General features: G+C 38.2%; 9 protein-coding genes and 2 long non-coding RNA genes across 19 annotated transcripts in view; 4 read left to right on the forward strand and 7 right to left on the reverse strand.

Moving 5' to 3' along the window:
- Positions 1 to 560: 560 nt before the first annotated feature.
- On the reverse strand, positions 561 to 1,853 carry LOC129723186 (DNA ligase 1-like). The gene is made up of 3 exons (XM_055677232.1): positions 1,801 to 1,853; positions 1,597 to 1,741; positions 561 to 1,538 (listed from the first exon to the last, which is right to left on the reverse strand). Exon 3 carries the CDS (start codon positions 1,441 to 1,443, stop codon positions 577 to 579), a length of 867 nt encoding a protein of 288 aa, XP_055533207.1. The 5' UTR covers positions 1,444 to 1,538; positions 1,597 to 1,741; positions 1,801 to 1,853; the 3' UTR covers positions 561 to 576.
- Positions 1,854 to 5,359: 3,506 nt separating this feature from the next.
- LOC129723185 (serine/threonine-protein kinase tricornered) lies at positions 5,360 to 10,196 on the forward strand. Of its 2 annotated transcripts, none has more exons than XM_055677230.1 (5): positions 5,360 to 6,502; positions 7,122 to 7,639; positions 7,697 to 8,334; positions 8,394 to 8,557; positions 8,624 to 10,196. In XM_055677230.1, the coding sequence occupies exons 2-5, from the start codon at positions 7,175 to 7,177 to the stop codon at positions 8,731 to 8,733; spliced, it is 1,377 nt and encodes a 458-aa protein (XP_055533205.1). In that variant the 5' UTR covers positions 5,360 to 6,502; positions 7,122 to 7,174; the 3' UTR covers positions 8,734 to 10,196. The 2 variants fall into 2 exon arrangements, with proteins under 2 accessions (XP_055533205.1, XP_055533206.1); XM_055677231.1 differs by having other exon boundaries at positions 5,360 to 6,415.
- Positions 10,197 to 10,388: 192 nt separating this feature from the next.
- Positions 10,389 to 43,316, reverse strand: LOC129723184 (voltage-dependent calcium channel subunit alpha-2/delta-3). 6 transcript variants are annotated; one of them, XM_055677223.1, is made up of 23 exons: positions 42,824 to 43,316; positions 42,669 to 42,750; positions 42,415 to 42,519; positions 34,237 to 34,504; positions 33,326 to 34,167; positions 33,126 to 33,266; positions 32,979 to 33,062; positions 32,573 to 32,629; positions 31,576 to 31,656; positions 31,440 to 31,514; positions 31,272 to 31,376; positions 31,139 to 31,210; positions 30,875 to 31,077; positions 23,311 to 23,459; positions 22,737 to 22,778; positions 19,909 to 20,014; positions 19,553 to 19,591; positions 19,292 to 19,393; positions 18,670 to 19,225; positions 18,508 to 18,607; positions 12,357 to 12,564; positions 12,097 to 12,298; positions 10,389 to 12,040 (listed from the first exon to the last, which is right to left on the reverse strand). In XM_055677223.1, the coding sequence occupies exons 1-23, from the start codon at positions 42,931 to 42,933 to the stop codon at positions 11,936 to 11,938; spliced, it is 3,834 nt and encodes a 1,277-aa protein (XP_055533198.1). In that variant the 5' UTR covers positions 42,934 to 43,316; the 3' UTR covers positions 10,389 to 11,935. The 6 variants fall into 6 exon arrangements, with proteins under 6 accessions (XP_055533198.1, XP_055533201.1, XP_055533200.1 ...); XM_055677226.1 differs by lacking the exon at positions 32,573 to 32,629; XM_055677225.1 differs by lacking the exon at positions 22,737 to 22,778.
- Positions 43,317 to 44,636: 1,320 nt separating this feature from the next.
- On the forward strand, positions 44,637 to 45,057 carry LOC129723187 (uncharacterized). Its single transcript, XR_008727730.1, has 2 exons — positions 44,637 to 44,842; positions 44,902 to 45,057. It is a non-coding gene; the product is annotated as an uncharacterized LOC129723187 (long non-coding RNA).
- A 4-nt stretch (positions 45,058 to 45,061) lies between these two features.
- On the reverse strand, positions 45,062 to 49,317 carry LOC129723188 (uncharacterized). Its single transcript, XM_055677233.1, has 3 exons — positions 46,093 to 49,317; positions 45,247 to 45,423; positions 45,062 to 45,188 (listed from the first exon to the last, which is right to left on the reverse strand). Exon 1 carries the CDS (start codon positions 46,821 to 46,823, stop codon positions 46,215 to 46,217), a length of 609 nt encoding a protein of 202 aa, XP_055533208.1. The 5' UTR covers positions 46,824 to 49,317; the 3' UTR covers positions 45,062 to 45,188; positions 45,247 to 45,423; positions 46,093 to 46,214.
- Positions 49,318 to 53,188: 3,871 nt separating this feature from the next.
- LOC129723189 (integrator complex subunit 9) lies at positions 53,189 to 56,712 on the reverse strand. Its single transcript, XM_055677234.1, has 4 exons — positions 56,583 to 56,712; positions 56,334 to 56,525; positions 56,074 to 56,276; positions 53,189 to 56,021 (listed from the first exon to the last, which is right to left on the reverse strand). Exons 1-4 carry the CDS (start codon positions 56,589 to 56,591, stop codon positions 54,428 to 54,430), a joined length of 1,998 nt encoding a protein of 665 aa, XP_055533209.1. The 5' UTR covers positions 56,592 to 56,712; the 3' UTR covers positions 53,189 to 54,427.
- Positions 56,713 to 56,809: 97 nt separating this feature from the next.
- On the reverse strand, positions 56,810 to 60,500 carry LOC129723190 (odorant receptor 63a-like). The gene is made up of 8 exons (XM_055677235.1): positions 60,225 to 60,500; positions 60,017 to 60,155; positions 58,586 to 58,768; positions 58,256 to 58,526; positions 58,089 to 58,194; positions 57,920 to 58,021; positions 57,637 to 57,792; positions 56,810 to 56,981 (listed from the first exon to the last, which is right to left on the reverse strand). Exons 1-8 carry the CDS (start codon positions 60,459 to 60,461, stop codon positions 56,925 to 56,927), a joined length of 1,251 nt encoding a protein of 416 aa, XP_055533210.1. The 5' UTR covers positions 60,462 to 60,500; the 3' UTR covers positions 56,810 to 56,924.
- Positions 60,501 to 89,249: 28,749 nt separating this feature from the next.
- Positions 89,250 to 91,548, forward strand: LOC129723191 (uncharacterized). The gene is made up of 2 exons (XM_055677237.1): positions 89,250 to 89,511; positions 89,584 to 91,548. Exons 1-2 carry the CDS (start codon positions 89,492 to 89,494, stop codon positions 90,977 to 90,979), a joined length of 1,416 nt encoding a protein of 471 aa, XP_055533212.1. The 5' UTR covers positions 89,250 to 89,491; the 3' UTR covers positions 90,980 to 91,548.
- A 4,588-nt stretch (positions 91,549 to 96,136) lies between these two features.
- Positions 96,137 to 120,359, forward strand: LOC129723193 (uncharacterized). The gene is made up of 3 exons (XR_008727731.1): positions 96,137 to 97,283; positions 97,367 to 97,597; positions 119,816 to 120,359. It is a non-coding gene; the product is annotated as an uncharacterized LOC129723193 (long non-coding RNA).
- Positions 103,080 to 106,941, reverse strand: LOC129723192 (uncharacterized). Of its 3 annotated transcripts, none has more exons than XM_055677240.1 (7): positions 106,803 to 106,941; positions 106,349 to 106,430; positions 106,080 to 106,283; positions 103,771 to 103,935; positions 103,593 to 103,713; positions 103,425 to 103,529; positions 103,080 to 103,353 (listed from the first exon to the last, which is right to left on the reverse strand). In XM_055677240.1, exons 2-6 carry the CDS (start codon positions 106,370 to 106,372, stop codon positions 103,477 to 103,479), a joined length of 567 nt encoding a protein of 188 aa, XP_055533215.1. In that variant the 5' UTR covers positions 106,373 to 106,430; positions 106,803 to 106,941; the 3' UTR covers positions 103,080 to 103,353; positions 103,425 to 103,476. The 3 variants fall into 3 exon arrangements, with proteins under 3 accessions (XP_055533215.1, XP_055533213.1, XP_055533214.1); XM_055677238.1 differs by having other exon boundaries at positions 106,340 to 106,430; XM_055677239.1 differs by lacking the exon at positions 106,349 to 106,430.
- Positions 120,360 to 137,365: 17,006 nt separating the features above from the next.
- The window catches only part of LOC129723194 (phospholipid scramblase 2-like), a 13,435-nt gene continuing 6,621 nt past the window's right edge, over positions 137,366 to 144,179 (reverse strand). The window contains exons 2-3 of the mRNA XM_055677241.1: positions 139,221 to 139,943; positions 137,366 to 139,152 (exon numbers count right to left, since the gene is read on the reverse strand). Of these exons, the coding sequence (XP_055533216.1) occupies positions 139,057 to 139,152; positions 139,221 to 139,943 (819 nt within the window). The 3' untranslated portion in view covers positions 137,366 to 139,056. The remainder of the gene's footprint in view (positions 139,153 to 139,220; positions 139,944 to 144,179) is intronic.

Consider the following 144,179-nt stretch of genomic DNA (forward strand, 5'->3'; position numbering starts at 1 on the left):
GACTGGTGTATCAATTTGGGCTGTACATCGACATCCGCTGCGCAAGCATCGTCCACTATCTCCATTAAAAAATCCGTCAGTGTTCGTAGGGTTGGCTCTCCTGCGGCATTCCTCCTTTGATAGTGAACCCAGTCGTGCTTTTCCCGATCTGGAATCTTCGCCACTAAGCTTTTGATAAGCAACGGATTGACGAGGTGTTGCCGAAGTCCCGCCGCTTCCAAGTGTTCACAGAGCTGCTCCACTGTGTTTCCAAATGGGATAAAACTGTTTAGATTGTCCGGTTTTGGCGGCTCTAGTTCGTTTACTTGGTCCAGAAATTCTTGGAGCAATTGCTCCGGACGACCGTAATGCCGTCGAAGCTTCTCGATTACCCTCGGAACCGATTCGGGCAGAAGTAGCTGACCGGATACCAACTCTAGTGCTTTGCCTTCCAGACATTCTTGCAACCGTACCACGTTTCATGGTTCATATAACCGCAAGCTTCGTTTGATGCTTTGTAGGATGCAACAAATAATGGCCACTGCTTAGGCTTGCCCGAAAACTTGGGAAGTTTGGTGGTTAATCCCCTTCTGGCTGCTAACTGGGCCGTTGTCGGCCCGAATCGTTCCTGCCCCAGCCCATGGTGGCTGCTCTTAGGCTCTCTTCCTTTTTTTGTGACGGAGTACTGGTCTCCCCTTCACTGAACGGATTGGAACGCTGACTTATACGATCCGAGTCTTCATCGTAATCATCTTCGAAATCGTCATCGGTGCCCTCTTCTTCTGCCGGCTCATTTATATTCGCCCCACTCAATCGTGGAAGTTTTTCTTTGGAAGTTTTTATGACCGAAAGCTCATTAAGCTCTTTATCGAGATCAGCCACCTGCTGCTCAAACGAGCGCTGATTTGCTCGCATCCGCTCAATCTGCATCTTTTTCTTCTGCAATATCTCTTCTTGCAAGGCTCTACGTTCTTCTTCTTCTTCGGCGCGTAGTTTGATCTCCATCTCTAACTTTTTCTTCTCAAACTCGCGCTGCATCCGTTTCTCCATCTGCTGCAGTCGCATTTCCGCCTCCAGCTCCTCGTTCTGCCGCTTTTGCCTCTCCTCCAATTCCTTCATCCTCTGTTCGACGCTAGAGGTGCTTTTGCGCAGTGTTGAGCTGGATTTTTCAGACTCGTCAGGGGTCTTATTGCCACGAGCCTGTTTTCTGGCTTCCTTATACTGCTTTTGGAGCTCCTGGGCTTGCTGCTGGCAAGCTTTGCTTTGGCAGTACCATTTCTCCGGAATTGAATCTTCAGCAACTCCCACGCAACGTGAATGAAACCATTTCATGCAGCCGTCGCAACAAATCATTTGTTCGTCGCATGTTGATGGGCCACAGATCCCACACGGAGTCGCTGTCAAGTCCAGAATCTCTCTTTCTGCTGTAGATCTAGGATCGGATTCACGGGGCAGGTCCGACATCTCGAATGAACACCTTTTGGTCCACTTCTTTTTGAGAATGTTCGGATTTGAACCAAATTTTTGTAGCAACCAATTGATTTTCGGTAAAGCTCAAACTGCAATTTTATTTTGATTATTAGCCTAAGTTTAAATATTAAATTACATAAGACTTACAAGAAGTGGATTCACCTTAGCCGTTTACGATCCTGCTTTCCTATCTACCGCTTAATGGTTTTCTATCGCCAATGTTATTTGTGCTTTGGACCAATTTGTGGGGAGTTACTCTACACCGATCGAACCGCACTTGCAGAATCTGTATCTATGGTATTTTGGTAAGTATAACGATATTTTTTCTTATTTCCTATTTATTTCAGCTACCTACTACAGGACGAACGAAACTTCCAGGATAAGTATCTATTAATTTAGATTTCAGGAAATACCGACGGACGCTGTATCTATGGGTAAGTACAATGGATCAAATTTATTTTCGAATTTACACTAAATAACTATTTCTTCAGGCTGCACTCTACTCACAATTTTTCACAAGTTTTCAGGAGCAGTTTTGTAACACCTGTCGCGATTTTTTTGATCCTCGTAGGTAACTCAATTTAGATAATAATTATTTTCCACTTTATTTTCCAAACTTCTACTATTCACCTGTAATGGCGATTTGTTTATCTCCTATCCTCTATGTTTTTGCTATAAAATCTATTGCTTTTTCTCTCTGGTTACTTATTCTTTACCTATCTTTCATGTTCATCAAACGTTTAGCATAAATGTCAAACGCCATCCAAAACGACTCCAGTGTTGCCTGCGGTGTTGTAACATTATCGATATTGTTTTTAGGACATTTCGCATGTGTAGGATAAAAGTACAACCACATACATTAGACATACGAAACACTTAGGAAAAAATCTTCCAAAAAAGTTGGTACTAATTGAACTACTCGAATGGTACCATTCTTTGAATAAAATCAGCTAGGGATGGGCGATACTGACAAAAGTATCGATATTTTAGTATCGCGATACTTCAATGAACTTTGATACAAGGTATCGGAGTATCGGCTGAAGAAGCATCGATTATCGATGCTTCGATAGTATCTGTTTCAGACCTACAGTTTTTTTTTCAAAAGCGTCGTTCAGAAAGTATCGATACCGGTACTCATTTCTCGCGGTGAGTATCGATGCCAAAATACTCGATGCCGCAACACCTAGTATCGATACCGCTGGTATCGATGCTAGTATCGCCCATCCCTAAAAATCACTGTTTGAGTAGTTTATGAAGGCAGTGTACCTGCGCAGACCTGCATTTGTCTCGTTCCCACTCGAAAAATTGGATTTTCATTGAGGCTCGATTTCTTTATTTGCGAGTATTTGGTACGGGGCTGGGAGGGAGAAACGGATACGAAGCTGTGTTAGTGTCAAAATGAACTAGAACGAGCTGTTGACTGTCAATTTGAACCAAGAGAAAAAAGCATTTTTTTGCGATGAGTATTGTTATAACTGAAAGGTATCGCGTTGCTCAAAAAAACTCAAACAGTTTTTGTATTCATTGGCGTTTTACAAAATATTTTGGTTTCTTTTTACGTAAAATAATAAATTTCATAAGCTTTAAGTAATAATCATGCTAGCGTACTTCGATTATTAAACTTGCGCTTCTTATGAGTTAAGGCTTTGGTTACAATTTCGAACACACTTCATCACGGTCGAATTCAAAACTCTGAAAAAACTTTTATACAACGGTAAATTGAAAAAAAAACAGACTCGAAAAAATTAGTCTGTAAAATTTGCACATTCAGTATTGGCCCTGACACAAGTAAAAGAGATTTTTAAGGCTGTTTGCATCTGCGCGAATTCTCATATGCAATTGTCAATTCATGTGTGAAAACAAAAGCAAAATTATTTCCCTTTTTCACTTTCGCAAGTAAAAACCAAACCAATATCAACAGAGTCGTCAGGGCCAATTGGGTTGTTTAGCTATTCACGGATTTCCGATTTTTATATATCATCTGAAAGAGTGTAATTTTCTGAGCAAAACGGGATTTTTTAAAACTTTATATCATAATCCTTCGATTTTTAAATGAAGAATGAAAATTCGCTCTAAATCGCTACAATGACAGTTGGTATATGGGCGAACTGTCATTGTAGCGATTTCGAGCAGTTTTAGATCGTGATTTAAAAAGCGAAGGAAAACGATACATTTATTTTTTTAAATCACGTTTTACTTAGAAAATGCAGATCTTCCAGATAAGGAACCATTCAAATATTACATAACGCGGTATCTGGCAATTTACAATACCCACCCACCCCCATGTAACGCAATTTTACATATTTGCCACATGCAATATAACGCTCCGCTGAATACCCCCCCCCACCCCCTAGAGCGTTATGTATTATTTGAATGATCCCTGTTGTAAAAAACTGATACATAGCTAAACAACTCAATTCCTTCGTTTGAGTCATGCATGCGTTACAGCAAGAAGATAGTTACATGCTATCATAAAACGACGCATGTGCGTGTTCTCTGTTTTGAGTGTAGTATTCGTTTCTCCCTCCCAGGTACTTGGTACTGTTGGTCAAGGTATACCAAAAAAATCCCCAGTGTTACGTATGCCTTATGTATGTGGTACAACAATACACCGTGTCCCAGTGCTGAGTCGAGAAAATTTCCAGCTCGAAAAGATCCTCGAACTGATCGGGAATCGAACCCGACATCACATGGAAAAGCAAGCCGATCGACATCACTAACCACCGAGCCACGGGGAACACCAATATCATTCACTCATTCTCCTTAAAAAACATAAAAATCTATCGAAACACTTAGAACCTGCAAAAAGTGAAGGGGTAAAAGTAAAGTTCACTACCTAAAATCTAAGAGAAGAGTGGCCAAGATGATACCTCGGTTTGCTCCAGGTTTTTTGCTCCAAACGTGATTAGTTGATTTTGACAGCACGCGTGTGTGACAATATTCAAAAGGGGTTCAGCTTGCCGTGTTGCTAAACAGCTGGTGTTCGACCCAATCATTGAGTAAGTAAAAGTGAAATATTGTGGACAAAATTTTGATTTCGTTACGACAAAAAAAGCAAAAAAGAATTTGAATGAAGTGCCAAGAGTTTGGTCGTAAAAATTTTATCGATTTCCCAAGAATGCAGAACCTTATCGACAGTGGCTAAAAATATGCGAAAAATCTGAAAAAGATATTTCAAATTTTAAAATCTCACGCAATAGTCGAAAATGCAGTGAAGGTATTTCTTTTTATTATTATGTTGTTTATTTAGTTGTTCGTGGTAACGTGAAATCAAGCTTTGCTTGAAAACAAGCAATTTTCCCCTTGATGTTGCAACAGGAATTAAGTGTTCCGCCAAATATTTTTCATTCTGCTCTCTATAAAAAGTCCAGAGAAGTCAGAAAAACCAAAAAAAAAAGTTTGGCAGTGGTAGTATGCTGATATAAATATGGACGAAGTTTTGTTGTTTTGTTTTATATGTTGTTTGTAATCCAATTTTCATTGTTGTGTTTTTTGTTAAATAAAAATATCAAATAAATAAATTTTTCTGGTTGCACTGGATTTTGCGTAAGGCAGACAAAAATAATGTTCAACCGGGAATATGTTTCATAGCAAAGAAGAAGAGAAAAAAGCCACTTGGCCACTCTTCTCTTAGCCTAAAATGACTATACTCGTTAAAAAGGCTTTCGTGAAGCTTTCTTCGAGGCCCGCTGCTGTCATTGTGGCGCACTGGCTGACTTGTCATTAGTCAGCCTATACACCAGAGAGACGCCGAGACACTCACCGTTAAGGCAACTGTCAACATCAAAACGGGCGAGTTGTATCATTTTGCATTGCCGTTATCCGTTTTGATGTTGACAGTTGCCTTAACGGTGAGTGTCTTGTCATTTCTCTAATGTATAGGTTCGCTACTTGTCATGCATCAGGCAGATTTTACGCAGACGTCATTTTTTTCTCTGCACCGTGTCAAGTTGTGTATCAGCCACAGCAGAAAATAAAGAAAACCTGTCCTCGACTTGCTCCAGGCTCGGTGATCTCCGTGTAGTGTTATTTTGCGTATTTTTTCCGTTTAACGCTTGCCAGAATTAACTTTGTATTCATCGGATAGTGATACCAATTTCGTATCTTCCTCTACTGTAGCGTGATATAGTGGTTTCCATTACGCCAATAACAACGCTTTCTCTGGCACAGCAGTACCCACAAAATCCCGTTAGATAATCGTGTTTTGTTGGACAACTCCGATCTCTTGTTGAAACTGATAAACTGGATATTGCACGAGTGAAAGCATCAGCCTTTGATTCCCGGAATATGTTTTTGTTTATCTGCAGTAACACACAAAAAGTGATTATATAAAAACAAATAAAAAAGGTTCTCAAGGAGGTGGAGAAACGTAGAATTTTTGTTGACAGTGGTGTTCCCAATTTTGTACTCATTCCATTGGCGTTTTACTTTTCTCGTGGTAAAAGTAGGTGCGGAAAACGCAACCGTACCGAGGAAAACCATTGTGCAATCACGTTGCACAAAGCACTGGCGGAACGAGCTGCGGTAGAAACAAAATTTATTTTTGTTGAAAAGTTTACGTCATTCGTGGTGGAACTGTGTGAGAAGTCGTGGAAATTTAGTGCAAGATTGATCCATCCGTAAGAGTAAACGACAAAAATAGCAAACACACGCTTCGATCAATTATCGACGATTGGAAAATAAAACCATTAGGCAAATGATCTCAATGATTTGGCAGCAGTAAAACGCGGAAGGAACGTTGTGTTCTATTTATTTGATGATTGCGAAACTGATATCATCATCGCTGCATACAATATCTCAGTGCAGTTGCGTAGCAGGCAGACGTGCAGCTAAACTAGGCTGACGACGACGTACGAAACATAAACTCTACAGAGTCATCTGGATCATCAGCCGTCGGTGGGGGTGGAGCGGTGAACGTCAGTCGACCAAACAGAGGAAAAAAATCATTGAAGCAAGCAGCAGAAAGGTGGGACAAGGTGGAAGAGAAGAAAACAGAAAATCGTTGTTTTTCTCTTCGTTATTTACTTTCGAGCGCTTCAGGGCTAAGCCTTGTGTGAGTAAAGCTGATATTGTTTGGTAGCTTATGGAAGTGCTCTGAAAGCTGGTATGTTTGTTGCTTTTTAGTTTGTGCAGCAAGCAAACAATCACTGCTCAGCAAGTCACTCAAAGTACTTTTACCCTTACATTGTAGACAGAGCATAGGTGGCTACTTGTATTGGCTGGAACCACTTAGTTGTAAAACTGTAACTGGAAACTGAAGGTCAAATGACGTTCACAATTAGCATTCGTATTATCAACGCTAGCGTTGGACTTATACTATCAATTAGAATATTTTTCCAACATATGCGTATTGCTTTTAGTCTGCACGGCTGCGGTGCGTAATTAGGCTTTAATTAAAACTTAATAGTTGCATTATATTCAATCTTTAATGAGTCGCTTTTTTCCCAAAGAAAGTAATACAGTTTTGTGACACTACCTTGTGGCACATCATATGTTAAAAGATTTAAAATCATGTTGAAAATAAAACAAGTACTGTTTTTCTTATAATGACAGACCGGTGAATTTAGACTTCGTCAGTAGATTGTAATATTATATTTATCCAAAATTAATCATCAATAGACGGCATTTAGCAAATCAATTTCCTAACACGGTTTTCTGTATATAAATTTCAGCTAAAAAAGCAGACACATTTTGCCGATAACAAAAGCGACGACTTGCAGCGAAAATGACAGCAACGGACAACACGATTCGGTTCAGTGATCACACATTGGACAAAGCGACCAAGGCGAAAGTGACGCTGGAAAATTACTACAGCAACCTGATAACGCAGCATGGCGAGCGCAAACAGCGACAGGCCAAGCTGGAAGCTTCGCTGAAGGACGAGGCCCTTTCCGAATCTCAGCGGCAGGAGAAACGGATGCAGCACGCTCAAAAGGAAACGGAATTTCTACGGCTGAAACGGTCTCGTCTGGGCGTGGAAGACTTCGAAGCACTGAAAGTTATAGGTCGAGGAGCGTTCGGTGAGGTGCGACTGGTACAGAAAAAAGATACCGGTCATGTGTACGCGATGAAAGTTCTTCGGAAAGCAGACATGTTGGAGAAGGAGCAGGTGGCGCACGTTCGAGCCGAAAGGGATGTACTTGTTGAAGCGGATCATCAGTGGGTAGTCAAGATGTACTATAGCTTTCAGGTAAATCATTTCTAAACAAATAGTTGATTTTTAAATTCACCATCTACTTTTTTAAAGGATTCGGTTAACCTGTACTTGATTATGGAGTTTCTACCGGGAGGCGACATGATGACATTACTTATGAAGAAAGACACCCTCTCGGAGGAGTGTACCCAGTTCTATATTGTTGAAACGGCACTGGCTATCGACTCTATCCATCGGCTGGGCTTCATTCATCGGGACATAAAGCCAGACAATTTGCTTCTAGATGCCCGTGGTCACTTAAAACTATCGGATTTCGGACTTTGCACTGGATTGAAAAAATCTCATAGGACGGACTTTTACCGCGATTTGTCACAGGCGAAACCGTCGGACTTCATTGGAACCTGCGCCAGTCCGATGGATTCGAAAAGAAGAGCCGAAAGTTGGAAAAGGAATCGCCGGGCATTGGCTTACAGTACCGTCGGCACACCGGATTATATCGCTCCGGAAGTGTTTTTACAAACCGGTTACGGTCCGGCTTGCGACTGGTGGTCCCTCGGAGTTATTATGTACGAAATGCTGATGGGCTATCCACCGTTTTGTTCGGATAATCCCCAAGACACATATCGGAAAGTGATGAACTGGCGCGAGACGCTAATCTTTCCACCGGAGACACCAATTTCGGAAGAGGCACGTGACACGATTGTGAAATTTTGCTGCGAAGCCGAGCGGAGGTTTATATTTTGTTCAACACTGACTGCATATAGTTTACTACAAGTTCACTTGTTTTTAGATTGGGTTCGCAACGCGGTATTGAGGATTTGAAGTTGGTGTCTTTCTTCCGAGGAGTTGATTGGGAACACATTCGAGAAAGACCGGCTGCTATTCCAGTAGAAGTACGTTCAATCGACGATACTTCCAACTTTGACGATTTCCCCGACGTTGCTCTGGAAATACGTAAGTAACATTGTATTGTGCATCTGCTACGAGACGTTATAAAATGCGCTTCTCTCTTTCCATCAGCTGCTCATCCAACGCCGGAAGGTGAAGTACTCAAAGATTGGGTCTTTATCAATTACACCTTTAGACGGTTCGAAAGCCTCACGCAGCGTGGCACTCCAACAAAGAAATAGGCTCGTTAATTTTCTGACTCAATTTTCCCCGATGTCTCTTGCTATTCTTACCTTTACAACAACGCTTTTACTGGAAACTGAATGCAGTTTGGCGAGCATAATATAGAGAGAAAATAGTGCATATATTTAACGACGTAATTATAACTTAACAACCCGCTCGGATTCTGGAGTAGGGCATTAACAAAGTGACTCAACTAAAACCACGTAATTAAGCATCCGCTATTGTGAAGTACACAGATAAAGATTATAATGAAATTTAAAAGAAAAACATTCTCGCTCGTATATATCAAAGAATATTGATACTACAGGCTATAGGGAGTTATAGTGCAAGATAGTCCTTTCCACGTTTACATTTGGTTCATATTTTAGTTTATTTGTCAGCTTTCACCGCCAAGTAGATTTATGAATAATTTTACGTTAACAGCGATTATGATTGAAACGCTTGCTTAGCAAATATGAGTAAAAAAAAAATGCAGCGAGAACAAAACTAATCGCAACTGACACAGACATCCAAATAATAGAAATGATATCCATAATTCACCCATCCATGCCCCTTGGAAACTATATGAACAAAAGCGTTAAACCGAATTCCGTTCTAGCTGTGACGCCTAGGCTATAGTAGAAAAAGGTGTTCATTACGCGAAACAGGACAGTTATTTAGCGAAAAAAAGCAAACGATGTGCAACTTCAGTAGAGACGTCCCGTGCGGCAGAGGAAATCTGTTCGTATACTTCATATAGCTTATATAAAGAGAAAAGAATCTAAAAAACTTGTGAGCATTTCAGACCAGGAATGAATGGGTTGGATTAACAGCTAAATAGTATTAATAGGTAGTTATTATTTTAAAATCGTTTATCCTAGTTTTAAGTTTGAATGTTTTAGTTGTAGTAGAGCAAACCATATACACACACTAGTTCTGATAGGCAATGGATTTTCGGATGATTTGTTTAGTACTGTACATAATTGCTTATTTAAAGAAGAATTCAAAACAAACAACACTACTTGCAATTTTTTATTGAAATTTATTCTTTGGTTACTTTATTATGTTCATTGTGCTTCAAGCATCGTTTGGCCAGCCAACGAAAAAAAACTTTGTTTTGGTTTTTATAGATGTTTAATAACTACTTTTATTGCTGAAGTAATAAAAAAATATTTAAAGCGAGACTTTTTTGTAGTCGAGTGTCCAGAATGAGCAAATATATCTTCTATGTTCTATTTTATTTCAAATAACGAAGAACAAAAATAAAACGTCATACGTCAACTGAGTGTAGGCTAAGAACAGTGTGTTTTAGTGTAATCAATTGAATGAAAATAGCTGTAGTTAATTTTTACCTTTCCTTCCTGTCCAAAACAGTGTACATGCTTTGCTAGTTTATTCCCCTGGCACTTTTGCTTTTGATTACATTCAAACGAAGAATCTACACCCAACTCTAAACTGAGGAATAAAGTGATACATAGATGGATCGACGAACTCGTTATTGTAAGTGATAATATCAATATACGAAAAAAGTATTTTTTACATTGTTAACGTAGGTGATTTTTTTTACCTAAATTTATTATGAGATGGTAGCTTGGTATCTGTGGTTATCAAGTGACGGGCATCAAGTGAAGTTGTAACATCTTTTCGGTATGAAATAATGCAACGCAGAAAAATCTCATCTTTTCTTCATTTTATCACAGATTTTTATTACCAAAAATTCAATGAAAAGTTCATTTGTTGTAGTTTTATTATTTGTTTTTTTTTTTCGTCTCTTTAGAACGCACCGTTTTGCTTCAGTTTACCCGACAATTTTAGAGACTTTATAAATTAGTTTGCGACTGATTTTTTTTATCTAATATTGTTACATAATGTTTACTATTTATATTATTTGCAAAATGGCTTTAAGTAACAAAGCTATCCGGGTTTTGTATTGAGTTTCTTGATTTAACTTTCCTTTCTAATTATGCTGGCGCGTGTATCGATCTGTCAAAAATTATATGATAGAAGAGAAATCATTCAGCAATTACATACGATTATGTTTTTTTTTAAATTTTTTCACGTGGTTTGTCTGCGAACTTCATCCCGAGGTTTGTAAGCTATATAACAGAAGAATATCATCGCGTATGTTAATTAAACAAGCAAGCAATTTTGTCGAATAATGAACTCATCAGTTGGATTAGCCATTATTCAACAAAACTGTTTTGCTGGCTGGAATTTGTTTCTACGTTAAAAATCTAATATTCAGCTTCGAAAGCAGTAACTGCAACAATATAAAGTACTAAAAAGAGAAAATTGAACAGTTGTGCATCATGGGTACAGCCTATAGGTAGTTTGAAATTTGTCTCAACGTATATTCGAACCATAAATATAACAGTAGTGTAACAACGGAACATACAATAGAACTGGAATCTGTTTTAATTAGATTCTCTCTTCTGGCGGTTGATGTTCAACTACACCGGATTGCGTTTATACAGGGAGCTGTAACAAAACGTTCGTATATTGGAAACATTCTATGCTCTATTATAGTGTTATAATTTGTAATAGATGTGTTAATAAAATCTTTTGGCAATAAATAACAAAATTTTTCCTAAATCTGATTTGAATATTCTCGTGGTGGTCATTGTACTGAATATGTTGGTTTTCAATTCGTGTTTTGTGTTTAATATATTTACGAAACTTTCAGATGCAGAATTGAAACTAGCTTTGAAAATTCTGGTTAGGTTCCTAGCAGAGGTTAGGAAAGCATGTTTTATATAATGTCTTTTTGAATATTTGCGTTGAGCAAGGTTTGTGAATGTAGGGAATGTATATCAATCATAAGCGGAGTTTTTACTAGCAAATTTTGAATGAATTTTGAGTATGTCAATATAAAATTATGACGAATCAAGCCTTCGCATTCAGTTCTATCGATACTGTCGTTCGTCGTTTCCGTTCACTGCTCACAAGTGGTACAAAACGTAGGTACTAGTATAAGTTGAAGGATTTCTTTTATGTTTTTCGTTATTTTGTGTGTTGCACCAGTACAGAGAAACAGATGTAACAGCCGTCTTTTTAAGTTATAGCTTGAAGAAACTTTCGCCATGAAATTTAGAACGCGTTGATAGTGGAATCATTCCGCAATAGCAATTGTGGCGCTATGCGCTTATATTAGAGAGTTCGAGTTGAAGACTATTGGCTGACGATCCGTTGGTCTGTGCTAGTCATTACTATCTGTACAGATTCTTAATCGCGAATGAAGTAGAGTTCTCCCAGCAGCACAACAGCTGTCAAGAGTACCAGATTAGAACCGATTACAGTTCCTCGCCCACAGAGTTCTATCACACTTTCCTGTAAAAAGTTAAAATAGTTAAGGTGGGTTTTTCTTCATGCTAATAGATCTATACATTTGCATGCTTGTTGATACAGGTGAGAGGACGCCTCCGAGGAAGCTCCGCATTACGTGCCTTATGGCATGCCAATGTGTCATTGTAGTCGTGCTCGACTGGCCACGTTGTAAGCTGGGGCACGTGGCTTGGCAGCGGACATAGTGTGTCCAGTACTAGCAGTATAAGATTACTGGAGGGGATTGGCACTACGACGTACGGTCTAGAAAAGAGACGCTCATTCAGAAAATAATGATGTTAAAACAAACCATGAATCTCACCGCTCACACTGATGAGCATCCTTTCGGTACACCGCTGGGTCGATGTCATTGTTCAACTCGTATAGAGTAATGACATGGTCACACGGTTCAGGCCGTGTTCGGTTTATTAGCACTTTGTTGAACTCTGGCTCCTTGTAGCGCCCGGCCGTCGGATCCTCAAGGTCGCCCATTTCAGCAACAACATCGTACGCGCTGCTGTCGTATATAACTGAAATTTGATTTCGCGATAAACATTAATTTTACTCATTCCAGATTAATACACTTCATTATAAATGAAACAAAATACCATGCGTTCCATTGAGCGTTTTTCATAAAACGGTTTATGGAGATTGCATCATCCTTTCAAATGACATAGGTAACTTAAGCAGTTTGAAATCAACAAACAAATCTAGACGTCTTTTTGGAAATAGTTAACCACAGAATCGTTTATGTTTCCTGTAATACCTTTTAATAATGATTTTTATAAATAGTCTATATTATATTGTAAGATAAGCACTTTTACAGGAAAATTGTACTCCGAAAAACTTCCTGCTTTCCGTGCAGTAGACAACAGATTCAAACTGAAGTAGGGTCGTTGTCAAGGCGGTTGTCAAGTAAACAGAAACATTTCTATGACTAACAAATGAGGTAAAAATTTGTTTCAGAGGCGGTGCTAAGTACCTAGACTATCATTCTGTGGAACACCAATTTTTCCCGAAATCCATACTGCTTGCTCACGAAATGGTGTCTCAAGTCGATGTGTTTGTAGCGAAGTTAATATCTAATTTTCTTTTCGGCTAGGCATATTGCACTGCGATTGTCGCAGCTCATTTGACAGGATGTTGAACTTCGACTATCTCACCACCCTCGCCACCACAACGCTCCTTGTGTTGCAGCAGACATCACCATATATTCTGTTTCGGTCGTAGACAACCAACCGCGCAACGATCCACCAGCGAACTGGAATACATAATCAGTGATCGATCGTCTTGATTCGGGGTCGTTGCCCCAATCGGCATTGCTGAACCCTTCGAATGTTCTATCGTTTTCTTCCACGTAAACCAGTTTCATCAGCTTTGTCCCTTTCAGGTAACGCTTTGTTGCTGTCGTCATGTGCGTTTTCCTCGAGTTGAATCGCATATGACACATTACCTTTGCGCCAAATACTCACAGTCCAGAAAGATCTGTTTTTTGCCTCTGAATGCTTCTTTTGAAGTCACAGCCAATCTCTTCGTCGGGGATCGGTTGATCAGAATTACAGTAGTCGAAACGGCCTCAGCCCAACAAGCTTTCGCCATCTTAGCATCGAATAGAAAGCATTGCGCCTTTTCAACCACTATCCGGATCATCCGCACAGCGAGATCGTTTTGCTCTGGGTTGTAAAGAACCGTCATTTCGAATTCCTGAACTTCGCTTTTGTCCGTTTGTAGTCTTTCCATATGCTTTCCAGTTTGACTCTCAGTATAAGCCTTAAAATCCTTAAAACCGTCCAGCCCCTGCTTTTTTGACTTGAGGAAGTAGACAAACACCTTCCTACTAGCATTGTCGATGAACGTCAGAAAATATCTGTTTCCGTCCATCGATACGATCTCTATCGGCCCACATATGTAAGTCCGAATGCACTAATTCGAGGATTTCGCCCGTATTCTTGAATATCTGACGGCCACTTGCTTCTCTGCCAACAGCAACTAGTTCGTTGAATTGCGATCAAACGTCATCAAGACTACACAATATCCGCTGTTGCAAATTTTACTCACGAGCATTAAATTGAGCGCTAAGTCTAGAATACATAGAACATTAACCATCGTCAAATCGCACGAACAACCTTGCACTTCTGCTGCGAGGTTTACTGTTCCGGTTGCAACCACCAAAGATTCCGCATTGTTCACCACCTCTTTGGCACAATTCAAAATGGCCTTGCTATGGCACATATAAGACGTCGCCCTCGAGTGGAAAATCCATTCCTCGTTCGCGCTAGACGACGTTTCACAGGCACTAAATACAGCGTGCTTGCCTGATAATTTCTTTTCCTTTTTGTCATTGGACTCTTGCTTTTGACATTCCGACGCAAAATGCCTCAAACGCTTACATTTGAAGCACTTTATCGCGACTTTCTCTTTCTGCTTTGTCTTAGGATGACTAAAAAACGTGCCGTCGCTGCAACTGGACTTCGTCACACTACTCATCTTTACGTTCTGGAGAACTCTGGCAATAACTGCACCGCGGTAATTTTGGTCTCAGGCTTGTACATTTCCGGTAGGTCCATCAGAAGAATACACGCCAATCACGTATCGTCGACGGTGAAGTAATCAGTCGACGGTGAAGTAATCTTCAGCTTGTGACTGATCATCATCAACTGGCTCCACAAAACTACATTCGGACAGCTGAATACTGGTCCGGAACAAGCCAGTCCGTCTGGTCATAACGTCATCCTGGAATGCATTTTTCAAAATCGTCAATGCCGCTTGTGCTGTTTCTGCGCTTTGAACAAGACTTAATTACTTTGCTTCGATACTGAGGTAGATGGTGGCAGGTGCTCTTAGGGACCATCCGCCGGATCCTCTTCGTCCCGTGTAACAGCGTTTCAAGTGCCTTCTCGAATCGGGATCATCTTGGTCGCAAGCGCCCATGAGGTGTACTGCCCTTCCAAGCATAGTTTTCCTAGCGTGCATAAGGTTTGTGTAGAACATGGAACTACTATGATTGGAATGGCAGTGTAGTTTTCCACGAAATTTTTTCGCCGTCCTATCCTCGGTAAGCATTTCTGTCATCTTCAATTCCATTCAGTGACATTTTTGTACAATATCTTAAGCTTCTTTAACTTCAGCGTGTGAAAAAATGTTCGCTCTTATTATTTCAGATCTAGATCTCTATGAAGCTAGTACGGCTGTGTCCAAAACCTAATAGAAACACGTCTAATTTGTAGCAACTATTAGAGTGAAGTGAAGTTTAGTGAAAAACAAATTCATAGGTTACTACTAACACTACCCAATATGGTTATTTCTGGAGTTGAAAAGATGCCCAGAAACCGGCAATTTATTCCAGAAGCTTTTTCAAGATGCCTTCCGGTTTCCAGAAATGATCAAATATCTCCCAATATAGGTATTTTCGTAATCGGCATGATGCACAGGTCAAAAATCGACCCCAGAACTCCTGTAACAACAATGATACCCAGAAGTCGGAACTCGATTTCAGATGTCATTTTAAAGTCCTAAGTGGAGACTTCCGGTTTCTGGGACACAGCAAAGAATGACCACATACCACCCAATGTAGGTTTTTTCTCTGAAATTAACCTGGCCTGAAATCAACCAAAAACGTAATTTTGAAATCCAATGTGGCATATTCCGGTTGCTGGAAGACAGCCAAAAAGGGCCAGATGCCATTCAATAAAGGTGTTTTTGGAACCAGAATTATGTCCAGAGTCCGGAAATCGACTCCAGGCTTTACTTGAAATCTAAGGTGGCAGCTTCCGGTATCTGGGAAACAGCCAAAAAGGGCAAAATACCCCCTAATGTAAGTATTTCCGCAACCGGGATGATTTCCAGAGGCCAGAAATCGACTCCAGATGCAACTACATTATTCCCAAAGAATTATATTCTTAGTGTTGGATAAAAGTTACTGACATGAATATTTTGATACGAGAAAAGTTGTTTATCAGATTCGAGTCAGTTGATCAAAAGTTTTCGAAGATAAAAACTTGAAAGACGGGAGAAAATTTTGCACACTCACGTTAAAAATCCGCATGTTCAGGTGCTAAAATTGCGAAGTGCTTCAAATTCCCCAGATCAACCATAAATAGCGTGCTGAAACGATTCAATGAAACTCTGACGTTGGATCGCGCTGATCACAGCAACCGCAGAAGTGGAACGATTTACAAGCAGCTACGATTGAAAGTCTGCAGAGCATTTAGGTCAAACCCAGGGATGACCTTGCGCGATTTGGCTAAGAAGGAACCATACAGCACTGTTCGAAGAATCTGTCGGCGTGGAGGCCTGCGGTCGTTCCACGCCAGCAAGCACCTTAACAGAATCTCATTGCAAAACGCCGCGCTGTAGTATGAGAAAGTCTTGACCAAATTCGACGACTGCATTTTTATGGACGATGTAAAAATGGATTTCACGCAACTTCCAGGACAAACATTTTACCATTTAATACATTTTAACATTTATTGTCCAAGCGCAAGGATGATGTCGCCAAACGGTTTAAATTCGTGCTTGCTGACAAGTTCGCTCAGAGGCTGATGGTGTGGCAGGGGATCTGCAGCTGTGGCCGTTCATCCAATTACATGACTGTCCGGTAAAGTTTTGGTCTGACTTAGCCAGCTGCCACTACAGCCGGGAAGTTATGGATTGGTACAAGGAGACTGGAATTGATATCAACGAAAAAGCTATAAACTTACCAAAGTGCCCAGATTTTCGTCCAATTGTAAAATGTTGGGCGATAATCAAGAGCAAGAAAAATGGCAGAATGATAAAAAAACAGCTGATTTACATTGATGGTGGAAGAAAGTAGCGGATCGAGTTGACAGTTCTACTGTGCAGATAAAACGAAAAGTTCGTTGGTTTCTCTTAAAACAAAGACGAATATTTTTGTCTGTATTTTTCCGTTAAAGATCAAAAAATTTGCTGCAAAATGATAACTCAAAATTTTTTCCACGTGTTTTTTTGATGAAGATGTGTCCCATTTTGTGCGACCAAATATTAAATGGATCAAGCTTCCGTCAACCCTGCGGTCGTGGATTTGCATACAACCCTTCTATTTTTTTCTGAGAATTTAAACAATTCGCAGTTTGGGAGCTTGTATTCGCGGGCAGCGAAACAGCGCGAGAAGTGATAGGCATGACAACGGGAACCACGCGTAGTGGGTGGTTCGATGCTGAGTGCCTAGAGGTGACGGAGAAGAAGAACCGAGCCTGCGCCAACACGTCAGTAGCAGCTAATCGTGTAACGCGTCAGATGCGGGAGAAATATCGGGAGCCAAGAGCTGCCGAGAAGAGGCTTCATCGCCGTAAGAAACGTGAGCACTACGATCGCGTCCTCGCGGAGGCTGAGAATTTCTTCACCAGGCACGACACGAGAAGCTTCTATAGAACGATCAACGGAATCAGGAACCGTACCGTGCCAGTACCTGCCATGTGCAATGACAGGGAGGGGAACCTGATTACTGATAAATGGAAGCAACTAAGTCACTAAGTCTCACATGCTTCTGGGCTTTGCGGACGACATTGATATAATTGGTGTTAACCGGAGGCCTTTCGGCTCTCAAAAGGAAAGCTGCGTGAATTGGACTCACCATAAACACTGCCGCAACGAAGAACATGGTGGCTGGCAGAGAGCGTGGTAGTCCTACGGGTGTTGGTGCTGCGGTGGAGATGGATGGGGATACTTTCGAAGTGGAGGAATTTGTTTATCTTTGTACTCTCGTGACATGTGACAACGTGGTGAGCCGCGAGGTGAAGAGGCAGATTGCGGCGGCGAATAGGGCTTATTACGGATTTCGTAGCCAGCTTAGGTCCCGTAGCCTACAGATCCGTACGAAATTTGCGCTCTATAGGACTCTGATCCTCTCGGTGCCGCTCTACGGACATGAATCGTGGATGTGGAAGGAGGTCGATCGACGAGCGCTTGGGGTCTTCGAGCGTAGAATCCTGCGATCAATACTCGGAGGCAAACTAGAGAACGGGGTGTGGTGCAGGCGCATGAATCACGAGCTGTACGAAGTATACAAACATGCTGATGTTGTCAAGCTGATGAAACACGGCAGTTTACAGTGGGCTGACCATGTAGCACGGATGGCGGATGAGCGACCGGCAAAGATAATATTTAGCAGAGAACCGGATAGAGGCCGACGACTTCGAGGCAGAGCAGCGGGTGTAAGGGGAGACTAGAGAGTAGCAGCCCAAGACCGAGTTTTGTGGAGACGTATTCTGGATTCGGCATAGGATCTTAACGATCTGTCGCCATAGAAGTAAAGTAAGTATTTATATAAGATTGAAGCTCTATGAAGAGTTAGAAAAACTGTGTCTCATTTTCTATATTTTGTTGAGATTTCAAATATGCTGCTTGAATTACACCAAACTAACAAAATTTCACTTAACTTAGAAAGGGTGGTAAAGGATGTGTGAATTGGCGTGAAACCCTTTCATTATTATTTGTGATAGAAAAAAACTTACCTTCATCATAGGCTTGCACAATTGTGAGGAATATCTGAAATATAACCCAAATAACATACGACACTGCGTTTGTCAGAAACCACCATATCAGTTTGAGTGGCTGTAAAAGAAAACAAAAATCTTCGTTGAGTACCGCAAAGCTACTGCAAATCCACAACTAACCGTCTGTATTATGCTGGCCATGTTGAAGATGTGTTTCGCCACGAAACACACCGCCTGATAATCGTAGATGGTGACATTTTTGAAGACCCCATCGTCGATCAACCGCTGCATGAAGGCCGGCTTTACCTCCCCGAAGAAGGCTCCCGTCTCCTGCAACTGTTCACTGATCACAACGAATCCGTTGTTATCGATTACGTAACACTGGAAGTCCCCCGTGAAGCATGTCTTTTCACATTGATGGTCACTGTGCAGACACTGGCTGGTAGTAGTTTTGAACAGGGTATACATGGCCGAGTGATGGAACTGGAAACCAACCACGGCCACCGGAGTTTCCTTGCCGCCGTCTGTGTGGAAGATAGCATTGCTTGCTGTCACCAGAGTATCGTTTCGGTTTCCCGCGTCGAACGGCACAGAGTACACGTAACTGCTTTTGTACGCGTCGTCTTTCTCATTTCCATCTGAACTTTTCCTATTTTTGTTGTTGTAGTACAACTCGACTGCCCGCTTATACCAAATTTCGTCAATCGCTCGGTTGTTAGTTTCACTAAAGTCAGGCCTGAAAGTATACGAGCAGCGTTTTAGTTAGTTGTTAGCTTCGAAAACCCCACAATGAGGCACGTACTCCGACTGTTTGGGCTCGTTCATATGGTCCTGCCACCTGGTGAGTCCACTATGTGTAGCCAGAAACGAAACGGTGATTCCGTAACGTTGCCTCAATTCATTCCTGGTTCACGCGAACCCAAAAAGAGAAGCGGGAAAAAGCAAGCACAGAAACCACATTCAGTTAATTGCCAAATAAGTGCACATCCGAGAAACGTTATCCAACAACAATAATGAGATGATTCTGGTGTGGCGATCCCATCTGTTATAGAGCATTAATTACCTTGGCAACAGGCCCATCAGAACGGCAATTGGGCTTGGACTGTTCCATATCGAGTGATAAATTAGGGAAAAGTGCAATAAAATTGGTGGGGTCGTGTTTGGTGAAATTTTTTGTTATTCAATTGGTCGGAAATAAATCGATTAGTCAGAGGACATTTGGTTTCAAAAGTTACCGGTGCATGTAATGAGATTCGTGTGAAGTGCGAAAGGGAAAAAAGAAGGGTAACATAATCGTAAGCAAATGTTGCATAATTAGTTTCGCTCCGGTGGCCAGAATGATTTAACTTTATATTTTTTTTTCAGATTTAGTCAGTTTGACTGTCAATACACTGATGGCAGTCGCATTTCGAAACCTACCCATCCTTCTCATCCTTGTTGCCGCCTCCACTGCTACTAGCATTCGCGGAGAACCATTCCGTCACTTTTGCGTCGTACACCAGAGCTTGCATTAAATTTCGATCACCTGTACGGAAAGCGTGGGAGATAATGGAACCGAACATTTTAATTTTAAAGACTTCGCATCAAACAGGGCAACTAGGCTAGGTTCGGTTTTTTTTTCGTTATATGTTGAATTTGTGCGAACTCGCTAATTGGTACTTTGTGATCCACACATGGCAAACGGAAATATGTATCGCTAGAGTGGATGGGGGGTAAAAATAAATCGCTTAGAAAAGACATGACCTAATACAGTTCTGGTTCATAATCATTTTATAATCAGACTTATACTTGTTTTTTTTAAACCCCTATGAAAATATTGGAAGCCATACTTTTATGTCAGTTAGATGATAGATGTAGCCATACTTTTATGTTAGTTCGTATAATAATAAGAAAATTAAAAACATCTGATCGAATTTCGTGAATTGAAACAATGTTTTTCTAAGCGATTAGTTATCACCAAATAATAATAATACAACTAAAGCTAGTGCAAATCGGTGAATTACAGATACATGGACGTTGATAATGAACATCGAAAGCTAGTGGAGTTCAATGAACGCTGCGTGGTAAACTGTAGAGAAGAAAGAAAATACACATCTAGTGCTTCGAGATGATGATCAGGAGCTAGATTCATGCATATAGTTTTATTTTTGAAATACTCATACATTATTCTATGGTGACAATAGGGGTGGTGATTGTAATGCATGAACATCAGAAGAAGAGTTTACACACTGCAGTGAATAAGATGATCGAGTGTGTTAGAGGTGTACTGTTGTGTGTTTTCTGTATATTGAGTGGTGTCCGTGAGGGACATTGTTGCGATAAGGTATGTGATATTACACTTATCACCAAGGATGAAAATTATCACTCACGCTCATTTTTTTCGCAAGCCGATAGCTTATTTGATATGCACAATTTTGATTAACTTTGTATAACGAACTTGAAGTCCTCAAGTAGTACTACAACTTTGTCGATGAGAGTATTGCTCGTACTCAAACACCGGAGCCGTGAGAGCAGATTTAAGAAAATTATCGCGATAATTATCGCGATCGTGATCATTATCGCGATAATTTGCCAGAATGTCCTCTCACAGCTCTGGTGTTTAAGTACGAGCATTACTTTCTTCGACAATGTTGTAGTACTACTTGAGGACTTCAAATTCGTCATACAAAGTTGTTCAGAAATGTGTTCATTAAATTAGTTATCGGCTTGCGAAAAAAACGAACGCGAGTGATAATTTTCATCCTTGCTTATCACTTCAAGTAATGAAAGAATTAAGCATCGATCATCACTTCATGAGGCTAGTTCATTTGCCAGGTACTCCATAGTTAGCTAATTTTTCGTTGTAATGTAAAAAAGTTTCATTTTAAATTTGATTGTTTTCATCGTGTAAATAAATATTCCTAATATTTTTCATGCTGCTTTTTCTGACAATACAATAGATCATTCGAACATGAAGTTAAAACCAAATTTATAATTTTGTTTACTTGATCATTTTTATAAGAATTACAAAAAAAACTGAAACATTGATATGTTGCAACTTACATGAGCTAATCAGTGTAACACAAACGAACCATCGAATTTTGACTTTACGTGATAGATAATTTCAAATTTATACTTCACTCTATATATTTTTTTTATCGGTTAAAAATAAATAATAAAAATTTAATCCATTACTTTTCGATGCTCTGATTGTTTAGAGACCTATTATGATTTTATTAGTGTACCTAAATATTTTTGGATCTAGGCCATTTTGAAATTCAAGATGTCAAATGTTAGTTTTAAATAACACATTTTCATGTTTTCTTATTAGTTATACTATTCAATTATTGTTTCATGAAATAAAAGAAAAAATGAATTATATCTTTTTTGGTCATTCTTCTACCTTATCGAATTTGTATTTAAGTACTACTTAGTTAATACATGGAGAAAACAAAAAAGAAACAGGGGTGTTATTTTTAATGTGTAGATGCGCTGTTGTATCTGATGTTGAATATTATTATCTGATGTGTTTTATGCAGTTGTTGTTAATGTACCAGTATACTTATTCCTGCAAATGCAACTCCTCAGCTAACAAATGAACGATTTTCGTAAATTCTGTGCAAGTGAAAATTTCTTTGCAAAACTGTACAAAGAGAAATATATTAATGAATGTAAGTAAATATTGCTGTTTGTACGGAACTGGTGGAACTGAAAGAAGACCGGTAAATTTCCTAATCTTTCAATTGGTGTCCTAAACAACAGAGAAAACAAAAAAAAAAAGATTACAGAACGCCAAACGCAACAACCGAGGTTCTAAGGTGAAACTAGGGAACGAAAACGACAACTATCTGGAATCGGAAGTAACACAAACTTTCAATAGTCACTCGTTGGACTGAAACTAAACAAAACCAACGGAACAGAGTCGCTTGAACTAAGAGAAACAGTCTGGTGCGGTCAAAACGTGCAGTTTATTATTATAGAACAGGTCGAAAGCGACGAAATCTAGCTTGACCCAGTGCGAGTCCGAATTCTGAAAAACGACTTAATCGAAATCGACCTGAGTTCAATCTGTGCAAGTTATATCGGGTGGACATGGTAGACTAATTCAATTGATTTTTGGCAAGTGCATAATATTTTGGTCACTAGATAGAAAAGTGCTCAAAAAATATCAAAACAGAAGAACCTTCGACTCGTTTGATACTGACTAGTTAACGGATTGGCATTTTTTTGGTTATAAACATTTCTTTCAGGTGGAAAATTTTACTCACAGTAATAGTAGTCCTTTTCATGTATTCTGGTTGAAATGTTAGCTGCGGATTTGCAATTTTTTGTTTGATTCATATGTTTGGTTTGGCGCAGAGGTTTTGATCATTTGTCATTTGATGATTTGCGCGCATTAGATTGTCGGTTTGGGCGGAAGAAGCGCGAATAATTTCGACAACATGTGAGATTTCAGTTGGATGTTTATCAGACACATTGAAATTAATCGAAAAGAAGAAGAAAAAAGAAAACAGTTGGTTAATTAACAAAATCTACGCTTCAGATGATCTGCTGGCAATAGGTGTTGTTCTTGCTGAAGACATCGAGTGGTATCATGATTGTCCTAGAATAGATGATTATCGCAATCATAATGAGGAGCGATGAGAGTATGGTTTAGCTCGATGATGGTCTAACGCGAAACATGAAGAAAATGAACTCGAAATTACAGTTACTTAAAAAAAAAAGAGAAACGCGCTTAAGAAACCTAATTCGCACTGCCGAATTATACTGTTATTTTTCCGCATATTGTAACACTTAGACAAAGATAAAGACAGACATCGTGGTACAGTGGCAAAAACTTACAGAACATCGCATGCTCCGGGGGTGGCGGAGTGCGAAGGGCCGGCCATTTCCAACCGCCCTGTTTCATGCGCTCTAGGAAATGCTTGAGCTCCAGTTCCGGAGTGGCAAATGATTCGTTCGCGTGTTCGTTTAGATATTTGCAATAGACCCTGGAAATGGACAGGCGTTTAAGTGTTTTAATATAACAGTAGAATTTGATTAGCAAAAATATATTACAATCATGATGCTTGAATATCCTGAAATCCTCAAATCTCAAAACCCTGATAATCAAAGATAGGGTCTCGGCTCCATTTTTGTCAGGTTTGTTCTATTATCGACCTAACTAATCTTTTGCAGGAAGATGCTCTTTAATATCAAGAACCATCATGCAAGAAATGAACGCTTCAGGACATCATTTCCCCCTTGACGATAATAGGACACACTCGATGATAATAGAGCCAATACCCTATATAAAATGATTAACTTTTATATCCCAAAACCATAGGATTCTTGAAATTTAAAATAAAAAAGCAAATGAATTGAAAATGAAAAATCAAAACATTGAAGAATCATAAAATTCAGAATTCGTAAAATTCCCAAAAATACAAGTTGCTGATCACCCCGAAATCATAAAACCCTTATATTCACAGTTCCTATTAAATCTGGAATTCAATGAAATTCTGAAACTTTAACATTTTGAAACACCATTACCTTTAAATTCTATGAATGTTTTTATTAGATATAATTCTACAATCTTGAAATCAATGACTTCTGTAACTCTGAAACCACAAAAATCTAGAAATCCTTAATTTTAAGGTTGCAGAGCCCCTTTAGTTCTCTAAATGCCTAAATTCCTAAATATTTGAACCTTAAATCCTGGAATTCTAAATTTCCCAAATTCACAAATTGTAAAATCCTTTAATATTATCTCTCTCTGTTCTTCCCCTAAATTTTTAAATCCTAATATTTTCATATCATTGAATTTTCAAACCTTCAATTGCGTTTGTTCTTTAATTCTTCAATATGCTAATCTTATAATTTTTAAAATAGTCCTGAAAGCGTTAGCTCCTTAAATTCTTAAAATACTAAAATCCTTTAATTCACCTTTGAATCCATAAATCCTTAAATGCTCAAATCCTTAAACCATTTAATCCGAGGCTTTTTTTTTGTTTATTTTCTATCGGACTAGTCTCATTAGTGTTATGCCAATCACCGACACACGGGGAGGCAACTTTGCCCAGGACCTTAATTAACGACTCGTTGACAAACGAACCGTTTTTACTTCCTCATGTAATGGAAGGCGTAATCCCAGAGATTTTTCGCCTCTGAAAATCTATTAGAGTCTGGAAAAGGACAAAAAATGCGTTATTTTGCAAAGAAGTGTGAGGGTCCGGGGCCCTAGCCCTCCTGAAGCCCCCTAAATCCGGTTATGGGTAGAGATCACGCAATAGATGATTACTACTGCGGCCAATAAGATAGAAAATTCTTTTTCCCCTGGACCTGAAAGAATTCCAGCCGTTGTGTTCCGTCGATGTATTGCTGCATTAGTTTCCCCACTCTGCTTATTTTTAATAGTTTACTAGCTGACCCGGCAAACTTCGTCCCACCCATTTTTATCTTTATTTAAATAATTTTGAACATTCCCAATTGTTTGATTCCTTGCGATTTGTTTATACTCTGCAAAGGCATGACGAATCGGATATAGGATACGATCAAAGTTGTTTCTCATTTGAAATGGTTTGTTTTATCGGAATAACAACTTCGCCTTTTGGTTTCTGTACATCACCTCGATTGTGGAAATACCCATATTGGGTAGTATTCAGAGATTTTTGACTGTTTCACAGAAACCGAAAGTGGCCACCTTCGAACTGGTGTCCAGGGTCAATTCTTGGCTTCTGTGCATCATCACGATTACAGAAATATACATATTGAGTAGTATTCGGTTATTTTCCGTTGTTTCCCAAAAACCGGAATTCGTCTCCACATGCCAAATTTGGTTCCATTTACTTGATCTTGAGTTGTGAAGAAATTTGTGTTTCATTTGTATGGGAGTCCTCACTTCCAGAAAAGGGAGGGGTGTCAAACCACCATGAAAATTTTTCTTGCTCCCATTTATTTAATTATTTCTCGAGATATGCAGAAATTTGTGTATCATTTGTATGAATGACTCCTCCCTTACAGAATATAGAGAGGGGCGTCAAAACCCGTACCCCCAAAAACATTCACATGCCAAATTTGGTTGTATCTGCTTGTTTGATTCTCGAGTTGTACAAAATTTCTGTTTTATTTGTATTGGACAGCTCCCTTTTAGAAGAGGAAGGAGTGGTTTGACACACCATGAAAATATTGTTTGCCTTCAAAAACTTTTACATCCTAATTTTGGTTCAATTTACTTGATTAGTTCTCGAGATGTGCAGAAATTTGTGTTTCATTTGTATGGGATCCCTCTCTTACAGCATAGGGAGGGACCTCGAACTATCTCAGTCACCTTTTTACAAAATTTCAGTAGTTTTCAAGTATATATGGATCAGACAGACAGGCAGACAGAGCTGCATTTTTATGTGTTTAGATTCTAACAGCATAAATTCCCGAAAGTCTGAGAACAACCATTTCTGGTTCTGGTGTTTGAAATTGGAAATAAAAGTAATATCAGGAATCTCTCTGCATCGAAATTTATTATAAATCGAAGTCTTCTAGCTGGAACGAAGTGTATTATTTCTACAGACCAGCATGGTTTTATGCCTGGACGTTCGGTTACCACAAATTTGTTGGAATTTACGCATACCTACTTGTTTTACGCAACCTGTGTGACTGATAATTTCGTGTTAAATTGGGAGCGTGCATCAAAACTTCGTTCGTCAACTTAGATGGTGTACCTCAAGGTAGTAATTTAGGGCCGTTGCTTTTTACAATACAGTCATACCTCGATATCAGGCAACTTTATTTTTATTTTCGTTACGTTATATCGAAGCAAAAAATAATTTTTTATTTATGCAAGAATGTTATCAGTATTTTTAAACCTTTCTTATGCCCATTAAGAAATATTTTCAGAAGCAAAGAACAATATTTTTTTCAATTGTTACAAGAGGTCACTCAAAGATGCGTGAAAACCTATTTCCCATCACCTTTCAGTATTTTTAAACCATTCTTATGCCCATTTAGGACAATTTTCAACAAGCAAAAAATTTTTTTTTAATTGGTGCAGGACTCTTGGTGGTTACTCACAGTTGCGCGAAAACCTATTTCCCATCACCTATCAGTATTTTTAAACCTTCCTTATGCCCATTTAGAGAAAATTTTAACAACCAAAAAAAAATTTTTTTAATTGATGCAAGACTGTGAATTGCTTGAAAACCTATTTCTTATCACCTATTAGTATTTTTAAACTTTCCTTATGCCCATTTTGGACAATTTTTGCATTGGTTTCATTGGTTTCAAAACTTACTACAAACATTTTTGAAGCAATTTATAGCCCAAAAACAGTTGCTGTATCATTCATACGGCCAGAGATGCGTCAACTTTGCAGCTTCCCGAGGACTGGCAGTCCAAAGTACCTTCTTTCCCCGTAAGGACATCCACAAAACCACCTGGAGATCACCTGACCAACGTATAGCAAATCAAATTGACTATGTTCTCATCGACGGCCGGTTCTTCTCTGACATTACAAACGTACGTACCTATCGCGGTGCGGATATTGGCTCGGACCACTACCTACCCGATCAGAAGGGCATAACTAAAATGTTACAAAATTCTATCAACAGCAGATACAAGTAACATATTTTGATGCGATTTAGTATTTTCCCATATGCTTTTGGTAACAAAATTGAATCTGGATGAGTTATAATAACAAATCCTGAAACGAAGTTGTACTGAAGCAAGTTTAACAAATTTTTCGTCTTCATCAAAAGCTGTTATTTCTAACAACGGTTAATATTACCCGATCAGAAAGAAAAAACAAAAATGTAACAGAAGTTGTTATTTTGTAATGGGAAAAACCTTACAGGCTGTGTTTTCTATTTGGTCCCGTTAGGTGTTAAAATAACAGAAATTATAACAGAAATGATTCTACTAGTATCAAACATATATCAAAATTTGTTACTAATGTATCAGCTATCTAACAAAACAAGATAGTTTATAGAACAGTATAATATTAACCGTTGTTAGAAATAACAGCTTTTGATGAAGACGAAAAATTTGTTAAACTTGCTTCAGTACAACTTCGTTTCAGGATTTGTTATTATAACTCATCCAGATTCAATTTTGTTACCAAAAGCATATGGGAAAATACTAAATCGCATCAAAATATGTTACTTGTATCTGCTGTTGATAGAATTTTGTAACATTTTAGTTATGCCCTTCTGATCGGGTATACTGTTCTATAAACTATCTTGTTTTGTTAGATAGCTGATACATTAGTAACAAATTTTGATATATGTTTGATACTAGTAGAATCATTTCTGTTATAATTTCTGTTATTTTAATACCTAACGGGACCAAATAGAAAACACAGCCTGTAAGGTTTTTCCCATTACAAAATAACAACTTCTGTTACATTTTTGTTTTTTCTTTCTGATCGGGTAGTTGCGGTATCATTGCGCTCAAAACTGTCGACCGTATACCACATTAAGCAGCTCCGGAACTCCCAGGCTGCGGAGGAATACGCGCAACAGCTTGAAGCGGTGCTACCCACAGCGGAGGGGCTGGCCGCATTGCCTCTCGAAGACGGCTGGTGCAGCATTCGCACAGCTATCGTGAATACCGCAACGGCGACACTAGGAGTGGAAGCACCGAGTGGCAGAAACGACTGGTATGACGGGGAGTGCGAGGCAGCGGTGAATGAGAAGAACCGGACCTGGGCGATATACCTGGGCAGGTCAACGAGAGAGAACAAGGCCAATTACAAACGGGCACGGAACGACATGACCACGATTCTCAGACGAAAGAAGCGCCAGCAAGAGGATCGTGAGCATGAGGAGCTGGTCGATCGAGAACAGCTATGGCAGATCATGCACGACAACGGATTTCCGGATAAACTGAATCGATTGATCAGAGCCACTATGGCGCAAGTGATGTGCTACGTGCGTGTTTCTAGGATACTCTCGAGTCCCTTTGAATCGCGCAGAGGGTTGAGACAAGGTGATGGACTTTCCTGTTTGCTGTTTAACATCGCCCTTGAGGGTGTGATTCGGAGGGCGGGCATCGACACAAGGGGCACAATTTTCACAAGATCTGTTCAGCTTCTGGGCTTCGCGGATGACTTCGACATCATATCACGTAACTTTGCGACGGCGGAGGAAACTTACGCCCGACTGAAAGCCGAAGCTGGACGGATCGGACTGCGGATAAATACGTCGAAAACAAAATACATGCGGGCGAGAGGCTCCAAGGAGAACAACATCAGCCTCCCAACTCAAGTCTCTGTAGACGTTGATGAGCTTGAGGTGGTCGATGAGTTCGTGTATTTGGGGTCACTGGTGACCGCCGACAATAACACTAGCAAAGAGATCCAGAGACGCATCCAGGCAGGAAATCGTGCCTACTTTTCACTCCGGAAGACACTTCGATCGAATCGAGTGCGACGACGCACGAAGTTGACGCTGTGCAAAACCCTGATAATACGGGATCGAGACAACTACGCTTCTCGCAGAGGACCTTAACGCTCTTGGAGTTTTTGAACGGAAGGTGCTACGGACTATCTACGGTGGAGTACAGACGGACGACGGAGAATGGCGACGGCGCATGAACCACGAACTGCACGCGCTGCTTGGAGAGAATCCCATTGCACACCTGGTGAAAGTTAATAGGTTGCGGTGGGCCGGTCATGTCGTAAGGATGCCGGACGGCAACCCTGTGAAATCACTTCTATTCAGCAACCCTGCCGGCACCAGAAATAGAGGGACGCAGCGTGCACGATGGCTCGACCAGATCGAAGGAGACTTGCGGGTGATGAGACGCCTGGGGAACTGGCGAAACACAGCCCAAAACCGAGCAACATGGCGACAAATTCTTGATACAGCACGAGCCACCACGGCTCTCGTTTGATTGGTAAGGTAAGGTGGGCAACAATGGCGTCAATTTGAATTTTTGAGAAATCGGAAATTTTCGATGTTTTTTCGACGCCATTTTGTTTTGAGACCGTCGCACTCGGGTACTTTTCCAAAAGGGGTTAGATTGGGTGGTGTTTGATTCAAATAACAAATAAAATAATTACAAGTAATAGAATAAATAATTACAAGAAAATAAATAAATAAAAAAAACGAAATAAAAACCTGACCTTCCGCTCTCCTCGCTGACACGTAGAAATGGCGGGTCCTTGGCTTTCAGCTGAGGGGGTGAGCAGGGCTACTTTGGCGAAACCCCCTCAGCGACGGTGGTTAAATATCACCGGACAATCCTACTTCCCAGATGATGAAAAAAAACCTACTTCCCGTAGACTGTCCCGGTAGCCACCGCGATGGACTACCCAGGTGAATGTTCCGGGTAAATCGGCCCAGTGAAAGCTGGGTGATAAGCGAACATTTACAATGCTTAGAATTTTGATATTTGGTCTTAAAACAAAATGGCGTCGAAAAAACATCGAGAATTTCCGATTTCTCAAAAATTCAAAATGGCGCCATTGTTGCCCTTTAAGTTGAAATATGTTCAATCTCGGGGAAATGTAGTTTTGGATCAAAATACCCAAAAAAATATATATAGAAACCAAGGCAGAAAAAGGGGGAGCTGCGTAGCCGCAAGGTTACAGAGTCCGCTTTGTCAAGCGAATGCTCGTGGGTTCGAATCTTAGTAGAATCAGGCCATTCGATGTCAAAAAGGGACTTCAAGCATGGGTTTATTCTCAGGCTCCCCACCAGTTACCCTTCCTTTAATAGAAGTGCGGGATACAGCAGACACCCGGGCATATCTCACAATAGATCAACGATTCTGGTCGCAGTGAGGAAGTCCATACAGGAAAAAAAGGCAGAAAAAGAGTTATTTTTTGTTGCACTGTGTAATCTAATAATCTAATAAACCCCGAAATCCATAAATTCCAGAGTTGTTTAATCCTCAAGTCTCTGAATTCTTGAATTTCCACAAATCCTGTGAACCCCTAATCCTGATATCCTAAAGTCCCCCCAATATTTCCTTAATCCTCAAAGCTACAATTCTCAAAAACCTTGAATCCAAAAATTCTCACAACCCAAAACTCCAAAACTCTTGGGTTTTTATATCCAAAAATTTAAAAATCCTTTAATTCCGAAGTCCTAGAAGGGTGGAATTTTATTATCTGAAAATGCTAACCTTAAAATATCTAAAATCCTGAAACCCAAATATCTTAAGTTTATTAGGTAGGCGATGTATGTAATTTTACGAAAATGCGAAAAATGAACATGATTGTATCGTAAAATTCTAAAATGCCTTAATCCTAACTTCCCAAAATCTTGCCATTCATAAAATTTTGAAGTCTGTGAATGGAAAATTTCCGAATCAAATTAAGAATTTTCACATTAGAAAAACGAATGAACCGATTCCCTATTGTTACCTTTGATATAAGTAAGTAAATAAAAAGTTAAGCTGTCGCTTACAAACATGTCCTCTTAACACTTACCAATCCGGATGAATCTTCCAGTTGATGCCACCGAAGAAATTGACGACATTATTGCCTTTTGCATGAATACGGTGGATTTCGTCCTCCGTTCGTATTTGGAGACGATTGACTCCGTGTGTTTCCGGATAGGTCACCACCAGCGTAAATGGTGTATTTTTAATAGGCGTCCAGTAGTACTGGCGCCGTGTGCGTGAAACGCGTTTCTACAACAAAAGCAAAATGTTTATCGAGAAGAATACTTGTACTGAGATCGGTTGAACTCACCATTTCATCGAAATGATACTTCACGTGGACCCATTTAGCTCCGGTAGACTGATTTATTATAGATTCACGTATCTGTGAGAATAATTTAGTGGTAAGATCATTTGTATGATTTTTATTACGACGGGCTACTCACATGCAATAAGGCAGGATTAAAGTCTCGTGGTCCACGGTCGTCATCGGTCAACTCTACCTCTATCATATCGACCGTATTGTAGGCTGGTTTCAAAATATCTTGGAACTACGATTTCAAGTAAAAGTTTTCAAAACCTCAACTTTAATTCAGCAAACTAATTATACTCACAACTGGACGGAAATCGGGATGCGTTAGAATAAAGCCGTTATTCGTAACGATAAAGGCGTATCCGTTGACTCCGAGCTGTTCGAGGGAAGGAAGTCAGGGCTAAGCGAGAGGTTACAAAAATTGCTCTTACACTTACCAAATGAGGCTTGAGATACTTTTTGATCTCCGCAATAGGTACATCGGCTCCCGCCACTCCGAGAAGGTTTGCCACTTTGGTCTGCATGGAAAAGTTTAGTTAGACTTATAAGTTTTGGAAACGAATATTTATGTGGCGTTGAACTTTACTTGCTACCGTCTACGAGAAAGATGGTTCAATAACTTTTATGACAAAATAGAGTGGAGTAAAATATTTGATCTAGCATCTAATTTTGCTATGCATATAAAACATGATAAGGGGAAGAACTTTCAAAATGGAATAGCAGGCAAACTAATGAAAAGTAATCAGGTAAAACTCTGCCCTGTTTGATATCAGGGATGGGAACAAGAGGTGCGTATATATTTCAGAAGTCACATCATAACAACAACGTATAGCCGATTCAGACATTTTATAATGTCAAATTTGAATAAAAAGATGAGTAACTACCACTACTCTAAATTTTATGTATGTATCAACGAGAAAAATCATGTAATTTACTGTCTATACACCTATGGATCCTAGTCAAAAACCGATACACACTTTTTTGGGGTTTAATCAGTACCTACAGTTGAATACCACTATTGAAACCGATGAATGTTGGAAGTTAATAGTCTACTAGAGCACTATTCGATTAAAGATATGATAAAGAACACACTCTTTAGCAGTAACCAGCTAGCTAGCCAAACTTTGGCACACTCTTCCTAAGACAAGTATACGTAAATTCAATTCCTTGTAACAGTAACGCACACACGCATAAAATAACCAACACTAAGGTATCGATTCACTATGTTCTCGTTAGTTAACTGGAAAGCACCTTTCCGGTATTTATACTATCTGCAAAAAATCGATTTATCTGTATGGAGTTACGCTAAATACAACTTCGCTAGGTGGTTAAATATTGGTTTCCTATCAAACAGAACAAACTGGCGCCCTAGTCACTGGCTCAAATCGTACTGTATACTGAACTAGTAGCTACGAATCCTCCAAATTGAAGTACCTCACGTGTAATCGTAACCCAGTACGCCTCATTGACAAGGATGTCTTCGGTGATGTTCTTTATTTATTGGGGTTATTTGCGTACACGCGCGCATAGTATTTGTAGAAGTAACAGTAGTTGTAGTAGAACGGGTGGTATGCGATTCAAGTTGATGAAGGTAAAGTTTACAGGTGTTGTTGGAAATATTTTTTTGTGCAAACATAAGTGTCGAAAAAAAGAGAAACAAGCATGAAATCATAGTTTGATGAGCACACAGCTTTGCTGTGTGGAAAGGTGATGATTATCGCCCTGCTCAGATGAGTAAAAGTCAGCAGATATGGAAGTATAGTATGGATTCACATTTACCTGATTGTTTGAACATACCTACAGAATATAGACTGTTTTTGGCTGGTTTTTGGATACTTACAGCGTTTTCTCGACGGTCGAAAACAGGCATCGAAACTGTCGTCATAAAGTTGTATTTTTGGTTGTTAGAATATGGATCTTGATTCTGAAATAAAAGAAATAATCTTCAACGAATCCTTTCTGATCCTATCTAATGTGTAGTCAGTACCATTCGCTGCTTCATTATCATTCGTCGATGCTGTTCTTCCGGGGAGAAGAATATTACACGATTTTTCCGATAATCTATGAATCGCTCTTTCTGCTCGGCTCGCTCCTTGATTTCCCACAGCCAATCCGTCATTTTTGGATCCTGTAAACAAAACTCATTAGTTTGATAGAATTAGCTATACATCATGCACTATAGATTACCTCTACATCAGCGTACACTTCCGACCACACCACTGGGTGCTCGCGTTTATTCAGCACCAATGGCCTCGCTATTACCGGTATGTAGTTTAGAACTTCTTCCCGTACCTCGGCTAGTGTACTGAGATGTACGTAATAGCCCTGGTTTTTGCACGCCATCTCTTTGATCTCTTTGACGTCGGCCACCTCACGACCGATCAGATAGGTGAATATTCGTACCGGAATGAACGGAAGCTCTTTCCAGTTGAATTGTTCAAAAATTTCGTCAAAGCTGTATGGCACACCGTCTGACACCAGCATGATGGCCTGGTTGCAGCGAGCCCCATTACGACTCTCCCGGAACGTTTCCAGCAGCTCGAAAGCCCTGGTTAACGCAGCCGACACGTTTGCGATCTCAGTCGTCTCGATGTTATCCATTCCTAGCTTCAGCTCTCGGATATTACCCATGTTTGCTTGGACCAGGGTTTCGCGGAAGCATCCAACAACTTCGGTCACTTCTTCGGAGAACGTGAAAATGTTCACGTAATCGTTCGGGCCCAAAGTGTCCAAGATGTTGGACACCACATGTTTAGCGATATCTTTCCTCTGGCCGGTCATGGAACCGGAGCTGTCTACTAGGATAATGACATCTTTCGGACTGTTGGCCGCCTCTATATACCACGAACGCAGCCGACAGTCGTACAGATCGACTGGATCTTCCTCCCACTTTGTCGCCGGAAATTGCCGCAGAAAGCCCTCTGAGCTGCAGAAGTATTGCCACGTGAGGGTTGGATCTCCAATGTAGTTGTTGTAGAAGATCGAGTCCAACGCTTCGGACCACTTGATCGCTTTGATTACCTCATCGGCTGTAAGAGGTAATCGAAAATAATGTTTGTTCAACAAATGATGGCTTCAGGCACTTGGAATCGACTTACCTCTGTCGTACACATTGGTGGGCACGTGCACGGAGCTGACTGAAGTATTGACCGCTTCGTTGAAGAAATGTTTCTTCTTGGTCAGTACGATCTCCTTCGGTGGAATGGGAGTGGTGATGTCGGCTGGATCTTCATCTATCATAGGGATCGGTGTGGTGATAATTTCACCCGGTTCTATCATCTCCTTTGCATTGTAGTACTGAAAACTCTGATTCACCTTGTCCTCACCGAAGGAGATGGCCGTGTTTTCAGCGGTGTCCATGATGCGCTGTAAAATAGATTGAAAAATAGATTTGTGTTTCGAGATATAATGCAAAACAAATACTATCGAATAATAGACAACCAAAGTAGTACCAGGAGCGTAGCACTTGTGAAAAACAGACCATTGTCAAATAATATCGAATATGGGTCTTTTCGAGACCGAGATTATACTCATAGGCTGGGAAATTCAAGAATACAACTTAAAGCGTCAAAATCTCATTCCTTTTTTTTGCACAGGTAAAATCTGCTATCGAAAACACTCCGGGTGATTTTATTCAGTACAATATCTTTCATGTGACATCATCTCGTTGAAAAAGCAATCGAGAAATTGAAATATACGTCTTCTGCCTGACGGGATTCGCTCTTGCATTCTCAAAAAATTCATGGCTGCGCTTATTCGATTATATTGGAATTTCCCCTTCAGCAGAAAGTTTTTCCAAAGATGTGGAGGAAATCGGTAATGTTTCCAGTACATATAAAAGGAGGCAAACGAAACATTGAAAACTATCGCGAAATCACGTCACTTTGTGCTTGTTCGAAGGTGTTCGAAACCATCGTTAATGAAGCGTTGTTTGTCTGTAGTTCTCAATACATTTTCATGGATTAGCATGGCTTCTTTCCCAAAAGAAGAAGAAGCAACGAATTTGACTCAATTCTTCTCATTGATTTTGCTTGAACCGTCTGGGAGACGGGAAACAAGCAAACATTGTTTACACAGACCTGAATGCTGCTTTCGATCGAGTCGATCACGGAATACTGCTGACTAGGGCCGAGAAACTCGGGATTTCTGGTGATCTCATAAAATGTATGACGTACCGAGATCTTTGCGTGAAATTTGGCTAGGAAGAGTCGGAATATTTTACCGAGCTCTCCGGCGTTCCACAAGGCAACAATTTCGGTCCCCTTCTATTCACGCTTTTCGTCAACAAACTCTCGAATTTACTGCCACCTGGGTGTCGCTTACTTTACGCAGATGATGTGAAAATATTTGCGATAATCATAGCTTTATTCGACTGTCTGAAACTACAACATTTGATCATGGAGCACGAGGAATCTTTTGACATTAATTTAGATTACACAGTACACAATCACAGAGCTGGTAGCGACTGAGTGACTCAAAAATAGGAACTTTAGAGACCAAATGACTGAAAAAAGAGACCAAAAAGAACCCGAAAAGAGACCAAAAAGTGACCATAAAGAAAATTTATAAAGAGGAAATTCGAACTTGGAAGCAAAAAAAAATCTATTGACTTATGAAAAAGTATTGTAAATTTTAGGATGTGAAATGATTGTATTAAAAAGGCAATACAAACGTATAACAGGGTGACCACTCAAAATCAATTTTTGATTTCTCGCTTTTTCCTGGTTTTCTCATCAATATCTCTTGAATTTTCCCGTTGTTTAATTTTTGAAAATAAGGAAGAAACAGTGTTAGAAAACTATATTCAGACAAATTTCTACATAGAGTCCTGCACAATTTTCACTCTTTTTATCTCCAAATCGTTCGCAATCCTCGCCTTATGGCGCTTTCCTGTTTCTTACACTTTTTTTGTTGTTATTAACTTGCCGTTGAGCTTCCAATGCTTCTGTTATGGAAAAATTCTGACCCTCGACTTTCAAGTTATAAAGTAGGTAATGTATATGATTTTTTCGATTCAATTAAGTGCAAGCAGTTTCACAAGAAGATTGAATTGGTTGGAGAAAGTTTTGTTTCATATATTTTTATCGCAAAACTGGTTATAAATCGAATATTTTGTGTAATAATTTAAAAAAAGACACAGTAAGTCTCTATTTCGGCAAGAATTTATATCATATTAGCTTGTCTCTTACATTTTCGCCCCTGGGGTAACTTAAAACGAGGATTTGAATCCAATATTTCTACATCAGAATTGGTTATTGTCATATAGAATTCATCATGGTCTGAATTTATGTTAGAACGATTCCTACACGTTCAATAGAAGCAGGAGGCAATAAATACCCGTACACCCACCGAGATTATTGTGGCACTATGTAAAATAGACTCTCACTTGTGTCGTTCTGCAAGAGCAGGGCCTCCTCGATATAAATTTTTTGCCTCAGTTTTGGCACAGACAAACAGACGAGTCACTCGATGACGATTTCTTTGTCCTGAAAAATAACGATTGCTTTGAAGTTTTGTTTATTAGGCAGTAAAAAACAAAAGCTGTTTTTACGAAAATTTGTTGCACGGCTGTTTGTCTGTGCCTTTAGTATATGCTGCACAATTGGGTAAGCCAACTCAACCCAATCGAAAGTTTGAAGTAACAGAGGCATGAACGAATATTTAACACTTCAAAATTTAGTGCTTGAACCTGCTTCACCTTAAAAGGCAAGTTAAAATGAGTCGTAGGTAAACAAATGAAAATTATTGACGAGTTTCAAAACTGCAAGGTAAACCTTTTTTCTATAACCAAAAAGCTCAGTTAAAGTTTAGACAAATATTTTTAAAAGTGCTTAGTTCCCCTAATCCCTGCCGATGCTTACAGCTGTTAAGAAACAGCAAAATATGCTTATCCGGCTAATTAAGTTAGATTTCGCAGGTCTAGCTACTAAGCAGCTGTCTATTTTGGTTGAAACCAACAACCAGGTTTTTCATAACAGAGAGGATCAATTGGCTCACAGATTTTCAAGTTGATGTTTTTTCAGAAATGGTTCAACAAATGAAGCTAGAGAGAGTGGCCACCCTGTAAATTATTACTTTGGTCGCAAGATTACTACTGCATTTCCAAATTGTTTGAATGTTTAGTTTCCGGATTTGCATCACAAAAGGCACCCAGCTGGTCTCGAGGTACGTTGCTGGTCTAAAAGCCAATCGTCGTAGGTTCGAATCCAGTTCGGAAGAGAAACATTTAGTGTCGTATTGCTAACCCCGCAATTGTCCTGTACAATATAACGGTGGGCTGTGAAATCTGTGTCAAATAAAAACGCAAGGTCAAATTCCAAAACGGAATGTACCTAGGATTTGCTTCTGCATCACATGAAAGCAACGTACTTCTAGCACACTGGCGACTACTTTTTCGGTAACTTCGAAAAAAGAGCTTGGGATAAAAGAATTTATCTTTTTCTGGATATTTTCTTGAATTGTGTCGGGTGTCCTTATTTGTGAAATCATTTCCTGTAGCATAACAGATACTCCTTCCAACATCGTCTGATAATTTGAACGAGAAATCAAAAAAGAGACTTTTAGGTGAAAAAGAGACCATTTTAGAAGATAAAAGAGACTTTAGAGACCTTTCGTTGAAAAAAGAGACTTTTTAGAGACTAGCTTTAAAATAGAGACCAAGTCTCTAAAAAGAGGCCTGCTACCAGCTCTGCATCATACATTCTAACGAGTAGCTCACATCCGCGATCTTGGTGTTAACCTTCATTACGCGCTCACATTTCGTTCACACTTTAATCACACACGTTCACACTGAAATGATCTCGAAGGCTAACCATTCGTTGCTGGGATTTATTTTTAAGATAACTACTGAGTTCCTAGATCCTTACTGTCGTCGATCGCTCTACTGTATCCTCGAGTCTTGTTCGGTAGTCTGGTGCCCGTCTCAAGTAAACTGGATCGCTAGAATCGAATCTGTCCAGGACAAATTTCTCCGCATGCTTCTCTGGAATAACCTCACTTGTCCTCATATGAAGCTCAATGTTGGCTACTGGGACTTGAAATGCTTGAGCAGCGACGAACTACAGCTAAACTCTTATCCGTACAATTAATTGTCATGCAATACTACAGCAGGGCTTCAAAAGGTGAGTTGACTACCCGGAAGGAGCGTCAAACCCAGCTCCAGCCCTCACCAGTTCCTATCTCACACCTCCACGAGTCATATGATTACATTGGACTGCCAGTCGAAACATGGACACAACCGGTTGGTGTTGCCTGGCCAATGTTGTCATCCGATAATATCTAGGTGAAAAGATGCAACGCGATCATTTTCGCGTGAACCATATTTCAGCCGCAGAGGAAATGCTTCGTCAACCCGAGCGCACGTTCTCCAAGATGGTACGGCTCAAAACATTTTCGCGTAAACCATACTTCGGCGGCAGAGGAAATGCTTCGTCAACCCAAGTGCACGTTCACCAAGATGGTGCGGCTCAAAACAGCGTCTGATCTCCATATCAGGAGCGGCTGATCAACGCCCTGGTGTCTGCGTGGGACTCTAAACAGAGCTGACACGATGGTCCCTCGGCGAGACATAGGGTTATGGAAGGCCCAGATCTACGATAGATGCCCGCGACGGGACATTGAAGTCGTCATTGGTGACATGAACGCTAAGGTAGGGCAGGAGGCAATGTACAGACCGGTAATCGGGCCAGATAGCCTGCACACCGAATCTAATGATAACGGCCAACGGTGCATAAACTTTGCAGCCTCCCGTGGTATGGTAGTCCGAAGTACCTTCTTACCCCGCAAAGATATCTATACAAATCCACCACGAGATCACCCGACCAATAGACAGAGAATCAAATCGACCGCGACCTAATCGACGGCATAATTCGACATCACTCACGTTCGCACCTACCGTAGTGCGAATCTAGATTCGAATCACTACCGAGTAGCTGTGTGTATGCGCTCAAAACATTCGACGATGTATAACATCTGCTGGAATCAAGCACCGCGACCATCGTGCAACTCCTTACAAACGAGTGTGAGATGATCGAAAGATGGAAGCAGCACTTCGATGAGCATCTGAACGGCGATGCAGTAGAGCGCGAGGCCGATATGACGACTGAACTTGGTTCACGAGAAGAACGCAACAGGATTCTAGCCCCCAATCTCCAGGAGGTAGAGGAGAAGATTGGCAGGCTAAAAAAACAATGAAGCTGCTGGAGTAGATCAACTTTCGTTGTTGAAAAACAGTGGAGAAACATTGGCTAGAGCCGTGCACTGAGACATTGTAAAGATTTGGGAGGAAGAACGAGTTCCGGAGGAGTGGATAGAAGGTATTGTGTGTCTCATCTACAAAAAAAAACGATAAGCTGGAGTGCTGCAATTACCGGGCAGTCACTCTGCTGAACGCCGCCTACTAGTTTCTCTTCCAAATTCTCTGCCGTCGACTATCACCATTTGCGAAGCAGTTCATGAGGCACTACCGGGATTCATGAGTGCCCGTGTCATTATGGACCAGATATTTGCAGTTCGGCAGGTTATGCAGAAATGCTGCGGACACAACGTACCCACACATCATCTATTCATCGATTTCAAATCGGACTACAACACAATCGATCGCGACCAGCTATGGTAAATTTTGCACGACTTGAGTATCGGGAGCACTCTCGAGCCCCTTGGAAAATCGAAGAAGTTTAAGGCAAGGTGATGTTCTCTTGTACCTATTGTTTGATTGCCCTGGAAGGTGTTAAAAAACGGGGTTTAACACGAGTGACACGGCATTCCAAAAGTTGGTTCAACTGGTTTGCTTCGCCGACGATATCAGCATTGTGGGTCGGACCTTTGTGAAGATGGCGGATACGTACATCGGACTAGAGGCCGAAGCCCTACGGATTGGACTGGTCATCAATGCATCGAGGACGAAGCACATGAAGGGAAGGGGTACAGAAGACTAACCTCCCACTTTAATATCGAGTTGGACAACGATACCAGCAGAGAAATTCATCAGCGCATTATGGTAGCATACTTTGGTTTCCGGAGGACGCTCCAATCGAGTGGAATTCACAACCGCACCAAGTTGACCATCTACAAGACGCTTATCAGACCGGTAATCCTCTGGGCATGAAACAGCGGAACGAGGGGAAAGTGGTGCGTACCATCTTCGGTAAACTGCAGATGGAAAACGGAACGTGGAGAAGGCGAATGAACCACGAGCTGCAGGACCTGCTTGGGGAGCCATCTATCGTACACACCGCACAGTGGTTTAAAAGTCGATTTTGACGCGCTAAATTGATAACTATATCCACGTACGTTGGATATACAATTATGACGTCTTCAGCAAAAATGGTGGGTAAGACCTCCTGCATCTATTTTTTTACTCTCGCTTATTTACCGTCGGTCTAGTTCCGCCACTGTTGTGGCCAATCACCGACGCCCAGAAAGACGACTCCACACCCAGGACCGTAACTCACGACCCGTTTATTAACGGACCGGCGCCAACGGCTTTACTTCCTCATGCGATGGAAGGCGTGATCCCAGAGATTTTTCGCCTCAGAAAATCTCCCGGTGTCGGCTAGGATTGAATCTAGACCAGTTGGGTTGGTTGTGAGTGGATCACGCCACCTCACAACCATCGATACCTATGTCGGCGGTGGGATTCGAGCCCAGGCGTCGAGCGTGGTTGGCAGAGACGTTACCAACCACACTAGGCCCCCGCTCCCCTGCATCTTTTGGTGCTATGATATTTGTGATTAATCTCCCCAAAAGTGAGATGAAAAATTTATTTTTTTGCTCCATCGAGATACAGAGTTGGTGTCTTCGGTAAAGTTATAGGTATAACCAATACGACCAACTTTGCCGAAGACAAAAAATTCGTGTTTATTAAGTTGTGGTAATTGAATGAAAGTGATCGATCAAAAAATCGGTGTTTATTAAGTTGTGGTAATTGAATGAAAGTGATCGATCAAAAAATCGGTAAAAGCAGATAGGACCTTTTGAAATGTTTCTCTAGAAATATAGTACATTCCAGACAGTTGTGTATATTGATGCTACTAACAACTTTGTAGAACATAGCGAAGACCTAGAAAATAGAAAAAAATATGTTTCATTGAAAAATGTGTTTTGACATGTCTATTTTCAATAAAAAGTCTCTAAGTCAATTTGAGTAGCAGATACGAATTTTTTGTCTTCGGCAAAGTTGGTCGTATTGGTTATACCTAAAACTTTACCGAAGACACCAACTCTGTATCTCGATGGAGCAAAAAAATAAATTTTTCATCACACTTTTGGGGAGATTAATCACAAATCTCATAGCACCAAAAGATGCAGGAGGTCTTACCCACCATTTTTGCTGAAGACGTCATAATTGTATATCCAACGTACGTGGAGTTATCAATTTAGCGCGTCAAAATCGACTTTTAAACCACTGTGCACCGCCAAGATTAACAGAACGAACGACAGCCCGGTGAAGATGGATGGGAATATTATGGGCTGCAGATTGGAGAGTTTTTAGTGGGTCAAACCCCACACTACTTGAGGTTTGTCTCTCAGGTGTTTGGCAGCCAAATTTCCCTCTACCTGAAGTGATAAAAAAACACCACGGCTTAAAACTGTTTAATGAGTGAGCAAGGGAAGCCCGACCCGGTAAGTCGTACCAATTTCAAAATATTAATCCTAATTTCGATAGAACATAACAAAAAACAAAGTTTGATTATTAATAACAAATAGTTTGACTAAAGGTGTTGTTGTTAACAGAGAAAATATGTAACATATTAACCTTGCTTACTTCAACCCGTTAAAATTTATCTGAGTTAAACCAGTCAACTTCTCGCATACGCTGAACTGAATAAAAAATGAAACCACATCAACAAACTACCAGAACTGTCAAATGATATAATCATGGTACACAAAGCTTCCGCAGAAACTTTCCATCCGTTTTTATGAACGGAAAACATGCCTATAAATTAAATTTCTAAATTATTCGAGAAGTAAGCACAAAAATTACGATCTTGAAACACCGGTCATTTCAAGCCAGGAATAAAAGACTCACTGAAATGAGAGGCAATAAAAAACCCCAGAAAAAAAAAAACATGAAAACTTGTTTACAGTCAATGTATTCTTTTTTTGGCAAACATTCAGAAGTGGCACTTCTTGTTCCCTGCTTACCAAAATTTAGCAGCCACTAGATGGCACACTGCCCCAGCTGGGTAGCAGTGAAGAAAATCGATAATCGTTTAAAAGTGAAAGCACACCGTACCCATACCTATGCAAGCGTGTCACTAAATATATTGACATACCTTCACAGCACTAACTTTCGCATCCATCATGTACTTAAGATCTTTGGCCATTTCCTCCACAATTTTCTGTCCATTTTTGCTAACTACTTGGGCTTGCTTAAAACTCTGAAATAAGGGATGAGAAAAAATGACAATTTGTTTGGGGGTGGAAGATTCAATGCACGCGAATGACACAACCAAAATGGAAAAATCAATAAATGAATGTGTCATTCACGCATCAGAAGGTGACTTCCATTGTCAGATGATATACTCACATCTTCAACCTTCATTCTTCTAGTTATGAAATCGCCTAAGATTGCTAATTCTCCGCCGATTTTCGCCGCCCATCCTTGGATACTAAAAACGAACGTAAGTAGAGAAACTGGGTCAGTCGAACTCTCTAGTATTCAATGAAAAACGGGAAACCTACATGCTATACTTGATTGTTGCTGCTGGTTCATCTGCACTGCGCGTCACCGAAACAGCCAATATTAACAGAACAGAAAACGCGATAAAGCCTAAACGATTTCTTATGTACATGTTTCCCAACGACGGCTAAACTAGTTCCTAGCGGATTATCCTACGAACTAACTGATCCGGTTTGCATTCGTTCCAAAGTATTTTCCTGGCCCACATCCAGAAAAATTATCCTCTGGGAGTAGAACAATATCGACCACCACTCTACTAACAGTGTACTGCTGGGTTACTCCAAACAGAAAAGCTCTTTTCACTGCCGTCGACACTCCAAAACCGTTGCTTTTTGTCACTTTCAATTGCGGCGTGTGGTCGACTAGTGTTTCCTTGCTAATTTAACAATGGTCCTTCTTGTATTTCGCCATTTTGGGGCAGTTTTTCACAGCTCGTCTGCACTTGTAACAATGGCTTCCATGTTTTTTTCACTTTCCTGTCAGACCTGCCAGAATTTTCATCATCCACGGATAAAAGGGCTCCATTTTCGGTCAGTCCTGCGCAGACAGTCCACCAGCGGAGCATGTGCTGCTGCCGGAAGAGATGGTGAATGGTAAACAACAAGCAACATGTGGCGCGTTCTGTGCGGATAGGCAGCACGTGCTGCAGGAGCATGCCGCTTTGTTGATTGTTTACCGATGTCCGGGCATGCGCTCGAAAGCTCCGTTTATCCGTAAACAAGTGCCATTTTCGGCCTAGTTTATGTTGGTAAACACGCCTGTTGCGCTTGGTGGGATCGGGTTCCAAGGACGAGTATCCCTGTACGTGGAGGTGATTATTTCGAGGGGTATTACTTATGGTAATGCAATTTGATTCCACTCTTCTCCTTTCAATGGCGCAGTTAGTAATTAGTTAATCTAATGTAATAAGATCGACACCGACATCGGAACGAACAAATCCGATCCGGTCAAATCTGATCTGAATCCGTAATTTTCGGTTGGTCCGGTTCCGAAATCCGTCTAAAGCCTAGGAATAAATGTTGGCAGATTTTCGAAAGTGCTGTTTTTGTGAAAGAAACTGGCCTTAGACGGGAGTTTGAAATGTCGATCAAAGTTTCGATCATTACTCGAAAACATAAAAGATCATTTCGAGAATTTCCTTACAAAAATATCATAAATGTATGAAAAAGAAAGCTTTCTTTGCATTTCTTCCGTGTATTTTTTCTATTTACACTCAAGGACAAACGCATTTCTATTTACACTCACCGACAGAAGATTTACACTGCCCTAAAGCTCAAAACAGCTGTCATAGAAAGATTATAGCTTTTCAACCATTCCTGAGTAATTTAGTGCCTCTAGCCAGTGTAGAAATACGTCAACTTACGTCGCATAGTAATTGCTCGCCGGGCTCGTTTGTTTAATGCTATGTTTAAAACACATTTGAGGCTCTGATAAAATGTTGGTGGCTAGAGTCACCAAAATTCATAGGAATAGTTGAAAAGTTTCCATTTTTTTTCTGAGTCTTAGGGCCACACCTGTGTTGACCAGAGTTATTTCCAGAATATATTTTTATTCTGAGTTTATAGTTTATGTTGGGAAAAACCTGAACTAAACTTTTTCTTCGTACATAAATTCACAATCTCTACCTGTTGAAAAATTAAATTTTTCTGAAATACTCCTGTCTAAATATGAGTAATACTAAAAATGTTCAAATTTTATAATTCGATTGTGCTAGTTATTCACTACATCCATGGAAATAATATCGGATTTGACAGTTAACAAAACGAAAGACTATATAAACCAGTAGAACCATGCCTTTTTTTAGGTCGATCACTACCCTTGATGCGAAACACCGTATAATAAACTAAGTAGCCATGAAAATATCCTGTCTCTGAGCCAAGTACAATCGCAACAATATGCCAGTGGCAGTGCGGCTGATTGAGTTTATGACAATTGCGACGCTCTTTATTTTGGTTTCAACTGGAGCATTTTTGCTGTACTTCGCCGACAAAATTATCAACTTCTTGGCATTACTTTTAACGGTACGTATGAAACCTAGCTGAAATGTAAAAAATTACAGGCGTTTTCCTTAATGTTTCAGCCCATCACTGAGCTGTGTTTGCTTATAATGGCTATGTTGGAGTATTTCTTCTACTGGGGCACCGGGCATCTGATGAATATTTTGTCTAGTATAGGGACATGTGCTGTTACTGTGCCAAATAATGAATAAAATTTTTTGTATTTGAAAAACAATAAATTTATTGGATAACAAAACGATTATTGGGAGGTAGTAAACAACGCAAAACGGTCCGAAATTCGCGCTACCAAGGTACGAAAGATTTTCATTGTTACGGCCAATGTCGAAGAATAATTTTCATTGATGAAGGTCTGTAATGTATAAATAATGTATAGAACAAAAAAGTTTGTAAGGTAACGAATATCTCACCATGAATGCGAAGCATATTATCAATGGAAACGTGATTCTGATTAGGAATCCCACAATATAAGAGATTGCGTACCATATAGCCATTGCGCAGAAAATGAAGATCAGGCAGGACAAGACAGTATCAATGTTTTTGATGTTTTCTCGAAGTAACGCATTCATGTTTCGTTTCACAAAATACTGAAAAATTAGTGATGAAATATTAGTAGTGAGTAAACCACATCGAGGATGCATCAAATACCTTTGACCCTATCAAAAGATATACCATTTGAACTTCATAAACAAGCATACTGAAATAGCAAATTCTAGCAAAATGATTTTGAATATTTTGCGAATTATTTTCAATGAATTTAATTATATTTCTTAGTTCATATTTTTATCATTCAAAAAATAATTAATGCTTACAGCTTTTCCATCGAAATTAAATAGATACATTATTTTCATTATATGTCTTGAAAGAGTGTTGTCTAAGAAAACTATTGTCGAATCTGAGCTAATGTAAGCGATAATTGAAAATTTGAAAAGGGCACAAGTCGTTGAATCATATTGAAACACAAATCCTCGCTATGGGTTAGTCATACCAAACCGAGTAAAAAAATCGCGCAGAGCTGAAGAAAGTTCATTCTCGCCCGTCTAGAACTTCAGGTTACCTCCTAGACCCTGTGACTTCGGCAAAGTTTAAAGAAGTAGCAGCTTTACATTAAATTGATGGAAGAGATTTACTTTTTACGACGAAATATTTGCATCACTTTCGCTACGCGGTTTCGTAAAGTTATAAAATGAAAATGAATTTTAACTAAGACCCACCACCATTATGAACTTCGGAATGTTTTTCACTGATCTACTTACTACTATAGATTCTCCCTCCATTTTTTTTGTTTATTTCGATTAAACAGCACACCTTAAATTTGATCAAAATTTTTGCTAAACTTCCCTCAAACCGAAACTGACACTAGCACATCGGACACATTTCACTGCCCACTAGATCCCCTTACCTTTCGCGGACGAGCGTTCAGTTGTATAATAAAGCACGCAATCATGCGATCGCCTATCTTAGCGGTGTTTCGTACTTCCCAGAAAGTGCTTCCGGAGCCTGGCAAGAACCTAGCAACTTCATCATATATCTGCTGTTTTACCGTATAATTTCCTTTCAAAAATGGACAGCGGAGCTTGGGTTCGATTGATGAAATGTATTTGGCGTACATCGCATCTGATGCCGAAAGCATGCTGCACACGTCGGAAGAAGCCAAATTGTCCAGAAATGGTCGACAACTTGCCGATGCTTGAAACCCGTCACATTTCTTCACCGAAGCCGTTGGTTGCCAACCTTTTGGAAAATCTTCACGGACCATAATAACACCGTTCAATACATAGTGGCTGCTGTTATGTTGGGTTACCCAGAAGTCTGGTAAGTAGATTGGCAGATCCTTTTTTCCAACACATTGTCCCACCCGATGCACAACTATACGCTTATTAGGTTGTCCGGAATCTGGACCCTTAAGAATGTCAAACACTTTAGCGCCATACGCCAACGAAATTGCAGCGAATGTTCCTAGAAGCAAGATCACGGTTCGGTTCATGCTGATGCTTGATTGAAACTGCTTTCGCAGCTGACAGTGTGACAGTATACGAAAGGCTGAACCTACAATTTAGGCATGATCAATCAAAGCTAGCATAAATAATTGGCAAGATATCATCACCCACAATAATAAGCAGCAAACATCAACATGGTAGAGCATGCGCTAGTTAGATACTAGACAGTAATGAGCTTCCATATAATCACCATTCTGATGCTGGGTCAGCAGATTTTTCCAACAAATAGTCAACGTTTGTATGGCATTGATGCCAGCGTGGGGGAGGAACAACACCCGAACACTCTCATCCTGAAGCGAATCGGACAGTGTGCAGGACTTGAAAACTTACCGATTTACGTACCGGATTCCCGAATAGTACTTTTAAATTCAACCCATTATGTGGTCAGTGGTGTCGTTAGATTTCACAAATCCTATCCCGACAAGATGAAAGCCATGATTTGGATTGACCAATGCGCGAGTAGTGGGCATTGCCACCCCTTTACCAGAAAGGTTGAGGTTAGCGATGGTTGTAAATTTTTGACAACTTTCAATCCATCACTAGAAATAATAGTTAAATATGCGAAACCACCGTTCAAATGTCCCTTTCAAGCTGGACAGTATCGATTCAATGATGTCCTGTTGAATAGTACTATGTTTCGGTAAGTTGCAAAGAATTTTCTTAAGATAAAAAACATTAGAAATTTGATTCTTTTGATAACATTGTTTTTCTCTGCAGATATTTATCTCCTCATGTTTCCAATAATTGGAAAATAACGATCACAGTCAACCACAAAGAAAGGACAATATTCTGCTTGTGCGTCGAGTTGAGTATCTACAACTGGGAAGAAATGGTCGAGAAGAAATTGTATGGTTGAAATGAAACTGACGATTTCAATAATATAATCATAGAGAAGCTGGGAATTAACGGCATTTTTTGCTTCGTACAAACAGCAGGAAGATTAATCATGCTATAACTGATGAAAAAAATCAATCGTTTTTAGCTATAATAATATTAAATAGAAAAATGAAAATTGGGTAATGTACATATATAATATATCTAGAAAATATAATGTACGGAATTCTTTGGACTACAATAAAATAACGCATTAGATATTATAACCACGTCTATGTTAAGCCTGTAGTACACTCTTTGACCGAGCGTCAAATATTTGTCACTTTTTGACAGATAAAAATTTGGTCAAAGATAATCATTTGTCACTCTCCAATTTTAACATGGGGCACACACGGGCAAACAACAACCATGATGTCAAATAAATTTGACCATTATGTCAGAAGGTCAAATATTTGACCATTAGACAAAGAGTGTATTACAGGCTTTATAGAAGAAACTCTCTAGAAAGGAATAATAAAATTTGTATCCTGCATTCTTGGTAAATGGTTGGACACCTGTTACTAACCTCTGTCCAGCAACTCTTATCCCAATCCCAACCTCCACGCGGTGCCAATAGGGATACGAGTATCCTTAGTGGAAATCGGGTAATCAACCCTCGGTGAAAACTTTGCACGAATGCTGACTGGGAAGGGGGTCGTAAACGACTGTGTCCCCATGATAGGGGCAGCATACAACAGGGGCAGCAGACTGGCGGCTAAATCATGAAATGCTAAGGAAACATCCCCACCAGCAGAATGTAGGTGTCGCGACTCTGGGAAGGTAACACACCGAAACTTCTCCTAACCACGAGCAACGAAATTAGAAAAACGAAATGGAACAATCGGCAAAGACTCAGCCTAAGAACACGGAAACAGAAAACGGTAAACGATTGTAAACTGGGTACTTGGAACGTCCAATTTCTCAATGAACTGGCGCGAGCTGAGTTGCTTGCTCGCGAACTACATCGACAGGAAGTCGAAATCGCAGCGGTTCAGGAGGTTCGGTGGCCAAATTCCGGAGAAAGGGAGTAGACCCCATTGCACACACTTCTTTCAAGTACCACATTTACTACAGTGAGTCAAATTAGTACATTATGGTCATAAAAATTTTCAATAACTAAATAAATATAAGAGATAAAAATAAACTTTCTCCAATGAAATTGTTTGTTTTATTATAGTAAACAACATTGTAGAGCATAGAAAATTTTCAAAAAACTACAATAAAAAGTTAAATTGAAAAAATGATTTTAAGGGGTATTCTAAAGAAAACTTCAACCAATGAAAACGGACTGAGGCTGATAAACTTTGCGCGGTCAGAGGAATGGGCATATGTAGCTCCTATTTTCCACGTTTGAATATTCGGAAACACACCTGGAGGCATCCAAATTGATTCAGATCGATCACGTACTGGTCGGTACTTTACGGATGTTACTGATGTTAGCTCTTTCCAGGAACCAAACAATGACTCTGACCATTATGTCGTCGTTTGTAAGATCCGCGCACGGTTTTCAAACGTGTTGAAATCTCGCACAGAGAGGACGATGGGTTTCAATATACAGCGGTTGAAAGCTGATGGCATGGCAGAACATACCACAGAGCTGGATCAACGGATCGCAGAACAGCAGAAGGAACGAAAGTAAGACATAAATGGGCTGTGGAGTAGTACTCACGGTGTTATTGAAATGACTACGATAAAGACAGTGGGTACGATGCGTGGAAGACAGCGTTTAAGCGGGTTTGATGCTGAGTGCCAGAGAGCGACGGACGAGAAGAACCGGGCCAGGATCCGCATGCTCACTGCGGCTACGGGTTAAAACAGAGATAAATACACGAACTACAGAATAGAACAGTCGACAGTGTCAAAAGCAGGATGTGATGTGTAATGACAAGGACGGCAACTTGTTTGCGGATAGGAGCACTTTCAGTCGCTATTAAACAAGGTGCGAGATGAGCAAAACAGGGCGAGGATTATGAGCAACGAATAACCTGTAGAGCCACCGGCAGGTTTAAAAGATGATAAGGCGTCGTACACAAATTACGTAACGCCCAAAATCCAGATTTTAGACCCCCTCCCCCCTTTGTAACGATAAGTAATGTTCAATATGACTCTCCCCCCCCTAAAATTACGCAACGCTAAGCCCCCAAAAATTATCGATTTTGAGGGAAAATCACAGTTACGTAACTGTTTCAACTAGTTCCCCCCTCCCCCTTATGTAACAATAAGTAACGCAAACTCAGCCCCCCTCCCCCTTCATGCGTTACGTAATTTGTTTACGACGCCTTAGTGAGCTGAAAAACGGCAAAGCCGCTGGGATGTATGGTATCCCGGTCGAACTTCTAAAAGCGGGAAACGAGTGGCTGTACTATGCGAACCACCAGATCATACTGAGGATCTGGGTGAATGAACGAATGTCGAATACCTGATTAGAAGGCCTCATATGCTCAGTCTAAAAAAAGGACCGTCGATTGGGTTGTTGCAACTATCGAGGCATTCCATTGCACAACTCGGCATACAGTGCTCTCCCGTGTTCTGTTCCTCAGACTGAGACTGTTAACGGAATCCTTTGTCGGTGAATACCAGGCTAAATTACAACACTGCGACACATCCTCAATAAGTTCCGGGAATATAACTTGCAGATTCTCCATCTGTTTGTAGATTTTAAGGCGCCGTACGACTTATTGAAAAGAAATGAGCTGTGGTATATAAAAAAAACTTATTTTCAAAGAGTACATTAAGAGTATACAAGCCAAGTGCATCAAATATACGAGATGTTTATATCCTCTCATTAATAGAAATTCCAAACTTTGTTTGAAGAATAAACTTTTGATTTACAAACAAATTTTTAGACAGCAATGCTTCATGCTGTACCTATCTGGTCAAGTTGTTGTTTAACAAGGAAGAAAACGCTTCAAAGGATTCAGAATAAAATTCTGAAAATGATTTTGAAACGTCCTCCTTGGTTTGGTACACTCGGATTACATAGACTTACTGGTGTTGAAACATTAGAAGCTATGTCAAATAAAATTATTAACAGTTTTCGACAAAAATCGTTACAATCCTCAATTGCTACGATAAGCTCTCTTTTTAGCCAATTAGGGGAACAAGGGGCAAGATGGCCATAAGGGGCAGAATGGGCATATGTTGTTTCTAGGTTTCTGGCAGTAATTTTGCAACTGTTATTAATTTGAATCATTAACATTAATCTAAAGATGTAATTTTATTCAAAATAACTGGAGAAAACAAATTCGCTTTTACACAATAAACAATTGTATCATTCATGCACCTCTCGCGTATAAAATTAAAGCTAACAAGCGTGAAAAATAAGGGTTTTTGCATACGTATATGTCGTTTTGGGCTCAAAAGTTTATTTTCGGTAATCGTTATTGATATTCAAACAGTTTCAATAAATAATGCAGTGTTTTCAAATGAAACATCATCTAAAAACAGCTCTTTCTCATAAGTGTTTCTCATGGGGTAGAATGGGCACTGCTGGTAGGGGCAGAATTGCCATACCTATGCACGAAAACATAACCTACAAATTAGAAAGTGCGGTCAAAAAAGTAAACATCGTGCTAGCAGCAGTTAATAGTAAAATGGTTCGGAATTACAAACGGTTGTCGGGGCGCAAAAAATGGTCACAGTCATCATTGGCCACTGCTATAGACGCGGTTATTTCACATCGAATGTCAGTGAACCGAGCAGCAATTGCACACGGCATTCCACGTTCAACGTTGAGCCGACTTTTAAGGCTGCGTCGAACAGATTCGTCGCAGCATGTTTCGAGCATGGAGAAGCGATTCTACGGGGTAACTCTTCGGAACCTACAAAGTTTGGCGTATCAGCTGGCAGAGCAAAACCAGATTCCTCATCCGTTTAACAAATCGACAAAACTAGCTGGGCTGGACTGGCTTCACGGATTCAGGAAGCGGCATCCTGAACTTTCCTTAAGAACACCGGAAGCAACTTCTGCAGCACGAGCTCAAGGTTTCAATCAAGGATCATTTTTTTAATGTTCTGGAAGAGGCGCTTTCCTCTGGCAAATTTCCGGCAAGCCGGATTTACAACGTCGATGAGACTTCAGTGGTATCTGTTAGTATTTTTAAAAAATAAATAAAATAGATAAAAAGTTTGACCCGCTTTTACGAAAAAATACAGGTTCAAACAAAAAGATCCAAGATTTTGGCATTGAAGGGGCAACGGCAAGTTGGATGCATCACATCGGCCGAACGAGGAGTGTTGACAACGGCATGCGTTTGTATGTCGGCAGCCGGAAGTTCCCTGCCACCGATGTTGATTTTCCCGCGCGTTCGGTTGACTGACCGGTTAAGAAAAGGTGCTCCTCCGGACACTTTATTCAATTGCAATACTTCCGGCTGGATGACAACTGATAATTTCAAAAATTGGTTTGACCATTTTTTAAGGCACACTAGGCCTAGCTTCGAGAATCCCGTATTGTTGTTGTTGGATGGTCATGTGTCACATACAAAAAACTTGGCTTTTCTTGAAAATGCTAGCAAAAATTACGTCAGTGTCATAAGTTTCCCGCCACACTGCAGTCACAAGTTGCAGCCGCTGGATATTAGCTTCATGGGACCGTTAAAAACCTTTTTTTCTAAAAACATTGAGGAATTCCTCAAATCAAATCCTGGAAAAGTGGTGACCATCAATGAAGTAAGTCACTTGTTCGGAAAGGCTTTCATTCGTTCAGCCAGTTCTTCAAATGCTATCAATGGGTTTAGAAAATCCGGCACTGTGCCGTTCAACCAGTTTATTTTCCAAGAGGATGATTTTGCTCCGGCAGACGTGACCGATATTTTCAATTACGGACCTTATGCTTCGGATGGCGATGAACCAGATTTTTTTGGATTTGACGATCAAGGACGGGAGAGCTTATTGCGAGATACCGAAAACGTCGTAGCTGAGGCCTCAAAACCCGCTAACGTGATAAGCGAAAGTATCAACAATGATGGATATCCAATGACGGATGGAAGTGCATTTAAAATTATAACCACGTCTATCCAACCACTACCCAAAGTTAAAAACCGAAAAGTCGGTAAAAATTTTACCCGTCAAAAAGCTACAAAGTTAACAGCGAATTCGTATATTGCGGCTTTGAAAGTATCACAAGCTAAAAGAGACATTTCGCAGGTGAAGCGGATGAATAAACGATTGACCAGAACAAATACCGAAAACCCATCAAAAAGCAAGCATCAAAATAAAATCGGAGACGAAGTGAAGGATTCACTATGCGATGATTGCGGTTGTTGCTTCAGTTTCTCTCATGATGGCGAAGGATGGAACATGTGTTCCAACTGTAACGTGTGGTTCCATTTATGCGAAAAAGATGTGTGCCCAGGATGTATGCAATGATGTAACCTTTGTTGAAAATCATTAAAATAAAGTTAAATTTTGTCATGTTTTATTATTTCTTCAACCGCACGGTAGTGTTCTATGGACCACAACCTTATTTTTATATGCGGGCTAATTCATAGATAATTTTCAAATTGAAAAAGGTTAAAAAAGTAAGCTGTTTTGGAGTATAAATAGTGAAACAGGAAAGGGAAACTTTGTTTCGGTACCTACGATTGTATGATACATTAATACATTGTTGAATGTTTGCTTGAAATCGAAAAATATGAACATGCCCATTATGCCCCATAGGTATGCCCAATTTATCCCGTACCGCGACCAGCATCATATTTTTTAGTGGCTCAGGAAATTATTTATAAATATTCAAATAACCTTTTTCTTCAATTTCCAATGTAGCAACTCTTGAGTATTATTCTTACTCTATGTAGTAAAGATGTATTCAGTAGCTTTTTGCTCACTTTGCCCTAACAATTTGATAAGAAGCTTAAGGTGCTCATCTTGCCCCTTGTCCCCCTAGTTGGCAGTTGCAATTATTAACAAGTAGCAAGTAGGTTTAAATCCCTACGAATGATAAGTTTTAATTGCGATAGCAAACAAATCCTAATAATTGAAATTACAAATTTCTAACAGTTTTGAGAAGTTACCATTTGTGATTGGACACACATACTCATTATTTACTAATATTTATCATAAATAAGCTACTAACAAATCCCCTTTATTTAAAAAAAAGAGCTGTGGTATGTTATGCTGGAACACGGTTTCCCGACAAAACTGATTAAGCTGGAGGGATCGAAACCACGCGTGCGGATAACTGGCGCGATATCAGTCGCGTTCGTAACGTTAGCAGGGGGATGCGAGCTCCAGCTTACTATTCTACATCGCCATCGCCCTTGAAGGTGCAGTACGAAAAGCAAACGTGCAAGGAAACGGTCGATCATTACGAAATCTCACATGATTCTTGGTTTTGTGGACGACATTGATATCATCAGTATCGACGTAGAACTTCCTTTTTTATATTTTTGATTTTAGAAGAGATTTTGTAACGATCAACTAACTAACCTATATTTTTGTAATAAATTTCAGTTTATATTTTTTGTTCAAACAGTCTTCCCTCTGAAATTCATTCTTCTAATTCGTTTCTTTTTCGAAGACATGTTTACAATCATCTACCAAAGCCATACTAAGTATTAAATTTGCTTGTTTCATACCTTGTAATCCATTTAGCCAGTCTAGTTAAAAAAAAGTTATCAACTTTGAGCACAACTATTTCAGAAAACATATTGGAAGTAAGTAAAACTATACCAACCTAGCATTTATTAATTTAAAATTTCTCTTACAAAGAAAAAACTCAGAAATTTTGCACACACTGCAGCAGTAAATCACGTAGTTTAAGCCTTAAACTCTGCTTCCCGCCACACACGATACTGGTACTCTTTTCGCTCACCTTCACCATGGTGTCTTCGCTAGGCAGATGCAGCGTAATTTCATCGACTCCACCCTGCTCCACCTTGATATCCGTTATGCCATCCTGGGCTAGCTTTTTGAGAAACAAATTCACATCCAGCGTGCCCCATTCGTACTTAACGTTACGATAGCGAAGCTTAGTTGGAGGCTGCAAATGTGAAAGTTTAGCGGCTTTTTGTTCTTCCAGGGCTTCCTCTGGACTGGGTTCCAGTGGGTGGAGATCATGAATGTTATCTTTCACGCGTAAAACACCGGTCACGGTAGAGATGGTAACTCCCGGTTGTACTTCGTGGGGAACTAACGAGCGGGCGATTTGAGGATCCAGGTAGATACGGGAACGTTTTCGTTTCAGAGGTAGCTTTATCACTTCACCGCGTTTGAATTTGATAATCATCTTATCCGGCACCTGGTCGATTACTAGATCCAGCTTGTGAGGAGCAATCACTGGCGGTTGTGTATAGTTGTCCGGAATAACCAGTACTCCAGGTTTCAATTCCTTGATCAGCTTATTTGCTTGTTGGAAATTGAGGGAAGTTTCGATTGGACAATACACTGTTTTGATAGCCAACGGCTGATAAGGTGCTAGAGCTTGCAGGTAAGGGAAGTCAGGTTCGGTAAAGATAATCGTATGTTGAGGGTTAGATCCCCATAGCTCGACAAAATGAACAGCGTCTCCGAAGCGTAAACTTGGGTGACCGCAAAAAACAACGCATGGTTGGCGAAATTCCGTACTGAAGCCCTCTGAGTAAATGTGTTTGAAGTGCTTAAGTTTGGCATTCTTTACCAGACTAGCATGTGGAAACGGTTCATCTGGAATATACACTTTGTTCTGCTTGGACGTAGAAAGCCATTCTGCCAGAATATTCGAGTAAGCTAAGGAACTGTCCGCTACTGGAGAGATGAAGAACATCGGTATCTGTGAGAATCCTTGATTATCTAAACTAGAAGATAAGCATTCAAACAGATCATAAACGACCCCAGAAGGATAGCAAGGAATCAGAACTGAGCCACCATTTCTCAATGTCATTACTACGTTCATGCATAACTCTCCTAGCATACCATCCGGATTTACATGAGGAGCTTGTGTCAATCCAGTCATAATTACAACATCTGAATATTTGAGCGCTGCCTGATTAATCGGTCTCGGATGTGTAGTTAGCGTAGAAGAGCCACTAATGTATGATATTTTCTCCTGACCAGAAGCTATTATCCAATTGCTCGATCCCAAGCAAAAGCCGGAACTAACAGGTGTTACCTGTAGTGCACCGAATATGTCCAGCTTCTGGTCATATCCCGTCATTTGTACCCTTGCTAAGCTTTTATTGACGGCATCCATACTGAATAAGTGTCTCCAATTTTTTGGCTTCAGCACATCGTTCAAAGGCGGTGGCAAAAGATGCTGGATGTCTTTCCATGTGCTAGCGATTGTTTCTTTCGGGGATGCCTCTATGTATTCGACCAGTTCTTCGAGAAAGAATCTACAGTTTGATGTAATTACTGATTATGTAGAATGCAATGTGGAAAACTTACCTTCCGATTTGCAGTGTTGGCTCCGTCGCGTAAACAGTTCCCGTAAATCCAGTTTCTTCGGTTATGAAAGGTAGCGCCATCATGTTGGTGTAGTTTGAAATAAGAATTATATCGATTTCTGAAAAGTTCACTATTTTATCCAGTGGAGGAATAAACTCCGGAGCTGAGTTAACGAAAGCGCAACCACAACATTCTTTGATTTCCTTAAATCCAAAGACAGGAATTAATAATAATGCCAGTTGAGAGAATAGAGTTTTTACCCCATCTTCCAGCTGAATGTCAGGATCGCGACAGTTCCAGTTTGGCATTGTTTGGAACTTGGCACTTTGCACTAAGGGTAACGGAAGAAAATTAAGAACTGAACTGACCGAGAGACCACAATCAAGCATGATCAACAAATCCTTGAAGCTCAGCACATAACACGGCTTTGCTGGATCCCCACTTAATGCGTACTGAAAATAATGACGTGTAGACACATTTTGAGCTAAAGGATGAGTTGTAATACTTACAAGTTTCATCTTTATTATTTCCTCTTGAAACAGTCCGTAAATTTGATATTATTGAGGTGATTCAGCTGAAAAAAACAGATTCAAGACACCGGTTTGTTTACAATGCTACGCGCGGTGTATCAACAAAAATTGACATTTCGTCCAGCGCGAGAAAAATATATTTGCAGCGGTACAGCGGTAAGGGAGATCGGAGTTAGATTGTCATAAAAAGGTTTGAACTGCTTGCAATACCATTGTGTTTATTTGATTTAAGTGCCGTGAAATCATTCAACAGAAAAATGTTTGTGCTGAATTTGTGTTTAGAAGAAAGGCATAATTAGTGGTAGGTTGTAATTTATTAATTTATTCTTCGGTCAAGGTTTGAAGTGCGGTAAAGTATGAAGCAGCCGTTCGCACAATCTGAAAATGAAAACATTGTCATATGGTTGGTAAATGCATTCCTAACTTACAAATAAAGGAACAAAAGCAGAACGAACATTCTAAGAAACATTAGAAAAAATGTGTAAAATGAAAAAAAATAGCAGAGGCGAGAAATCTATTGTTTATCTTTGTGAAAGTTCTCAGATAAAGACGAAAAGGTCCCTGATATCCAAAATGTATATTTTACACAAGTTGATAACTCTTGCTTTCTACACGTGACGTCATGGAATTGTTTTAAATAGAAATAGGTTTTAAATATAATTATTTCAGGTGATAATTTTCAAGTTCTTACACAAATAGGGTTACGCATGAAGGGGAGGAAGGGGCGTTGAGTTGGCGTTACTGATTGTTACATATGGGGGAGGAGAGGTAGCTGTTACTGTTTCATTTGTGATATATTTTCAAAACTGAACATTTTGGGAGGGGGGTGGCGCAGGTATCTTAGCGTTACGTTATTTTAGAGGATGGAGTCATATTGAACGTAACTTATCATTACATTACGGGGAGGCGGTCGCAAACTTGAACTATGATGGTGACGTAATTCCAGTACCATACTATAAGAGATTTTCCGTTTTTGAACTGTTTTATCTCCAAGGATTAACTAATTAATTTGTCTTATCAAACTTCCACTCACCGTAAGATACGTTTCCAGTGACATCACAAACAAATTGTACGCACTGATGTCGACCGTTTTCTGGACTTCGATCAGAAGGATTTGCATCGTCGTTTGAAATTGCTTCGATCGTTTGTACCAGTCACAGTTGTAAACAGAGTCTGGTAATTGCAAGCTCTAGTTGCGACCGTGGCATTGACGGATTGGGTCGCCCGGGGTAGTAGATAGGAAATGCATTAATAATTTATATTTTCTTGCAGTGTTCCAATTTTCTGACTTTGCACCAGATTCACTCAACACTTACCTCATTCTGGACTCTTTGTCCGTACCAGCAGAACTGGAACAATTGATAGAAGGCAGCAATCAAGTAGAGAATCATCACGAGAGTTTGCGAATCACGATCGTTCTGCGCGAGAAGAGGAGAAGAAGCATTGTTTTGAATGCACAAATAATTCCGAGGTTGGAATACTTGCCGCATTCGCGCTGGTATGAAATGCAATTACGCAGATTATCGATGCGCTGGTGAATACTTGAACAACCAAAACCGGGGAGAAAATTTCGTTGATAGAATCCATAAACCTTTGAAAATGAAAAATACAATATAATCAAAATGCTAAACACTTTAAATAGCTAAACATACCTCATTGCTCTGGCATGATGCTTAATGCATTCGCGAAGAAAGAAGCGACTTTCCTTGTCATTGAAGCTTACATTCGTTGTCTCCTTTAAAATCAAGTTAAGTGAACTAAGCATTGTAACGACATGCATTGTCAGCAGAACATAAAGTCCATCAAAGGCTATAACACCGGCCCAGGTCGTGAAACCGGAAAGTGATTCTGAACAGAAGAGCAGTTCATGCAGAGGAAAATGATATTTTGCTTCCTCCATATACCGATAAAAGGTTTTATACACTAGCAGGAAGCAAAACAAATGTTATGGTGGTAATAAGTAATTAACTAGCTTGTACTACCGAATCTTTTAGGAACATCATCGCCTTGGAAAAGATTAACCAAATTGATTATTGCTGGCACAATCGAGTATGAGCTTGCCACGATGCCCACCGAGAAAGCATAGAGTCGCAAGTTTAAATTAACCTCTCGCCACTTATCTTGCATTATTTGCTCTATTTTCTCGAAGAGTTTTTGATTTTTTCCTGTAGTAGAATATAGGTACGGTGATCAATTGTAAATAAGCTCAAATAATTATTTATGAAAGGGTGGAAAAATCGCACAAATAGAATAGGTTTTAATACCGTACAGGTTTTGCTGCTGAAGATTCTCATGATTTCAGAAAATTGGGTAGAAACATTTGTGAGTTATTCTTATATACCTATAAACCTATAAAATTTAAAAAATCTAAAAACCAAAAAACTTGAAAACCACGTACACTGGGGTCTTTTTTACGCGGGTTATTTTTATGCGGTTTCTTATACGCGGCTTTTTTACACGATTTTTTACAATAACGCGGATTATTTTTACGTGATTTTTTTAAATAACGCGGATAATTTTTTCGCGATTTGGAAGATTATTTTTACGCGGTATCAAATGAATTTAGTATAAATAAATCTAATAAAGTAAAAAATCAATCATGAACATAAGATTTTCTGTTTTATCAACCTAAGAAATGCATATTTTTAATATATTTGCTGTTCTTATCAAATAATAGGCAATTTCAGTTGGTTCGGGAAAAAGGAACAAAAATACATTAATAATTGTAAAACGATAAGAGTCAGGGTCGTTGCGATTAACTTTCGATTGAGAAACGAAAGCTTTAGAATATGGCAAAATCGGTTTAAAAAAGTTATTGTCTTGTTCTTCAATAAATTTTCATTTCAGAAGCACTATAAACTGATTTTGTGTGTTTTGTTACCATTTTTATATCATTTTTCAAGTTTTTATTTACTCACGTGCTATGATTTTTAGTTGGATCTTTTTATTGAATGCAGTTTTTTACGCGATTTTTTCGAATTACGCGGTTTTTTATACGCGGATTTATTCAACGTGGTACAACCAACCGCGTAAAAAAAGACCCCAGTGTATTGTAAAAATAAAAAAAAAAATATTGAGATAACTAAAATTGTATTCTTCTTGATCGCTGAAGATTCAAAATCAAGGAAAATGATGTTGAAACGTGTTAAATAAATTTTGAATCTCGCAATTCGAAACAAAATCGATCTTTTCCGTTGCTATTTTTATTCTTTTTTCAGCCGAATTGATTAGAATATTATAGATTGAATCAATTGAATTGATTCATCTAAATATTAAATCGGCCTGCAGTCCTAAATCAAAAATCATGTATGATTTAAAAAATAAAATTTGTTCGAAAAATTATAAAGTGCGCTAAAATACAGAACAAGTTGTATGAATGATACACACACACAATCAATCAAAATTACACCTACCTTTTTTTAAAAAAGTAATTTCTTTTATAAACTCATGATTCTTCATCAGCATCAACATGCGGTAGATTTCATTCGAATAGCTGTGCAATCGCATTATTTTAATCCCAGTTGTACTAATGCTACAGAACGAACAAAGGCCCTTGAAATAAATTTATCAAACGTTACTTGAAGCATATTTTAACTGACGCACCTGTCCAAACTCGCTTACCTCGGTGACAGTTTTCAACTCTCCCAGATTGTGGCAGAAAAACTCCACCTGCAGATAAGTATTATACCAGTGCATCACGATCATAAAGTAGTACAATCGTTTCCACCAGTGTTTTTTCGCCCCGACAAAATTTTCCGGCCAAATGCCCAATGAGGTCGAACACACCCTCAGCCAGTAGATACTCTTGTCATTGTTCCGCGAAGCGTTCGGTTTTGGCTGGTAGTATTCCACTTCCATATTGACGATAGTGGCAAATTTGAGATAGTTCTGCTAATATATATCCGTCTTTGTTAGTAATGTCACTATAATATAAGTATTGTAACCCTACCAACCCAAGAAAACTATCCTTGAAAAGCGAGAGGAAATGTTTTTCAACTTACGCTCAACAAAAATGTTATAAAAACAAGTCATGCAAAAGCCTTCGTTCGAAGAACACATTGGTTTCACACTTTGCTGATCATTATCCATCATTAGTAACTAACAAGACATGCTAACTAATCTTTGATCCTTCTTTGAAGTTGGTTTATTTGTAGTACAGCAGAGGATGAGCAGCTGGTTCAAGCCCATATGAATTAGTTATCGGGAAACCATCATTAGTGGTTACCGGAAGGATTGGGTGATTTCCACGTGGATGGTTACGTATGCTGTATGAATCATGCATATTTTTGGCATAGTCATTCGAGTGACTGCTACCGTGTTTCTCAAAACCCACGTGTAATTAATTTAGCATACTCTTATTAATAGGTGTGAAAAGATGAATAGGTTTGAAAACTGTTTTTGTAATAATTGTAATAACAGTGAAGGGTATTTAGGAAATGTCCTAACATATTTATTTTTTCGTTTTTCTAATCATAGATATCTTTCAGTTTTTTTTTTTTTTTGTTTATCTCCCAGCTGGTCTTGAGGTACGATGATGACCTAACAAGCCAGTCATCGTAGGTTCGAGTCTCGTCTCGAGAAAGACTGTTTATGTCAGTAGGATCGTAGCGCTAATCGCGCCTCGCAATTGTCCTGTATACTAAACAATTGGCCGTAATGTCTGTGTATAATAAAAAAAAGGTGGAATTCCGAATCAGAACGTAGCACTAAGACTTTGCTGTGCTTTTTATCTTTTTATTTTCCAACATACTACGGCTATGACAAACAGCAAGGCAAATCATTATTTCGGTTTAACAGGCTAACCAAGCCACTTTGAATTTCTTCCGGCGAGGTAAACTGTTTACATGAAATGCTATTTTATTGTTTTGAGGGGTGTATGTGAACTATTCTCCTGAAAAGGTCAGAATTGCAGGATAACTCTTGGTTTTTACACCACGCCGAATTGTTTTTTTTTGGGATTTTTTTTCGCTGGATAGAGCTGTTCATTAACCTACGGAAAGGCTCTCGCCCGATCGCTCGCGTTGGCGTTCAGCATGGCAAAGGTCTGAGGCATCTTGCGGCTGCTGCTAGGGGAAAAAAACATTTTAATACTGGTGCCGGTAAATCTGAATCAGAGGCAAAGATAGTGTACGGCAATTTCGATATTCTCCCATTTACGGACATGGTAAATGCTGGTATATCTTTCCAATCAAACCAGTGACAAAATTAACTAAAAATCAATTGGAAAAGCTGCCGCTATCCAATCACGAGCTCACTTTCTATTCCGAACCGGATAGAGCTCTCATATACTCTCATACAATAAACCATCGTCGGTTTTGTGCAACACTGGCAAGTTTGTTCAATCATCGTCACTTCGGATAACCATTCGTCGATGATTCTAGTTCTCTCGTTTTCTCTAGTAGAATTGCCTGCCATTTCCAGTAGTTCTGCAGCTACCGAAAACTCCATAACATCCGCCACATAGACGGGTGTTTAAGTATCAACGCGACCAGCGCGATCAGCCAGAAATTGAAAGCCGGTTTTTATTGACAATTTTCAATAGTACAATAGTTCGAACAATCAGATTACAATTTGCTGCATCGTGGCGAGTGCTTAGATGATTTTCCAATCAATTGCTGCATAAATGACGGAAATCGGTTCGAAACTGACTGAGTTTAAAACGTTTGAAAGTGGACAATTTTCGTGACACTCTCGATGTTTTCGGTTTTTGAAATTGGATCCCTGTATAGGAGTTTGACCCCCATATAAATTGCCGTAAGACGTATTCTACGTCAAAACACTAATGTGTGATAACGATCGTTTTATAAATTTCATCACCCATTCCCGGCGGGTGATGCCATCATATGGTGAGTACCTCCAGGATATGGTACCTTACATCCGTATTGCCTCCCTTATGTGTGCACATTGCAAAACTAACATCAACAATGGGTATGTTTTTATGGAGAGGCATGGTCGCACGCGTACCTATGACGCAACTGGCGCGTAGCAAAGAAAACGGTGGACTGAAACTGCAATTACCGGCGCTAAAATATAAGTCGCTCGCATTAAACTCCCTTCCTGTTTATAGATCCCTTCTTTTTCATGCAAATCCTCGCCCTGCAATCTCGATTAATTTTCCTGATCTCAAAATAATCCTTTCAAACTTGTCCCAACTTCTCCATCAAATCCAACAGAACCCATCCACCGATCAAATCCATCAGTACTTTATCCAACAGACTGAAGTACTAAGAGTGGAACGCAACCATTCAGCAAACAACTGGCCCCGCACGTGGCGGAATATTTCAACCATGATGTATAGATACATGGTGCAACGGTTTGATCGAAAAGTAGGCGCGCGGTGAGGTAGCATTTTTGCACTGAAGAGATGGAGACGAGACGTCGCTAAGTGACAGCTAGCAAATTTTCGAATAACAACAGTTCATTTGCTTTGCATTTGCTGAGGAAGAGTCTCGCTAAAATAGTTCTGTTCCGAATGTGCCACTGTCCGATCTTTTTTTTTAAGAATAAAATAGGTGCGTAACTAGATCAATACTGCGAATTTGATAACCATAACTGATTTTGCATTTTACAGAATTTACCACCAAAACAGTCGTCCATAATATATCGTGAATCTGGCTGATTAGCACAGCAAAACAGCCGCCCAACCGTTGATTAGATAAACCGGGTAATAAATACACAAGGCGCTCTGGATCATGAAAAAGTGTTTGGAACAACTTTGAAGATGTTGGAGGAAAGAATTTGGCTCCAAAAACCTGTATAAAATGCTGCAAGTGCTGGAAGTCCCTTTGCGGAGCAAATTCCTTTGAAATAGGCAAAGGTCGAAAATGCCATTCAACTGCAGGACATTTGTGATGACTAGGAATACTCAGAATTGTTGATTTTTTACGGTGGTCGCTACCGATGAAAGTAGACCAAAGCTAATTTTGGTCCATCCACTGCAGTTCTAGTTTTAATTATTGTTTATAAACAATCCGATGCCATGTCAACTAATTTTTCAACATGGCTGACAATGCGTTTTGACATATCGTTATACCATGTATCTATACATCATGATTTTTTTTTTTTTTTTTGTTATGCCCGAAGCTAGCCGAAGTATGTTTCTGCTGTCAGGCTGAAGGCTAAGGCCGATTTCGACCCATCTCGCCCCATCATGATTTCAACAAGACAGCTAAACTCGGCGTAGCGATTACAACTCTACTTACTAGTAAATGAAAAGATAATAGAGCATCGCAAACTGCTTTTCACAATGCAACGTGTGGAAAATGAAAACTGTATATATTGTGACGACAACACAGCTGAAACACTCCATCACAAATTCTACACATGTGCACGAGTCGGTCCAGCTTGTCCTTCAGCGGAGGATCACAGAAATCATGGGAGGATGGAGACGGTTCGATTTCGATGATTTAATAAGGCCTGCTTTACCAGAAATAAACAAAAGGCGGAGAGAAGAAATCCTGAAAAATTTTATAAAATATATTTGTTTTGTTAATGCATGTAATGCCGCTAGAATAGACTTGACCGAATTGAATTTTCACCTAGATTTAGACAATTGACAAATTTTGCATTAAAAACTCAGACTAATAAACAAACTTATAACATAAAAAAAATGGTATCACATGACATTCAAACTTTGATTTAAGTTTAACAATTATATTCGAAAATTTTCAACAAGCTACAAGGAAACGTCCTAGCGGACGTCAATGCTAAACAGATAGAGACAAACGACAGTCTATCGCCTTGCTGTTGAATCCAAACTTTCATCAACTGAAATAAATGCAGAAATGAACATTCTAGACGCCAGTCGACATCCAACAAGTTTCAAAATCAGACTGAAACTTTTCATATAGGAAAGCAGCCGCTATATCACGACTTCTTCCACGGCATACAAAAAACACACTTGAATTTCTTCGAGATATACCAATTCTGAAATGCAAAATGGTTTAGAGAGGTTGCCAGTGATGGAAAAGTTCATTCTTGACGATTCCGATGTTTCAGAAGACGAGAGAACCTCGCAACTTTGGAGGAGGTACCATAATTGTTTGGAAAAATATTTAAAGCACTAAACTCAATTATGCTTTATATGAAGCAGAAAGAATTCCGAGAAGTGCTGGGTATGGCTAAAGAAAGCTTTAAATTGTTTTACGGAAAAAGTTATGAACGAAAATGTTTTTCCTCAGCAATATATTGCTTTATTTTAGACAGCCGCCAAAAATTTTACTCTAATGGGTTGGCCATCATGTAGTTGGGGCTTGAATCCTTTTGAGAATGAATGGGGATTGTTATCAGTAAATTTATTCGCACAGGGCAGGGAATTCGAAACTGCTGAGCAGCTGAAAAAAGCTGTCATTCACGAGTAAGCTAAAATTATTCCCAATACTCTGAAATCTCTTATGCATTCTAGCCAAGGCGGCTTCAAGAGGTTATACACACACCAAATTTTTATTGCTGGAAACCAGCAAAATTTTGCTGATTTTTGGTGTACTGTGTTTCCAGCAATCTGTTCAGCAAAATGAAATTTGCTGATTATTCAGTAATGCTCAATTGCATAAAAGTGACAGATCGTTTGCTGCATGTTCAGTAAAACAAAATACAACTTGCTGCACACCAAAATTTCTCTTAATAGTTCAGCAAAGTACATTGCTGAAGGTTTATCAGCAAATCACTTGTTTACTGAATCACAGCATTTTTTTCAAAAGTTTACTGTAATTCAGTTCTACAATTTACTGAATTTCGTTCAGTTATTTTATTTTTGCTGTAAACCAGTATTTCATCGATAAATTTACTGAAAACCAGTAATCGATTCAGTGATTCGCGAGAATACAGCAAACCTATTTGCTGAACAGAAAACAGTAAATGAATGTTTGCTGGAACCCAGCGAAAGCATTGATATGTCAAAATATTTTACGTCAAGCTGTCATTAGTAAAACGCGCCAAATCACTGTGCAGCTGGTACGGGATCATTGCTAAGCTCCTGATAGCGGATATGGGACCATAGCTAAGTCACTGCTGGGCTAGATTAACTCAAAGGTTGAAATGATAATCATACATCTCTAGTTCAACAGTAATTTGGCTATGATCCGATGGGCGGATGGAAGCTGGTGCCTGAGGGAAACATGGTTCCCTTGAACTAACTGGTTAACCAGTAAATTGATTTATGCTTTGATGAATGTACAGCAAATTGTCATAGCTGACAACCACACACCAAATTTTTATTGCTGGAAACCAGCAAAATTTTGCTGATTTTTGGTGTGCTGTGTTTCCAGCAATCTGTTCAGCAAAATGAAATTTGCTGATTATTCAGTAATGCTCAATTGCATAAAAGTGACAGATCGTTTGCTGCATGTTCAGTAAAACAAAATACAACTTGCTGGTTGTCAGCTATGACAATTTGCTGTACATTCATCAAAGCATAAATCAATTTACTGGTTAACCAGTTAGTTCAAGGGAACCATGTTTCCCTCAGGCACCAGCTTCCATCCGCCCATCGGATCATAGCCAAATTACTGTTGAACTAGAGATGTATGATTATCATTTCAACCTTTGAGTTAATCTAGCCCAGCAGTGACTTAGCTATGGTCCCATATCCGCTATCAGGAGCTTAGCAATGATCCCGTACCAGCTGCACAGCGATTTGGCGCGTTTTACTAATGACAGCTTGACGTAAAATATTTTGACATATCAATTCTTTCGCTGGATTCCAGCAAACATTCATTAACTGTTTTCTGTTCAGCAAATAGATTTGCTGTATTCTCGCGAATCACTGAATCGATTACTGGTTTTCAGTAAATTTATCGATGAAATACTGGTTTACAGCAAAAATAAAATAACTGAACGAAATTCAGTAAATTGTAGAACTGAATTACAGTAAACTTTTGAAAAAAATGCTGTGATTCAGTAAACAAGTGATTTGCTGATAAACCTTCAGCAATGTACTTTGCTGAACTATTATGAGAAATTTTGGTGTGTGCACAACAAAGGCGAAACAACACATTACTAATTTTTTGCTTTTGAGTTTTATCGCTAATTGGGTCCTAAAGCTATACCGGTTTTCGTATATCATTTGAAAAAGCCGCATTTTCTGAGCAAAACGTGATTTTTAAAAAACGTTCATCGTTTTTCTTCGATTTTTAAATTAAGAATAAAAAAACTGCTCGAAAGGTCTTAGATGACGTTTCTCCCATGTACGGTATATGAGAGAACTGTCATTTAAGGCATTTCGAGCAGATTTTTATTCTTCATTTAAAAATCAAAGGAAAATGATAAACATTTTTTAAAAATCACGTTTTGCTCAGAAAATTGCACTCTTCCAGCTGATATATAAAAATCAGAAAACCGTTTAAAACTTTAGGACCCCATTATTACGGTGTTATATTCATTTCCATCCTAAAATAACGAAATGATCCAACACTTTACCCATGCAGCACTTGCAACATGTTTTCAAATGAGACTACTCAATATTTGTTGTTTTAAAACTTTTTTAACGGTGCAAGAAACTTTTCCGGTTACTCTAAAGAAATTTAAAAGAATTGAGCAACATTTTGTTATTAACGTGTATCATTCTCGTAACTGAACACTAGAAATTGCTCAATAGTTTTCTGAAATCTATTTCCAACTGCATATTTCATGATGCTTTTAAATAACGATAATGTGACATGATGTTGCATATTGTTGTTTCACAAATTTTTTCTTCTAAGGAAAGCAAACTAGTGATAATAATGTATAGCTACATCTTGTTAAGCCATATATTTGCTAAAATTACCACACAGTAAACAGCCATCTTCAATATAAATGAATGATAAATGATTATTGTTGGAAATATGGTTTTATTATTCCATAGTTCGCATGATTAACACTGCATATTCACTGAGCAAGGTTTTCTAAACTATTGTTTCCCAAAACATTGTTTATAATTTGGCGAGTTTGAATCATAAAATTTCTTTTACAACACTTTATAAAAGGCGCGTGAATAATTACGAAGTAAAAACATTTTTTGCATGGTAAATTTTGAATCACAAGTAGAATTACATAGCTATCAGAGGCGTAAGTAGAGAAAAAATTCGATAAATGTGAGGTTTTTCATAATGTATGTAGATGTACCATCATCGAAGAGTCATAAGAGTAAAGATAAACAAACTAAATTTTATTTCTCCTCTCCTTTTTTCCTATACTGCAGCGGCTATCGATGCAGACGATGATTTCACATAGCACTGTTAGTTGCATGTAGGCTCCACCTCTTGCGCTTTTTCGGTTATTTACAAGTTGAATAAAAGTAACGGATGCGAATTATTACAATCTTCGAATGCTGCATTGAGAGTTGCATTTGCTTCATTACAACAATGTGTGCTGCTTGGGTATGTATAGACTTAATATTTAAATTGATTAACTAGCTATAGATAGTAGCTAGCAATAAATAGTAGGTTATCGTACACAGATTATAGAAATACTAGCGCTGGGACTATCCGGATTAAAATATCCGGATATCCGACCTCGGATATCGGACAAATATCCAAAATCCGGATCAATCGGATATCCGGATATAATCCGACAGGATATCCGGATTTTCGGATAGTCGGATATCCGGATATCCGGATATTGTATCCGAACATAGTTAAATGAGAATTATGTAAATAAATACTTACGAGGGGATGGGGGATTGTGGAAAAAGCCATTTTTCGCGTTACATTTCATTCGAACGGGCCTAAAAGCTAGCAAAAAAATCCGGATATCCGGATAGTACATCCGGATATCCGACTATTCGATTATCCGTATCCGGATATCCGGACATCCGAATAGTATTCGTTTACACATCCGTGATTCGAGCTTCGGATAACCGGATCACAAATATATCCGGCTAAAAGTCCCAGCACTAAAAAATACAACAACAAAATATTCTTGTTTAAGAACTTTATAAAAAAGTACTATATTAGAGGTGGCGTTTTAATCATTTCGACCAGTGTATTGATGAGTAATTAGAAGTCTAACTATATTTTATGAGGTAAAAACTGATTTCTCCCAACCAGGATAGGGTTTATAGAAATTTCAGAAATATTAAAAGGTATACAGCCTGAGGGGTTATATGGAATGGTGACGTAGGACAAACGCAAATATTGATTTTAACTCTTGTTTAACATATTTCACTACGCCTGTTATACACCGTGTATCTAACATAGGTATAAGGGCTCCACTTACTATAGTGTTAAGAACAAGAATGAAGTTGAGTGTTCTACACGCAGTCTTTTGTATCGAGTTGAGCGTAGATTTTTGCAATGAAGACGGAGCGACACACATTCGAGAAAAAAAAACGAAACAAAACACCTTCAATAATACTGAATTTTTGTTATGAGCACCAAAAGAAAATTTGTGCTTTTCTGATGCGAAAATTACACTGGTTCTAGATTAACTATTCTGCGTTATCGTTATTGGACCGATAACGGTGTTCGACTGGGTACAAAGGAACAATTGAAATATCACCCAATTTAGCAGTGAATTTTTTTTGAAAGAAAGTTATATCTTGCTGCGATAGACTGTTCATAGGCAACACTACCATTTATCTTTGGTGCCCTGGTCGTTATTGTAGAAATGACTATGGAGAAATACATGAAAATTTCACACTTGTATAGTAGTAGTTGCGAAAATTCTCATAACTCTTATCTTCAAACATTCATAGTTCTGAAAAGAACTGATTTCAGAATTTTCAACTAGAAATGCGTGCTACAGAACGCTAATAATCGCACCACCCACCGGTAGCATCGAATATTTTGCTTGGCCGCACATAATAAATTTGCTCTCCGCTCTGCCCTCCGGTAGCTGTGCCAGTAAAATATCCTGCAGCATACAATGGTACCATTGTTTGATCTATTGTGGTAACAGCCATACATGAAATTTGCTGAAAACAGCCAAACACCACTCGCTACCGTGTGACGAACACAAATGAAGTTGAATTTTCTATACGTAGTCTCTTGTATCGAGTTGAGCGTAAATTTTTGCATTGAAGATGTGGCCACGCAGTCTCTCTCGAGAGAAGCGAAACAAAACACTTTGTTTAGTTAGAATATGTAGGCAGTGGAATTTATTCCGTCCATGTTATTGTTATCCGTGCTCGGAAAGCAAGGCAATAGCGAGGAAAATGTATGGGAATGGTTGACCTTGGAACTTTTCACCTATTTTCACCATTAGGCAGTGAAGCAACAATGTTAAACATTATATCAAACAATTGTCACACATTTTATCTATCCACCCACACATAAATGACTAAGATGCATTAAGTCGTTCGCTTGCTTTAATCGTTTGAAATCTGACGCAACATTTGCCAGTATCATTTTAAATTCTACAAAATGCAATCTAGCATAGAAAACAAAGACGAAGTCCTACGTCTAATATGCAACGATTTTATCCATCCTTGTACGCATATGCAAGAAAGTACCTGTTGTAACTGCATTACCACAAACAACCGGCAAACAGCGTGAATTAGTATAAATGCGTCAAAATGCCTAGCTCTCACACTTTATCAAACCATTCTGTATCTGAAAAGTCGAATCTTCAAAAATAGCAACTTCAATCAGTTCAGTTTTTTTTCCAAGTACCCCTACTTTCATTTGCTCCACGTTGTCACCTCATTTCACTAATTAAATATTCAAATCAGATTGGCGCTGTCATTTTATCATAATAACCATCATATTGAAGTATATCAAACAGATAGCACCCGGTGATCACATACAGTTGATGCTGGTTTGATATTTTTCAATCAACCATCAAATTAAAGCTCTTGTCAATATTGAGCGAGGTCAATATTCGTAAAAAAAGGCGTATTTTTTCGCTGAACTGAATTTTTAATTCTAGAACATAACGCAGAAAGTTTTTTTATCCGTAAAGAAATTATAGATTATGGTTTCGAAACAAAAAAAAAGTGTATCGATTCGAGTGTCATGATTGATTGTAGCAAATGGATACTATGGATGAATGCGGGGAATCCCTACTGTGAGTCTGATAGCATCTAGCTGGTGCATTTCTACCTATCGATTCATAAGCGGAACTGCAATTGGAAACATTCGAATTGTATGTTAAAAATTCAACATTTGTTCTAATTTCACATGTAATTTCAGAATGATTTAGCGTAATTTCAGAGACTGTCAACAACAGCGAACCATAACAGACGAGGGAATTCCATCGCTTGATGGTCGGTTGATATCTAATCATCTCCGCGGAATTCAATTGATGACCCTCTGCTGATAGGAGCGCGTGAGTTTTTCCCTATTCAATTAGTATTTACCTTGTAAGAACCATTCTCGTGTCACAAATTGGGGAAAAGCCCAAATATAGAGCTGTCGATATAGGATTACATTATTTCCCGCTGGAAGTGTGTACTTAGTTTACAAAGTCGCGAGATTTCCCTTCAAACGATTCACCTTTAGTATCATCAATTAAGAGAAATTATTTGTTACGTATCTATATGAATTTCGCAGCAGAAAGGTGTGTAGTGCGTTTTTTCCTTTATTGGTACGAATGGTATAATTACTTTTCGAGATAGTAGAAATTCGTCTACGGAATACGAAATAAGTTGTGCCCTCCACGATCAATTGTCAGTAGTTGAATTGGCGCGTATTTCAATTTTCAATTAATTAAATTAAATATGTTGTCGGAAGGCCTTTATAGCCTACACAGGAGACACGCGGCATCGAATTCAAGCAGAAAGCGATAGACTTGTTAATCAAATTAGTGTACCTTTACGACAGCTTCGGTTGAGCCCACGCGATCGCTTACAAAACTGATTCATCTAGTCTGTACGCTTGGAGACAAGTTCGGGTTTGATTCGTGACACCAAAAAATGGGAATAGATACTTCAAAGTATTTCACTGTTCCAGAAAGAGGTTTCTTCCCTAGAATCGACTAAACAAGTATTGTGTACTGACTGACAATAATGTTCAATAAGTCAGAACAAAAAAAAATCACGAAAAAAGTCTCTACAAGTTTATATTTTTAGAATCAGTTTTCGTCAGTTTCTTATAACACATGAAATTTGCTGAAAACTGTCAATTGATTCACATGCGAAACCCCATTATTCACGGTTGTGCTTATCATAGGGAATCGCATATAAACACACCTCTTTTTAAAAGTATCATGGGAGGTGAGGTAAAATAGTAAATTTTTGGGAACATATTTCTTATAGAATGTTATGATATTATTTTTTCTTGCCATTAACGCATTTCACAAATCATACAATAAACTGAGGAATATAAAATGACGATATAAATATTTGCATAATCCACTTTTGTATAACAGTGAGGACAATACCTCGGATTTTATGATAACAGAAGAATCATTACAAGAACGCCATCATCGCTAGAAGCCATTTTTAGGTATAACCAAACTGTTTTCGTTCCACGCTCACTGATGACTCAGAACTGTTTTGACTACTCCGACTCCTGTCGTCAAACGATTTCATTCACCAATCTGTCCCAGGTGTGAATTCGGCTTCAATAACCGTTGAAGCATTTCAATATCTATTTTCAGAGCAATCGAACTCGAAGCAGCGATTTTTGTCACTATGATCGAAATTCACTTGACTGAAAAAATATAAACTTTTAAAAGCAAACATTAAAAAACGCTCAGAGGTTTGTTACCTGTCCCAGTTTGTTTTTATATTTTTAGAGTGCCTTATAATCACTAGGTAAAGTTTACCAATATTTACGGGAACTGTATCGTTTCGTTTTTTGTTTGAACGAAAACCATTTTTAGCGTATCTAAAAGCTCGAAAATTAGAGATAGACTGAACAAACAAACATGACTTGCAAGAAATTAAGGTTTTCTCGAAAGCATTGTATTCATTCGCACTTTTACGAACAACGGAGTTACTTTACCCTATGCAACAACTATCGATATACAAAATTTAACTCTGAATCGTTGCCGTGGCGTCAGAAAATATAGATGAAACAGTTTTACAATTAACAATTCTACCCCACTCTCTTATTATCAATGTATTCTTATAGAAAAGATAAGACGGTATCAGGACAACAGGTTTTTGGATGTACAATTTCAATTGTCATGGTGTGACAAAAGCAATCGCAGCAGTTTTAGGTTTAATGGTGTGAATCAGGAAGAAATTTTTGATCGCAACTTTTCTAAGATCTCGTTTTCAATATTCAGTCAATGCTTTTGGTGTTCGCTTCTTTGGATTTTTGATATTGATAGAGATGTCATTTTATGATATTAGTTCACCAATTAAGATCACAATTATGCTCCCTAATTGGGCTATACATAAAAAAAATTCATGAAGTATGTAGGATTCGTGTGCAGAAAAATATTCGCTACAAAAAAAGTAGGAGGGTGGTATTCAAGACACGACCGCATGACGTTGACTACCGTATTCTTATAAAAAAAAAAAATATTCCATTGAAGCAAATAGTAGAGGGAATTGCAACGCTTCTTTTACAAAACTTCTGTAACAAAATTTCGAGGCACCAAAAGGTACCAGTTGCCGATTATTCTCGTTTACTGGTTAGTCCGTCCAGAATTCCAGCCATTTTAGTATTTTGCAGTAGCCATTTATTACTAACAGCCACCAGCATAACGGGTGTAACCGGCACGAGATGACCGGTACGATTTTGTCTTTCCTCCTTTCAGCTGCTAACACCTAGCGCTGTCGTGAAATTAACATCAACACAAACATGCATTTTTGCAAGGTTTTTTCCGCTAGCAGCAGCATTTTGTAAAACAGAAAATTCAACTAACCGCTTCTATTATGAATCTGCGATGCACCAAAAGGTACCAGTTGCGATTATTCTCGCTTACTGGTAGTCCGTCCAGAATTCCAGCCATTTTAGTATTTTGCAGTAGCTATTTATTACTAACAGCCACCAGCATCACGGGTGAAACCGGCACGAGATGACCGGTACTATTTTGTTTTTCCTCCCTTTAGCTGCTAACACCGAGCGTCCGTATGTATCCGGTACGGTTTAATAATGAAACTGATGGGGTGAAATGTTCGAACGATACGTTTTATACCAAGGCTTCGTCAGATAATTAGAAAGAAGGAGGGGCTACATAGATGATGGAATGGTAGAGACAAATGTTTCTTGAAAGCTGCGCCGCACATAGGAGTATTTGAGCCAAAAAGCTGGCCAAAAGTTCAAGTTGCTCTATTTTGGTAGTAATTGGATAGATTTATATCAAAAACGTGTTTTTTTTCGTATAATCAACACAAAAAAGGTGACATCCATTTAAAACGTCACCCAATATATGAAATATAACTTTAAATTCGCTTACACCATTTTTTTAGTGTCTTTTTATACATGATATAAAACAAAGATTTAGAAATTTCCATATGAATCTTCATTTAATAAAATGTCAATAAAATAAAAAAGAGGAACCCGGAGGAAGATTTTTCTTTTCGTATATTTTCAGAAGGCTTTGACCTTTCTGGCAATGAATAAAGCTTCGACGGGACTTGCGCGGGAGGTTACTAAATCATATAATCAATTTCACTATATTATGGATTTTTCGCGGTCGGTTTTCACAATCACTTATTTCGTAAACAATCCATGATTATTTTATGCATTCAACGTTTTAAATATTGCAAAACATTTTACTTATCTTGTAGATTATGTCCTGTGAGAAAGAAAAACTATTTGACAAAACTTTTCAATTTTTTACGCCACCCGAGCAGTAGCACGTATTTTTCAAACTGACCAATTTACTGTGGAATAACTTTGAAATATAACAGTTTGGTTCATGTGAAAAGACACCAATGGGTTCTGGGATAGCATGAGGGTATGTTGCAACTGAAATCAATTAAAAATAATGAAAATCGTGTATTTTGTATGTCGGACTTTTGCCCAACTTTTTGGGTCAAATACTCCTATGTGCGCCGGCCGCTGTCGTAATATTAACACCAACACAAACATGCATTTTTGCAAGGTTTTTTCCGCTAGCAGCAGCATTTGGTAAAACAGAAAATTCAACTAGCCGCTTCTGTACCAGAATTTCGAGGCACCAAAAGGTGCCAGTTGCCGATTATAGTTTCCTGGTTAGTCCGTCCAGAATTCCAGTCGTTTAAGTGTTTTGCAGTAGCCATTTACTACTAAAGCCACCAGAATTACGGGTGAAACCGGCACGAGATGACCGGTACTATTTTGTATTTCCTCCTTTCAGCTGCTATCACCTAGCGTCCGCATGTCACTGGTGCGGTTTTGGAATCAGAATGATGGGGCGCCGGCCGCTGTCGTAAAATTAACACCAACAAAAAGATGCATATTAACAAGGTTTTTTCCGCTAGCAGCAGCATAAACATCGGAAACAGAAAGTGACAACAACAATAACAACAAAGTCAGATCGATTGTATCCGTTAGTGTCGACTGTGCTTGGGAAGAGAGGTAGTGATTGGCTGCGCGGTATGATTTAGACAATCGATATTAATTACCAATTTTTCAATAGTGTATCTCAAACAATAGTTTGTTTTTGTTACATAAATTTAACCGTAAAAGAATTTCTGATCGATTGATGCCATAACCTCGAAAACCTGATTATAGATGACTGCAAAATAAGCGCTCAAAACCTGACCACTTTTCTCTGGTTTTCCCTGGTTGAATTACTAGAGTTTCAAATTCAGGGGCCTAACTTCGATATAGACGTTAGTCAACGTCAAAAAAAGACAACTAGAGAACTAATCAAGCAAATAAGACTTGCATCACTGCCTAGTATGATGGAATAGTGTTTTGATTGTGCGCGGTCTTTACTTGTTTTTGAGATGTAGTGCTGTCGGAAAACTAACGGAACACGGCTAGTTTGTTTACAGCAAGGGTGATCTTTATCGTGAGTAGGCGGTTTTGATCATAATATGTATGAAGGAGCATTATCTTGTGATTTTTGAGATGCCCTCCTCATTTTCATTGGCAGCCATTTTCTGGAAGATGGCATGAACGTTTCACTACATATAGCTTGCTGCCTTTACTGTGTCTGTGTTGGTTAGAGAGTGGAAGAGTTGCTCAGTGGTCATGTCTCATGTGAGTGGTGCCAGGGAAGTAGATTTTACCGTGTCATGAGGTGGATTCAACTCCGGTGCGTCGACTGTGTAAGTCGAGATACTGCTGCTGTATAACCGGATCCGTAAGTGCTGAGCAACGTCATCGGATCCGCTCGTGTTTTCTGCTGCCTTCATGGGTTTCCGAATGCTGAGAACGTGGGACGCGAGCGTACGATGAGTTGTACAGCGATAGGCATCCCGATACCCAAGACAGCGAGGAAACTATTCGGAAAAAATCAATCAGACACCAACACACAGGATCCACGTCGCATTTTCGTGTACCGTAATAGTGAGTAAACATGAGTGTGAGTGAGAGGAGTGAATGGTATGGACAGAGTTGCCAATGTTCCAGTTTAAACTGGATTCCTCCAGTTTTTTTCAAGTGATCCAGTCAAACAGTTTAATCCCGAAATCTTCCAGTTTTTTTGTATATTTGCCAGTTTTATCCAGATTTTTTGGATACTCAAGCTCCGACTGGTTTGGAAATATTTTTAGAACGTAAATTTTGTGGATTGATAAGTCATTGTAACAATTCTTAACAGCATTTTCAGTATTGTATCTTCTCGCATGAAACACGACCAAATTAAGGATTGTATTGCATGGTTGAGATAAAAAGACGAGTAAGTACAGTAAGACGAGTAAGTTATTCTAAAACTAACAAATAGATTTTATCAGATTATGAAGAAAAGAAACAATTGCAATTACATAAAAATAAAAACAATCCATCTCAAAAATATTATATGCAGGCGGCATTCTTCAAATTGATTCCAGTTGCATAGCAGTTCAAAAATTGTTCGTATTCACTGATGGAACGTAAGAAAACGTTGCATCAATTCTTTTGTTGAAAGGTATAGTAAACGATAAAAGCTTTATTTTCTTGGATTTGTGATAAACTGGTTGCGAAATTTCAAATTTTGCTCTTGTAAATGAAAATTTTCAGTCTACAGTTCAGTCTACAATTTCAACAAAATGTAAGCCCGAAGTTGCTGTATTTAAAACTTATATTGTATTCAATAACCATCATAAAGAAGCTCTCTCACAATTTATTTTTTCAGTATTTTGTAAATTTATTTGGAATCCAGTTTTTTCCAGTTTTTTCTTCAGCATTCTTCCAGTTCAAATTAAATTTTTATTGGCAACTCTGGGTATGGAGAGAATGAATGTATATTATAACTTTGACCACAGCCATATAGCTAGTTAGAGTTGAGCTGGAAAACATTAATTTAGAATTTTTGTAAGACGTTGCGTAACTAGATTCAGTTTGTTGGCTGGATTGTAAATGCCGTAATAGATATAGATATGGAGAAGATAGTGAATAATAAATATTTATTACAAATCCACCCCATTCCGGGAAACGGAAACTGTTTATTTTCCTCATTAGTACACCAGATAACAGCACTGCCTCAATCACATGAACTCCATCAAGAAGCTGTAAGGATTATGTGGCAAGAAAGCGTTAATCGTTTATTATCATCCATCAATTCGTATCGGAATCTGATTTTAACCGAGGCCCTAGAGAGAGGACAAGCCTGGCCTGTAGATAGCGATGGTAACACACATGATATAGGACAATTTTAAAACACTTGGAAGAACTTAGGAAAAATGGTACATGGGCTGGAGCCGAAATTATAGCAGCAGTTCGAGATATGCTTGGCGTGACTATAAAAGTTTTCTTCAATCAATTCACGCCATTGGTGTTTGAGGGAACCAATGATACCATTCTCAACATATTTTATAATGGCACAAACCATTATGATAGCGTCGTTAGTGTGAGGGAAATAATAGCCGATGAATTCAGGACAGGTAACTTCTCAAATTTTATTTGTTTGAGCTCTCAGATTTATGCAATCTGCATGTGTAGTTGACATTTTGTCAGCTGAAGGTGAGGTTCGTTACTAGGGCGACTATTGCGATATATCTGGGAGCTGAAAAGTTGATCTACTTAAATGGGTTATGCATTAGACTTTAGAGGCGAACAAACACCCCCAGGGCAGCAACATGGTTTCCATATAGCTTTTCAACAAGTTTTGGATAACGCAGGCACACCAATCTTAAAGTTTTTAGAGTCACCAATCTCAACAAAATCTATATATTTTGAGGCCACACACCAAATCATTGGCTGTGTAAAAAACCAAGTGGAATTCGTAAAGAAAATGCAGTCCATTGAAGACCTAGCGAAGAAATTCGTAGTAATGAAAAAAGAATTTCTAAATTTACAAACCATACCAGCTCACGATGACGTACGGCAGTTCCACATTGGTTTAATCGATTTTCACAACCTACTGGCTGTAGCAAATATATGCAGACTCAAAATTAAGGTTTTTGCTGCTGAAACAAATGCTTGGTGCTGTATCGAGCCAAATTGCATCAGCGTTGCAAATTTGAAACAGATTGCGTTATGCGTCACTGTAGTTGACGGAGTCCGGATATTCCACAGTGTAACCGAAGTGTATGAAGCAGATACCACTCACAAAGGTCAGACACAGGTCGAGAATCTTACTCATCATCTACCAGCCATATGTAGTTAGAATGTCCGTGGATGTTGTCAAATAGAGAAGCGTACCCTGATTAACAACCAGCTAGTGCAGCGGAATATACATGTAGCATGCCCTCAAGAGGTTAATGTTGAAGCAAATCAACTGAGAAGTGAAGACTATATATGGCATATTTCACGGAATGGAGGAAATCATCTTCGCGGGTTAGCCCTACTGATTCGAAAAAATTTAGATATTGCTAGTACCAACATGGATAGCACAAATGCGAATATTCAGTTGACTGAGATTTCCCTCCCAATTCACGGAAGAAAAAGAATAATATTTATAAATTTTCATGCACCTAATCATGGATTTGCCACATTTCTTAATAGTTTTGGTCGTTGCGTATTATCTGTTCAGAACCAGAAAAACCTCATTTGTCTTGGTGATACAAATGCCCAGATCGGCAAAGAAGATACTGACAACGGAGACACACACTTATTCGGGAAATTTATTGGCCATACACGATCAAATGCTAACGGTGAACAATTGAAATTTTTCTTGCGGAGACATAATCTTGCTTTAAGAACCACAATGTCAAACAAATCACTGTTAGTCACATGGGCCAGGGGGAACAAGGAAACTCATATGACCAAGGTAAACTGTCGAATTTTTTTAAAGAAGGTTCAAGCAAATTGGATTTCGCCAGTGAACACTGATCATAAAATGCTATCCTGCTTAATTAACATTTCGGAAAACAGTCCAAGAATGGCATTCAATGTGAAACAGCAAGAAGATTGTAACAGAGAGAAATGGGACTTGAAATTGCTGCAGGACGATAAATATAGGGAAAAATATCACGAAGCACTGGACAGTAACATCATTGACATTCGGAATGTAAGCGTTTCGGATGCATGGGAGTTATTTGCCTCAAAGCTCAAACAGGCTGCTAACAAAACGATATCAGAGTTACATAAAATACCACTCTCACCATCTCGTAGAAAAGCACTGGCGGCCGTTAAGAAATGGTCTTTTCGTAGAAATTTGCATCCGTACAATCAAAATATCTCACAAAAACTGAAAGCGGCAAAAAATACATTTTCCCGAATGTGCAGAAAAAAGGAAGAAATTGATCAAGGGATGTTTTTCGAAAATTTAAAAAGTTTTAAACTTGGAGAACGAATTAGAAAGGCTCATAGTTACATGAAAAAACATAGGAAAAAATTCAATAATCAACGAAAACCGAACATACCGATGCGAAAATGGAAAATTGGAGAGGAAGGAGATTTATTGTTGCCCGAAAAAATTGTATTGACGGATGAAAACCCCAGATACCAGATACTGCAGATTTGGATATTATAGTGAGAAAAAGTAAAAACGATAATGCACCAGGCTTGGATGGCGTCAATGCCGAACTTATCAAATATGCAAACTCAAATGCAATCACAGAATTCAAAAACATTTTACAACGCGTGTGGGAGGAAAAAAATTTGCCGTCCTCGTGGAGACAGACTTTACTGGTCCCTATTCCGAAGCAAACACATCCAAAGAACGAAAACGATTACCGCAGAATTTGCTTAACTAGTACGGGATACAAAATGTAAGCGTCTTGGGTACTAAACGAGCTTATAAGTTGCACACATCCCATAGGTTATCACCAGGCTGCATTCCTGCATAATCGATCAACAATGGACCATCTCTTTGTTGTTAAAAGGGTACTTGAAGAGAAATGGAATGCGGGAGATGATTTAGTCTTGATGTCACTCGATATCAGCAAAGCTTTCGATAATATATCGTTGAAAGATTTTCCAAAGATTTTGTATCAAAAAGGGGCTCTAAGCGGTGTAATAGCTAGAGTCATTGAATGTGTTAGAGAAGAGACGTATCAAACGCTATGGAATGGGCTAAAATCAACAAGGTAAAGCCGCAGAAAGGGCATCAAGCAGGGGTGCCCTCTGTCCCCGTACTTGTTTGACTTAATTATAGAGGATGTTCTAAAAAAACGGAAGCGGAACTCGATGGTTTTTTTTTTGTGTCAGACCAAGAACACAACATTCGATACCCCATAATCTTAGTTTACGCAGACGATATATTAATAATCGCTTGTAGTGAAGAGCAGTTAGACATAATCGTCCCCGTATTAAAGAAATATCTTGAGGAGGTGAATCTAACACTGAACCCTACAAAAACTAAAATCGTAGTCAGAACACCTACAGGAGAATCACCAACATCGTTAAAAATTGATGGACTTTCATATGAGACATCGAAAGAACTCAGCTATTTAGGAGCGACAATAACTGACAGACTATGCCGCCTCAAAACTACAAAGACCCGATGCAAGAAAGCGATTAAATCTTCGAAAGCTGTTATTGCATTTGCAAAGGAAACAAACCCAGCTTAGAAATTGGAAGTTTGTTATATCATACAATTATTTGCCCAACAATGACATTTGGATCTCAGGTATCAGTGATTACCCACATGCCTGTCACGAACGTCATCCCCATGCATTTCGCTTGAAGCCGTTTTTCTCTGGCTCTCTGGCGCAATTATACGTCGAAAGGCTGTCAGTGCTTGCGAAACAGTCGATTAAGCACCGTCTATGCGAGATCAACTGTTGCTGCAAGTGGTGTGAAGAAATGCAGGAAGCGAAAAACGATTGTTTTGTTCTGAACTTTTCATGGATTTTGTGCAGGACATAAATGGTCACGTTCAAACATGTTTCAACACGTTCTGGATAGCCTTACATTCAATATAGTTAGAAGCACGCAAAAAATCCGTACAGTAACAAATGCGGCACAATGAACGGAGCTTATGACCATATTTCCAACAGTAGCGCCATCATCATCGGCGGCGGCTTCAGGAAACTGTTGCCATGACATCGGTCTGTGATTACCAAACACACTCGAACGGCAATGCGGAAGTATGAGAGGCAAATAGTGGCTGAATTGGCAAGTTGTTGTATTGCAGAGGGAGTAGAAAATAGCGGGAATCAAATACTTCAAGGGAAAACTGTGACCAAAAAGATTAGAGCTTTACAAATGAGGTATTGGAGCCATATAATCAGGATGGACGACAATCACCTACTCGGACTAGCTGCTAGGTACAAGAAGGATTACAAGAAGAGAGGAAGACCTGCCTACACATGGCAAGATATCATTGGACAAAATGTTGAAAGGTATGGAGATTTAAGTCTAGAAGAATGGGAAGATTTAGCCAGATACAGAGAAGAAGTGACAAATAAAATTGAGGAAATTTATGATAAATACGAATCGATGGATTCAGATTAGAGCCTCGAATAAAAGGTTTCAATGTTGCAATCGTAATGTGTAATGTTTTTTTGCTGTAATCGTAAAGTGTGGTCGTGAGTATGAAAGGAAGTATGAAAGCAGACCATTCAAGTTACTCATTCAGGTAAGTTACTTAAGCTTATGTATATAACTTATATTCTTTAATTTGATTCTCTGAATTACATTTCTCTACTATGTCAAATAGAGATCCTTTACATGTTCATGTATGGGTTCCCTGCACCTTCTTAAGTAGATGTTGAACTAACATTCCTGCTTCCCTTCCCCAGGGATTGTAAGGACGTAGCCAGGTATCCAATGAAAGTTTAGTTTGCAGATCACATCATCTGGAAGGAAGATACTAGTCCCAAGCGTCTTTCTTGTGACAACAGATGATGTGTTTGTGAAATTATCATTATATTTTTTTTCTCTAAACTGTTCATTGGATAGCCACCTACGATGTGTACAATCTCTTATGCTATGCTATGCTATGCTATGCTATGCTATGCTAGAAAAATATTCGCTACAAAAAAAAACCTCTATGGCTGTTGGTGAAATTTGTATCGTCTACTTCGTGAAATAAATTCGAGAACTCTATAAGGTACTATGAGATACATGGGGTGAAACTGATCACTAGGGTGGGACAAAAAATAAATGTTAGCTCCCATGCACTTTTCGTGTTCCTTATGGGTCCCATAATAACTGTGTAGCTTTTCAGATCGATCGGTGAAACGCCCAACTTGCGCCCGATTTTTAAAGTTTCCATACGATTTTATATGGGAAAATCCACTTTTTCAAAACTAATTCTCCAAAAATTCCCAGTTGGGTCCATATCGATACATGATATTTGTAGGAAATTTTCCTGGAAAAAACTCTTCTGAAGACCGTAAGGCGCTACGATGCTTGTAGAAACAGCTATTCACCCCAAACTGATTTAATATCTGACGAACGGCTCACCATTGAAATTTTCCAGCAACACTGTTACAGCATGTTGTTATTGCAATCTTGTTTAAGGATGGGTAATAATTTCGCGTGGAATTTAGCTTGAAATTTTTGCTCATAGTATCTTTGAAGAAGCCTCCAAGATAAATTTTACGCGATATAATTTCTTATCACATGGTTAAATTTGCAACAGAAGCATGCTGCAGCAGTATTGCTAGTAAAATTCAATGGTGAGCCGTTCGTCAGATATTCAATCATTCTGGGGTGAATATCTTTTTTCACAAGCAAGGTAGCGCCTTGCGGTCTTCAGAAGAGTTTTTTCCAGGAAAGTTTCCTTCAAATATTGTTATATTTTTAGGAGCCAACTGGACATCTCTATAGAAAAAGTTTTGAAAAAGTGGTTTTTCCCATATAAAATCGTATGGAAGCTTTGAAAATTGGGCGCAAATCGGACGTTTCACCAATCGATCTGAAAAGTTACACAGTTGTTATAGGACCCATTAGGAACACGAAAAGTGCATGGGAGCGAAAAAATAACACCATTCCTTCTTTCCCATATAACCGTGTCCCAATCTACTGATCACCCTTAAAATCCATACATTCTATTGGAAATGTGCTTTTTTTCGATATGTTCATGACGAATGATGATTTCTGAACTGAAAAATATCATTCAGAGCTAGTTTGGAAACGAAAATAACGATATTTCAGGTTAAAATTTATTCATTTTGGTTCACGAACTGCAGTTTGCTTTATTTGCTCTTATTCGATCATCGTTGGATCGATTTTAATTCGGTTTGTTGCCAAATCTCAAAAACTAGCTCTGAGATTAAAATCATTGTGGTTTCATGCGAATTCATTAGTATTACTTTGATAGCATCGAATAATCATTTTTGAAAATTATATTTTTTGAACTTTTATCAAACTTTACTCACTTCTCCAAACTTAACGTAATTAACCCCTCAATTAAGATTACTTCAAGTAAATTCAATACCTTTTTTCGTTACTTGGAAACTTGTTTGATCAAATTTGATTGAGTTTCGACTGAGTTAGAAAATTTTTTCAAAAATATGTAAAATTGCACCGGGCATGCGAGGGTTACCTTTGACAGGTATGTGAATCTTTCAAAAGATGCATTTTAGGATACGTGCCTAGTGTTGTAAGATCAGTATCTTTTGATTAGTATTATTTATCACGAAGTTTCAGGTGATCAATTTCACTCCATTCCACGGTACTATAGTATAAACTAAAGCTTCCATTAAAAGCGTTACAATTCCGGCCATACACGAGAAATAAATTGGAAAACTACGTTTCGAATAGATGACGAAGAGCTTCAAAATCCGGTTGCTTAAGGTTTGTCATCTCCAGTAACCAGAACGGAACTGTTCTCTTCATATGTCTGAGGTAATTCGCAAAAGTGCAACTATCCAAACATACTTTTCAATGGAAGCGATAGTGTCTCTGTGTCCTCAATTTCACACCTCCGTCATGGTTGCGCATAACTAGATGGTCATACCGCAATTATAGAAATTACTCGCATTGTGGGTTCATACAAAAATTTACTCGCATAAATTTATGGCCAACATGCGGTAGAGGTAGGAGTCTAGCCGGTTCGCTGGATCAATATTTGGATGATTTAATCGGACAAATGAAATTCTTGGCACATATTGTTTACTCACGAAGACTCGGTTCAAGCTAATTGTTATGTTTCTCTTTAACATGACTTACCTTTCACATAGTTTGCGTCATAATTTGTTCACACATTTTTTTCTTTAAATTGAAATTCTAGAAATTAATTTAATACAGATATCTACATATTTCTTGAATGAAAAATGTCAATATTGTAACGCAAAATATAAACATTGTGAAGAAAATATTTCAACATCTGTACAACCATAACAACAACAAACGTCTAATTGCAGGCACTTCTAATATAATAACTTTTTCGAACGAAATTCTACGAAATAATTTTTAATTTACAATGAATATAAGATGCTTACCATAAAAGTTTTACACATAATCTTTATGAACAAAATTTGAAATAAAATACCACAGCAAACAAAATGTAACTTGAACAAAAACGAACACTTCAACAGAGCAGGAAAAATGATTCAAATGGAATCATACTTCGGTGTTTTATGTATCGGGATTTTTTTCGTTTTGATGGATTTCCTGACTCACGGGGGCATTCCTGTAGGGCTCTTATCGACTTGTCACGTTTAGCAAACGATGCGGTTTGATATATCTCATATAAAACGCTCAGTCATTAGACAACGCACCAATCGTTCCGTCATACCATCCGATCCGAATAACGAATAGTACATCGTTAGTACACTGCCGCTCCAAGCATAACTGTCCCATATTCTGTGCAAACCTTATGGACGCTGGGACAGTTATGCTTCGATAGGCAGTATATGCAATTAAAATTTTGCGCTGTCACAAAAATAATCTGACAATCATGATCACAAAAATAATTTAATAAACAAATGTAACATGTAAAAATCAACATTCAAAAGATTCACTTTTGTTTTTGTGTATACAGGGTGTCACCGTGAAACCGATACAATTTATTTTTGCTACAAAATTAATACCTACAGTTGAATCAGCTCAATTCAAATCGTTTTTCGATTTGATTACGGCCCGCAAACGCTTTTCGAAATTATCACAAACCGCACGCACGACTTCGATCGGCATTTCATTCCAGATTTTCACGAAACGGTTCTAAACGCGTTAGGCCGGCTTTCCTAGCATGTACGCCCAAGGGTTCAAATCTGGAGAGGATGCGGGCTATTCAGAGGTGCTGATAAAGCACGGCAAATTTTCGTTGAACCACTTCTGAACAAGCAATCCCTTATGCGCTGGCGCTGAGTATTTTTGTGGGCAGATATTTTCTCGAAATCCTTGGCACAAGGCAGCAAATGGTCTTTCATGACGTTATAGATAGCACTCATTAATAATTTTTACGTCGCTGTCAATGAAGGCAGTGGCAGTTTTCCTTTGTTGGATATTGGAATCATTCCACTCCTCCACTTTCGGCTGGAATATCACCATATTCTCGTCCATACATACGATCATTCTGCATGCTCAAAACAGCCTACAACGAAAAAAAATTTTCATCTGAAAAAAATATGTTGTGAGCAGCGTGCGTCATCAGTAGCAATCGAGATCTGGCAACCCTGTCGGCAATATTTCTGCGAGATAATCCGTGAATCTTTTGTTTCTTGAAATTTCCGTAGCCAAGGTAGTTCTTGATTGTTTTGTGACTCATGTTCATTTCACGAGCCATTTTTTTTGCCTTCCGGGCTGGATTTCGTCGGATACGTTAAAAATCTGTTCAAATTCAAATATGACAGCTTTCTTCTGATCTGTATGTTGCTCATTCCAGTAAGAGTAAGATAATAATATTCATTGGTTTTATACTTGAATTCATTGACATTTTCCTCTAAAAAAAGTCAAACACTGCCTTTATCACCTACAAGTGAACTATAAACATGAGTCGCAATCTAAACAAACACAACTGATCAACAGGATAGGTATCTCGGTGCGAAAAAGCAACTCGAATGTGTGTATCACTTTCACGGTGATACCCTGTAAAATATTGAAAAAAATAATAGGTTTTTTCTGAAGTGTATACCAGTTTGTATATATCATTTGAATAAGATGGTATATGAACGAACTGTCATTAACCACATTTCGAGCAGATGTTTATTGTTCATTTAAAAATCGAAGGACAGCGATAAACATTTTTTTAAATCACGTTTTGCTCAGAAAATTACGCTATTTCTCCTGATACATCAAAATCAGAAAACCATATGAAACTTTATGATCCAATTATCCATCCAATCTCTTTGCTGTTTAAAAATGAAGTGTGTTATATCGATCTTATATTTCATAAAATTCATAGAAACAAACTGATATTCTCCAAACTTAATATTGAAATATCTCAAGAACGGGCGCAGTTAGTCCCCAAGTGCTTTATGTTTTAAATTACATGCTGCTAAAACTATATTGTATCATTGGAATTTGATTATTCTCAAAAATGTAAAACAGTGAGAAAAAACATTGAAACTTAACTTTCAGGCAAAAATGTCTCATACATTTCTTCATCCAGAACTTTTCATCAACAGTTTTGAAATAATGCCAAGTTTCGAAACAAATCAATTAGAGGGGAAAATTTATTGCGTTTTTGATTTAATGTATAATTTAATGTTTTTTCTCAAATTTTCTCAACCTAAATTCAAGATAACTTTAAATCGGATGCATTCAATCAGTTACATATTTTGAACTTTTCAATTCGAAGTAGCCATATAAATTGCTCTTAATCATTAAAGTACAAATATTTTGAAAAATGTTGAAATTTAATGTTTTATTTATTTTGAAAATTTTTTTTTCAGCAGAATAAAGTAATTTTATCCTAGAGTGCAATGTCTCAATAGTAAAAAAATGTAAATATTTAGTACAGATTTGACAACATCTCACGGAAAGTTCCCTTGAAATGGATAAAAATTACTTTAATAAATGAACTGGATAAAGCTGGTTTTCACAAACATAATAGCATATTTTTGCAACTCAGAAAGTACAGAAAGCTTTTAAAAATTGGAGAATAAACAGTTGACCAATTTTTCTAGTTTGACATTATTGTTCGGCTTTGAGAACAAAATCAACAACAACTAAGACAAATTTGGCCATCGGTTTCCGCCGCAGGGTTTGAACTTCGAAATCATTTACCAGTGAGACAGAAATATAAAGCAACGATGAGGGTGTTGTCCCATTATCAGCGTTGTCTTGGTTCGCTTTCGAACAATACTAATGTTTTACTGAGCAATGTTGCCGTGAAGATGCTTTGATTTGTTGTGGTTTTTAATAAATTTTAAAAACAATTTTTCTCGCAAAGTATTGCTTGAAAACGTAGAATTAAAAATGCCTCATGTATTTTAAGTCATGCTTCATCAATTTAAATCAAAAACAAGGTGGGGCTTCAGTACCCTATTACTTCGATACCGTGATCCCATGTAGACGCATGGTCTCTGAATACACGCGTAATGTTGTTGAATATGGAAAAGTTTTTGTTACAAATACTCATTTTGCTATTTTGCAATATTCAAATAAATTTCGGGTAACTCAATAGTCTCTCTGCTTAGGTTTAAGGAGATTTTAAATGACCGCTGCTAGTAACATCAAAAATTATTTATGTTAAACAAATGTTTTCCGGTGGAGGATCTCAGTTTCAATTTTGTCAATACAGTCATACCTCGATATAAAGCAACCTCGATATAACGTAACTTTTACCTCGATATAACGTAGCTTTAAAATGTATTGAAATTGAGAATAAATGATACAGCAACTGTTTTCGAGCTATAAATTGCTTCAAAAAAATGTTTGTAGTTAGTTTTGAAACCAATGAAACCAATGCGAAAATTGTCCAAAATGGGCATAAGGAAGGTTTAAAAATACTAATAGATGATGGGAAACAGGTTTTGACGCATCCTTTAGTAACAATTCACAGTCTTGAATCAATAGAAAAAATTTTTTTTTCCGCTTGTTGAAATTTTCTCTAAATGGACATAAGAAAGGTTTAAAAATACTGACAGATGATGGGAAATAGGTTTTCGCGCATCTGTGAGTAACCACCAACAGTCTTGCATCAATTAAAAAATTTTTTTTTGCTTGTTGAAAATTGTCCTTAATGGGCATAAGAATGGTTTAAAAATACTGATAGGTGATGGGAAATAGGTTTTCACGCATCTTTGAGCGACCTTTTGTATCAACTGAAAAAAAAAATTTTTTTTGCATCTGAAAATATTTCTAAATAGGCATAAGAAAGGTTTAAAAATACTAATAGGTTATGGAAAATAGGTTTTCGCGCATCTTTGAGTAACCATTAACAATCTTGCATAAATAAAATAAATTATTTTTTTTTGCTTCGATATAACGTAACTCGATATAACATAACGAAAATGAAAATAAAGTTGCCTTATATCGAGGTATGACTGTACTTTCAAATGAAAATTTAGAGATTTTTTTAGAAGCTATCCCTTGAAAACTATATTGACAACTTGTCTCTGGTTGTTGTTGTTTTTTTTTTTTCAATATGTATATTGATTTGAAAATAAAAATTAAACTTCAGACATTTTTAAATGTTGATCTAGATGAATTTTCTAAATGATGTATAAAGTAGCTTATTTTACTAAGGCTTACACACCCACAAAATTTTATTGGTTTTATTTCTTTTATTACTTTTATCTCTTGTATCAATCACAAACATGAAAAAATTGCGTGAAAAGCAATGCAAAGGCATGGTGGGGCAAAGCCTCCCTTAGCCTCTACGTAGCTGCAGCTATGGGTGGTATTGTGCCTATTCACAATATTGTATTTACGAGATATATAGAACCAAAGATTGAATTAAATGCTGTGGCATTTGGTGAAAATAAGATGAACACCTGGCGTTGTAAAAAATCCCAGTGTGCTGAGCCTCTTTTACGTATTGACAGAAAAAGCGTCGTAATAGACTATCAGTCATCGGTTACTCAGTTTGTTTAAATAAATTCGCATAGAAGTGATAGAAGGTATAATAAGTAACATTTTAATGAATCCAAAATCTGTCTATTGTAAATTTGTATTAATTTATTCAACGTGTATGATCCAGTTATTCACACCCAGAATCCGATGACGTAGCGATAAACCAACACGGTTCAGCCACCTGCGAAAGTTACCGCCGCAACAATGAGTAACCATGGATGCCGTCGCAGCGTTATCGTCGCTGTGCAGAATATGCTCGTGCGAGCGCGGAGAGAGTCTCCGTCCGAGCGAAGTGAGAAATCAATCCAGCGAGGAAGGATTTTCTCCGCGCAGCCAGCGGCGTCTTGTCGCGATCAATCGGCCTGCTGTGCATCAGCCATTAGCGGTGATAACGATTGTATAAAAACATTGACCAAGTCCCAGTGGCCGGTCAGTGTAGGCGCGAATCTTCAGCCGGTCTGATCGGGTTCGACATTACTGAAATACAAGATCGGTTGCTCAATTGGTGCGTAGAAATCCGTACGCGTGCAATGGTCATTCTTCCACTGGTAGTAGCTCTGGAATAGCCAACGGCTGTGGTGTTTGATTGGATCACGAAAAGAATTAAAATTCATATTTGGTTAACGGATGTGCATTCAATGAGAAGAATCAATGAAAATGCAACGATATATGTAAGTTTGATAGTAACAAAAGTGACTTGAGTGATATTTACTGAAAATTTTGTTTTCTCATGTGTGCTACAGTGTTTTGTTTGCTGCGGTTTTCCTGGACTTTGTGGTTCCAATCCTCACGATAAACTATACATGCACTGTGAACCCAGAAGGATTCTGCATTTTTCAAGGAGTACGAATCAACAGCGCAGATGAAGCGAGTGATGTTCAGCTGATAGCGCCGGATTATGAGTTAACGCGGATAAAGTTTCGAGAATCGGTCATGTTCGTATTGCCGGACAATATCTACAGTACGTTTCCAAAACTGCAGGAACTCCGCGTTTGGTGGCAAAACTTGCACAGTATTTATATTCCTCCGAATTTGCTGCACCTGGATGCCGAGAGAAATCGTATTAATACAATTAGTTTTGACACGAACTCCGTTCCTATGCTGCGGAAACTGGAGTTGGCTCATAACAGACTAAAAGCCATAGAAAATATCTCTTTTTTTGAAAATCTCGAAATTTTGGATCTCTCCCATAATGATCTGCGTTCAATCGATCTTTGCTTGTTCCAGCGCATGAAAAATATTCGTATTTTGGACTTGTCGGCTAACAACATGGCAATCGTGAAAAACTCCATGCAGGCAAAACTTGAGTCTTTGACAAATTTATACCTGAATGATAATCGTCTATCGTACTTAGATATCAACGTGTTAAAGCAATTCCCAAATCTGGAAACGCTGCACCTTTTCAACAACGGGTTGATGTACATGGAATTTGAGAATATGCGTACCATGTTCCCGCGAATCAACATCGTGCACATTTACGGTAACGACTGGAATTGCGAAAATCTGGCCGAAATGATTATCTTCTTCAAAAAAATTAACATCAAAGAGTACAAACTGTTCAACTCTCTCAAATGCAAGGAGAGGGCATTGGACGGCATTTGTTGTTCCGAGGGTAAAGCTTTGACTATTCTGAAGAAGTCGAACCTGTACTTTTCCAGCTACGTGAACGAATTGAATCTGCATTCGCAGCACATCATGCAAGAGATGAAACAGTCCAAACGAGAGATTCAGAAATTGATTGAAACGGAAAATATGACCCAGGCGTCGCTACGGGCATTCAGCGATGATATGAGTGCCATCCGCAGCCGCATTGAAAACATATCCATGCTGGCAGCGGACAATTCTACGCCCGCAGTGCGCCAGCGGAAACATGAGAAGGTAGACAAATTAGTTCAAGAGATTTATAAAATCAAACAAGACTATCAAAGCTTAAGTCGCGAGAATCAACAGTTTCGGCAGCAAATTGAAAGTTATGAAAAAATGAAATTAGAAATGGATTCAATACGAGTATACTCTGAAGAGATGAAAGTCATCATTCAGCAGCTGAAGGAGGAAAACAGCAACCTGAAGGGGGATCTGTACCAGCTTCTTCAAGAATTCCACGAAATCAAAGCGAACCGAACCCAGAACGTGGTGTGACAATTGGAGTCTATTGGGATAATTGATGTGTTCGGTAAAACCGTAGATACAGTAGACCAACATGTTACAAAGTAATGTTTGATTACTGACTCATTGATTGGGTACTATCAAATAGTAGAAAAAGTAGTTCATTATATTTGCTGGACAAAAAATGTTGGTCGAAAGTAGAATTAGTGTTTAGTAAAGTCGATCTTCGCTAACTGCTAGGATTTTTTTTCGTACTGAAAGAAGCTATTGTCTGTGACGATATGCTTGATTGCTCTCGCGTAAAATTACTGCGGTCGGGAATTCCAACCGCGATTTTAGATAATATTGCATCAACAGACAGCTCAATAGGTGCAGATAGCGATAGGGGAACGTGTCGTCTGATACCTTTATGATTAGGACTGCCTGTTGGAAAGCAACGCAATTATTCAGCCCACGTTAGAATTGATGCCGGTGCATCTTAGTTGAAAGTCTGGTAGTTTTCGTTGCGCGCTAGTATGTAGAAACTATAAGTTATTCATATCATTGCATCAGCTAGATGAAAGTCCAAAGATTTCACAAGTGTTCTATTTATTTAATGTATGGAAATTATATCTCATGTTTTGAAACAACGATCGAAACTCTTTTAGTTATCACATCACCTGTCAGCTAATGCTGGTTTTTTGCGTAAATATGCCGGAGTACGTTATACATTTGCACGTGTTCATCGTCTGATCAGCGATAACAGCATAATGAATTGGCAAAATGAGCATCATTCTTCACAATGTTTTGTAAATAGTACCTTAACGTCATGCATAGTGCCAGTATGACGAGACGATGGTTTACAATAGAGAGCGCTCATTCATGTTTCAGGAGCTTGGGGTAAATAATCCGAATTATCGTTGGTCAAATATTATAAATTTATATAAATATAAATATTTAAATTAAAATTTAAATTTAAATTTAAATTTAAATTTATATCTATATTTATATTTATATTTATATTTATATTTATATTTATATTTATATTTATATTTATATTTATATTTATATTTATATTTATATTTATATTTATATTTATATTTATATTTATATTTATATTTATATTTATATTTATATTTATATTTATATTTATATTTATATTTATATTTATATTTATATTTATATTTATATTTATATTTATATTTATATTTATATTTATATTTATATTTATATTTATATTTATATTTATATTTATATTTATATTTATATTTATATTTATATTTATATTTATATTTATATTTATATTTATATTTATATTTATATTTATATTTATATTTATATTTATATTTATATTTATATTTATATTTATATTTATATTTATATTTATATTTATATTTATATTTATATTTATATTTATATTTATATTTATATTTATATTTATATTTATATTTATATTTATATTTATATTTATATTTATATTTATATTTATATTTATATTTATATTTATATTTATATTTATATTTATATTTATATTTATATTTATATTTATATTTATATTTATATTTATATTTATATTTATATTTATATTTATATTTATATTTATATTTATATTTATATTTATATTTATATTTATATTTATATTTATATTTATATTTATATTTATATTTATATTTATATTTATATTTATATTTATATTTATATTTATATTTATATTTATATTTATATTTATATTTATATTTATATTTATATTTATATTTATATTTATATTTATATTTATATTTATATTTATATTTATATTTATATTTATATTTATATTTATATTTATATTTATATTTATATTTATATTTATATTTATATTTATATTTATATTTATATTTATATTTATATTTATATTTATATTTATATTTATATTTATATTTATATTTATATTTATATTTATATTTATATTTATATTTATATTTATATTTATATTTATATTTATATTTATATTTATATTTATATTTATATTTATATTTATATTTATATTTATATTTATATTTATATTTATATTTATATTTATATTTATATTTATATTTATATTTATATTTATATTTATATTTATATTTATATTTATATTTATATTTATATTTATATTTATATTTATATTTATATTTATATTTATATTTATATTTATATTTATATTTATATTTATATTTATATTTATATTTATATTTATATTTATATTTATATTTATATTTATATTTATATTTATATTTATATTTATATTTATATTTATATTTATATTTATATTTATATTTATATTTATATTTATATTTATATTTATATTTATATTTATATTTATATTTATATTTATATTTATATTTATATTTATATTTATATTTATATTTATATTTATATTTATATTTATATTTATATTTATATTTATATTTATATTTATATTTATATTTATATTTATATTTATATTTATATTTATATTTATATTTATATTTATATTTATATTTATATTTATATTTATATTTATATTTATATTTATATTTATATTTATATTTATATTTATATTTATATTTATATTTATATTTATATTTATATTTATATTTATATTTATATTTATATTTATATTTATATTTATATTTATATTTATATTTATATTTATATTTATATTTATATTTATATTTATATTTATATTTATATTTATATTTATATTTATATTTATATTTATATTTATATTTATATTTATATTTATATTTATATTTATATTTATATTTATATTTATATTTATATTTATATTTATATTTATATTTATATTTATATTTATATTTATATTTATATTTATATTTATATTTATATTTATATTTATATTTATATTTATATTTATATTTATATTTATATTTATATTTATATTTATATTTATATTTATATTTATATTTATATTTATATTTATATTTATATTTATATTTATATTTATATTTATATTTATATTTATATTTATATTTATATTTATATTTATATTTATATTTATATATATATTTATATTTATATTTATATTTATATTTATATTTATATTTATATTTATATTTATATTTATATTTATATTTATATTTATATTTATATTTATATTTATATTTATATTTATATTTATATATATATTTATATTTATATTTATATTTATATTTATATTTATATTTATATTTATATTTATATTTATATTTATATTTATATTTATATTTATATTTATATTTATATTTATATTTATATTTATATTTATATTTATATTTATATTTATATTTATATTTATATTTATATTTATATTTATATTTATATTTATATTTATATTTATATTTATATTTATATTTATATTTATATTTATATTTATATTTATATTTATATTTATATTTATATTTATATTTATATTTATTTTTATATTTATATTTATATTTATATTTATATTTATATTTATATTTATATTTATATTTATATTTATATTTATATTTATATTTATATTTATATTTATATTTATATTTATATTTATATTTATATTTATATTTATATTTATATTTATATTTATATTTATATTTATATTTATATTTATATTTATTTTTATATTTATATTTATATTTATATTTATATTTATATATATATTTATATTTATATTTATATTTATATTTATATTTATATTTATATTTATATTTATATTTATATTTATATTTATATTTATATTTATATTTATATTTATATTTATATTTATATTTATATTTATATTTATATTTATATTTATATTTATATTTATATTTATATTCATATTTATATTTATATTTATATTTATATTTATATTTATATTTATATTTATATTTATATTTATATTAATATTTATATTTATATTTATATTTATATTTATATTTATATTTATATTTATATTTATATTTATATTTATATTTATATTTATATTTATATTTATATTTATATTTATATTTATATTTATATTTATATTTATATTTATATTTATATTTATATTTATATTTATATTTATATTTATATTTATATTTATATTTATATTTATATTTATATATATATATATATATATATATATATATATATATATATATATATATATATATATATATATATATATATATATATATATATATACATATATATATATATATATATATATATATATATATATATATATATATATATATATATATATATATATATTTATATTTATATTTATATTTATATTTATATTTATATTTATATTTATATATGTATTTGTATTTGTATTTGTATTTGTATTTGTATTTGCATTTGCATTTGTATTTGTATTTGTATTTGTATTTGTATTTGTATTTGTATTTGTATTTGTATTTGTATTTGTATTTGTTTTTGTATTTGTATTTGTATTTGTATTTGTATTTGTATTTGTATTTGTATTTGTATTTGTATTTGTATTTGTATTTGTATGTGTATTTGTATTTGTATTTGTATTTGTATTTGTATTTGTATTTGTATTTGTATTTGTATTTGTATTTGTATTTGTATTTGTATTTGTATTTGTATTTGTATTTGTATTTGTATTTGTATTTGTATTTGTATTTGTATTTGTATTTGTATTTGTATTTGTATTTGTATTTGTATTTGTATTTGTATTTGTATTTGTATTTGTATTTGTATTTGTATTTGTATTTGTATTTGTATTTGTATTTGTATTTGTATTTGTATTTGTATTTGTATTTGTATTTGTATTTGTATTTGTATTTGTATTTGTATTTGTATTTGTATTTGTATTTGTATTTGTATTTGTATTTGTATTTGTATTTGTATTTGTATTTGTATTTGTATTTGTATTTGTATTTGTATTTGTGTTTGTATTTGTATTTGTATTTGTATTTGTATTTGTATTTGTATTTGTATTTGTATTTGTATTTGTATTTGTATTTGTATTTGTATTTGTATTTGTATTTGTATTTGTATTTGTATTTGTATTTGTATTTGTATTTGTATTTGTATTTGTATTTCTATTTCTATTTGTATTTGTATTTGTATTTGTATTTGTATTTGTTTTTGTGTTTGTATTTGTATTTGTATTTGTATTTGTATTTGTATTTATATTTGTATTTGTATTTGTATTTGTATTTATATTTATATGTATATTTGTATTTGTATTTATAGTTATATTTATATTTACATAGATTTACATCAGCTTATTTGAACTATTTATATGTGTTTTTATATTTGCATAGTACAAGCAATGGAAAAAATGGAACTAGATGAAATTTTGGATGTAGAAGACGATAATTTGCAAATTAAATCGGACGACGATGTACTCTATTGTTCTTCATCTATTTTAAATACGCCCCGGCACGAGAAGTGTATGGATGATGATGCTAGTGATTCTGATGATGATGATGGCATGAATATAACATTACTTTCGAAACCACCAGTGGATATGACTTCTCTGTCCAGGCAGGACCAAAAAGGAACTAGACTGAGCGGAGATAAAACCATTATCCCCAGTATAGTTCCTTGGGTAGGAGCAGAACTGGTTGCGGTTGATCCCGCAACCAGTAACTCTAATTGGATTCTTTCCCATGAGCGCTGATGACAGCAATGAAGAAATTCTTGCTCTTCTAGAAGCTCAAAATGAGGGACTAGTAGTTGACAGCTGGAAGATTTTTCTGAGGAAGGTAATAAACAAGCGACATGTAGAACTTACCTTCAGCGTAGATGGAACATCGTTGAGAGCTCTCAACAAATGCGAATTTGTCCTTGACTTCAAATTTGAGAACGCTCCTATCAGGAAGAAAAATCCTAAAAAGTCACAGGAGGAAAAGATGGACGTTGACCAAAACTCGGAGGCTACCCGTATTATTGTACGGACCCAAGTATCAGGTGACAGAAAAGCGGCAAGACTCGCTACTAACGAAGTCCCTGGAACAAGTGGAGTCATTAATGCGGTAAGGACTCTACACAATAATAATGAGGCCAACAGTATCAGGACTCGTGATGAAACTGGAGACGATATAGTGGGTGGAAACAACACTAATCAAAATGTCCCAGGGCGGATCGATGTCCAGAATACTGAAAAGACTCATTCGAAAAACAAGCGTAACAAAGATGACTTTCCAACAGGCAACAACGACTGCGGAATAGTCACTGGAAATCTTGAAAATGATAATTGACATGGCCATCACATCCAACATCAATCACAGCATCAAATTTATCCAAGCAAATCTCCATCATGCAAAGGGGGCTAGCGCAGTACTTTGCAAGAGATTCGCTAAAAGCAAACTGGATATTGCTTTCATCCAGGAGCCATGGTCGTATAATGGAAAAATACTGGGTCTTGACATTAAATCGTGTAAGTTAATATATGACGAAACACAGCAATCTCCCAGGTGTGCTATTGTTACTAGCAAAAAATAAATATTATGCCTATTACAGAATTTATTAAACTTGATATTGTGGCGGTAGCTATACAAATCTCCACCACACGTGGTAAAACTGAAATCTACATAGCTTCGGCATATTTTCCTGGAGACATAGATGAGGCGCCTCCACCAGAAGCTTCAGCATTCGTGTCATTCTGTAAAAATCAGAACAAAGCATTCATCATAGGTTGCGACGCAAACGCACATCATACAGTATGGAGCAGTAACGATATGAACAAAAGAGGTGAGTGCTTACTAGAATACATAACTAAAAATAATATAGATATTTGTAATAAAGGGACTGACTTCACTTTCATGAACTCCATAAGACTTTGCAGTAACACCCTTTCGGAAAGAATACATAATTGGCATGTCTCCAATGAAGTATCCTTATCCGTTCACAGACATATTTTATTCGAATACAAAACAAAAGACATTATCAAAGAAACTTTTAGAGACCCCAGAAAAACGAACTGGGGGCTATACTATTCTTATCTATTAGCGGGAGGCAACTTCCCGAATGATATTATAACCACAAACAGAGAACTTGAAAATGTCTCTGTTCAAGTAACAAATAGAATCATCCAAGCTTATAACAACAGTTGTCCGATCAGGATTCGATCAACAAACAGTGATGTTCCATGGTGGAACACCAGACTAGATAATCTGAGGAAGCAGGCACGAAAAGAGTTTAATCGCGCAAAGCGCACCTCACAGTGGGATGCATAAAGAACAGCTCTTACTACGTACAACAAAGAAATAAGGAAATCTAAACGTAAAAACTGAAGGCACACATGCGAAAATATCGAGAGTACTCCAGTGGTTGCTAGGTTACAAAAAGTTCTTTCACAAGATCATTCTAATGGCTTAGGCACTTTGAAATATGACAGCGGAGCTTTCACTTCCACCGCCACAGAAGCTTTGAACCTAATGATGGAGGTACACTTCCCAGGATCCTCACCAGTCGTGAGCGAAAGTGCAACTTCGTTGGAATCATACACTGGATCAGAAACGACCAGCATAATTAATTCCAATGAACCCAATGAAATTGTAGGTGCAGCTGGGCAAAATATGACCAGAGAGCATTCGCTAGATCTAGCAAGTCGTATTTTTACTCACGCGAGGATTGAATGGGCAACAAATTGGTTTGCACCATATAAATCACCAGGTTCTGACGAAATCCGTCCTATCATGATTCAAGAGGGCAAAGGAAGTTTAAAATATATTCCAAAAAGCTGGCGCCAAGTTTGTGTTGTCTTTATTCAGAAAGCTATTAAAAAGGACAAAACGAGTCCAAAATCGTTTAGACCAATTAGCCTTTCGTCATTCATGTTGAAATTGATGGAGAAACTCATCGATGACTAGGGTAGGTGAGCCAGTTATGGCAAGTGCACCAGTTATGGCTATATCACATAAGCGCAATGGTACCAGTTATGGCAATACTCCATTTAAACTCCATGGGCCATAACTGGTTCATGCCATAATTGGTACATTTTTAGGTATTGCCATAACTGGTACTCCTCCCCTATACAAAGTCAGAATATCTGAAGCCAAAACCTTTGAATAAATATCAATTTGCTTAACAGCATAACAAATCCACAGTAACAGCACTTCATGCACTAGTAACAAAAATTGAAAAAAAAACATTCGAAGCCAAAAAAAACATGCTAGCAGCATTTCTAGACATCGAAGGCGCTTTTGATAATGCATCCTATAATTCAATGAAAGGTGTTATGATAAAACGTAACTTCGACAAAACTATCGTTGACTAGATATTTGAAAAGTTACAAAAAAGAGAATTAACTTGCAATCATGGAGGCTCAACAGTCACAGTAAGGACTGCAAAAGGATGCCCACAGGGAGGGGTTCTCTCACCCCTGTTGTGGTCATTAGTGGTTGATGAACTGTTGACACAACTAGAATCACAGGGTTATGAAGTAATTGGTTTTGCGGACGATATAGTAGTTATAGTTCGTGGAAAATATGAGCATGTAATCAGGAAAAAAATCAAAATTCTTGACTTATGTCTCAATGGAACGAAATTAGAACTTTTTCAAGAGGTCAACTACTTAGGAGTAACTCTAGACAGCAAATTAAATTGGAGCTTACATATAGAAAAAATGATAAATAAGGCTACAAGTGCCTTATGGATCAGTTAAAAAACCTTTGGTAACAAATGGGGATTGAAGCCAAAGATGATCTATTGGATCTATACAGCTATCGTTAGACCCAGAAAAACATATGCGTCCTTAGTATGTTGGCCAAAAACAAATGTCAGGTATGCTCAAAAGAAGCTGGAAAAGTTGCAAAGACTTGCCACAATTTCCATCACTGGAGCAATTCGAAGTACTCCTTCAAAGGCACTAGATGCTATGTTAAGCTTACTTCCATTGCATCTATTTGTACAATTAGAAGCAGAAAAAAGCGCACTAAGGCTACAAAGAACAAAAAAGTTCCTTGAAGGAGACCTTAGGGGACACCTCAGTATACTTGAAAATTTCAAAATCAGTGCAATGTTATCTCAGGAAGACTGGATGGATAGGCAGTACAACTTTGAACGACTATTCCAAGTGACTGAGCCAAGTCGCACTGAATGGGAATCAGGTGGGCCTAGCATTCAACCAGGCTCAGTAGTGTTCTACACGGATGGCTCCAGGTTAAACAATAGGGTTGGCGCTGGGGTGGCAGGCCCTGGAGTCAATCTTTCAATAAACACTTAATACAACCATTAGATATCTGGATGACTTCTCCCAATAAGGCAGTGAACTTTATTCGTTCAATAATACCTTATTGGGACGATGCCTATATTCAGCAAGTGGAAACCATTCAACCTAATAGTGGTACGACACCCTGATAAGGCTTACATCAAATAGGGGCCCGCCACAAAAGATCAAATCTCTGGTCGCAGTGGAAAATGTACCCAACAGGAAAAAAACCTAATATATGAACTTTTCCTCAGTTGTGATGAAAAAAAAATCTAAGACAGATAACTGAGTTTGATAAATTTCCCATTAGAGGTAATTATATTAGCTTATTTGCAAAATAATTCTACGCCCTTGCGAGCTGCCTTCCGGCAGTGTACCCACCATGGCCAACGAAAACATGCGTGTAGGCATGTTTTTAAGCTCTGCTTTTGTTTTATTCATAAATTCCTCCTCAGATTCCGCGACAAAATCGTTGGAGTAGATCTTACGCATCAGGTTTGCCCAGAAATTCACGATGGGACGCAGCTGGGGGGCTGGGGCACGTAGCGAGCTCGCCAACTTTGGTGCCACATCTATATTCAGGCGTTTCATCTCCTCCAACGATCAGCCCGAGTAGTGGGCCGACGCCATATCTGGCCAAAACCGCGGCCACGTCTTCGCCTTTTTAATATTTCTTGATGAGCGTGGAAACTTATGGCAGGCACTTCGTACTATAAATTTCCCCGTTCACTTCCAGCCCCGAGCGAAAGCAGAGCGGTTTTGACATCCTCTTCTCGCTGATTGTCAGCCACAGCAGCACCATGGAGAACTTGGTGTGATCAATGAACTTCACCTCGGTGCTCATTTCCTTCGTGGTCTCGTCGTTCACCACCACCACCACGTCGCGATTTACCGGGAAAATCGACTTGACCATCTTATTCAGGCGCTGCCACTGCGTCATTGCCTGCAGCTCATGTGGACGGGACTGCCGCTTCCTGACATGTATATCTATGTTCGCCAGGTACTTTTTCACTGTTTGACCGGTTGCACCGACCTCCCGGCCAAACGCACGTAGCAATGTGCCCACTTTTCTCTCGGTCTTCCTCTTCAGTATCCTTTGGAGCTTCTTATTGCTTAGGGTAATCGGAACCGGGCTTTCTTTTGATGCACTGATTGTTGTCCTATAGTGCCAAGATGTTGCACATGCCGGAACGATGTCCGTTTCACGACGATGTCCGTTTTCGCGACGACGGGGTACCGTTCTTCAAACGTGCACACTTATGAACGGAGTAGCTTTATTGTTTTCGCCACAAGGGTTAGAGAAAGACTTATAGAGCTGTCAATTTTTTTTCTACTGACTCATGGATTACTTTGATTGATGCTGCATGGGGAGCTCCGTCAGTGCGTATGAGGGTAAACTAGAGATCCTCAGAGGGAGAGATAAGCGATGAAAAAAACCGCTGATTTGGCAACTAGGTTTCACATATCAGAGGTGCCAGATCTCTTCTCAATGCGCAATGTTGACTAACTTTTTAATTCGGCTCGTGTAGCTGATGGTGACGGTGGAAATCCTGGGGAATAATAAAGTGCATCACAAAAACCGTGAAGGTGTTAAATTTTATGTTTATGTTTAATTTTATATACCGTAATGCATCAAATTTCGAACACTTAACTTCGTAACTTCTTGCACTAAAAAATCAGCGAAAAATATTTTTTTTCGACGATCTCAAAGGTTTACCATGTTGGTTAATTTATTTTTGTTGCAATTAAGTGGTATTTGTATAGATTCAAACAAGTTTTGTTTATTAAATTAACAAGAATTCAAACCTAGGTTTTGATTCAAATTCCGAACACTTCCATGTAATTACTAAGAGATAGATAGGCAAACCGTCCCAACACTGACTGTCACTTTTTTCAACGCCTGCTGGTTCCCTGGAAATGGCCCCACAGTGAAGAGCTTTACATGACAGGGTAAAGGACATTCCGAGGAACGAAATGGTATATAATAATCATACTTTTGATTACTCTAGCTATAATAATGTGGTTTTCATTCTAAAGTGTTCGAAGTTTGAGACTGTTCTAAGTTTGAGTCAAAACGGTACTTTCATCATTATTCTGTAGACCATACAAGGGGTTTGTGAACCACCAGTTAAAAATCACTGTGATGAAGCAACTTTGGAGCTTTCTCAATTCATGTTTTAGCAATAGAACATGAAAAACGTGTAAATATAAATATATTCTTTATAGAACCTTATTGCAATACCTTTCAATGTGTTACCTTTCTTGTTCGTTTGGCTCGAATTTTGACATGTTCGTTTGGCTCACAACACTCTCTTCGCATATCTCTCCCTCTGAGTATTGCTACACACCAAATTTAATTTGCTGGAAACCAGCAAAATTTTGCTGATTTTTGGTGTGCTGTATTTCCAGCAATCTGTCCAGCAAAATGAAATTTGCTGATCAATCAGCAATACTCAATTGCATAAAAATGACAGATCGCTTGCTGTATGTTCAGTAAAACAAAATACTGTTTGCTGGTTAGCCAGTTATTGTTTTTGCTGGAGTTCAGCAAGATTTAATACCGCTTGCTGATTTGTCAGAGTCAGAGTACATTTTGCTGATTTTACAGTTATTGTTATTTTTTGCTGAACGTCCAGCAAAACAAAAATTGATTTACTGGTTAACCAGTAGGGGCCTGAACACCATGTTTTGTTCAGGCATTAGCTTTCGCCCACCCGCAGAATCACAGCCAAATTACAGTTGATATTTTTTATATTCTTTATTTTATTTCGACATTATCCAACTTAACTGTAATTTAACTATGAATGTGCGCGGGCGTAATAGAATGCTTAGACAGAATATGGTAGCCACGCACTATTGAATTTTCTTTATGTACTTCCAATGATAACTGAAAATAAAATGAAAATAAAAATTACAGAACATTGTGAACGAACATTAAAAATAAATGAAACAATAGTTTGAACTAAAAAAAAATTATTACGAAAGAAGTTTTAACTTTTTATTTCAATTGTAAAAGGAAGCTGTTAGCGGTGGCTGTAGGTTTCGTTATCTTGAGTACAGTTGAAGTAAAAAAAAAGTAAAAATTCGAGAGTGATGGCTCGAATTTCGTATTGAAGTAATAATGCGATTTGATCAAAGTAAAAAAAGTAATGGGTAATTCGGAGCCCGCATAGAAAACGTTTTTTCCTATACGAACGTACCCTTCTCCTGAACTGTATATGGGGGCCTTCACAATTAGGACTGGGTTTTTCGTGGCTTTATACCTCTGAGCATACTGCTCGACATCTTCTTCTGGCTGAAAATAGAGAATATTATTTGACTGTAAATTCAGTACACATTTTTTTTTTCATTGAAGAAATAACATACATCAATCCACTCTACAATTCTCTCCAGAAGGTTATTAACTTTCTGTGAACCGTCATTTGTCCGCTTCGCGCCGCGTGATGGATTTTTTTCCTTTGCGGATGAAATCTTAAAAAAACAAATTAATTTGGATTAATGCGTTTTTTTTAAATAAACATAACGGTGACTTACGATCCGGTATTGTTGAGTGTAGGTGGGCAAATCTATTGGTAACTTTGATCTGCAATGAATCTAGTTCACCTTCGATGTTGGGATTAGCGGATGGAAACATGTCATTAAAATCCAAGTTAATCTATATGAAGACACATGACTAATAAAAATAGAAAAAAAAATCTCACTTCAAAATTACCAAGGCTCCTCTGAACGCCGTAGAAAGTGGGAACATTTCCAACATTAGCTCGGGTTCGGTAACTTTTCTGCGATGCTCTTGGCGAATTTTGAAGGTCTTTATCCAGTTTGCTCGTATCATCTCTAGTGATTCGTCGGATGGCACGATGAATTTAAGGTTTTCAACCTAAAAATAACAAATATTAAGATGCGAAAGAAAGGAAACGAAAAATTGCCCGCAAATTTTAATTGGAATTTAAATTTTTTTTATTTATTAATTTTTTCGGAAAAGTTTCTTTTCTGTTTCGCTTACGCTGTAAAACTTCTAATTTGTATGTACGTTCAAACATCTCCTCACGTTTTGTTTGCAACTTTGTGAACTTCTAGTTTTTAAGGTATGAATTCAAATACATATGAAAAAACAAAAACTGTATAATCAAGAAAAAGGAATAGTTTTCCTCATTGAAATAACTTTAAAAAATTAAAAAAGAATTGAGATATCATTCTTTAGGACGCATAGATTATTTTGAATAATCACGAATAAACAAAAAAGGACATCCATAAATACGTAACGCAAAAAACCCAATTTTTAGACCCCTACCCCCCATATGCAACAAAACGTAACGCCAGCAACTACCCCCCATAAAAATTACGTAACGCTGTAGAAGAATTTGCTAAACAAAAATGCTCGCTTTGGAGAGTCTCTTAAGAGATTTTTTTGTTATGTAACGTTGATCTTACCTCCCCTATGCTAAGACAAGACGTGACAGCTGGTCACCGTTACATTCAACTAATTTGAACCGGCTGCTGATTGGCTGAATTCGATAACGCAATCGTCACGTAGAAAATACAACGAGGTTACTTTTCACTGTAAAGCAGTGATGCTGGAGAGTCATAATTTACTATTATAATTGTTCATAAATAATCATGCAAAAGTATGCAAGGTACATGATATTACCGAGTAATGTATTTCACTGTTATAACTTTAAAAATGCATTGATTTATCGTTTATTATTATTTCGGTTGCAGTCCAAGAAACTTAGAAAGAAAAAATTTGGGTACCAAGAAACTTAGGAAGAAAAAATTTGATAATAGAAGTATGCTTTATTGAACATAAAATAATAAATAAGAATTGAGTATTATTCGCCTATATATTGCAATTTTAATTTGTTTTACTTTCATTGACCTGCAGAAGTTGTTAAAAATAATCATTCTGGCATCAACGGTATGGAACGTTCAAAAAAATTTCGACGGGGATGACGGCCGTTACGAAAAGAAAAATAAGAAGCCAGCTGTCTTGTCTTAGCCCATATGTAAAGGATGGTAACGCTCAAGGATACCCTCTATCCCCCTTATGAGCGTTACGTAATTTTTGATTGCCGCCAAAGTTGTGTCGAACACATTTTTTTCACGTGTTAACTAAGAACAGTCCTCGAATTAACCTAAGCTTGCATCAGTGTCTATAACTTGAATAACTCTCGGATGGATGGACTCTTGGACAGCTACTCGGGAAAAAATCGACTAGTCTTTTCAATACTCTTCTCTTGAATTTATCCTACGTGATATAGTTTGCGCTTAGTTTTGTCAGATTTACAATGTTTCTGCATGATTTGAATGGTCTTTTCAATTTCGATGGGTAGTGACGCGAAGGCATTGGTAAATTTAACTGCTGATTGAAATTTTCATGAAAATATCTATGTAGGAGCTAAAAGCCGCTGCTAAAACCCTTCTGCAAATTAAGATCAGGACGATATGAAACTGACTTTATCGCAAACACAGTCCTATATAACAATACTATGTTATATCTGCAATGCAAGTACAATCACCACATCGAAGATTTTCCCATAGAGGTACTGTTTGTATAATAAAACATATTACAAAATCGAATAAATGTTTTATATCAGAAATTCTTCCAGGGGCCGTTCAGCTTTTTGCTTCGCTTTCAAAAGCGAACTTTCGAAAGAGAACAAGAGCGTTGGAATGTTCAAATGTGGTTGTCATCACAGAGAAAATCGAGCTTTTGTATAAACACACACACATCGGGGCCCTATTACAGAAGATGAGGCGATCAACTCGCCTCGTGTTCAGTCACTGACGAGACGAGCCAAATGTTGTATTGCAGAACGCAAATGAAACTTGGCTGATGAAGCTGGGTCAACGACTCGCCATCTGTAATACCATATTGGTCAGACTAGAAACTCGCCACTTGTCGTCTCCTGTAATAGCCCCCATCAAATGTTTTAAAACTATGTCGATTGTTATATGACTCGCCCGGTCAGTTTTTCGAGAAACGTTATAAGCGAGCAACATAAAGTATGAAAAAGAACTTACGATTTCTATCAAGTTTTCCTCAGTAGTTTCCAAACTGGTTCCTGTGGCATTGCTGGTTGATGCATCGAAGTTGATATTTACATTAGGAATAACTTTGTTCTGACGGATCTGCTTTTCGTGCTTCTTCACCATATATTCAATATGGTAGTGTAGATTGCCACAATGCTTTCCGTATCCTCTTCCGTGCGGGTAAAACCACACAGCCTAAAAAAAAACATGTTATACTCGATATTGAAATGAACATCTTAATCCGACAGAACCTGGGGTACCTCCGCAAACTCCGATTTCAGCATATCATATTTGTTTACCAATGAAACGGCAATAATATTTTTATAATGTGTGCTTGGATGACTAAAAAAAAGGGAAAAAAAATAAAAACGTAAAAAGTACGGTCAAAAATATATATGTACACCAGAAAACTGTTCGGATTGGACACTTCAGCGACTAAAGTGTTCTCCATCAACGATCCTATTTCTCAATGCTTAAAATCTGCACATTTACCAGTGCAATTAAAATTTTACGCCCCTACCTATTCTCAACTTCAGAACTCAAATATTTTGAACAACTCATTTTTGTCGATGTGAGTTTTTGAATGACGCTGCAATCCATCGACATATCCTTCCACAGATTGTTTACAAAAAAAAAACACTGTACTTCATCTGCCATCTTTGCTTAGTTGTGCTGAAAATATGAAATTTTGTGAAAAAAATAAACTTTACTTACGGAACAACATCTCCCAGTCGAAGCCATCTCTGTTTTGCAGTATTTTAACAATTTGCTGCAATTCCGCTTCCATTTTCAGGAGTATTTTTTTAAACACACACTTTTCATACTTGCGTCAGCTTCACAACGGTTTGGCGGTTTTCACTTAATGACAGCTCGATGTAAAACTTTCGACATATCGATTTGTTCACTGGTTTCCAGCAAACATTATTTTGCTGTTTTGTGTTCAGCAAACAGTTTTGCTGTTTTTCCGTGAATCACTGAATCGATTACTGGTTTTCAGTTAATTGATCAATGAAATACTGGTTTACAGTGAAAAATAAATAACTGAACGGAATTCAGTAAATCGTGGTACTGAATAACAGCAATTATTTGAAAAAAAAAATGCTGTTAATCAGTAAACAAGTGGTTTGCTGGTATGTTTCCAGCAAAAAAAATTGCTGAACCATGACAAGAAATTTTGGTGTGTAGGGTAAACTCAATACCCCCACAACTTGACAGATTTTTTTAGTTTCACGTACCCACTTACAAATAGTTGCCGGTACCGTACGCAAACAATACGATCGTCCGCTTTTGGCGAAACAACTTTTTTGCAAAAGAAAATAAATTTTCGTATCACTAGACGTTGACGTCAAAAGTACACCATGCTCAACATATGATTTAGACGTAATGTCGATTGCAATGAGTTGGTAGAATAATTTAATATTCAATAAATTTGAAGGAATATAAATTCTTAAAAATAGAAAACGAGAGAGGAAGAGCAAAACGAGTGAAATTGCGATTGTTACATGGCTGTTACTTTCTTTGGTGATATATGTACCTAATGTGCTTATTATAAATGTCGGCAATCAAAATTCTACATACAGAATAACGCTGCAATGGGTATATCTTTTGCCACGTAAAAAATCTTAAAAATTTATGTTATTGTATATAAAAAAAGCAAAGCCTTGGTGCTACATTCCGATTCGGAACTCGACCTTCTGTTTGTTATACACAGACTTCGTTATTGTATATAGTTATACCAAAATTTAACCATATTTGTTATTGTAAATCCATCAACTTTACATAAATATCATTAACAAGAATAATAAAAAAGACTAGATTTAATAAGATTTTTTGTGTGGTTTTGCTTGTCAGAACGCTTTTTTGAAATCTCTACAAAACCTCAAGCAGTTTTGAATAATCGTAAAATAAAAAAATGAGATAATATTAAAGGAACGATTATAGCTTTTCTGTGGCGAACAATGTAAGCTACGTTTAGTTAAAGTTCGTACACAAATAATCCATTAATAAAAACAATGTAACCTTACAATAATAATAAGTTTCAATTAAAATTGACACTAAATGACCAAATTTATTATCTTATCCAAGCTGTATCAAAAACAATTCAATGGATTCCAATCCAGGAGCATCTTTCTCCGGAATAGCCTGAGCGCATCGTCCTGTCCTTATCCGGAGTCGAAGCATTAGTTTGTAACCGGATAGATTTCATCATCCAGAGACGCAATTCAATTAAAAGCGCCGATCCATCGGTATTTAATCAGAAAACTTGCTTCCCTGGACCAATTGCTTGCACTACTACTTTGTATACAAACATTGCAAAATTGTTTTACAGCTGGCCATCCGATTGAAAGAAAAAAGCGCCGAGAGTAAACAACGGAATTCGAAAGTGTTTGAGTGGGTGCTTCTAATCGAAACCGATTGATTTGTTACGTTATCATACCTCACAGATGTCGCGGATGATGATGAAGATAAGCACTGTAAATTTATTGTATTATTTTACCTAATTCTCTAAGTAAAATCTACCGCGTAACCCTAATTGAAAAGAACTGAGTGAACAGACTTAGCAACTGACAAAAAGCAAACCAAAAAACAAGGGGGGCGATAGAATACTTTTTGATCTGGACCCAATGATTAGAACTTTAGCATCAATCTGAACTATTATGGGTTAGACTGCGGGTAAACTACGAAAAATAAAAAAAGATCGCTCTGCACAGGTAAATGTTTTGACAATAATTGACATGCACTGGGAATAATCGCGAGCTAATTAGTAAACGTTTACGCGCGCATCGGTCGGGCACTCAGTAACATAAGTCCCATTCAAATAACTAGAGCACATATCGCTTTCCATTCACCCGCGTTCCGAGGGTTACGAATGTTACGTCACAATTCACACTCTCGAGCCATGTGATCAAATTGTGAGAAAGGGAATAAACAATCAACATCGATGCTGGTGTCGCACATTGACTTTCTGATTAAGGTGTAATATTTAATACACATCACATGTATGCATACGCATTTGTAGAAAATCGAAATGAGTTTCTAGAAGAATGTATGAAAAGCATCTTTTTTGGTTCGAATTACCCTCATTTACCCCTTCTTACTGGAGCTATCATTCAACTAATTTTACGAACTTGTGTATCTTGATCGCTTACTACTGGGACACAATGTATTTTCCCACTTAGCTTTATTTAGTTTTCATTTACAGAAGATAGATTGGAAAGTGAAAATGATTAATTAAATATTATTTCACACAAAAACTGGAATCCTCAGTATGAACGAAACGGCGCTCAAATCATCACACAGAGCGTACCGCAGGTCATGAAAGTGGAAGTGATAAGCAGCGCATATTGTGAGCAGTAGTTTCCTGAGAGTGCCACTAGTTCTAAACAAATGTTGCGCTTTTCATTGCGTCATCATTGCAAGATTATAGGGCTATTCCCACTGCTTCCGTTCCGGGACCGGGCCGGGACCGGGCCGTGGCTGTTCCGCGTGTCGTCCGGGCTCGTTTGAGATCGATTGCATGCGTTCTTATGAACGCATTCACACCGACGCGCCGTGCCCAGACCGGGGCAGCGTTGAGTTGCCGTTGTGCTGCCGCAGTGCGAGAGAAAAACTATCGTTGCCGACGATACTTTTTGTTGGCCGGAGAGTTCACGGAAGGCACTCGGGTGGATGCGTGTATGTTGTAGTGACATATTTCGCGCGGAGTGAGCTGCGGTATGAAAAAAAGAGAAAGACGTTCTTTCACATACACACATCAACATTTCTCAGCCAGAGCGCAGCGCAGGCACGGTTCAAGCACGGCGCAGTGTGAATGCATGAAAAGTCCCAGGCGAGCCCGGTCCCGGCCCGGTCCCGGAACGGAAGCAGTGGAAATAGCCCTTATATTTTCGCATACATCATGTCTCTTGCACTTGGGAATCAGCTCACAGTATTAAACTGCCCGCTCAAATTTGAGCGGTATTTAATAAAAGGAAAATAAATAAAATTTTCAGAAAATCTTCGTTATTGTTTCGTTATGCTGACTAAATATAGTTTGAATATTTCTAATACACTGGGGTTGCTTTTTTAACGGGTTGTTTTTATGCGTTTTTCTAAACGGGATATATTTACAATAACGCGGATTATTTTTACTCGATTCGGAAGATTATTTGTACGCGGTATCAAATAAGTTTAGTATTAGTATATCTAATCTAATCTTTTAAATGCGGTACAACCAACCGCGTAAAAAGCGACCCCAGTGTATGTACAAAATGAAAATTTCATAGTTACCAGCACAGCAACAGAATATTATACTTTCAACGTTCTTGATATCTTCTTCATTTCAAAACGAACTTTGACGATTTTGGCGATCTGGTTTTCTCTCTCTCTTTTTCTTTCACATTGTCATTCTCACTCTCTTATAACTTTATCCGATCCTGTGAGTTTGGCCGTTGACAATTCATTGTTGTTAGTCTCGCTCGTAAGCAGCATACAACACCTCATGTGAGGTTCTCGGTGTCGCCGCTTTCACACATTAGAGAATTCTCCATTCAAGCTATTTCTCGTTCTTTCCTGCTTTTTTTCTTACTCCCGAGATCATATGCACACACTCCCGTCTACTCTTCTCGTGTGTGCTCGTGTATACCTACTCCCCAACTCGCGAGAACGACCAGCCGAAGACATGATTCAAGATGCTTTGCGATCAGGGATGGCACATATACAGATTTTTCTGTATTTTACAGATTTTTGAACTGAAAAAGCAATACAGAATCTGTATTACAGAATTACAGAATATTGCCAAAAATACAGATTTTACAGATTTTTTTGTTATACCAACGAACTGAAATCAATTTCAAAGGTAGAATTCGATTCGATTTTCAGAGTTTTGTAAAAAAAACGACATCAGGATTATGCATTGTTGTTAGTCTCGCTCGTAAGCAGCATACAACACCTCATGTGAGGTTCTCGGTGTCGCCGCTTTCACACAGTAGAGAATTCTTTCTTACTCCCCAGATCATATGCACACACTCCCGTCTACTCTTCTCGTGTGTACTCGTGTATACCTACTCCCCAACTCATGAGAACGACCAGCCGAAGACAATTGATTCAAGATGCTTTGCGATGGTTGCAGAGGGAAAAAAATGATAGGGTATCGGATTACTTCGGCAGCGGTTCGCTTCGGCTGGTTTTGCATTAGACTGCTGTAAAAAACTTACTGAAGCAGTCCGATACCCTACACGTTGCTCCACTGTCGGCTGTCGTCGGTGCATGTCGGGAAGAAAGCATTTTCGTTTTCGAGCACAGTTTTTAAGCACTCCTCCTAGTCAAGCAATTTTAATCGAGTACTCGTACTCACTAGCAGGAACTCGCGTACTCTTTTACGGTAGCTGAGAAGCAATACGAAAGAGTTTGTTCGTGTCGGTGCGTGCTTGCTGCCACTCAGGGGAATGCATGAAGAAGAAAGAGTATCTTCAAAACGTGTGTGAAAAGAAAGATTCTGCTTCTCGCTCGATTTGCAACGCTGGTTGACATACTGGCGCGTTCTGCGTTGCGGAGACGGTTCGCCTTGCGGTGGGTTAATGTACAGCTCTACTTAGCGCTGTACATTAACCCACGGCGAGGCGAACCGTCTCCGCAACGCAGAACGCGCCAGTATGTTAACGGCCTTTGCGTTTGATTTCTCGAATAGAAACACCTGTTTGTCTATGCCTAAGTCCCAATCAATCCCTTCTCTTGCTCACTATACAAAGTTTGTACACGTTGTTATTTTGTTGTGTTCACATCATAAATATTAGAAGCTACGTAAAAATGGGGAGCGGCTATAGAAAGTGGTCGGAGTGTAGAAGCACTGCTTGTCTACCCGGTTCTACTCGTGAATATCCTAGTTTCCATTTTTTCTCAAGCAGGATTATAGATATTTGTAACTTTTTTTAGATGAACTTTTATACCCTGCTTGGCCAGCAGGGTAGTACGACTATACATACAAGTCCAGGTGATTAGGGTTCGGGGAGCTGGGAGGCCACAATGTTGAGTTGACCAGTGCACCGCCTGTGACATGTGCATTCCACATGATATTAACTTCATTAACATTAACTTACTTCCAGCAGACCATACCAGTGGAAAACATGCTGAGAAGGTCAATTCTACCCGGCATCGAACCTTCAGTTTAATGCCTGGAATTTTGAGCGACACAAAAAACAGAAGTGTCGCATTTCTGATTGACTGAACCATGCTGTTACCAAGAGTACAGTCATGAAGTTTCAGTGAATATATCTTTCTTTCTTTCGCATGTACACGATCATCGATTATGTGATCGTGTACATAGCACACATAGATATCGGTGCTTCAAATGTCTCCAGTAGGAGACTTGTAAGAACTTTAGGAAAAATAAAGCATTCATTCTACTCAAAACCGTCTCTGGTGTAACTCATTCAACCGAACGGTCACGAAAGGAAACGAAGGTCAAAGTCGCAACATGGCGACCTGTGCCAGCGAACTTTGATGGCTATAATTATGAACATTTTTTTCAAATTTTCGCGGAACTGTGTAAATGATTTAAAAAAAAAAACCAAGCATTTTCCAGAGTGCGTCAGAGTGACGAGAGCTGCAGACTATTCAAGCAAATACAGTGGAAAAACCTCCCTGGATAAAAGAACAAGTGTTTTGTACGCAGAGTTTTTGTTTTTTGAAGTGCTAACCAGCAGCGAAAGTCAAGGTTGACATAGTTGAAGCCGATTGTTTGTTATCAGTGTCACAACCGAGGGCAGAATACGACGCAATGTACGTAGCGATACTCAGTGCAAATTAATGAATTTTAAGTGAAGTGAAAAATGGGCAAGTCCCATTCTAAATCCGTCACCAATAATGGAGATCCGCAAGTGAGTGTACAAAATACTCTGGATCTCCATACGGACTATCATACAGAGCACGAGTTTCAAATCAATCTAATCCTGGGCATTGTAGCGTGCCAGTTATTGATTGCGTTATATCAAGTATATAAGCGTCACGCAAGGGCACAAGCAATAAAAATCGCCCGATCGGTGGCGAACGTTAATCAAGTGTAGATAAAAAAAAACAACTTAAAAATCACCCGAACGTTAACCAAGTGCAGAAAGAAAACAACTTAAAAATCGCCCGAACGTTAATCAAGTGTAGAGAAAACAAATTAACAAACGATTTACAACAAACTCTGAGGCAACCTGGAGAGTGCGTCGGCAACCTGGAGAGTGCGTCGGCAACCTGGAGCGTGCGTCGGCAACCTGGAGCGTGCGTCGGCAACCTGGAGAGTGCGTCGGCAACCTGGAGAGTGCGTCGGCAACCTGGAGCGTGCGTCGTGTTAGAGCGCGCCATTTTTTTCAGCAGCGGTGGTAACAACAACAGCGGAACCAAGTAGGTTTAATTAAAAAAAAATATATAAAATGAATCCTCTAAAAATTATGATAACAATTATTATAACATGAACCCTCCAAAAATTATTATAACATGAATCCTCCATGGAGCAAGTTCGATATGATGTTGAATGTCACTTAGCAGCATTATACACCATATCAAACAATTTCGCAAAGGCTCCCCATAGAGTTTATAGGAAAAATTTCCTAATAGAAAAAAAAAAATTAAAGCCCTCCAAATATATCAGCAAATTCAAAAAACCTTAGTGGATCACGAAACGCTGTTTACAGACTCCGAATTAACATTTTTGGTAAAAGCCCCCCGGCAAAAATATAACGATATAGTGGTATTAATAGAGCTAAAACTACCATTTGCGAAAAGTAGCTGTAAATTCATTCAACGATACTGTGACAAACGATTTTGCCAACGCCACTGCCCCACAAAAAGAGGCGGCTCAACTTACGGTATTACGTTTCGTAAAAACGCGACTGGCGGGTGTTGCTCGTCAAGTGATTACTGATGCTATCAACTTAGAAGGTCTGTTAGATACATTAAAGCAACATTGTGAATCGAAAATTATATCCGATAATTTAACCGCAAAACTAAAAACACTCAAACAGAAAGATTCTACGGAAAATTTCTGTGACGAGATTGAAAAAGTCACGTCACAGCTAAAATCTGTCTACATAAGGGAACAAATTCCAGTAGATAGGGCGCATGCTATGGCCACAAAAAGAGGTGTCGAAGCCCTCATTAATGGTATAAAATACGCAGAAACGAAAACCATCTTGAAATCTGGAAAATTCAGCAAGATTGGTGATGCATTACAAAAGGTACTCGAAAATGACGTTCACGAAAAAGCAAACCAATCCAATTCAAATGCACAAATATTTGTAGCAAGAAATTGGCAACAACAAAATCGTGGGGAAAATTCAAGAAATTTTCCCATCGGTCGTGGGTTGGGGCATTTTGGACCCAACAGAAGAAATTATAATAATCTCCAAAGAAATGGAAGTTATAACCATTTTCGCGGAAACCACCAAGTAAGAGGTAATAATACTTACAGAGGATACCATCAAGGTAGAGGATTATATCATCAACGTGGACAATTTGCTCACAGAGGTCAATTCAATCCAAACATGTATCTTGCGCAGCATAACGGTGTGGTTTACCAACCAGTTGCTCAACAAGGAATCCAGCAAATTCCAATTCTACCACCAAACCAACAACATATGCCACAGCCAAATAATGAAAATATCCACCCTTTAGGGGTACAGTTGGGGCAGCATATACAATAAATGTGTCTGCCACCAACTACGTCCAGCTTATGGTTGATATGTCGGATGTGAAATTATCATTCATTGTAGATTGCGGATCCGATATATCAGTCGTCAAGTGCGGATTAGTAAACAAAACCCAAATTTACTATCCTAGCAATATAGCAATACAAAAATGCAATATAGTCGGTATTGGTCATGGAGATGTAAAGACAATGGGTACAACTCAAACAAATGTGAAATTAAATGACTTTAAAATACCTCATATGTTTCACATAGTAAAAAACGATTCCCCGATTCCTACCGATGGAATATTAGGAAGAGATTTCCTAGTAAACTACAAATGTAACATAGATTATGACTCTTGGCTTCTCAATCTGACTCAAAATTTTGAAACAATTTCAATTCCCATAGTGAACAGGCAAGTCAACTCAAGTATCATACCAGCTAGGTGTGAGATAATTAAACAACTCGACAACATGAATATTCAGGAAGACAGTGTAATTTTCTCTGAAGAAATATACCCCGGAGTATTTTGTACAAATACTCTGGTAAACAAAAACAACTGTCACGTTAAAATTATAAATACTACTGTGGTGTACAGAAAAAGACCAAGTCAAAGGCTAAGGCCGATCAGAATTTTGATTATGTAAAACGTACAGCGTGTTTACCAACACGCGCGAAAGCAATGCAAATAAATACCGCTGAGCTGGACTCGAGCGGCAGAAGATTCTTGTTACAGTTCGTTGATCTCTGATCCGAAATCCTTGGAGTTCACTGACCTTATTTTACCTAGTTGTGATATATTAAAATTGGCGACGAAGTCAATTTGGTACGCGTGTGCAAAAATTTGAATAGCTAGTGAAATTGCTGATTAGTTGTGCAAAGGCACGCAAAAGATTGGATTTGGTTGATATTTGTGAGGCACGGCAACGGCCGTAAGTGATTTTATAGAAGGAAAAAAGGGGACAAAAAGGTCAGTTGTTGAAAATTTAAAAAAAAATTTCGGGCAGCGTGTGAGTTCTGCGCGCTAAATCTAAAGGTTCTACGGGAGATTTGTCTATTTCGATTCTGCTTTGCGCTCCTGCTCCGATTCTACAGCATACAACACTATATCGATCGTAAACGGAGAGCGTGAGAAGGTTTGGTAAATTACATCGACTCTGGTAAGCGACTTTATTTTTCTCTTTTGTGACTCGTTAGGGTGACTCTACTTTTCATTAGTGCTGCAGATTTGGTTGAAATGGCTTCGAACATTGTCGGTTCGATTGAGCCCTACGTCCCTGGTGCTTCATTCACCAATTATGTTGAGCGGTTAGGGTTCGTATTTCAGTACAATAATGTACCGGAAAGCTCACAGAAAGCTTTATTTATAACGCTTAGCGGACCAGCAGTGTTTGAGGAACTCAAACTGCTGTATCCGGCGAGAGACTTATCCACCTTGCAATACGCTGAGATAATTAAGAAATTAAAAGAACGTTTTGATAAAAAAGAATCAGATCTTATACAACGATTTAAATTTTACAACCGCGTTCAAGGGGAAGATGAGTCCGCAGAGAATTTCGTTTTGGCTGTCAAGCTTCAAGCGGAATTCTGTGAGTTTGGAGAGTTTAAAGACGCCGCGATTAGGGACAAGCTTTTGATGGGAGTTTTCAACAAAGATTTACAGCAGAAAATGTTAAGCGAGGAAAATTTGACGTTGGCTTCGGCGGAGCGCATGTTAGTGAATTGGGAGTTGGCAGGATCGAGAGCAAGAATGATAAGTGGTAGAACAGAACAGGTGGCTTCGGTAAAAAACAGATTGGGTAGGCGAGATGAATATTTGAACGAACGAAATGGTAGAAATAGAAGCAGAAGTAGAAGTAGGTCAGGTTTCCACATGAGAAATAGAAGCAGGAGTAATAACAGAGATAGAAGTAGGAGCAGATCGAAAAAATATAATTACAACAAACCGGTAGTCTCTTGCTATTTTTGTGGAAAACCAGGACATATTTTGAAGAGATGCTTCAAATACATCAACAGTCAACGCAAACCAACTGTTCGTTTTGCCGATGAGCCGCAACCAGGCACTAGCGCTGAATCTTACTTGGAACAATTGTTTAGCAGATTCAAGCCAATGTTGGACGATTCTTCAGATGACTCAGGTGAATTCACATGTATGATGGTTTCAAACAAAACAAATTTTAATGAGCCCTGTTTGATTGATGTAAAAATTCAAGATCGTTTTGTTAAAATGGAGGTTGACTGTGGTTCGTCAATCACTCTTATGGTAAAGCGTTTATATGCAAAATTTTTTGATTTACTATTAGAAAAATGTGAGAAGAAATTGGTCGTTGTAAATGGGGCTGAATTATCGATTTTGGGCAAAGCATTGGTTGATGTTGAAATTAATGTTGTTCAAAGGCGTTTGGAATTGATTATTTTAGACAGTCAGAATGATTTTCTTCCTTTGTTAGGGTGCAGCTGGTTGGATGTGTTTTATTCTGATTGGAGAAAATCCTTTAAAAATTTTTCCGCCATAAACAATGTTGGTACCATAAACCAGAGGGATAAAACAATTTCAAATATTAGAAGGCAATATCCTAATGTTTTTCTTAAAGATTTTTCATCTCCTATTGTTGGGTACGAGGCAGATTTGGTGCTGAAAGAGGATACACCTATATTTAAAAGGGCTTATGATGTGCCATACAGGTTGCAAGATAAGGTCATAGAGCATTTAGAGATGTTAGAACAGCAAAAAGTTATAACACCAATTAAGACTAGTGAGTGGGCCTCCCCTGTAGTAGTAGTGATGAAAAAAAATCAGGAGATTAGGATGGTTATCGACTGTAAGGTGTCTATAAATAAATTAATCATTCCCAACACATATCCGCTTCCCGTAGCACAGGATTTGTTCGCCAAGCTTTCTGGGTGCAAGGTGTTTTGTTCTCTTGACCTTGAAGGCGCATATACTCAGTTGGCTTTGTCAAAGAATTCCAGGAAATTTGTAGTAATCAATACTATTAAAGGTTTGTTTACTTACAATCGTTTGCCTCAGGGAGCATCGTCTAGCGCGGCAATTTTTCAACAGGTAATGGAGCAGGTTTTGGCTGGTTTAGAGAATGTTTCGGTTTACCTTGATGATGTTTTAATTGCTGGAGTTGATTTAGATGATTGTCATAAAAAACTTTATACCGTATTGGATCGACTAAACAAGGCAAACATTAAGGTGAACTGGAAAAAGTGTTCGTTTTTCGTATCAAATTTGCCTTATTTGGGACACATTATAACTGATAAGGGGCTGCTTCCTAGTCCTGATAAAATTTCTACTATTAGTAAAGCAGCCACCCCAAAAAATGTTACGGAGCTAAAAGCTTTTTTGGGCCTTATTAATTATTATGGCAAATTTGTTCCACATTTGTCCTCTAAACTTTTTTGTCTGTATCAGCTACTTAAAAAAGACGTAAAATTTGAGTGGGATAAAAAATGCGAAGAGGCTTTCGTTGATAGTAAAAAGGCTTTGTTGGATGCAAATATTTTAGAATATTACGATCCAAAGAAACCAATTGTAGTTGTGACAGATGCATCAGGATATGGACTAGGTGGAGTTATGGCGCACATGGTTAACGGTGTAGAAAAACCAGTTTGTTTCACTTCTTTTTCTCTAAACAAAGCACAACGTTGTTACCCGATCCTACATTTAGAGGCTTTGGCTTTAGTAAGCACAATCAAAAAATTTCACAAATTTTTATATGGTCAGAGTTTTACGGTGTACACAGATCATAAACCTTTGGTTGGAATTTTTGGGAGATCTGGTAAAAACGCGATTTATGTAACTAGATTACAACGGTATATTTTGGAGTTGTCAATTTATGACTTTAATATATGTTACAGACCATCTGCTCAAATGGGTAATGCAGATTTTTGCTCGCGTTTTCCTCTTGACTTAGGTACTCCTGAAGAATATGATAGAGAATTCGTTAAAAGCATAAATTTTTCTCAGGAAGTTCCCGTAAATTATACCAAGATTGCTAAGGAAACGAGTCGTGATGTGTTTTTACAACGAATTATTAATTATTACCAGAATGGTTGGCCTGAGAAGATAGACAAGGAATTATTAAATGTCCACTCTAATAGACACGACTTAGAACTGATTGACGGGTGTCTGATCTTCCAGGACAGAGTTGTTATTCCAAGAAGCATGCATAAAGATATTTTAAAACTGTTACATGTAAACCATTCAGGAGTTGTAAAAATGAAGCAGATGGCACGTAGATCTGTGTACTGGTTTGGTATCAACGCAGCTATAGAGGCTTTCGTTCAAGCATGTGTATCGTGTAATAAGATGGCAATAGTTCCAAAAGCAAGACACAAACGCATTGGGTTCCTTCGGTTCGTCCGTTTAGTAGAATACATGCCGATTTTTTTTATTTCGGTCAAAAGATATTTTTGTTAATTGTTGACAGTTATTCTAAATGGATCGAAGTAGAATGGATGCGTTATGGAACTGATGCAAGCAAGGTTATTAGGAAATTTGTTTCTCTTTTTGCAAGATTTGGTCTTCCGGATGTGGTAGTGACGGATGGTGGTCCACCCTTTAATTCGTCTGTTTTTGTATCATTTTTGGAAAGGCAAGGAATAGTAGTCATGGAAAGCCCTCCTTACAATCCCTCTAGTAATGGGCAAGCCGAAAGGTCGGTAAGGATTGTTAAAGAAATGTTCAAAAGGTTCCTGTTTGATGAAGATGTTAGGCAGATGGATACGGAGGATCAGATTAACTTGTTTCTGATAAATTATAGAAATTCTTGCTTGCCAAAGGATGGAACTTTTCCATCAGAGAAAATATTTACATATACACCAAAGATTTTATTGGATTTGATTAATCCAAAGAAAATAAATAAACCAAAGATTAATGACGATTCTGTTGATGATAGAAAAATAACAATCTGTGATATTCCTAGTTTTGAGCAAACAAATTTGGTTGATCCAATTGCTCGATTGAAGTTAGGAGATAACATTTGGTACAAAAATCATAATATTAAAGACTCTTCCAGATGGGTAGAAGCAAAATTCATTAAACAGTGTTCTCCTACAATTTTCCAGATCAGTATTGGAAACGTGGTGCTAAAGGCGCATCGCAAGCAATTGAAGGTCCCAAAAACAACTAGTGTAAGGCATAATTTGACTGTTCCGTGCAGGAGGACCTGCAAACGTGAAAGATCCACTTCAGGTTGCGAGTTCTTTGGTTTCTCTGACGATGTATTACGACCTTAAGAGATTGCGGATGGATGATGGTACTAATAGCGCAGCAGGATCATCGGCTCCGAGACGGTCAGAAAGAATTAAGTACAGAAGAGAGAACATGAAGGTAAAACAAAAACAAAAATTAAAATTAAAAAGCTAAACTGAATGATTTTGGTGATGGGTGTCAAAGGACACAAATGAAAATAAAATAAAAATAAAATTAATTGTTAATGAAAAGATATAGGTGTCAACGGGCACTATCTGAAAATAAAAATAAATTGGTTAGAAAAAGATATCGGTGTCAATGGACGCTATCTGAAAAATAAAAATTAAAATAATTAAACAATATATCTATTAGCATATTTTACAAAAAAAAAATATTGTATTATAAATAAGAGTGTCAATGGACACATTCTGAAAATTAGAATTGTATATTGTGTCAATGGACACATTTTGAAAATGGAATTATTATTATGTAATAAATTTTACAAATTAGAGCGTTAAAGAACGCAATTCAGATTATATACAAAAATTATTTTAATTATATATTTTTTTTAATTATTTGCATTGTAAATGTATTCAAAATCTAAAAGAGGAAGAATTGTGGTGTACAGAAAAAGACCAAGTCAAAGGCTAAGGCCGATCAGAATTTTGATTATGTAAAACGTACAGCGTGTTTACCAACACGCGCGAAAGCAATGCAAATAAATACCGCTGAGCTGGACTCGAGCGGCAGAAGATTCTTGTTACAGTTCGTTGATCTCCGATCCGAAATCCTTGGAGTTCACTGACCTTATTTTACCTAGTTGTGATATATTAAAACTACAACTAAGGAAATTCAATTACCAGAAAACTTTTGCCCTAAATATGAATCCTTAGCAAATTTCTATTTTTGTTCTATTCAAAACAAAACGAACGAAGAAAATCTTAATGAACGAGCAAAGAAATTAAATAAGGAGCTTAAACTCGAAAGCAGTGAGCCTCTTATAAAAAATAAACTGGAAAAACTTTGCAATGAATTTAATGACATATTTTCACTTCAAGGTGACTTGCTTTCAGAAAACAATTTTTACAAACAAAGTATAACCCTCAATGACCCAAAACCAACTTATATAAAAAATTACAGATTACCGGAGTCTCGAAAACATGAAATAAATGAACAAGTACAAAAAATGCTAAATTAAGGGATAATTCAAAATTCGACCTCACCTTACAACTCGCCCATCTTACTTGTGCCGAAGAAAACAGATTCAAACGGAAGTAAGAAATGGCGACTTGTAATCGATTACCGACAGTTGAACAAAACAATAACTCCAGATAAGTTTCCACTCCCACGGATAGATGAAATCCTAGATCAATTAGGTCGAGCAAGATACTTTTCTACACTTGACCTGATGTCTGGATTTCACCAAATCCCGTTGGACCGAAATTCTAAACAATACACAGCCTTCTCCTCTGATAAAGGTCATTTCGAATTTAATAGGCTACCTTTCGGTTTAAACATAAGTCCTAACTCTTTTCAACGCATGATGTCCATCGCGTTGATCGGTTTACCACCACATTGTGCATTCCTCTACATTGACGATATCATCGTAGTGGGATGCTCAATTAATCATCATATCGAAAATTTACGTGAAGTGTTTCAACACCTAAGGAAATACAATCTCAAACTAAATCCAGCTAAATGTCATTTTTTTTTTAAATGAAGTAACCTAGCTAGGACATCATATCTCAAAAGATGGCATACAACCGGATAACAACAAATATTCGACAATTATAAATTACCCAGTACCGAAAAATGCTGATGAAGTAAGACGATTTGTTGCTTTTTGCAATTATTATCGTCGCTTCATTAAAAATTTTCCCGATATCACCAACCCACTCAACAAACTATTACGAAAGGAAACAGTGTTCGAATGGAATGACAAATGCCAATCTTCATTTGAAATACTAAAGAAAAATTTGCTGTCCCCTTAGATTCTACAATTTCCAGATTACTCCAAAGAATTCATTATTACTACGGATGCGTCAAAAGTAGCCTGTTGAGCAGTTCTAACTCAGTTGCACGATGGCATCGAATTACCAATTGCATTCGCTAGCAAAGCTTTTACAAAAGGTGAATCGAACAAATCAACAACTGAACAAGAACTAACTGCTATACATTGGGCCATCGACTATTTTAGACCGTATATATATGGTCGCAAATTTATTATACGAACTGACCATAGACCACTTATATATCTATTCTCGCTTAAAAACCCTACATCTAAACTCACACGAATGAGATGGGATTTAGAGGAATATGATTTCAAAGTGGAATATATAAAAGGCAGTTCAAACGTAGTATCTGACGCGTTATCAAGAATTCAAATAACGTCAGATACTCTAAAAAATATGTACATAGTAACTAGATCTATGACAAAAAGAAATACTTCTACCACTACTGACAGCCAGACACAGAAGCCTGATCAACTTCACGTGTACGAAGCAGTCAGCGGCTTAGAAGCTTTTGATTTGCCAAAATTAACATTCAATTTCAACGATAATACATCATGCATAGACATGATTATTAGAGATGGTCGGTTTGAAAACCCGAAACCCGAACCCGACCCGTACCCGAGGGGTTCGGGTCGGGTTCGGGTTTGAAAATTTTTGAAAGTGTCGGGTACGGGTCGGGTTCGGGTTTGGTGAAAAAAAAAATTTCGGGTTCGGGTCGGGTTCGGGTTTGAAAATTTCGGGTTCAGGTCGGCTTTGGGTATGAAAACCCGAAACCCGACTGTAAAATCTATGAAATCTCGGGCTCGGGTCGGGTTCGGGTTCCACAATTTCGGGTTCGGGTCGGGTTCGGGTTTCATAGAAATAAAATTCTCGGGTTCGGGTCGGGTTCGGGTTTGAACGAATGAAAAAAGTTCGGGTTCGGGTCGGGTTTCGACAGAAAAAAAAATCGGGTTCGGGTCGGGTACGGGTTTGAAAAACATCAAACCCGACCATCTCTAATGATTATATATGATAAGAGATTTAGAAAGAGGCTAACTCCAACGGTTACCCTCGCAGTAAATTCTAACCTAATAAACGATTTACAATTTACATTACAACATATAGACGGCAGGCCTGCCCTAACAAAAGCGAAAACAAACGAAAAGTTAAATGCGCAAAGTAATGTCGAAATTAACTCAAAAGTGAAAAAGCTAACAATTCAATCGAACGATGTAATTTTCTCATACATCGACATGAATACATTTAAACAGATAGGCAACGCTATTCTTCGGAATACTGTTGCAAATCTCCCTTGAAATAATTTTTTCGCTCACCAGTGCATTGAAAAGGCAAATACACTGCGGCTATAAATAAAATGCTAATACTTGTTTCAATTTCAATTCCCAAACTCTCGATAACTTTGGTTTCAAGATGGGGTAAAACACGATATTTTATTCGACGGTGGATAACTATTGCAACTCCACCACCGGCAACATCAATTCTATCAAACCTATGAACCATGTTATTTGGGTTCTTTTTTAGTTTAATATTTGGCTTTAAAAGCGTTTCAGTCACAACTGCAATATGCACATCGTGGACTGTCAAAAAATTTAAAAATTCATCCTCTTTCGCTTTTAAAGAGCGAGCATTCCAATTTAGAAAATTTACAGCATTATTTAAAATCATTGCTCAATTTCAATTTCATAACAATATTAGTTGTAAATTTTATACCTTTTTGAACAGCCTCGTACATCGAGTTACAGTTCAACAAAACGGACATTAGCTGCAGCATGGATTGTTGTAGGTATTCAATCTTTTCTGGAGTTGGACTACCTAAATCAATACTGGCTGACTTTTCAGCACCAGACACGAATCGTTTGTTACTGTTTGAATTTGAAATATCACATGTAAGGACACTGGCATATGAATAGCCTGGTGTTGCCTGAACAGGATTTTTTGTCTGAAATTTGTTAGCTGAATTTAAATTATTACCTACAGACACACCTGCTAATGAAAGTGCTGGTGATGCCTGAACAGTATTGAATGTCTTTTGTATACCCACATTGACAACAGGTTGCTTAGAATTCCTACGTTGTCTGGAAGCAATAATTTTTGACCTTACAGGACAATTAAAGAAATTAGATTTGTGATTTCCCGCACAATTTACACATTTGAAACTATTAGTGGTCTCTTTCACGGGGCAGATATCTTTCGTGTGACCAGTGTCACCACAAGTCATACATTTTGCTGCCATATGGCAGTTTCGAGTTCCATGACCATAGGCTTGACAATTCCGACATTGAGTAAGATTATGGATTTCTCCATGTCTCTTGAAATTTTCCCACTTCAATCGCACGTTAAATAAAACACGTGGTTTTTCCAAACATTTCAAATTATTTACTTTGGTACGATCAAAATGTAATTAGCAATTTTCCTGGTGTATTCCAGTTTGATTAATTTTGGCATTTGCCTTTCGTTTCATCAAAATTACTTGGTTGGAGGCAAAACCAAGTGATTCTGACAAACAATCTTTGATTTCCTCAATAGTTTGGTCATTTGAAAGACCTTTCAAAACAGCCTTAAACGGTCTCTCGTTTTTGGCATCAAAAGAATAAAATTTATACATCTTTTCAGTCAAATACTGTAAAAGATGTTTATGGCCATCAAGAGATTCGGCCAAAATACGAATTTCGCCTTTGCGGCCAATTTGAAAATTAACTTTCACATCCGACAGAAATGATGAAAGTTCTGATCGAAATGCTTTTAAATTTGCTACAAATACCACAATAGGTGAAACTTTAACCTTCTTCATAACGGCTTTATGCTCAGTATGAGAAGTTTGGATTTCTTGATCCCCAACGGAAGAAAGAATATCATACCTGTTAGTCGAAATTTCAGTGTCACTTGGAGGAGATGCCTCACGTTTCCTTGAAGCCGCATCAAAGCGAGCTTTTTTATTTTTTCCAGGCATAACTGGAAAACTTCACTACACTTTCACTTCACTATAGAATTTAAGTAGAAACATCTCAAACCAAATTTACTCACTAAACACTCGTTAACGTTAAAAAAACAAATTTATTACTTTGCGTTTCAACAGGTAGTCTTTTATAAAGATTGCCTGTTGAAAGCGAAAAGCAAAATTTTAATAACTCTCGGTAGTCTAAGACTTAGCCTCGAGCTGTTGGTAAAATGCGACCGTACTGTAGGACAGTTCAAGTCGATCTGGATGTCATTAACTTCATTTACATTAACTTACTTCCAGCAAACCACACCAGTGGAAAACATGCTGAGAAGGTCAATTCTACCTGGCATCGAACCTTCAGTTCAATGCCTGGAATTTTGAGCGACACAAAAAACAGAAGTGTCGCATTTCTGATTGACTGAACCATGCTGTTACCAAGAGTACAGTCATGAAGTTTCAGTGAATATATCTTTCTCTCTTTCGCATGTACACGATCATCGATTATGTGATCGTGTACATAGCACACATAGATATCGGTGCTTCAAATGTCTCCAGTAGGAGACTTGTAAGAACTTTAGGAAAAATAAAGCATTCATTCTACTCAAAACCGTCTCTGGTGTAACTCATTCAACCGAACGGTCACAAAAGGAAACGAAGGTCAAAGTCGCAACACGCCGTTTCGAAAGACGTAATGATCGTTCCCGTAGAGGACTCGAAATGCCGTGGCCACAACCTTGTCCAAGACATCGACCTTATAGTACGCGACGTTGATTTCACTTTTTCTCGATAAACACCAGTGAGAGCTTTCGACGCCTAAATACGGCCACAAACCATCACTGAAGCGGCGCACAGTGCGTTGAATGTATGGGAATGCGGGACAAAAATCAATACAGATATTCTAGTCAACGACGTGTCACACCACGAAAAATGTACCGATGAGAGCTACCATTTGCATAATTGGCGAATGTCAAATACGTAATCGCAAAAATGTCTTAAACGCCAGTTTTGCACAAAAGCATAAAATGATAATTTTCCAAGAATATAATCCATTTCGAGATAAAACGCTTGAAAGGAATATTTAACTTATTTCTAAGCAATAAAAAAGTGACCTAAACGCCATCATAATTAGTATTCATTATTATTTTTATTTAATTCTTCTTAACATTGTTTATATACGGTTTACTGCTGCAAAACATTTAGACATCATTAATCCAAGAATCTTTTATGTGTTTTACACATAAATTACGTGTTATACATAAAAATAAGGGACAAATGTACGATAAATTGCTTATTCTTGGTTCCAGAGGTATCATTCGAAAACGCGAATTCCGGTTGAAATAGCAAACTTGAGCGATGGCAATAGCTTCCAAAGTTTGAAGGATACTCCAAATAAGGGTAAAAAGTGAAACTCACAGAAGTACTTTGGGGTTGGTAAACGGCTGGGCAGTGCGTACCAGCAGTACACCCGTACTAGTTGGCATAAAATAGACCCCAGTGTGGTCCAAAGCATAATGCCCAGCAACTCCTATCCCTACCCCCACGAGGTAGGACGAAATAAGGACGACGATTGGAAGCTCGGTACATGGAACTGTAGATCGCTGAACGCCCCTGGTGGCGACCGGATTCTGCTGGATCAGCTAGAACCCCGCCACTTCGACATCGTGTCGCTCCAGAAGCTTTGCCGGAAAGGAGGGAAGGTACGGAGGATTTGTGGCCGCAGGGCACAGTACTACCAGAGCGGCGGCAAAACCAATGAGCTGGGTACCGGCTTTATAGTGCTGGGCAGGATGCAGAGTCGTGTGATCAAGTGACAGGCGATCAGCGACAGGTTGTGTTTGTTGAGAATAAAAGGCCAGTTCTACAACTACACTATCCTCAATGTGCACTGCCCTCACGAAGGAAGACCCGATGTAGAGAAAGAAGAGTTCTACGCACAGCTGGAGAAACTCTACGATAGCTGCTCGCGTAGAGACATCAAGGTCGTCATCGGGGACATGAATGCGCAGATCGGTTGGGAAGAAATGTACAAGCCGGTGATCGGCCCGCACAGCCTGCACACCGTGACGAACGACAACGGCCAGCGATGCGTAAACTTCGCAGCTTCCCGAGGACTGGCAGTCCGAAGTACCTTCTTTCCCCGCAACGACATCCACAAAACCACCTGGAGATCACCTGACCAACGTACAGCAAATCAAATTGACCATGTTCTCATCGACGGCCGCTTCTTCTCAGACATTACAAACGCACGTACCTATCGCGGTGCGGATATTGGTTCGGACCACTACCTAGTTGCGGTATCATTGCGCTCAAAACTGTCGACCGTATACCACGCGCGACACCGCCGAACCCCGCGGCTCAACATTAAGCAGCTCCGGAACTCCCAGGCTGCGGAGGAATACGCACAACAGCTTGAAGCGGTGCTACCCACAGCGGAGGGGCTGGGCGCATTGCCTCTTGAAGACGGCTGGTGCAGCATTCGCACAGCTGTCGGGGAGACCGCAACGGCGACACTAGGAGTGGAAGCACCGAGTGGCAGAAACGACTGGTATGACGGGGAGTGCGAGGCAGCGGTGAATGAGAAGAACCGGACCTGGGCGATATACCTGGGCAGGTCAACGAGAGAGAACAAGGCCAATTACAAACGGGCACGGAACGACATGACCACGATTCTCAGACGAAAGAAGCGCCAGCAAAAGGATCGTGAACATGAGGAGCTGGAGCAGCTGTACCGTGCCAGTGGAACGTGGAAATTCTATGAGACCTAAACCGTCCCGCAGAGGCTATGTGCCGCAAGCCGACATGTGCAACGACGCGGATGGGAACCTTCTCACGGATGCCAGCGAGGTGGTCGACAGGTGGAAGGAGTACTTCGAATGGCGAAACAGCAAACAGAAGCGGAGCAGGAACTGATCTAGGAGCACCAGCAGCGGATGACCGAGTACCAGCCCCCGTAATTCATGAAGTTCTTTGTGAGATCGGAAAGCTAAAAAACAATAAAGCCGCAGGCAAAGAGGGACTGTCGAGCGAGCTCTTGAAACATAGGAGAAAGGCGCTGGCTAGAGCACTGCACTGGGTCATTTCCAGGATTTGGGAGGGGGAAAAACTGCCAGACGAGTGGATGGAGGGAGTCGTCTGTCCCATCTACAAGGAGGGCGACAAGCTGGAGTGCTGCAGCTACCGCGGTATCTCGCTTATCAAGCCGCCTACAAAATACTCTCACAGATCCTGTTCCGTCGTCTATCACCTTTAACCAGGAGGTTTGTGGGTCAGAACCAAGCGGGTTTCATGAAAGCCCGTGCCACCACGGACCTGATCTTTTCAATCCGACAGATTTTACAGAAATGTCGGGAGTACAACGTGGCCACACATCAAATCTTCATTGACTTCACGGCGGCCTATGATACAGTCGATCGAGAACAGCTATGGCAGATCATGCACGACAACGGATTTCCGGATAAACTGACTCGATTGATCAGAGCCACCATGGCGCAAGTGATGTGCTACGTGCGTGTTTCGGGGATACTCTCGAGTCCCTTTGAATCGCGCAGAGGGTTGAGACAAGGTGATGGACTTTTCTGTTTGCTGTTTAACATCGCCCTTGAGGGTGTGATCCGGAGGGCGGGCATCGACACGAGGGGCACAATTTTCACAAGGTGTGTTCAGCTTCTGGGCTTCGCGGATGACTTCGACATCATAATCACGTAACTATGCGACGGCGGAGGAAACTTACGCCCGACTGAAAGCCGAAGCTGGACGGATCGGACTGCGGATAAATGCGTCGAAAACAAAATACATGCGAGCGAGAGGCTCCAAGGAGAACAACATCAGCCTCCCAACTCAAGTCTTTGTAGACGGTGATGAGCTTGAGTTGGTCGTCGGTCGATGAGTTCGTGTATTTGGGGTCACTGGTGACCGCCGACAATAACACCAGTAAAGAGATACAGAGACGCATCCAGGCAGGAAATCGTGTCTACTTTTCTCTTCGGAAGACACTTCGATCGAATCGAGTGCGACGACGCACGAAGTTGACGCTGTACAAAACCCTGAGACCGGCAGTCCTCTATGGGATCGAGACAACAACGCTTCTCGCGGAGGACCTTAACGCTTTTGGAGTTTTCGAACGGAAGGAGCTGCGGATTATCTACTGTGGAGTACAGACGGACGACGGAGAATGGCGACGGCGCATGAACCACGAACTGCACGCGCTGCTTGAAGAGAATCCCATTGCACACCTGGCGAACTCAATAGGTTGCGGTGGGCCGATCACGTCGTAAGGATGCCGGACGACAACCCTGTGAAATCACTTCTCTTCAGCAACCCTACCGGCTACGATAGCTCGATCAGATCGAAGGAGACTTTCGGGTCATGAGACGCCTGGGGAACTGGCTAAACACAGCCCAAAACCGAGCAACATGGCGACAAATTCTTGATAGAGCACGAGCCACCACGGCTCTCGTTTGATTGGTAAGGTAAGGTACTTTGGGGTACTTTTTTTGACGATTGATTTTAAATCGAAAGTGTTTTAATTTCTCTAAGGATAAAGAAGCATGACCAAGAAGCCTTTAACTTCTAAATGCGCTACGATATGTATCAATAGTAACATTTGGAATGCAGTAGTTACATGCCTCTACCGCTACCATTTGGGCTTTAACTTGGAAAGATAGAGTATAATAAAAAATTAATTTGAAAACTAAGAATTTTTTTTTAAAAATAACGTGTCTCTTGAATAGTTGAAACCACTTCACAGTAGATGCATTTCATAAACGTATGGGTGAACTTATGAGATTGTTAATATCATTACAGTATGTCTTAAACATGTATAAATAAATTTAAAATTGGATTGGATCCCGCATTCAAAGCTACGGCACTCGACCGTTCTACATGGCTGGAAGGTATTATGTTTCGTGAGTTTTTAGATTATGGCAGCCAAAAATTTCCCAGACCGTTACCGACGAGCATCATCCCAGGAACAGTTATTCCGTCGATCACCACACAATCAATATCAGCCCCAACAGCAACACCCACCACATCAAACCCATTTTAAACGTGACGTTCCCGGGACGCAATTCCAACCGCATTATGGAAGCCCCCAAGCCACCCGAATCAGTCGTGCCTTTTGCTGAGCCCGTTCATCCGAGTCGTCCCGGTCCTGATAGGGAAGGGGAGGGGGTCTTCCAATTGCAATTATCAGGCAAGTACTCTCAAACACCGGCTAATACTCTGCCTGATGTATGTTCGCCTTACAGTGCTACGCTTACTAACTCCAATGTGGAATGTGCCGCTGCGATTCCTGCTGAGACATCAAATAGGTCAACTACCACTGAACCCGACAATCAGCGTACCACGCGCTCATCCAGCAATTGTGCTTCCGACAATATCGCATCGTCAAGGCATCGCTTTTTGACCATCTACTACCAGAACGTTAGGGGCCTGCGCACAAAAACGTCTGAGTTGAAGCTAGGATTGTCAAACTGTGAATACGACGCGGTAATACTCACCGAAACATGGCTTCGGTCCGACATAAGCGATTCGGAACTAACATCAGATTACTCGCTCTTCCGATGTGATCGCAATGAATCTACAAGCACCCTTACGAGAGGCGGTGGTGTGCTTATTGCAGTTAAATCTACACTACGCTGTACCGAGATTTTGTTAACCGACTGTAGCCAGCTCGAGCAAGTGGCTGTGTGTATAAAGCTACCAGACCGTTCTCTGCACATCTTCGGTATCTACTTACGACCGAATTCTGACACAACACTATATTGCTCCCACACAGCCGCCGTTCAGTCTGTTTGCGATGAATCGTCAGCAAGCGATATCGTTTTAATTCTCGGTGATTACAATCTTCCCCAGCTTCAATGGAATTTTGATAATGATATCAATGGATGCATAACAGTTAACGCCTCTAGCGAGCAAGAACTCGCTTTTTGTGAATCCATTTCTACATGCGGGTTGGTGCAATTGAATTCTTTTTCGAACACGAATGGTAGAACACTCGATCTAGCATTCACGAGTTCCCCGGTCGATTTTGAAATTTCGCCACCCGTGCTTCCGCTCTTACCAATCGACCTTCACCATCCACCGTTTGAGTTGCAAGTTGATGTGCGTAGTTCGACGCATGTTGAACTCGGAAACAGCCAGCCAGATTTACTCGATTTTGACTTTAGGAGCTGTGACTTCAGCTCTCTTAATGCTGAATTTTCAACTGTTAACTGGGTACAGCTGATTGAAGGTCTAACTGTCGACAACGCTGTTCTTTCGTTCTACGACAAGCTGTTCGAAATACTCAATTCGAAGGTGTCACGGCGTCGTCGCGCTGTTCGTGGAGCCATTAGGAAACCATGGTGGAATGCCGAGCTCAGGAATATGCGCAACAAATTGCGCAAGGCGCGGAAACGATTTTTTCTTAATAAATCCAATGAGCACCGTGAATTACTTCGCCTTGCAGAAACAGCCTATAAGGAACTAGTTACGGCATGCTATCGAGCCTATTTAAATAAACTACAGTCGAACCTGAAGCATAATCCTACTGAGTTTTGGAAATTCGTTAAAGAGCAAAAAGCTAGTAATCTCGTGCCGGACGGTGTGTTTTACGGAGAAGCCACTGCCAACACACACGAAGAAGCCGCAAATCTTTTTTCGTGCTTCTTTGAAAGCGTGTTTAACACTGTGCCTCCCCAGCTCCATCCTAATTGTTTTCAGCACGTACTTTCCCACGACATTCGTCTACCGTTTTTCAATTTCTCTCGTGAGGATGTATTCATAGCGCTTACTAAGCTTGAGCTCCTATAGTATTGAAAAAGTGCGCCGAGTCGCTAGTTGGTCCGGTAACATTGTTGTTTAATCGATCGCTGGATGAACAAACTTTCCCGACTTTATGGAAGACGGCCAAAATGATACCCGTTCACAAATCAGGGAGCACACGAAAAGTTGAAAACTACCGCGGAATATCTATTCTCTGCTGTCTAGGGAAGCTTCTGGAATCTCTGATGCATGAGGTCATGCTATCCGCAGTTAAATCGATAATATCGAACGATCAGCACGGTTTCGTCCCGCGTCGCTCTACAACAACTAACTTGCTATGTTACACCAGCGTATTATTTCGGGAAATTGAATGTCGAAATCAAGTGGACTCGGTATACATCGACTTCTCAAAAGCATTCGATACCGTTCCGCACACCTTCGCAATTGAGAAGCTGAGGCATATGGGCTTCCCCGATTGGATATCCGACTGGTTAATGTCGTACTTGACCGGTAGAAGCGCATTCGTCCAGGTGAACTCTACACGCTCTAGAAAGTTCGACATCCCGTCTGGAGTTCCACAGGGTAGTGTACTGGGACCGCTGATTTTCGTGCTTTTCATTAACGACTTGTGTCAACGAATTTCTTCTGCAAAGCTGCTTTTCGCCGATGACCTGAAAATTTTCCGAATAATTAAGTCCATGTTGGATTGTATTTGCTTGCAAAAAGACATCGATATACTTTCACGTTGGTGCAAAGAGAACGGGATGCGTGTGAACATCAACAAATGCAAGGTGATCACTTTCAGTCGCTGTCATAATTTGATTAGTCATCAGTACAACATCGACACAACTCCACTGGACCGTGTGCAGTCTATCCGTGACTTGGGCTTCATTATCGATTCTAAGCTCCGCTTCAACCAACACATCTCCGCCATTACCGCTAAAGCTTTTTCGATCCTCGGATTCATTCGCTGCAATGCTTCACAGTTTACTGACGTGTACGCGCTTAAGGCACTATACTGTGCTTTAGTACGCAGTGTTCTGGAGTACGCTGCTCCCATATGGGCCCTGTACCATCAAGTTATTCGCATTGAGCGAGTTCAAAAATGTTTTTTACGTTTTGCTCTTCGTCACCTACCGTGGAATGACCCTGTACATCTGCCCGACTACTCGCAACGATGTCGTTTGATTGACCTGGAATTGCTGTCAACAAGACGAATAAAACTTCAACGATTGTTTGTTTTCGACGTCCTAACGAACAATATTGACTGCTCAGACCTTCTCCTGCTAATTCAAATAAATGTTCCTCAGCGCCGGTTGCGATACTGGACAATGATCTCCATACCCGGGCACAGGACAAGCTATGGTTATAACAATCCGCTCAGTTCCTGCCTAAGAGGATTCAATGACGTCAGTGATTTATTTGACTTTAACTTAACCAAAAATAGTTTTAAAAATAGAATTAAAAATATAGCATAAGACAAACCAGTCTGTACGATATGATCGAAGACGATGAACAAATAAACAAATAAACATATCAGCACATAGAGGTGGTTCAATAAGAAATCCCCTTTTTTGATTTTTGTTTATGGAATGTTGCACTGTGCGGCGCTCTGGAACCACGAGATGTATCTGTGGGACGGGGGACGTTTGAATTATTATTTGAATTTTTGTTGAGAGTTTCTGCTAACTAGGCGTTTGGACTCAGCGAGTTTGGAATGATAAACACAAATTATTCTTACTTACTTTACTTTTTTGGCTAACGGACCGTTCACCGGTCCAGGGCCGAACGAATAAGAGATGTCCATCTTCTTCTGTCTTGAGCAGCCGTTCTCCAGTCTCCTCGTACACCAGCAGATCGTGCATCTTCTTCCACCGCGCACATCCACCGCGTGCGAGGCCTACCACGGAGTCGACGGCCTCTTCCTGGTTCTCTACTGAAGATAGTTTTGGCGGCTCTCTCGTCAGGCATCCTGGCTACATGTCCAGCCCACTGCAGCCTGCCCCGCTGTATTACCTTCACTATATCAGCATGTTTGTATACCTGGTACAACTCGTGATTCATGCGTCTGCGCCACACTCCGTCTTCCAGTTTACCGCCAAGTATCGATCGCAGAATTTTACGCTCAAAAGCTCCGAGCACTCGTCGATCAGCTTCCTTCAGCGTCCATGCTTCATGTCCGTAAAGGGCCACCGGGAGTATCAGCGTCCTATACAGCGCTAGTTTTGTGCGAGTTTGCAAACTACGGGACCTTAGCTGGTTACGCAGTCCGTAGAAAGCCCTGTTCGCAGCTGCAACTCGTTGTTTCACTTCACGGCTCATATCGTTGTCACATGTCACAAGCGTACCAAGATAAACGAATTCGTCAACCACTTCAAATCGTTCCCCATCTATCTCCACCTCAGCACCAACACCACGGGGATTCCCACGCTCTCTGTCAGCTACCATGTACTTCGTTTTGGCAGAGTTAATGACAAGTCCCAATCTCGCTGCTTCTCTCTTAAAAGGTACGAAGGCCTCCTCCACGGCCTTACGGTTGATACCGATGATATCGACGTTGTCCGCAAAGCCAAGAAGCATGTGAGATTTTGTGATGATCGTACCGTTTCTTTCGAGGTTTGCTCTTCGTACTGCACCCTCAAGAGCGATGTTAAACAGTAGGTTGGAGAGCGCATCCCCCTGCTTCAGTCCATCCAACGTTACGAACGCGGCTGATGTCTCGCCAGTGTAATACGACTCAGCTTTATTAGTTTCGCAGGGAAACCGTGTTCCAGCATGATCTGCCACAGCTCGTTTCTTTTCACTGAGTCGTATGCCGCCCTGAAGTCCACAAAAAGATGGTGAGTCGATAAGTTGTACTCCCGGAACTTATCGAGGATCTGTCGCAGGGTGAAAATTTGATCCGTCGTGGAACGCCCTTGTCGGAAACCAGCCTGGTATTCGCCAACAAAAGATTCCGCTAGCGGTCTCAATCTGAAGAACAGGATACGGGAGAGCACTTTATATGCGGAGTTGAGCAACGTTATCCCTCGGTAGTTGCCACAATCCAATCGATGGCCCTTCTTATAGATAGGGCATATGAGGCCTTCCAACCAGTCGTTCGGCATTTGTTCGTCCGCCCAGATTCTTAGTATTATCTGGTGGACCGCATAGTACAGCCGCTCGCTTCCCGCTTTTAGAAGTTCGGCCGGGATACCGTCCTTCCCAGCGGCCTTGCCGTTTTTCAGCTCACTAATCGCCTTTTTCACCTCCTCCTGTGTTGGTGGCTCCACAGCTTGTTCGTCACTCATAATCGTCATCCTGTTCCTGCTCTGCTCATCCGGCACCTCACCGTTCAATAGCGCCTGAAAATGCTCCTTCCACCTGGCTGCAACCGTCGGTTTATCAGTAAGCAGGTTGCCGTCCTTGTCATTACACATGACCGGCACCGGGAAATTCCTGCTTCTGACTCTGTTGACAGTTCTATAGAATCTCCGCACGTCGTTTTGAGCATAGCTGTCCTCTGCGCTGGCGAGCACCTGCTCCTCGTACTCGCGCTTCTTCCGACGGTGGGTTCTATTTCCAGCAGCTCTTGCCACCCTGTACCTCTCTCTGTTCTGACGCGTAGCCGCAGTGAGCATGCGGCTCCTGGCACGGTTCTTCTCATCTGTCGCTCTCTGGCACTCGGCATCGAACCAGCCGTTAGGCTGCCTTCCACGCGTCGTACCTACCACCTCTCTCGCAGTCGTTTCGATGGCGCCGTGAATACTGCTCCACAGCCCATTTATGTCTTCCACTCCTTCCTCCTGCTGTTCTGCGATCCGTTGATCCAGCTCTCCAGGTTGGCAAATGGCTGGACACGTGTAACTTGAGACCCTAATGTGGCCATTCACCTGTGTCCAGCAACTCCTATCCCAACCTCCACGTGGTGCCGACCGGAATACGAGTAACCTTAGCGGAGATCGGGTAACCAACCCCGGTGGAAACTATGGTCGTATGCTGACTGGGAAGGGGGTCGTACGCGGCTGTATCCCCATAGGGGCGGCGTACAACAGCGTCTGACCCGGAGCGGGCGGCTGAATTATGGAATGCTGTATCCCGCCAGTTACACCTGAGATGGCAGCCCCATCAGCAGGATGTAGGTATCGCGACCCTGGTAAGGTAGCATACCGAAACCTTTCATCAACCACGAACAACGATTTTAGAAATACGGAACGGATCAATCGGCAAAGACCTAGGCTACGAACACGGAAAAAGATTAAGGTAAACGATTGGAAATTGGGTACTTGGAACGTCCGATCTCTCAATGAACCGGCACGGGCTGGCTTGCTTGCTCGAGAACTACAGCGGCAGGGAGTCGAAATCGCAGCGATTCAGGAGGTTCGGTGGCCAAATTCCGGAGAAAGGGAATTCCGTGCAGTAGACCCTATTGCATGCACTTCTTTCAAGTACCACATCTACTACAGTGGCGGCAAAGCAGCGGAACGGGGCGTCGGTTTCGTAGTGCTGGGAAATCAGAAAACAAGAGTCATCCGGTGGAGGCCCGTAGATGACCGTATATGCGTGTTGAGGATTAAGGGCAAATTCTTCAACTACAGTTTAATCAACACCTACGCACCGACAAACGACAAATCCGATGAAGTCAAAGATGAGTTCTATGACAAGCTTGAGCGAGTCTATGACGAGTGCCCAAAACACGACGTAAAAGTCGTCATCGGAGACGCAAACGCACAGGTTGGGAGGGAGGAATTCTTCCGTCCGGTCATTGGAAGGCATAGCCTCCACTCGTCAACCAATGAAAACGGCCTGAGGCTGATAAACTTTGCCGCGGCCAGAGGAATGGCCATATGTAGCTCCTATTTTCCACGTTTGAATATTCGGAAACACACCTGGAGGCATCCAAATGGAGAAGCCTGCTCCCAGATCGATCACTTACTGATTGACGGTCGGCACTTTTCGGATGTTACTGATGTTAGGTCTTTTCGGGGACCAAACATTGACTCTGACCATTATCTCGTCGTTTGTAAGATCCGCGCACGGTTGTCGAGCGTGCTGAAATCTCGCACAGAGAGGACGACGCGTTTCAACATTCAGCGGTTGAAAGCTGATGGCGTGGCAGCAGAACACACAAATTATTCTATTGACATTTAAACACGTTGGGTACATAAAACCTTCGACTCCCTACGTTACTACACTAGCGCACTGATATGTAAAGATAAATGTCTCAGCGTAAAATAGGATATCGAGATTTTTTCAAGAATTTGTGTTATTGAACGTTACTTGTTTGTTCATTCTTTTGAATTCTTTTGAAACTTTTCCAACTGGTACTGAGTTACGATGCTGGTCTAACAGTCGTCGTAGGTCCGAGTCTCGGCTCGAGAGAGACTGTGGGATCGCAGCGCTAGTCCCGCAATTGCCCTGTACAAATAACAGCTGCAAAATCTGTGTACCTATAATAAAAAGAAAGTCAAGTTTCGAGTCGGAATGTAGCACTAAGGCTTTGCTTTTCATTCTTTTGAATAATATTTTCGAGAACATATTGAGAAAATGTTGCCTCTATAAACGCCAGCAAGTGTTCTTTTTGTACCAGCATTGATAAAAGCGAAAGCTAATCCCGACATCTAAAAGTTCTGAAACAACACTAATTTACTAACAAATTTTCAATTAATTGTTGCTAATTAAGACATTTTTGTTCATAGTTTGTTCATTGTGATATATTTTGCAATATAAAAAATTTTATTCTTTGCATTATTTGATCGTTGACGTTTAAATCATCATTAGCATTTTTTGGAAATGGTTTAAAAAGATAATATTTAAATTACACAGTGCAAAAATTTTTTTGCCTTGGCTTCTATGTATGTTTTTTGATGAAGTTTGATGCAAAACCAAATTTTCCCGAGTTTGAACATATATCAACTTAAGGGGCAACAATGGCGCCATTTTGCATTTTCGAGAAATCGGAAATTTTCGATGTTTTTTCGACGCTATTTTGTTTTAAGACAAAATATCAAAATTCTAAGAGTTTGTCCACATATTAGCATCTTCTCACCCATCTTAAAAAAAAGACAGATCCTAAATCGGACAAAAACTGAGCTCAAAACGGTGATTCTACGAAACCGGTTTTGGCATGGTTTTAGTATATTTCACGAATATGTCTTAGCGTTAATGGTTATGCGCTGATATCTAAAAGTGGTAGTCAAATTATATCTTATATTGAGTTAAAAAGTCTCAGAAATCGATTGGTAGGTGTCTGATCTACGTAAAATGTCAGCAACATGTCGATTTCGCCCCGATTCCCCTACAATACTAAAATTGGTTCATCTCGACGTTAGATGAACTTATTTGAAATCTGTTTAATGTAATATCGAGAGTGCAAGAGATACTCAAAGATACAATAACAGTGTGTCTTTACATGATCCTCCCCTTTTGGCGGGGAGGGTGTCGCATTTAACTTTATCGTAGACGCAATGATGCTGTCTCATAGCTGAAGCGATTGATTGATTGATTTCTTTTTAAGGGACTTTAACCCCAAACGGTCATTCGTCCCTAATAGCTGAAGCGAGAATTATATGTTTGACCGGTCCTGGCAGAAGAGGGATGATCATGTAATGACAAATTGTTATTGTACACTTACACTTTAGATATTACACGCTTACACTTTAGATATTACATAAAATAGATTTCAAATAAGTTCATCTAACGTCGAGATTAACCTATTTTAGTATTGTAGGGGAATTCCCAAGTAACAAAACGGGTTTTATCAAAGTTTTATAGCGCTATTTTGGCTTTATTGAGCGCTATAAAACTTTGATAAAACCAATATTGTTACTAGGGTTGATTGTTGCTGTAATTGATATGTTGCTGACAATTTACGTGGATCAGACACCAACCAGTCGATTTCTGAGACTTTTTTACTTAATATAAGACATAATTTGACTACCACTTTCAGATATCAGCGCATTACCAATAATGCTCAGACATACTCGATATTATTTTGCTTTGTGAAATATACTAAAACCATGCCAAAACCGTTTTCGTAGAATCACCGTTTAGAACTTAGTTTTTGTCCGATTTAAAATCTGTTTTTTTTTAAAGATGGGTAAGAAGATGTGGACAAACTCTTAGAATTTTAATATTTGGTCTTAAAACAAAATGGCGTCAAAAAAATATCGAAAATTTTCAAATTCTCGAAAATTCAAAATGGCGCCATTGTTGCCCCTCAAGTTCAAATATGTTCAAACTCGGTAAATTTGGTTTTGCATCAAAATACACAAAAAATTATATATAGAAACCAAGGCAGAAAAAAAAGTTAATTTTTGTTGCACTGTGTTATCATAATGAATACCTACAGATAAAAAAAATTAAATTCGTTACATTCATTCAATATCTAGCAAGGCTCTGTAGATATAAATTAATGTGACTCATGATCACTTATCAACTATTTGAGGCCGAGGCTATCAATCCCAGCGCGACATATTCCAGCAGATAGTCCACAAGCCAATCGTCTGATGGAACCTTGAAAAAATAGCAAATTCTAAAAAAGAAAATAAACAAAACCATAAATCGAATATTTAATACACAACATGAACAAAACATGCTTACTATTAGGCTGACAGCACCCAGCAGAGTAGCTTTTACGGCGACATCCAAGTCGCCCGGGAAATTGATAGTAAAATCATCAAAATCGGCAAACGTATCGCAAACAAATCCCGCGTAGTGCTTGGTGATGTTGCCTATTCGAGCATCGTTCGGAGCAACGATTTCGTAGTTTACATCGGTGAAGCAGGCAAAGTTAAGTGATGGACCGTTAATTTTTAATACCACACTCTCTTCGGCGTTCAAAATGGTGAAGCGAGATGTCCACCAGGACCATTCCTGTTGGACGACACCCAAAACCGCACCGTTTGGACCAAGAACGGTCAGCCGTTCTCTACTGAACGGCAATGGATAGCAGCAACACGGCATACAGCAGTTGAGTACGCAGCGTCCTTCCCGTTGAAACTTCAGAGCAACGGCACCGTTTGCCGTAAGTAGCGTTGATCTAGTGCGAAAGCCTTGTGGAATACAGTTGCGTTCGCAACAGTTTTCATCCTCCCGTAGGAGGTAGATAAGCGTGTTGAGTTGATTCGCCAGTTCGAATCGAATCGGCATTTCAATACCGCAGACGATCTGTAGCCATTCGACAGATTGTTTAAATTTGATCCTGTCGATTGCAATCAGGGGAAATAGTGCTTCGTGGTTGCTGTCGGGTTGCATTTTGAGATGAGCGATATCCGAGACCGGTTGAGAGCTTATCGGTGCCGTACCCGGCGCGTATGGTGGAGGCTTTAACGAGAACAGTTATGTTTAGATTTCAATTACAAGGTTTTAAACGCCGCAAAGGCTTTTTGAATTTTTACAAAATTTTCTCATTTTTTGTGAAACATTTGTTCCAGTTTGTTTATCAACTACTTTGAATGTTGATTTTTTTTCTTATTGTATAAAGTATGTTGTTGTTGGTTTCAAGCCTCCCAGGCGGCCAGAAAAATAATGTGTTTAATACTGATATGAAAGAAACTCAATGAGGTTCATTGAAATAGAGTGCATCATTTTCAATCAGGATATAATGAAATAATGACTTCACTGCCGGTACCTGCATAACTGTCCCATACTGATTTTGGTCACTTTTGAGTTATCACCGGGAATCGACTTAATTGTTATCATATTTTCTGGGAAAAAAATTAAATTAATACTTTTGTATGGAAAAAATACCAAGCTGTCTTTGTCCCATATTGAAAGTACCCGCATTACAGTCCCACTGCATAGTGGTACAAACTGCAAACATATAATTTTGTTCCAGATTAGTGTATATCGGATTATTTTAGGCATATAGAAGTATGTCATTTAATTAACCAGACGAATGTTGTTTTTCTGTATTACAATCTAGGTTGCCAATGATACTGCTGGTTGCTGGTTTAATTTATATGAATTTATATGAAATTATATGGACAAAATATGCGAGTACTTTTGAAATGTACCTGCATATTTTGACCCATTTTGTCTTTTTTTCAAGTTATGTAATGTAAAACCAATTCCATTTATGGTTTTTTGTTCTCAACGATAAACTTGTGGTGCCATGAAACTGTTATGGTCATTGGTTCTGGATGTAATTGCTGGAAATCCGAAAATTCACGGATAATATTAAATCGTCGTTTTCTCAACATGTTGTTTTTCATTATGGGACAGTTATCCGGGTACCGGCAGTTCAGCAATGCTAATTAAAATATAAAAAATTCAAGAAATTATTCCATTCTATCCATTCTGATTTGTCAAAACCATCATTTCAATATTCGAATATTTTTAGAGTGAAGACGTAGAAACACAGCAGGACCCGTTTTTCATATCAAATTGCACGCGTTATCATCAAAATCATATCATATCATCATATCATCAAACATATATATGCAGTGCTGTTTCGATTTTATCATAGTCAAAAAAAACATTTTTCGATGAATCAGCAATATTTTGGATTTGATAAAAAGATGTAGATTGGTATTTTTTGTTGAATAACATTGAAATTTAATAGAAAATATGTTCATTATTTCAACAAGTCCACAGTTTCGTTGGATTCACAAAAGTGTGTTTTTTATAAAATCGAAACAGCCTTGTTTTTTCTCTGCAGTGTTGCCAACCTTGCGTAATTCGTATTTGTAATCTGGACGTTCAAATATTTCAGAATTCCCAGTTCTTCTTTCACTTTTTAGAGACATGTTGCAAATAAAAATATTCAACAGTAATTATAAAATAAAAAGCGGTGGTGAACCAGCCTGTGGCTGAAGCCACCTTAGTAAAAAAATATATGAAAGGAAGAGGGTTGTATCTGAAACACGACTGCTGTATTGACTACGAAAATTGTTATTAATCTAATTCTTCGATGATTTTACTATTTATTTACACAGTCTCTTCAAGCAAACTCTGAAACCGAGGCAAACGTTTACAATAATCATTATTATAGCGCGACAAAACCGGGGCTTTTGAATTTAATGATGGCATATGACATTCTCGCTACGCTTCTAAAAAATTAACAAAATGATGAATTTATTTCTTTGTTTGAGCTGTACATAGAAAATTTTTATTTGCTTGTCGCTTCTTGAGGATATTAACAAATTTAAAGACATTGAAAAGCCAGAATAAGACGACATTAAGTGCGAATATCGTGTGCGGTAAGCGTTAAATAAACTGATGTTAATGATTGCATTGATCTGCCTTTCATTTCAATTTTTCCATTTATCAACAAATAAGACTGTGCGCAATGTTGTGCACAAATACAGATGGTGTAATTTTTACGAGATTAAATTTCATTTCGATTCTGATTGAACTATGTTCTAATTCTAATACCGAATTCGTTTGAGAAAATAAAACATTTAATTCCATTCACCAATTGAAAGGATTTTTAGGAAACCGTTCTTTTTCCAAAATTCCAAAAGTCGCTGAAGATTTTTTAATGAGAAATAAAACTTGCACTTGTAGACTCCAAAGCAGTAAAGTTAGATCCACTTGATATTTGGTCGCAGCTTTCTATTTACTGTGGCGCCTCTAGTGGTGGTTATGAGAAACTAATGAAAGCGCAGTGATGAGGAAGGTTTGTTTACATAGTGGTGAAAGTTTCATCAAATTTGAGTCAATCGATCAACAGTTTTCGAAAATGGATGACGAGAGAAAATTTTCCAAACTCACGTTAAAAATCCGACATGGTCAGTGAAAATTGAAAGTGAAAAATTGTGAAGGGCATCAAATTCCCCAAATCAACCGTAAGCAGCGAGCTAAAACAATTCAATGAAACTCCAATGCTGGATCGCGCTGATCACAGCAACCGCAGAAGTGGAACGATTGACAAGCAGCTACGATTGAAAGTCTGCAGAGCAGTTCGACGAACCCAGGGATCACCCTGCGTGATTTGGCTTAGAAGTTCTTGGCACCGTACAGCACTGTTCGACGAATCTGTCGGCGTAAAGCCTGCGGTCGTTCCACGCCAGCAAGCACCCCAACAGTACCCTCAAGTAGAATCTCTTTGCAAAACGCCGCGCTAGGACGCTGTATGAGGAAGTCTTGACCAAATTCGACGGCTGCATTTTAATGGACGATAAGACTTATGTTAAAAAGGATATCGCGCAGCTCCCAGGACAAAAATTCTATATGTCCAAGAGGCGCAAGAGTGATGTTGCGAAGCGGTATAAATTCGTGTTTGCTGACAAGTTCGCTTGGAAGCTGATGGTGTGGCAGGGAATCTGCAGCTGTGGCAAAAAAATCAAGGTTTTCATCACCGGATCAACCATGAATGGCCAGGTGCACAAGTAGCAGTGTCTCCAGAAGCGGATTTTGCCGTTCATCCAATCACATGACGGTCTAATCGGGAAGTCATGGATTGGTACAAGGAGAATGGAATTAATATCATCGAAAAAGCTATCAACCAACCGAACTGCCCAAATTTTCGTCCAATTGAAAAATATTGGGCGAAAATTAACAGCAAGTTAGGTTATGTAGAGCTTCGTAGCCGCATGGTTACGAAGTCCGCTTTGACAAGCGAGTGGTTCCAATCATGGTAGAACCAAGCCATTCGTTGAAAAAGGACTTTAAGTATGGGTTTATTGTCAAGCTCTTCCACACAAAACTTCCCTCCAGATTCAATAACCACTGGTCTAAAGCTTCGATAATATCATAAACTATAGCACGTTATACGCTATTAGAGTGATAACTAAGGTCGATAAGAAAGGGAGTAGGTTACTAAGTCTGAAGGAGAAAATTAAAAGCACTATAACATGGAGCAAATTGCTTCTCAATAAGTAACACTGCAAAAGGGCAAAACAAAAAACAAAATGTGTGAACCGCAAAAACGTCCGAACAATGCCACAAATGATCAAATAGCTACAAGTCGCGGTGGGGTCCATACAAAAAAAGCAAGTTGAAGAAAAAGGCAGAATTAAATTACATAGATAGTGGAGGATCGATTTGACAGTTCCACTGTGCAGAAGATGATGGGCAGTTTAAAACGAAAAATGCGTGAATTCATCCGAAACTCAGACGAATATTTTTTTTTTTTGTATTTTTCCTTTACTGCCCATAAACGCATAAGAGTCACACGGTCAAAAACATACAACTGAACTGAGTAAAACGCAGTAGACGCAGGTAAACCACTGATTGATTCAATAAAAAAAGAATAAAAATTTGAAACATGCATTCGTCCGGGGTAAATATATGTGGCAGAATACTTTTATATGCAATAAGGTTGTGGTTGTTCCGACTAGTAAACTTCAATTGGTCTTTTAATGAAAGTTACTATAATTTTCTACTATTTTTTTTTTTAGCTCTGAGCCTGTTTGCGTTTATTTGTAACGTGGGACTGACCAAAATTTATATTTTTTTTTTTCATCATTTTAGCAACAAACATAGCATTTTTTTATGATTTTTCGAGAGCACACGTACTGTAAAGAAGTTTCGGAGGATTATTTCAAAAGTGATGAAAATTCACATGGAACTGTTATGCATTTATGAGCAGTTTAAAGGTCAATAAATTACGGAGTT

Source organism: Wyeomyia smithii, chromosome 2 (genome assembly GCF_029784165.1).
Source record: "Wyeomyia smithii strain HCP4-BCI-WySm-NY-G18 chromosome 2, ASM2978416v1, whole genome shotgun sequence".
Classification (NCBI taxonomy): Eukaryota; Metazoa; Arthropoda; class Insecta; order Diptera; family Culicidae; genus Wyeomyia; species Wyeomyia smithii.

What these genes read in the sequence shown, in the direction of transcription:
- LOC129723185 (XM_055677230.1), top strand. Translation starts at nt 7,175, where the DNA reads ATGACAGCAACGGACAACACGATTCGGTTCAGTGATCACACATTGGAC. An exon ending in AGATGTACTATAGCTTTCAG is followed by an intron (nt 7,640 to 7,696) that starts GTAAATCATTTC and finishes ACTTTTTTAAAG; the next exon opens with GATTCGGTTAACCTGTACTT. An exon ending in TGCTGCGAAGCCGAGCGGAG is followed by an intron (nt 8,335 to 8,393) that starts GTTTATATTTTG and finishes ACTTGTTTTTAG; the next exon opens with ATTGGGTTCGCAACGCGGTA.
- LOC129723192 (XM_055677238.1), bottom strand. Translation starts at nt 106,372, where the DNA reads ATGCTGAAATCGGAGTTTGCGGAGGTACCCCAG. An exon ending in CGGCGTTCAGAGGAGCCTTG is followed by an intron (nt 103,714 to 103,770) that starts GTAATTTTGAAG and finishes GTCTTCATATAG; the next exon opens with ATTAACTTGGATTTTAATGA. An exon ending in ACACTCAACAATACCGGATC is followed by an intron (nt 103,530 to 103,592) that starts GTAAGTCACCGT and finishes TGTTTTTTTAAG; the next exon opens with ATTTCATCCGCAAAGGAAAA.
- LOC129723190 (XM_055677235.1), bottom strand. Translation starts at nt 60,461, where the DNA reads ATGGAAGTGGAATACTACCAGCCAAAACCGAACGCTTCGCGGAACAAT. An exon ending in TGATGTTCCTAAAAGATTCG is followed by an intron (nt 58,527 to 58,585) that starts GTAGTACAAGCT and finishes GCTTCCTGCTAG; the next exon opens with TGTATAAAACCTTTTATCGG. An exon ending in GACAAAGAGTCCAGAATGAG is followed by an intron (nt 57,793 to 57,919) that starts GTAAGTGTTGAG and finishes GGTCGCAACTAG; the next exon opens with AGCTTGCAATTACCAGACTC.
- LOC129723186 (XM_055677232.1), bottom strand. Translation starts at nt 1,443, where the DNA reads ATGTCGGACCTGCCCCGTGAATCCGATCCTAGATCTACAGCAGAAAGA.
- LOC129723191 (XM_055677237.1), top strand. Translation starts at nt 89,492, where the DNA reads ATGAAAATGCAACGATATAT. An exon ending in ATGAAAATGCAACGATATAT is followed by an intron (nt 89,512 to 89,583) that starts GTAAGTTTGATA and finishes TGTGTGCTACAG; the next exon opens with TGTTTTGTTTGCTGCGGTTT.
- LOC129723184 (XM_055677223.1), bottom strand. Translation starts at nt 42,933, where the DNA reads ATGTACATAAGAAATCGTTTAGGCTTTATCGCGTTTTCTGTTCTGTTA. An exon ending in GAAGAATGAAGGTTGAAGAT is followed by an intron (nt 42,520 to 42,668) that starts GTGAGTATATCA and finishes CCCTTATTTCAG; the next exon opens with AGTTTTAAGCAAGCCCAAGT. An exon ending in TGTGCAAGCCTATGATGAAG is followed by an intron (nt 12,565 to 18,507) that starts GTAAGTTTTTTT and finishes ATCAAATTTCAG; the next exon opens with TTATATACGACAGCAGCGCG.
- LOC129723188 (XM_055677233.1), bottom strand. Translation starts at nt 46,823, where the DNA reads ATGAACCGAACCGTGATCTTGCTTCTAGGAACATTCGCTGCAATTTCG.
- LOC129723189 (XM_055677234.1), bottom strand. An exon ending in ACATTCAGCTGGAAGATGGG is followed by an intron (nt 56,277 to 56,333) that starts GTAAAAACTCTA and finishes TTTGGATTTAAG; the next exon opens with GAAATCAAAGAATGTTGTGG. An exon ending in CCAACACTGCAAATCGGAAG is followed by an intron (nt 56,022 to 56,073) that starts GTAAGTTTTCCA and finishes ATCAAACTGTAG; the next exon opens with ATTCTTTCTCGAAGAACTGG.